This window comes from Denticeps clupeoides, chromosome 2 (genome assembly GCF_900700375.1).
Source record: "Denticeps clupeoides chromosome 2, fDenClu1.1, whole genome shotgun sequence".
Lineage (NCBI taxonomy): Eukaryota > Metazoa > Chordata > Actinopteri > Clupeiformes > Denticipitidae > Denticeps > Denticeps clupeoides.
The window spans coordinates 34,837,439-34,981,617 of NC_041708.1; the positions used below are offsets into that span (position 1 = coordinate 34,837,439).

Sequence of the window (144,179 nt, forward strand, 5' to 3'; positions counted from 1 at the left end):
TGGAGGTAACAAAAAAGTAAGAAGCGGTCTTGTCATTTAAATAATACTGTTCACTGACATGTGTGCAGTGTGCTCTGGTCTGATGGTCCTGATGGTGGAGCACATGATGGAGCGGCGCTCACCGATCCATCAGATCATCTCGCATTCAACGCCACACAGTCAAAAAAGAAATAAATGAGCGCTGCCCCGACGTCTGACATCTGCAGCAGCACCTGGCTCATGTCCAGTCACCTGCCTGGTTGATGCCATCCTCCACATTCAGGAAGATGAATCAGGTGACCTTCACGACAACCTCCTCAAAGAATTTTCTGCTGCCCTCAACTGTGTCACAGCCAACAGCCACCATGCAGTTCTGGATTCAGCAGTAATGGATAGTGAATTATATTATAATATAATATAATATTTCAACTTCATAAACTTCATAAATCATATTTACAGACAGATACACACTGACAGTTCAGATGTTCAGTCTCTTGTGTTCCTCGACAGCCACGTCTCTTTGTGCTGGCTGGTTAAAAAACATCTCCTGTTGTTTCCTTTTTTATGGATTCAAATTAAAGCAAAAAGTGTGACTCCAAACCCTGAAGCATCTCCATCTGGAAATTGTTTAATTTGCAAAGAAAAAAACTACCAACCGCAGGTTGCAGTATGAAAATAATAATATCAAGTATAAAACTTTAGGCCTACTTACGTAATTACACATGTAGTTGTTATTTTACTTTGAACACATTTATGTATTCACATTTAGGGAATTTTATTACTTACAATCAGTAGTTACAGGGACAGTCCCCCCCTGGAGACACTCCGAGTTAAGTGTCTTGCTCAGGGATTTGAACCTGGGACTTTGTAGCATTCTGGTTCATAGGTGGGTGCCCTTGAACATTCTCTACATATTTGGTGGTAGTAGCCTAGTGCGTAACACACTCGCCTATGAACCAGAAGACCACAAAGTCAAATCCAGGTTCAAATCCAATTTACCACCATTGTGTCCCTGAGCAAGACACTTAACCCTAAGTGTCTCCTGGGGGGGGACTGTCCCTGTAACTACTGATTGTAAGTCGCTCTGGATAAGGGCGTCTGGTAAATGCTGTAAATCTAAATGTAAACGCATTTGCTTATCTCATTCAAATTTAGCACATGGTGCGTATATGATGCATGTATGAAATTGTCATCATGTCATCATCGAAACCAAGCTACCGAGTTGCCAGACAAGGGCCGTCCTCTGAAAAAGACCGTCTCTGTTCTCCTCAGGCGGCCAACGCGTTTTAAACGGTCTCCTCTGGTGAGGAAAACTCTTCTGTTGAGCCTCTAATCCACATGCTAAGGAACAACTGATACCCATCAGTTCCTGAGATCAGAGATTACGAGAGGCGGCGTCACCTGCTTAATGACACTGTGTGTGTGTGTGTGTGTGTGTGTGTGTGTGTGTGAGGGAGAAGGAAATGACAGATTTAAAGAATGCGATTAACACGTCGAGCAGGGCCGACCTGCCGCGGTGGAGAGCGGGTTGGGATCAAAATCCTGCATGTAAGAAACGCTGTGCTGTGCGCTGTGATCATCAGGAACAAAGCGGCGGAAACACTTTACCCTTTACGTTTTTTTTTATGTTAGAATGTGAGGGCGGACTGTATTAGACATGCATCGGCTGGGTTTGGCAAGTCAGAGTGAAGATAAAGAAGGTCCCATGATGGGCACTGTGGTATCAGACAGAGGAAAAAATAACGGTGTTTTCACGGTTTATGTATTTTTTTTTGTGGGTTCTCAGAAATGATGGCAAAGAAACGAGCTGCACGTAAGAGATGATGAACTGCAGCACATTCTTCTTCACGTGCCTTTATTTCTGATGATAAATGAAACAAAAAGCCTGCAGCTACCAGAGTTATTATGTAGTGTGAATAATGTACCAAACGGATTCTGGCTACGTTACGTTACGTTATTGTCCTTTGAAATGTCTTGAGGCATTTTCTGGCATGTACACGCCTGAAATGCCATCACCTGACTAAAAGGTGTCACCTTATCCCCCCTCGCCTGACACTGGAATGTGCTTCAGAGCGGATCAGAGACAGCACTTTGGGCGTTAAAAATCATAAACTCCCAGACCTTTTCGGAAATGCCAAAGTGCGTGTGTTTAAATGACCTTTGACAGCTAAATCCACTTTCAGTCAAGGTCACCGAGTTTGTCTGAGTCCGAGGTCGCAGGAGGCTGCGCAGCGGGTATGAACGAACTAGCTCAACAATAGGCTGCTTTTCACACTTTTTCACAAGTGTGAGCAGAGTTCGCAGGCTGCCAGGAAAAGGAGAATATTTCAAACAGCTCGAATTTAAAGTTGACTGAAACACAGGAAGACCGAATGGATCATTTAACACAATCATGTGGTGGAATTGAAAGACTTGTTGCTTTTTTTATGCCAATTATTTCGACTTGGAACTATGTCCAGACTAATGGAGACCTATCCTAAATCCATCTTCCTTACGATGTGGTCGTACGATTATTATTTTGACTAATATGATTTTACTGTGCGAACACTGGATTGCAGATAGCAAAGTTATTAATGCAGAAAAGTAAATCAATCAGCAGGGCTTCAGTCTGCCGTCACTATGGGATAATAACAGTAGTTACTCACACACATCTCCAGAAAATCTAAAGGAAAAGGAAGAATAAAAAGGCCGTAAATGCTGCTGTTTTAATGATCTGTGTTACAGCGCCTTGCCAAAATGCATCACAGAGCTTTCTGAAATCAGGAGCGCGGCGCCAAATCAACTTCATAGAGCCGACTTTAAAATGACCAAATTCAAATGTGAACCAAGTCTCGCCAAAAGAGGGAAGAAATGGCACTGCTTCAAGTTGTTCTATGAAGAATATGATTGCATGCTTGGCAGTGTTTAAGATAAGGAACATTCCGGGGGCCTCCCACTCGTCTCAGCCCATCTGGAGGTTAACATCCTGCAGCTCACCCACACAGCGAGGTGGGCAGGCAAGCAGAGTGCGATGAGTAAATGGGAAGTGAAAGGGAGAGTAGTCAAGTAGTACTTTCAGCCGGAAAATGCAAATGTTCATCAGAACTCTGCTGCTGACCATATGGGCGCAGTGGCGTAAAGTAAACACCGTCTCGACATCTTTTGTTTTCCTGGAGGTTGGTACAGTACTGAGACAAAGATGTGGGTGTAAAAGTGGTCCATTACCGCCCCCTGGTGGCAAGTACTGAAGAGAACCACAGTTACTGTGTGTGTGGATTGTCCTGAGTCCCTTGCCTGATGGCAGGAATGTAAAAGTGACAGTGCAGGGTGGTTGGGGTCTTTTAGGATGCTCTTAATTTTTCCCCGTTATTGCTGGGAGTGGTGTGCCTGTGATCCGCTGAGCTGTTTTCACCGCCCTCAGAGCTTTCTTGTCCTGAGCAGTGCAACTGCCATACCAGGACGCATGAGGATGGACTCCACAGCACACCTGTAAAAGCTGGTGAGGACAGAGGTGGATATTCCAGCCTCCTTTAGACGTCTGAGGAAGCGTAGTCGTTGGTAGGCGTCTTTGGTGACCACAGCTGTGTGTTCTGAGGACTTGAGGTTGGCACTGAGGGTGACCGCAAGGAGCCTGAAGCTGCTGACCCTCTCCACAGCTGAGCTGCATATATATATAGGATTATACAGCGTTTGGGTGTGTTATTGGGATTTTATATAGTACAATAATGCTTACTACACAACTTTGGTATTTTAAACAAATGCATTCCAAATATTAATATTATTTATTATTGACTCCCATCCATAATACAATTAAGCACACAAAAAGTGAGGATATTGACAATAAAAACAACACTGTATGTGAACACACAGCAGTTGTGAATATTACACACAAGTGTAAACTCCTAGTCTACCACTAGAGGGAGGTAGAGCACAACAGTATGAGAACGATGGCTCTAGGAACTTTCTTTTTGTTGAAATTTAATGATTTTTGAAAATCATAAATAATGTTACCCTCACATGTTGCCATGATTAAAATATTTAAAATGTATGATATCACAGGGCTTAAATTGAATCATCCCTCCATAGGGTAAGTGGGTGGCCTAGTGGGTGAGGAAACTGACCTGTAATCGGCCACTGAGAAAAAGCACCGTCCCCACGCACTGCTCCCGTGGCGCCTTTAATGGCCGTCAACTGCTCACTAAGAGGACACATTTCGTTGCGTGCACCGTGTGCTGTGCCGCAGTGTTTCACAATGACATTCGCTTCACCTTAACCGTTATGGAATGCTTGGCTAGGAAGATGTGCCCTTACTAGTATATTGTGTTAAAATTTTATTTACACCTTTGTATTTAATGTTACTTGTAAGCACCATGGGTCTGAGAGTAACGCAATTTCAATTCTCTGTATGTCCTGTACATGTGGCAGAATTGACAATAAAGCTGACTTTGACTTGATGTGTCTTTAGCCTGGACTTAAATATTAACACCGTATCTGAGTTGCAAACATTAGCAGGGGAGCTCAGTAGCAGAAAGCTCGTCCACCTGCTGAGAGTTTGTTCATTCTCAGTACTAGTAAGAGTCTTGTGGGCGTGATTCTCGTGTAGGGCAGTACTCTGTTAACAAGTCACTTAGGCGATCAGGCTTTGTTGAGCTTTGTACGTTAATACAAATTTTACCAGTAGCCAATGCAGTGAGGCGTGGTGTGTTAGAACTTTTACGACCCAGTCCTTGCAGAGGCATTTTGAACTGGTTGGGGTTTACTGAGATGATGCCGATGATGCTTCCAATAAAGAAGAGCCTTTCTGTTGTCTATTCTTGACATTACAAATGCATGTACCAGTGCAAATAATAAAATATTAATCATAAAAACAAGTTTAACAGGAATCGGCAGTTTCCCACATTGTGATCACGTTTCTGATCAGCAGAGTCATACACGCTAACAGTCTTACAAACAAAGTAATTTAATTAAAAGTTACCCACATTACGTTATTCCAGGATGAACATTTTCACATCACTCAGCAACACAAACCGTGGCGCACTAGTGCAGCATTATCAATAAAAGAGTTCCCTGCACAAATCTGAAGGTTCAAAACAGACCTCCGAGACCAAAAGGTTTGATTCACAATAGGCACAAAAGCGCAACACTTAAAGAGACACGAGAATCAGTCACTTTCAACATAATGATTCACAAATGCGACGGACAAGAAATGTTTTGGTTCACGTTTTGACCAAAGCATTTTGCGTGTGTTTCGTATGTGTGACATGGGTAGAGTTTAAAGGCAAATCTGCGTAAGAGTGAAAATGTCTACAGAGTTTATTCAGAAGGGGCCCATAAATTCACCGAGGTTAAATATGAAAGCTTATGCAGTATATATACATATATATAAAAATCTCTGGACAGGTGTTAGACACCAACATTTGTCAAAGCAACGAGGGAAGAAAAAAAAAAAGAAAAAAAAAAAAAAAAAAAAAAAAAAAAACTGAGTATTGATCCCATTACCATACCCTAGAAAAAAAACATACACGCTGAAGCAAGCATCTCATGCGTTTTCCAAAAAATGCTGCGAAATGAATATGACAATGATAAAAATGCTGTTCCTGATGGACGACGCTGCATAAGTTATAAATCGTGGACAACATGGTAATAGCGGCGGCCATTTTCCACCAAGGTAAATTCTGATGTGTTCCCCCATCAGAAATAGCTCAGACACAGGAAATGCTGGACAGAAGACCTAAGTGCTCTTACACGTACTTCTGGGCCCTATTTGTGCTTCCAGTAACTGCACATTTACAATACAATATACAAGCGCTCTCTTTACATCTAATTTATTTACATTTTGATACGTGTTAGCATACATCGCTGGGCCATCGCTGACTTTTAGGCTGGTGTGAACGGAAAAATTTAAAATAAAAAAAAAAAAAAAACTGAACAAACAAAAGATAAAAAAAAAAACAGCAGCGCTGTTCTGAGTAACGATAAGGCTTGGGTGAACTTGGCACAATTTAAACCAGGCGTGTTTAACACAATCCCAGAGTGCAGCAGGCCCAAACATCTCAGCCCAACAATGGCGTTGGCCAGTCCGGGACTGGGGTTGGACGCACCGGAGGCGGTGCTCAGAACGGCATCCACGGTCTCACTTTAACGGACAGCAGCACGGCGTACGTGAGCGTCCAGAATTCTCCCCAGTATACCAGATATACCAGTGCTACACAAACCAGCGACTAGAGATGATTGACATACTGAATGTGACATATTGCACTGAACACAGCATGGGTCTGAGCCTTTTTCGTAAGGGTCACTAGCTCAGCAAGTGTCTCTGCGCAGCTCTTATGTACGCATGTATTAGAGCTGATCTCTATTAACATATATATATATATATATAAAAAACGAATAAAGGGGGAAAAGAAAAAGCTGGGAGGCACTGAGCAGGTCTAGCAGAATCTCTGTTCAGGCCCTGGCTGGCTGTGGAAGCTGCTCTCCGGCAGCTGATTGGCTGGCGAGGTGACGGACGGCGTGTAAGGGGGCGGAGCCTCGCTGAGGCTGCTGGAATCAGTGCTGTCTGCGACGGCGATGGTCGGGGCCCCGTCCACGGCGTCAGGCTGGGCGTACTCACTGTACGGCGGCGGCTTCAGGTCGCTCGCTGTAAAGAGGAAGTGTCAGGTGAGTCAGGTGAGAGAACTTGACTACTAATTCACCAACACACAGGAAGTGCGCTCAGCGAGGGAAACGTGACACAGCAGCCGGGTTCTGCCCAGTCATATCAGAAGATAAAACTCTACCCTCCCCCACAGAACAGGAAACGGGTTTCTAAACATAAATCGGAATTATGAATCAGAAATGAGTTTCGAAACAAGAGCCGCAACTGCATACCAAGAGGATAACAGTGAGGAATCAAAATAGCGGACTTCCATCTGACCTTCAAGCACTTACGACAGAATTCATATCACAACAACCACATCCTGTTGTTAGGATTCCACCTTAGACTCAACAGGAAGGTGGGGCTTCCCCTGGGGGTATGACGTCAGAGTGACTGGAAAGTCGGCAGCTGCCATTAAAGCTCTGAGAGGCTGTAGGTGGACGCTGCCTGTCGCTTCTCATTAACCAGAGTCATAGCCCCGGGTCTCCTGGAGCTGTTTGTATGCAGGTTATTAAGATGCTCAGGCAGACACAGTCCTCCCCCTCACCAAAACTAGTTTAATCATTAGCATCACAATGTCTTATAACATCAAATTGAAAGCGATAAAAAGGCCTAAGTAAAGTGCCTAATACACACACACACACACATATATAAAAATAAAATAAATAAAGGTAACAGACTGCAATAAGTGACTAACACTTAACATTTAAAAGGTCCCTTACCCCCAGAAACCGCCTCATACGGAGGAGGCATGTCCAGGTGTGTGAGGGAGGGGGCCGGCGGGAGGGTGGCAGAGGGCTCGCCCACGGAGCCGTCATCCTGGACGCCATACCAGCTGGGCCAGATCGATGTCTGTGGATCAAGAACACCCACCGTCATCTCGCACATGAAGGCAACGGGTGAGGAGCAACCGGCCAACAGGAACTATTAAGGCACATATAAAATAAAACCCCGGTTTACGGCTGATGTGCGACTTAAATTGTTCCCAAGATGCATAATAACTGAGCCGTATGCCAGTGCACATAAAATAAAGGAACATATCTGTAGTTGCATAACTGGTTATGGGTAAGAACCCCAGACTGGTCATTTCCTGCCACCGGGGCTGCATGCGATAAAACACGGTCCCACTGTACAGCAAACACGTAGAGATAAAGATTTAACAAGCATGTGAAAGAATGCATGCGATGGAGCCGGAGCGACAGAATGACATTCACGCTAAAGCTACGAACGACCCATCCGAGTGGAATGCTGCTCACGTGACTGAACGCCACAACGATAAGTCGAGTAAGAAAATGTCACCAGTTGAAAAATTCCTCTGTTTGCACAGACCCCCGGAGAGACCGCAGCCGCCAGGTCACTCACGTTCTGCCTCTCGCACATCTGGTGCAGGTACGCTCTGCCCCCCACAATGACGATCTGGGTGTTGCGAGGGTTGCTCAGGTAGGCGGCCAGCTGCCTCTGCCGGGACCGGTACCAGCAAACGTAGAAGAAAATCTTAATGATGATGAATATGATGACCACTCTGCAAAGCAAGCGAAGCAAGAAAAAAAAAAAAAAAAAAGGGGTCTCAGGTGGTGGAACCCTCACCAGCAGCAGATCTGATCGGGAGGCTACTTACATGTACCAGTACAGCTCCATGACTGCTCGGCGCTGGCTTACGTTATGAAACTTGGGTTCATGGCTCGGGCTACATCTGGAGAGTAAAAGCAGCGCGGGTCATTAGGGTTTTTTCTTTTTTTTTTTTTTGGACGCAAGTAAACTGCTCCCCACTTCCCGCTCGGACTAATAAAAACGTTCGTTTTCTGATAAAGAGTAAAAAACTAAAATAATAATAATAATAAAAAAAAAAGTGGGGGTCCAGTAGATGCGGACTACCTTCACCAGCTATCGCTGTTAGCTGTACAGACGAGCAGCTGGACAAAACACCCGACCTTTCAACAGCGCCGCTTTTATTCACGCAATTTAACAAGGAGTAGGAGGGGGGAATGGAAAAATAAATGTAACACGGCCCTTCAGACGACGCCTGGTCGCCATCCAAAAAAGACAACCCAACTCATCGGCTAATTAGCTTAGCTCGCTAGTTAGCCGGCTAGCATTACCGAAGCGCCCTGCCCGGTTTCCAGCGAAGTTTTCGCAACTTTGAGGGCTTCTTTTCACTCCGCCGGGGCTGAAACGCGGCACACGCCGCTGCCGGCGGTGCTTTCAGACAGAACGACGAGTCGCCGAGCAGCCGCTTGCAGACTCACCCGGCGGCGGCCACGGACCCTTTGGTCCGTATTGTTTTCGCGAAGCACGGCTAACCCGCTAACGTCCGACCGCTCGCCAGCGAACACAAGCTCGGTCTATTAAAGCGAAGGACCGAAGCGAAGCTCTTCTTCCGAGGGAGCCGGGACAAGTCGGCCGCGGCGGGCGTCCGCTCGTTCGCCGTGAAGACTGGAGGGAAGCCTCGGGTCGGGGACCGAGACCCACGACACTGCCCACAGCGGCGAAAAAAAACAGAAACCCACTTTCTTCCACTTTCTCTTCGCTCGCTTCCTCGTTCTGCTCCAGTCAGAACAAATTTTATTTTATTTTTTTTTTACAGGACTTCAAACGGCTCAGTTTATATCGGAACTTGGAAAAAAAATACATTCAGAAAAATAAGTCGAGAAACTTAACAACATAGAGCTTTCAGAAAAGCGGAACTCAAAACAAACACTGAATGACAGGAAAACTGTGTTATATCAGTTATGCCGGTGTTATTTTACATATTTATACAAGTAATATTTAATCAGGCTGTTTATTATAAATAAATACATTTATGTAAATAACCAGTGATTTAGACCATGTTGGTTCACGATTCGTGGATTAATGTCTCTCTCTTGTGGCGAACGGAGAAAACAGCAATTTGCGTTTGTTACAAAAAAAAAAGAATATTTATTTTGTGTACTGAGCCAAACCGTAACAAGCCCGTCTTCTTCCTCTTTAAGCGTTGCCTTATCCTAGAAGCCATTTGTTACAATTTAATTATATAAAATACAAATATACCTACTGGCCAAAACCCGATCCGTCAAAGCAGCGTCCCCACACACTGCTCCCCGGGCGCCTGTCATGGCTGCCCACTGCTCACTCAGGGTGATGGGTTAAATGCAGACGACAAATTTCACTGTGTGCACCGTGTGCTGTGCTGCTGTGCATCACATGTGACAATTACTTCACTTTAATACAGCACATTGGGAAATATTTCTTGCACAAAATGTACACTGTAGAAACCATTTATTTTTTCTTTATCACAACACACTTCACCCATTTGACACTTCAGATATTCCCAACTAATCTTTGCATATTATTACATTTCATCACCAAATGAATTTTTACTACAGTAAGTCAAATGTGACTTTTGTTCATGAGAAGTTAGTGAGGAATTCTGTGCTGACTGGTCTTTAAAGACCACTCATTGCTGCCTTCATTTTGATAACTAATTTGTGAGAGATGCCAAGAACCCCAAAACAATATAAAACATCTGTACAGGCATATTCTATGTCAATGTCCATAGAGGCATGACGCACTTGTAAATTCCAAGCGAAGAACCTACAGTGCTGGATAAAATCGCGATGTCATTTCTTTTGCACTGGTCATCAGCTGATAAAACATTACAGACTTCATATACTGATCAGTAACACAGTCAACAGAATATCCATCCATATAGTCCAGTCATATCGGCACATATTCAGTCCAAACCACTGAAAACATTACAGCTCTGCCATACGCTGTATATGTTTTAAACGTTTTCTACAGTCATAGTGAGTTAGGAATAAAATGTGTGTGACAGCCTTTTTGCAGAAACAGCCTTATCTGTTGTCTTCAACAATTATAGTCCTCTTTGGATAAGTGTCTATGTCGACGAAAATATACCGGAACTCATATTTTCCAGTCTCCGGGTTCTGCAAAACAGAAAACAGAAAATTCATCATGTTACAGATTTAACAAGCTCTGCTAACCGCATTCAACAAATGATCAGAAATGCGAATTAATGCCTGAATAAATTCTATGCTTTTTAGACAGAATTATTAAGGTTTATCTATGGACTAAAAAGGCAACGTCAAGCCTGCATTATCGGTCCTTCTGTGATTCTGAAAAGTGTTTTTTCAGCTTGTGAAGCTGTGTGAACTGCAGTTTGCAGACAGAGCGCTGAAAGATGCATGCTGGAATAACTAACTAATCACCTCTTTGGATTCAGCATGAACCGTCCCTTGTAGCCCTGGTTCTGATCCCGCGATGTAAAACTTGAGCCTCATGTGCTTCACCCCATCTTTCAAGTATTCCACATGACTAGCCAGGAAATGACAGTCACTGGGTTATTTCTTAATGAACAGTTATGGGTAATAAAAAAAAAAAAAAAGATCAAATATATTATGTCCTTACCCAACATGCTGCCTTCTACCTCGACGAGTAGTCTCACCGTAACCTTTGATGGGCTCTCCAAAAGCACCAATAACCTGTAGTGTCACAAAGATCAATCAAACCTGCTTCCCTGCAACTACTGATGGTAGGTCACTCTGGATAAGGGCATCCGGTGGCCTAGTGGTTAAGGAAGCGGCCCAGTAATCAGAAGGTTGCTGGTTCGAATCCCGGTCCACCAAGGTGCCCCACACACTGCTCCCCAGGCGCCTGTCATGGCTGCCCACAGCTCACCGATGGTGATGGTTAAAAGCAGAGGACACTTTTCGTTGTGTCACCGTGTGCTGTGCTGCAGTTTTTCACAATTACTTCACTTTCACTTCTGCTAAATGGCAGAAATATCGAATAAATGCACAGATGAACGTTTAATTATGGTCACATGGTACAATAAGGCCTTGGGACAGTCACCAACCTCTGGATGTGACTTGCATTTGTCAAAAGCTTTGCCATAGATTTTGCTCGGGCTGGACGATGAAAAAAGCTCTTGGAACACAACATAAAGGAGCCCACCTAAAAAAAAAAAAAAAAAAGGGGCACAAGAATAGTTTAGGTCTCACTCTGCTTCAAAGAAGTTTTGATTTTACATGTGCACAGGCTGGTCAGTAAAACAAATTACCTGTTACTCCAAGTCCAATCAGCACAACTATCAAATAGGTGAAGTCTCTGCCCGCCTGCTTAACTGTTCAAATGAGAGACCGTGAGAGAGGAGGAGGAAGTGGAGGGGATCATCGCAGAAAATTCGCAGATTTGTGCCACTTTACCTTTCTGCGTGGCGGAGACCCCAGGCAGGGACCGGTCGCTCCGCGAGATGGACACCTGCCCACTTTCCTTCTCGCTCTGATCTCTTGCGTTCCTCCGTCGGCCGTCCAGAACGATCCCTCTGCACGGCACATTTGGGATCTGGTAAACGCAAGGCGAGCGCTCAGCCAGCCGCAGTAGAATTGGAGTAGAAATCCAGCTTTGCGCCTTGCACGCTTGCAAAAGAAGGCGTGACCTCGCCAGCCGGAGTCTGGGGTGCGCGGACTTAAGCACCGCGGTGAGAAACACCATGCTGTCAACTATGCGACACTCGAAAGTAGCTTCAGGTCGCGGCGACGCATCAAAGTTGCGCTTAACTTTCAGAGAAAACTCCGGACTGAGCCATAAAACGTCAGTGGAGGTAAAGGTGAGGCGCTCGCACCGTCCGCTAGCGTCTCCACTCTCCGCAGGCACCTCATGGCCCCCTACTTCTGCGTCACCATGACGTCATTCACTAGGAACTGTGGGATGTGTAGTTTTTCCCCGTTAATATCAGCAAACACACACAAAGACTACAGAGATAATACTAATGTACATAAAGTACAGTTGGAATGCTAGAATTCTACCTATATCGAGTTAAAGTGGTTGCAATTAGATATTAATATGGTAAAGATATTTTCTAAAGTGATATTTCAGCTTCCTTTGCCCCCTTGTTACATGGGCTGCGACTTGATAGATCAATTCTTTTGTGACAGTTATTGCAAACATACAGTTATTGCATTTCTTAGGAGATGTTTGAATAACAGCAAATTGCTTGCTAATTTTAAGAGTACTTTCATGTTGCATAACACCCCAGCTGTTTAAAAACACAAAAGTATGATTTTATCCAATTACTCGATTAATCGATGAAAACAATTGACAGAATACTCAATTCCAAAAATGTTTCATAGTTGCAGCACTAATTGGAAGTGAAGCTTTACAATTTTTTAAATCTTCAGTGTCAAGTGGAATTAGGTTATATAGACATAGAATTTACACGTAGACCTATATAGAAATACAGTGTACAGAGACTGTATTTTCTACATTTGTTGACCACATTTAAATAATAATAGAAATTCTAATGAAATAGAAGTTTAAGGTATGTTTTTGGATTGTAATGCCAGTTAAGCCATCTACCAATCCCTGCATTTCCCCACATTTATTTTGGGGCAGTGGCGGCCTCGTGGGTAGCCGAAGAGTTCCGGGTTCGAATCCTGAACTGTCAAGGTGCCACTGAGGTCCGCTCACACTGCTCCCCGGGCACCTTTCAAGAATTAGACACATTTCGTTGTGTGCACCGTGCGCTGTGTCTCACAATGACAAATGACACAATGAATTGTGCAGTGGTTGGCCTAGCCGGTAAGGAAACGGACTTCCCTTTCAATATTTGCTTATGTTGATAGTGGACATATTACATTGCTTAAAATAATTTGTTAATACACTAAGGGTGCAACGCTGCATCATATTCTATACAAACATTGATCTTTTTTAACTGGATAACAATAACTGTGCGCATGCACTGATTGTTCCCTTTATTTACCACATACACACCAGGTAAACAGATTGAACTCCTCTACCTGCATATGTACTTTAGAAAAGTACAATTTCAGACTGCAGCGCATCTGTTGGACAGTGTGCATGGGGTTTTTACACACAATTTCTCTGTTATGTAGAGAGATGTGAAATATCCAGCTGTCCTGCAGTAGAAAATACAGCTGGATGTCTCAAGGTGAAAGTATAGTTTCTCACTATGATAACCTCTTCAGATGTTTTGTGAATTCCATATAAAACTTGAGTTATGTGAATCATTTCAGGCACACAAAATGTTTGTAGTATAAATCTTGAAAGAAAGAAAAAAAAAAAAAAAAGACACATTGTATGTTTGTCTCAGTTTATTGAAAACATTCTTTCCAGCATATTAAGATCAAATCGACATATTTCTTCTTTTCGCAGCAAATTAATCAGAGTCATACACATAATTTCATCGGGTGGAAAATGTTCATTTGTACTCTACAGCACCTCAGTGATGTGGTTGATAAGCTACTCGTCATTATCATTATGGGGCAGTCCGCATTCGGTGAGCAGACACCGGCGAAGCCGCTGCTGTTTCACGTGCGGCCGGTTAATCGCCTGGTGAGGATCCGTGGATCCTTCTGCAGGACACCACAAACAGAACCGGGTCCTTTTCTTTGGACATTTGTAGGACACCGCCAGTCATCTATTAAATCAGTTTACAGGGTGGCTTTTCAAATGCTGCTACTTGTGCTGGAGTTATTTCCAGAAGAAAATCTGATGTTGGTGGTAAAAATTATATTGTCTCTGTTCAAAAGTCTCTGCAGTTGTACAATGAACTGGACATTAAAAAAAAAAATCAAACCCAAAAGAAGCCAACCAGTTTCTACTCAATGAACACGTGTACATTAAAGGTTTTGTCATCTTCTTTTCACACAACTACAGTCCAGAGTCTGAAAACTTGTTCAATAGTGTCCCAATATAACTCTTTCCAGGAGTACATGGGAGGTGCCTTACATCTTCAACCAAAGAACATACCCAAATGCGCTCACACACACACACACACACACACACACACACACACACACACACACACACACACAAAAAAAAACCCCTGAACCACAATACCAGCGCAAGTCACTCAACAGTTCTCGCAAGATGCACAAGGGCGCTAAGTGTTAGGCCCATAAGCTGTCAAACTTGGCAAGATGCAGGGAAAAGGATGTATCTGCCTGTAGAAAAATAAAAAGACTATTAGGTCCACTCATAGCATTTTGTTTAGCCCTTAATCAGCCCTGTTCCTGATCCGGTTTTGTTGCATAGACTTTTGCCTGAGGTAATTACCCAATCAAATGAATTCGTTTTCAGACATTTGTAGAACAGGCTGTCGCAATTGATGTTAAACAGCGTACCTGCGAGACTTTCCCAGCATGGGTACAAACACAATGCTGCATCGTGTCTCACTGCTTTTCTCAGCATCGCCTTACAATCGCTGCCAATGTCGGCGGGCAACTGTGTCATAACTTTAAAATGGCGGGACAAGTTGTGGGTGCTGGGTGTGATGTGCAATTATGACGTTTATTTATTTGAATAAAAACATAACGTCTGCAACTTTTTGGTACAAAAGTCATTTACAGAGCAGGCCGAGGAACCCTGACTATGGCTTAAACATGTAGACCGTTCCCTCTGTTTATGGGTGTGTTCTCTCTTTTTATATGCATTGCTGCAGTTCACAGGGGAATGGGCATGATTTCGCATTTACTTAAAACATTTTCCACAAAAAAACGTCTATTTGACCTAAAGTCAAACAGAATAAGCAATGCTAGTAACTGGCAGCAGCTAAACAACAATGAAAATGAACAGCTTTCATTCAACGTCAGACTAGTCAGAAGGCATATTGAAAATGCATGTATTCTTATGATCTACACATATGTACGCACACAAAAAGGTCGCTTATAAATGTGCACATGGCTCTTTCCCCGCAGGTAAAATGAAGATGAACACCACATTTAGAATGGAACATATTAGAGAGCAAAAACAAAACAGAGACAATGTGTACATTCACACTTTAAAGTAAAGATACACATAGCAAAATCAAAGAAGCGGCCATGCTATGTACAAAACATCAGGAAATACCTAGTATTAAAATGTTTTCATGTTTATATCAGACACAGTGTAATTTGGATAGGACATAAGGACATTTGCCACTTTATAAATGAAACTGCTTCTGTAATAATTCATATATTCAATTTTATACAGATTGAGTTAACAGACGAGGGAAAAACATTTCCGTTGAGGCCAAATGTCCCACCTATGCCAAATGCAACGCTTTATTTGTCCACTTAAACCAGGAGACATTTATTCATTTGCGCTAAAAAATTATGTTCAGTTCAATGGTGGTACTGTAAAATGTTTTTACATCTAAAAAAATAACCCTCTGAGCAGGGCACTGAAGCACACGTTCGCAGAGATGGAAAACTGGCACATTTGGCTGCTGTGGCAACTCCATTTGCTTTGCTGTTTTACTTGAAATGGAGTCCTCAGTGTTTACCCCTGATATTACAACAAGACGTGCATATTGAGACCTTTTGGATGTCAGCAATTTGCTTTCAGCAACCTTTCATAAATTGTAGAGTTTCTCAAAGAAAACAACAAAAAAGCCTAGATCACTATACAATAGATATAGCAAAAAATATAATCATTTATAAGATTAGCATCTAACTTTCTTACAAATTTTATTTCACTTAAAAATGTACTGCTTCTCTCCAAATGTACTATGCTACTAAAATGTAGCAATGTCTACCTATCTGCGACAGAACATATAATGTGTTTATCTTTAACATGAACTAATATTCTGCATGCAACTTACTAAAGTGGCATTCTAATAAGGGACGCTCCATATAAAACCATCTGAACTAAAAATTGCCATCCATGTTCATTATACCTAAACAAAATGAAGGCAAATCCATCTTCCTACTGTCCACCAGATGGTCCGCTCCCTATACCAATAATATCACAAATCTATTTAATGACATGAGGAGGAGGGCCGTGTTGAGCTCATGTGATTACACACAGACTCACGTTTAATCCTTTTATGCCTGCGTACATAAATATGGAAGCCAATGTATTAGTGAGAAATCTAAAATCCATGCACAAGTCATAGCATATCATTTCAAATATTAAATGAAAAAGGAATATAATTTGTAAAATCTTCTATTCAAATAAGAATTTTGCAACCTTGCAAAGATTAGTTATATAATAATTCTTCAAGAAAACTACAAGCAAAAGAATAAACATCATGCTTAATGTCATAGGGTGAACCATCAAAACACATCTATAACTTTTAATCCTGCAACTGAAACCTGAATAAAAGTGCATTTATATGATAAGAGGTTAAATTTTGCACTCAATTTTTGAATGTATTTTAAAAACTGGAATCATTCAATAAAAATGATATAGTGTATTTTACCTGGTATGAATTCTCATATACAGTATTCGAGCAATAAAAAAAAAAAAAGTCATTTTCATTCTATTTGCACTCTGAGGAGCAGCCATGTCCTTCGTGGTCAGGGGTTCCTACACATGTGTAGAACTGTTTCTGGTTTCTCACTAAAGTGTCCGTAAGTCATCATGCTGGTGTATGTCTCCGGTCCATATTTTCATTTGTCATTGTAGCTCGTACTGATCCAGGATTGCATTATTTTCAAGACGTCTACACAATGGAAACAACGCAACACAATGTAGAACATGAGCAAACGCAACACAGACAGCACATTTCACAATATGATAACAGAAATTCATGTGTGAAACATAAGCTCTACAATGCTTGGTGCTATCAAAAAAATGTAAAAAGTATGTAAAAATACATTAAGTTTCAATTAGGTTCAAACTTAATGTATTAATTAGGTTTTTTGAATTAGGACTTAAAAATAATTGAAATTTGAGGCACCTTAGAGGCATAATAAGATTATCAAATATACAAAAGCATTTATAATGTATATATAGGACAGCATGCACTTAAAGATGCAGATTACATACAGAACTATGTTCTTTTAGTAAAATGAACAGTAGGTTCAAATTTAACTGGACCTTACCGTACCTGTTAAATTTAAAACCTGATCTGGTTAATAGAGCAGACGTTTCTGCATGCACACAAAACCTCTTTAATTTTTTTTATGTAAGCATGGTCAGGTTTTGTTGTTTTGATAATTCCAAAATCAAAATTATTTCATGTATTTTATGAGCCACTGTGGTGCCTTGCTGGAACCAACCAATCAGAGCTGAGCAGATCATTACTCAGATCAATTAATAATTCTTTGGCACACTGAAATGAATCAGTTCAATTACATTATCTAAAGAAGCCTGTGAATCAGTTTGGACAAGAGCATGAGCAAATGGATGAAAACTGGAACTGGTGAGATTCCACTTCAGACACTGAAGTTTCTTTGTGATTATAGACAACAGTGGGTTTGTTTTCTGTAGATTGTAGGTCACATTTAACCAAGCCTCATATCACACACGCAGTAAGTCGAATGCAAATATATTGAATTGTGATTCAATATGAATTCACACATGAACATTACATTATAATACATTTTTGTGGATTCAGAATCAGGAAAGCAAATATGTAAAGTGTTTTCTTGGTTTTGTGATGCACATGTTTAACACCATATCTATCATGCAAATATAACACTTTTTAGAGATGAATATTTTACTGTATACTTCAAATATATGCGTATGAATAAAAAAAATACTATATCATCCATGCTTATAAACGCACAATGAATTAACTTAAAATCAATGACAAGAAAGAGAAGGAGCACACCATCGAGATGGTCACACAAGCTCGAACCATCTTAAGTGACAATGGGTGAAAAAAAGGGGACGTTACAAGAACATGGCAGACACTGACTCACGCTGTCAAACATCTACACAGGATGGTTTTGTTCTTTCGAATGAGCTTACCTTGAGATTGTCTTCTAGACCCTAGTTGTGTTGTACTCAGACTCGTGTTTGCTTAGAGACCCAATGAGGCAGAACCTGGAATATCATGGCTTTCTAATTTAATATCACGGCGCTTTGCATAAGGGCAATATATGCATTTCTGTGCTTCACGAAAAGACGTACATGCAAAATACTGAGGTGTATAAATCACAAACAAGACACCTTATTTATACTCATATATCATATCAGTCAAAGTGCAGAAACAGAGTAAACTATAGGAGAGCATGTAAAAAAGAAATGTAGTTTCTGTAGAAATGTATGTGTTTGAATCATATCCAAGCCAAAACAATTATGTCAAAAATGCTACTCTGAAAAAGGAGGTCTAAGTCTTTGTTAAACTGCACAGCAATCTTCGTTCATGGTACAGATTGCAGGTGTGCATCAACGCAAATATTCATTAATGGATATTTTATGCCATGACTTTCTTCAGGTCAAAACCTCCAGGCATCACTATAACCCAAACTTTTCTTAAGACTGATTTCAGAATAATGAGAAAGAAAAGATCGAAGCAAAACAAAAAAATAAATAAAAATGGAAAGGGTCATTTAAAAAAGGAACAGAAGAAGAGGGGAGTGTAAAAAGAGATGGCATAGCAAAAAGGAAATGAAAACCTAAGTCTGGCCAAGGAGCTCCCCCACTATTAGGCTAACGTTTGCTCTTCATCAGAAATCTATGGATACTGACCGCTGCACCGCTTTCTCGTGTCTGGACAACCGGTGGCTGGTGGTGGGCACTTCCTCCAGGTCATCGTCCAGGTCGCAGGCGTCGGCGGCCTCCTGCGAGTAGCTGTGCTTCATCACCAGGATGCTGCGGCGGTTGGTGGAGGGCAGGAGCGGCCGCTCGGCCAGGATGGTGGCGGGGGCCTCTCGGCCGCTCAGGTTGCTGCGGCTGCCCTTGGCGCTGGGGAGCTGCGGCCCCGAGCCGCAGTGGTGGTCGTGGACGCAGCGGGAGGACGCGCGCCGCAGCTTGTGGTAGTTCTCGAAGTCCTCGGCCAGGTCCGCCAGGTCGGCCGACGGGGGAGGGGCGCTGCGCAGCGTGCACAGTTCGTAGTGCGGAGGCTCGAACACCTCCTGGAACATGGTGGAGTCGAAGTCCTCCCGTCGCAGGATGTACTTCTTCCGCGGCTGCTTGATCTGAACGATCACCGACACCACCAGCAGGATGATGACGACGCAGCACGTCACCCCGATGATCGTCCCGTTGGTGTTGTTAAGGTTGTCCAAGAGGCTGGCTTTCCTCTTCTCTGTGGGGTTCAAGCACATGACATTAAAACGTTATGCCGCCTGCGTCTATGTCGATTTTTTGGGCCATTAAATTCCTGGGAAGACAAACAGCTCCGGCGAATAGCTGGCCAGAAAACCTCCCTAATGGGGAAAGCTTGACATTCATGCCTGAGTCCAAGTGCAGAGCCACGATCCACGCCACTTTTCCTCACTAATGAGGATAGATGTGACCAGTGCACTGGATCCGCACGTTGGCAGACAAAGGTCTGCAAACAAGCCAAGCAACACAGGCCGTGCACAGCGCTCTACCCTGACAAGCTGCTGACGGTGACATTTTAACTCCACTAATTGTACAGAGGTGAAAAATAAGCTCCCACGCATGCCAAACTACTTTTGGAAGCTGCGTTCATTTTTCATTCGGCTGCTGCTTGCCGTCGCTCCGTATTTGCGCAGGCGGCCACGGGATCATCAGTCAGTCCCAGGCATGGCTGTAACAGGGAGCCACAGCGGCGCCATCAGGGCTCATCAGAGCCTCTCCGACCAGAGGCTCCAGGGCTGTTATGTCAACACGAGCTATAAAATAGCCATTATTGCCAGAGCAATGTTGCATTGGAGCAGTCTGATAAAAAACTCATCATTATTAAAACTAATAATACTGGTGTCTGAGAAGGATGCCTTGGGCAACGAAATGATCATTCATCACTTGGCTGTTATTATTTTATTTGCCAGGTTGGATAACCAGGGAACACAATTTATACACTATGGGCACTATTTTTCAACTGGTGTTAAGCGCAGCACTACGCATGGGCCTTGGTCAGTAGTGTAAAGTCAGCCTTGTCAATTTCCCACTTGTGGGACTAATAAAGGGTCATCTTATCTTATCAATGATGTCCTGTATTGATGAGCACGGGTTTAAATCATGCAGGATGAGGAAGTAGAATGTGTGAGAGTTGTCAGTCATTGGACACCTCCCATTTATAAAAACATCATTAAAGATTGTGTCTTGGTGACAGAAATAATTACAGACCACCTAAAATGGGTAGTTAGTTTATTTTATTCAAGATGTTTTATCTCTTTATTTTACGTACTTCCTGAGAACAACTGAACTTACACTAACAAAGAAGCCCCACAATAAATGAGTAGCATAGTGATAAGCGCTAAGTTTAAAACACATGAATAATATGTCAAACAAGGGAGGGCAATTCATCTTACATTACCATTAATCTGCAAGACAAAGATGGAACATGACAGCACATGCAGACATATGAAGAGAAAAGTCATGACAATATTTATGCATACAGTGAATTTTCATTTCATCTTGTAAATTATGCAGTTCTCTGATCTTTTTAACTCTGTGAGGAACCTTGAATGACCTCTATGCACGAAACTGTGCATTACGACTAAAACTATACTTTTAGTAAGAATAATGTTAACTAATGCACAAATGAACCAGGCACAGTTCTTTAATTCAGTGCGTATGTGAATTATTGTCTGTGTACCTACTGCATTTATCTGATATGCTGGCAGTACAATTTGTTTATATCATACTGGTGCAATGGATGCCTAGTGGGTTGGAATGGCTGCCCACTGCTCATGATGGGTGATGGGTTAAATGCAGAGGACATATTCATTTTGTGCACCCTGCATCAAAATGACATATAAGTGAAAGTGATTATATATCAACAGCTGACCTTTGGTCAGATTAATGGGGTAGTGGGTGTCAGTGCGTTGAGGGCCTGGTTTTTCTCAGCAGTATAACAGACTTATATTTGTGCAACAATTGTGCATGCTAGCAAATGCATGGGACATGTTAGCAAATGTCACTTCAACTATATCTCCAGAACTGACAGAAATAAATTGATATAGTGCATCACCAAATGGGGATGATTGACAGCTCCCACACATATTACTTCCTAATACTAAATTAATTAAAGAAAAATGCAGATAGATTATTAGTACAGTAATCCAGGTATTCTGATGAACGTGACATTAGTGAACACGTCCCATGGGCTATGAGTCCCCTCAAAAAAATGTACTGTACGTGTAGGGGTAGACTTTTCTAAGGAGTTGGACAAGCAAAGCAGGGCAATGCAGGTAAGAGGTAGGTGGCTGCTGAGAGCATATGCTGTGCATCGTGAAAGGACGGAAAATCGAGCACACAAAGCAGTGCTTACCTTTGCAGTGGTTCTCGTCCCAGGGGTAGACACAGTTCTGAATGCCATTGCACACCAGGGTGTTGTTGATGCACATGTTGCTGTGGCAAAAGAAAGCATCCGCCTCACATGGGGCTACACAGGAGGGAAGCAACAGGAAGAGATAAACCGAACTACTGATGGTGACATTTTTAATCTATTATGAAACACAACAGAGTGGGAGAGACACCGAACCGTCAGGATAAATCCATGTCTGACGGCGGGCCCGATGGCCGGCGCGTGGCGGCACTCACTTCTGAAGCGCATTACTCATCTAGTCACAAATGCACCCCTGGCGTCCATTAATTTTAATTCACCTGCTCAAATATACATGGGAGCAAAAAGCACATTTTTGATGAATGAACGACGCCAATATTCTGTTGCTGCTTTTGATGTTCCCGGCCACGAATTGCATGCTGCCGTTCACCCCTGCGCCGGTACGTGAAAAGTGACAGGATTTTAATTTTCCTTCTTTCGAGTCAGATCACCGGCACTCACTCTCTCTATGATAACCAATTTGATGCAGGGCCAACTCGCACTTTCCATGGTGCGCGTACCTTAATTGGAGGTGTTTTGCTGCGCGCTCGGGATGCTTGCAGCTGCAGCGGAATCTGCGGCGCGCTGTAATCATAAGAGGCCGGAGATGAAAGCCGAAGATGATCCAACAGGAAGTGATCCAATTAAAATCCTCTTGTAATGTGTGGAGCACCCCCATCAAAAGGGTAATTAAATGCCAAGGTGACTTTCAAAGGGAGAAGTGAGCTTTCCTTTCAATCAGCACTTTACGGGGATGTGCTGCAAGGCGCCGTGGACGTCTCCCTGTGCCACTTTGCCACGTGACATTTCACAGATTCAACGGCAGGGTATTTATTGCCGATCACGTTTACTCTACCCTCAGGCGAGTGTCCTGACAGATCTCGAGTCTGCCATTTCCATAACAAGAAAGGGATTCAAGTTGCCCCTCTGATGTATGATTGTTTCTATTCCAAAGCTACCCAAATTAGAACGAGTCATTGCTTCCACACCATGACTGAACCTTGCAAGCCTGGATCAGAGTGGGCAACACACTCATCTATGAACAAGAAGACCAAAGGATCACAGGCCCTGAGAAAGACCCTTAACCCTGACAGTCTCCGGGCAGGGGTGACCGTCCCTGTAAGTACTGATACGTGCTGTAAATGTAAATGTAGGTGTCCTGCAGTTTACACCGTCTGCCACACAGTGGTGCTGCAAGCCTCCCGCTGCAGCCCTGTCAGCACTCGACCGGGGAAAGGTGGGAGGATGGAATGGTCTCCAGAGAAATTAATTTCTAGTGATCTTGTAATAAAAGTGGCCTTTTGCCACATTCTTGAGCCTTCGGCTGCATCAATTACGGAAAAGCCTGAATGGACGCGGCCACAGCCCTCGCCTGTGCATCTGTTAAATGGTTTAAACGGTGCAGCTGCAGCTGCAGCTATTTCTTTGTTAAGTAAAACCCTTTTGGCAATGCATGAAAAATGAATGTGGCTGTGAGGTGGGAGGAGGAATGCTAGACAGTCACAGTGCGGCTGAAATAAATGACTGCTTTCAAACCCAATGTCAAGTCGAGTAATTAGCCCCGTGGCTAGTCCAGGTCACAGTGACGGCGCTGGCCTCAAATCTCAGGCCTGCCATCACAGAACCAGCCTACACATGGGCGTTTCCAGGGCAACCGTGCACGAGCTCCATCTTCATTGACTCGATAGGCTCGTGCCAGTTGGCCAATCGCTTACGCACAAGGCCAGCAGTCAGAATGGGAGGAATGCCGTAACAAAGTCACAAAGAGCGTGACGTAGTCTCCCCTCCAGCCCAGCCTGTTGCCTGACTCACTCCCGCCCCACTCCTCCAAATGTATGCGGTAGCGAAGAGGGCTTCAGGGCACTATTTTAAATGCAAGGTGCAGCCTGGGGCTTGTTCGCAAGTGTGATGTCACTGGCATCCTCAGGAAATCTATATGAAATAGGTGAAACAAGATGTTTGTGCATGAGATGTATTCATGACTTTAAATCATCCAGAAACAGGAAGTTGCGCCACCTTCTGACAAGGCAGAATCATGCCAAACCTTTGGACACCAAAAAGCGTTTCCTATTAATCTTCCTCAACTTGCAGCAGTTTGAGTTACTGAAGCACCCCGGTGCACCCTGGGATGCCAGTGGTTTGATCCCACCGGCAATCTCTAATGATCGCCGTGGAATGGCCACAGAGCTCCACACAGTGAATGGAGCTATTGTGTTCCGACTCCCCTCTCGCATGCGGCACGCACTGTGCTCGGTGCGTACTGCGCCCGCCGATAACGGGGAAAAAAGCACCACCTCCCTCAGATTTCTAACAACATTCTTCGTAGCAGACACTTGATTTACTTCCCTTTGATCTGCAGACCTTTGCCACGTTGTACCGAACTCCCTATATATATTTATATATATATATTTTAATAACGGGAGGGAAAAAAATTGATTAGTAGAATTGATATGTGCCTGTTGGGTCAGAGGGTCTGGCACATCGAAAACTCCACTCGAATGGTGCAGATCAATGTTCTAACACTTTCTAAAGAGGAAGAACATGGCAAAGCAATAACCTCTCGCTGAACGGCTGACAAAGTGCTCGTGAAATACAACGCTATAACAAAGCTTGCGGCCAGCAGCGTCGGCCCGGTCCGCGTCCGCAGTTCGTTCAATGGAGTAAATAAATTGCTGCCGTTTTAACTCGAATGCTTCTACTCCTCGGGGCCACGCTCGCTTTTGATCCCCCGTCTGGGTGTGTGGAGGCGGTGAGCCCATGTCGTTGGGCTTAAGGTGCCTTACGCTCTTGGAAGGTGGTGAAGAGGATGCGGAAGCGGCTTTTGCGGCTGCCTTCGTCTGACCACATGCGGATGACCCCCAGGCCCGTGACCAGCATGACGTCGTTCGCGACGGTGCTGCAGAACTTGCTCTTCAGGTCCTCCACCGAGCTGCTGCCATCGTACACTGCCACAAAGTTGCGTTTGCATTCGTTGGAGTTCTGCATCTCGTAGTCCAAGAACCGCAAGTAGATCTATAACAGACCAAAACAAGCACAAATTCAACAGTTCAAATTACATACATGTTATTAAAGTTCTTTTTTTATTCGCTCAATAAATCGCTCACTCATTGTTCCATAACTGCTTAATCCTAAGAAGGGAGATTTGGCGCAGGGTGGGAACTCACCCGAGGCAGGGCTGCAGTTAACCGCATTACTTATTGATTCGCAGGGAGAATACGTTTTTGCGTGCACGTATTGGCCGCCATGTTCAAGTTGGCAGGAAGCATACACACTAAGCATGACGTTTGTTTGCTAGTGTGAGGTGAAAGGCATCCTCAGGATGTAAATGAACAGGGACTGGATATATTTATCTTTTTTTGGTGTGTAACTATTTCTGTCACACAGAACACCATCTTTAATGATGTTTTCATTAACCGTGTTTAAAATGGGAGAAGTTCATGTTTCTTTACTGTTTCATATCCATGCTTAGCATGTATCCACAGTACCAAAAACAAATTGTCAATGGGTTAAAATATGAACAGCTGGAAATATTCCTTATATTGTGCAGTCTAGTTCTAGTTCTGAAGCAATCACAGTAGCACCACAGCATGAAATTCACGTCTCTTCCTCCCGTTTCCTTGTAAAAAGTCAAATCCCAGGTGCCCGAGACATCACAGTAGGCTCCGTTTCCACTAAATACCTCTGTAATCATCCCACATTCACACCTTTCACCAACGCGATTTCAGTTTGAAATGCTAAGCACACAAACTGCCAAGCCGCCCTTTCCAGGGAAATGTATGGTAATGCTCACTGACACCTTCAACTGGCTATTGCAGTCTGACCCCGGGATCCAGCCTGGGTTTGAGTCCACTGGTCACAGCACACCGCCATCACGTTTAATAAATGCTCAAGAGCCCATCACGACTCAAGGCGATGGAAGGTTTTAATTCCTTGTGACGAGCGGCGTGGACAAAAAAAAAAAAAAAAAAAAAAAAGCTACAGGACCTTTGACGGAAGAAGTAGCGGCTTTAAGCTCCTTTTGCGCATTCACGGACGCGCTGCTCCTTCCTGACGGACCACGGGTTGTGCACAGCAGGTGCAGGGGCCTGTTTATGTGACACACTGATGTTATTAATGGGTCCAGCAGAACCCCGATCTTTTTAGGTACTCTCTGGTATAATGTGTTCCCCACCAGCCATTCATAAATGGTGCGGGCGTCATGTAAAGGGGCTCCGAATAGGACAAATGATTATACGGCAAAGCGTTTCTCGGAGAAATGAGAGATGCCCCACAGCTCATTTCCCACGGTGGCGCGGCATCTGGCCCGTTGACAGGAATACGCAAGGAGCTTGTGTTGTCGGCGTGGGCTTTAATGGCTATTAATGGATGACGTGGTTCTCTCCCGGCCGGGTGCAAATCCAAAGTGAAGTCCTACAAAAGACTCTTGTTTAGGGGTGTCTGGTCAATCGAAGAAGCATCAAAAAGTGAAATGGAGGTAATGGATCACACAGATGTTATCACGGCCTGCGATCAGTGGCTCTTTTGAGAGCTGCCTGACTTTGCATTGATCCAGCCAGCACAGAATCCATCATGTATCCAAAAAAGAACAGATATTTCGATATTCTCTGTAAGCAGCATTTCAGTAACATTCTGTAAATGGCCGATGCTCTCGGCATCGTGTATGCGCACCACTGACACATTCTGAGGAGTGTGGGGGACAATCATCCTTTCACAAAGTAATGATTATAGCATGAAAATGAATTCTCCATTAATAGGCTGGTCAGTTCTTGGAAGCTTAACTTTCCTCAACAATCTTCATGCTCATCAGTTTAGAATAAAATATTTATATTTGTTCATTTACACTTAGCTGCAAATGATGAGGATCTAAGAGACAATCGGGGTGTGTTTAATTTCTGGTAATGCCAAAACTCCAGAATATTGGTGAAAAATTGTCTTTGCCAAGCCTAAAATATGGACCAGGAATATGGAAACAGACATAGTATACAGCCCACATGGGCCCATTTCAGTTAAATTAGGGTCCAGTCCTCCTGAGGATCATTCCAAACACCCCTGCCCAGCCGCTCTCGCAGCTTCTAGCAGACATGTTTTAATTAGCTGCCTCAGCTACATCATTTCAATTATTTATTTTCAGGAGAGCTGAGGGTACATTAGTGTATGGAGGTCTGAGGTGGATGGGTTCATGCTAGGTGTTGTTGGTGACATGCATGTGTTTTACAGTAAAGGGGCAGTGGTGGGGCATTTTTGGGCAGTAGCGGTTAAGGAAGCGGCCCCTTAATCAGAAGGTTGCTGGTAGTGCTGCACGATAAATCTAATCGCAATCGCGATGTCATTCTGTGCGATTACACGAACGCAAAAAGCTGCGATTTAAATGATAAGTACATGGATTGGATCGGCAACATATCCGATCCATTCTCTCAAAGTTTGCGAGCTGACTGAAGTCTCACTTCAGTCGGATGTGACGTGTTTGGTCACATGACTTTCGATTCGGAGACACATGGGTAGACGGCGCATGACGCGCTGCATCGTTCGTCAATGTCGCCGCCATATTGCGATAGGCTCTGCTGTGGCGTGAAGCATATACATGTCTATGGAGAGAAGTGCATAAAAATGCTGCTTGGGGCTATACAAACCGCTGTACGCTCCAAACCAGATCCCGGGGGATTACATTTCATAGGTAAGGCTGGACAATTGTTTTGAATATATTTGGCCATTATTAAATCCCGTTTTATAAGTCTTAACCTTAGCTAAGCTAGGCTAAGCTAGCGACGCTATGCATTCCTGTGTTCAAGTCAGCCTCCAAACAATGTTTTGGCTAAACTTAGGCATTAACTATTTAGACTGTTCTGAGCTGTTTAGTTAACTTTTCTCAAACTTTGAAGGTTTCCTAAAGAAATTCACCTCAGTTTACAAATGTTAATCTTAGCTAAGCTAGCAAAGCTATGCATCCCTGTTATCAAGTCCGCCTCCAAACAACGTTTTGGTTAAACGTAAGAACTATAATACGGGATTTTATAATGGCCAAATATAATCTAAACAGTTGTTTAGCCTTACCAGGGTATGTCGTTCGACAGTAATGTAAAAGAGTTTTTTTGAGATTTATTTAATTTTGTAGAATATTGTATTTCAGGTTGTTATAAGTTGTTTGTATGTTTCACTTTGAAATGACACATTTCACTATTAGTATGCGACTTTTCATTGATATACAAGCAAGTGTCCTTTATCATATCGCAATCGCATATCGCAATATTGATCTCAATAATCGCAATATGTCTTTTTTCCCAAATCGTGCAGCCCTAGTTGCTGGTTCGAATCCCGAAGTGCCAAGGTGCCACTGAGCAAAGCACCGTCCCCACACACTGCTCCCCGGGTGCCTGTCATGGCTGCCCACTGCTCACTCAGGGTGATGGGTTAAATGCAGAGGACAAATTTCACTGTGTGCTGTGCTGCTGTGTATCACAAGTGACAATCACTTTACTTCACACTTCACTTCAAATGCAGAGGACACATTTCGCTGTGTGCACCGTGTTTCACAATGTCAATCACTTCACTTTCACATTCATATTCACTAAAGGTCTATACGATACCTGAAAGCCGCAGAATGCAGCACAAAGTGTAACAAACTGAAAGGAATATAGAGACAAGCCTCCACTATCAGCAATGCAATAAAGCCTCTCTACACTGAGATGTCTCGGATCAATCTGCAGTCGTTTCTCAGATGGTCTGTCTCTGTGCTCCTGCCAATATTATATCAATACTCGACCGCGTTCCACGGGCTGGGGGGTCAATGATTCAGTCATTTAGTGTCTATGCACTGCATGTGTGTATCCTCAAATGTGAGGACATTCGGTACGAAAGGTATTTCCATATTTATAACATATTACATATGTTCATTACCCGAGGTACTATCGAGGATTAAATAAAGCGTGCATCTGAGTGTGCAGGAACATTTTAGGAGCAGGTCACGTCCCTGCTGCTGACTAACTCGTCCCCACTGCCAGGTGACGTTAGAGCCAGCTGGGGTGTAATGGCATTACGGCAGCGCTCAGAGTTGCGGGCGATACAAAGCCTCCACACACCTGCGGTCGCAGCAGTGAACGCAAAAGCCAGTAAAAGTAGGACGCCGATAAATCATGAATCGAACCAACATGCTGCCCTCTGTGAATTTAAATCACAGGTAATCAATATTGTTAATTATATTATATATTGTTAATATGTGTCCTAGTTTTTTATTAATGCATGTGACATCCCAAGGCACAATAAATATGAAAAGAAATCCATCAATTACTTGAAAGAATTAGCCAGTGACATATTGTAAACCTCACACCAAAAAGTGTAGTCTCTGCAGCTCTGGCCTAATTAGATATTTGCAATCTCTGTGATATTTCGCATAGAAATAATCAATACCGAGGAATCCATTAAACCCGAGTAGCAAGAAGGCTGCATATTTGTGGGCCTATTGGAAGCAGAGGAGGACAGGCATCTGAGCAGCGCCAGCATCTGATATCCGAGCAGGCAATCTGCCACCAGTTTTTAAAATAAACTTCCCAGAGAGACATGCCTGACAGTGATTTAAATCCACTGAAAGGCATTATCCATAACAGCACGAAAGCAACAGCATTTAAAAAAAGTACCTTATTGTCAAAATTGCTGTGGAAAAGCCCTCAGAGGACTTTGAGCCATCTTATTCTAAAAGAATTAATATCACATCCAACACCCTGTCAAGCAACCTACTAAGCAGAACAGAATCAATAAGCCCCTATTGAATTTACCACAATGCTAACGCAGCACTGTCTCTCAATCAGTCTTGAACATCTGTCACCCGGCTAATAAAACCGACTTTCCATAGCTTTGTCAGGAAAAGACCACAGAAGTGGAAGGAGAACATATGGTTTTTGATTTTCTGCTCCTGGAAGGACATCAGATAACGTTCAATCATATTAAACGCAAATATTATCAGCTCGCGGCTGGATCATGACAAGGGATCACAGCCTGGTCATCCAGAGAGCGGGGCCGGCGTTCTGTTGCCCTGGAGGCAATGCCACTGGGTGTTGGGAAGCTGTTGGAGACGCACTACCCCTTCGGCCTGGAAAAGTAATTATTGATAAGGTCTGTGGCTGACTATGTAACTTAGGTCGGGTCCATATGTTCTACTGATCCAAAAAGGCAATAAAGCATCGGGTTTGTCTGGGGAAACGGGATTGATGCAGTGCAATAACAACCTGCAGCAGGCCCCAGCACGATGACTCCCTGCCTTTTACAGCCTCCGCAGCTCTTTCCTGGCACCGCATAAGAAGAAAAATATATGCAGCACATATTCATTTCATTTTTTTTTTTCCTTATACAGTATCCATGTAAATCGGTCTGGAAGGAGGGCAATTAAGTAAAACCAATGGGCGCATGGTTAACTCCCTTTATCGGTCCTCCTATCCATAAATTATCCCTCAAGAACACCAACCCTGTGTCGTTCTGTAAAGGGTTCTGGCAGAAAACAGCAATATGAAAAAACAATCTGCACACCAGAGCCTGGAGCATGGCGGAGGGGGAGTGTGTGAGTTTCCGGAGAACAAAAGCACTGAGGGCCATTTCATCAAGCTGTAAATCTTGCCCCGTGTGAAAGCCACTCTGATTAAAAACGTGTCTGACCTCTGCAGGGGAAAGAGGTCCCTTATTTAGCCCTTCGGGTCAATACCACCCTTTGGCCACCATCATGCTCTATCACACAGCCTTGCCACCTAACCGTTCTAGACAAAACAGCGGTACTTAGCCTGCCACCAAACAACCTGAAAAGCACCTGTGGTAAAGCACTCAAATGCACTGTCTGGTCACAGCCCACCCTGCTGGTGATAAAAAGCTCCCTATAATTTAGCGCGGGTGCTAGGGTGAATAATTGGAAGCTCAACGGCGTGAAAAAAAAACAAAAAAAAAACAGCAGAAACAATTAGTAGCTGGGGCCTCCAGTGTCACTCTGGCTCTAGGCACTGACCCGGGAGCGTGGCGGGGCACGGATGTACCACTTGCAGTCCACAGCCTCAGTGGCCAAGGCTTTGCCGTCTTTGGTGATTTGCTGAGATTCGACAATCCCTTCGGGTCCTCCCATTTCGAATTCGCACACTGCATCCGGAGAGAACAGACAGCACAAAGCATTAGGGGAGCACAGGTTAATGGCACATTCATATGAAAGGTGCTTAGGCGAGAAGAAATTATACCTACGGGGCAAAGGTTTGGGCACTCCTAGGTCTTTAAAGTCAGGATCTAAAAAGAAAGAGCACATCCATTTTTAAAAAGGAAAAACATAAAAGCCTAGTAGCAATATCTGACAAGGCAAGGCATACAACCTGCACAGCAGCAGAAGCAACCTAACCAAGTACACAAGCAAACATGTGTGTTTATGCTTCCATTGTGTTCAGTGTGAACCAGAAGTCAACCACTTTTCAGCCATGTTGGACCCTCTGTCTTTCGAACCCATAGAAGGATGGATAGTCCATTTTCTTAATGAATAATATTTTCTTTGTCATAATGAATAGCAACTATTACATTTCTATTCTTAGTTTGAAAATATCAAATAAAACTGGTTGGTTAAAATGAAATTGTTTCCTAATATAATGAATGTATGTAAAGTAAATTGCTACTTTAACCTCGAATCATGGTACTGAATTCTCTCTCAGATTCTCCTCAACAGCAATGCAGTAGCGTTGTAACTTGTCTGTAGCTAATTTGACCCTTAGACAAAAGGATTTCCCTAAATTGTGGGTCGTGAGTTTCTTCCACAGGATTTGAGATTTTCATGCGTGTTTTCTTGTAAAGCCCAGTATAATATATGGTATAAATGTCAATTTACAAAATTCAGTCAATACAAGTCACATCAATGGCACAATCTTGAAGGAGTATTATGTGGCTTAGGACTCAACAATAAAAGTTGATGGTTATTCTGTTCCAGGCTTCTATAATGAGAGCTATAATAACAGTGAAAGCCGTTTGGGGTAATTACAATGACCGGTCACTGGCTGTTTAGGAGAGACCTGGGTTGCTTGCCAAGGTGATGGATAAAATTTAATCACATTACTGCAGCATAACCTCCACACCGAACTAAGTGCCTTCTTCTCTTTTGCAAACAAACCAGCAGAACTAAAAAAAAACAACAAAAAAAAAAAAAAGGAAATTGGTTGCCTGAATGTTTTGACGTTTACAAATCAAAATACTGAAGCTTCAAAAACTCCAATGTTTTTTTCCATAAACATTTTTAAAGAACTGCTTTCTTTAATTCAAACGAGAGAAAAATGTTCTTTTTTGATAATAATCATTAAAACCATTCCGGATGACTATTCCAGATGTCACCTGAGGAAGCACCACTAGATGGAACTATCTGACTGTGAGGCTGCAAACAAGTAGTCTGGTGAGAAAAGTAACCCTGTTAGTAATTGGTCTTCAAATCTGGACGACATCAAGCTGAAGGGCAACATAATCATTTGTAACACGTGACTATAATTTAAACACCAATATTTAGACAGTTTGCAGTTCTTTTTTTTTACATTACGCAGCTATAACACTGTGATAATTAATACTGCAAAATGTCAAGCATTTGCTGAACCATCCGCTCATGTGCTTTTCATGGCACACCAACATCCAATTTCCACGAGTCACAGAATATTTAAACTTACACTTCAGTTAACTTTACAGGGTGTTGGAATTGATTTTTGAGGACATGCTTGTTATATATCCTTTTCAAGTTACAATCCCAGGGGCTTAACAATGTAATCCATAGCACAGACACAACCTTCTGAAGGCACGTTCCTTTCTGCTGTTCTCCAATACAGCGACAGCTATTGCTGGAATAAGAAACTTTGGGGATGCTTGCATGGGGTCGTTAGTGGCATATACTGCAGAGCGCTCACTAATGGGAGCTCAGGACTCATATGACACCTTTGCATTTGCTCTGATTGGCAGAACCCAGTTGAACAGCATTAGATCTGACCCGGGCTCACGTTGAAAATGGACATGATTGCACAGCGGGAACACTTTTTTTTTTCCCCCCGAGCAAAGCCTTTTTTCAGTGAGTACATGACTCCCTTTACAGCTACAGTGGCAATGAGGATTCAGGCATGACCTGCTGAACTTCGAACAGGCCGCGGTTGAAATAAATAAAACACAGCACACATAAGCAGACGTGCACATACGCCTTAACCCCCCAACGCAAATATACACAGAGATGAGACCTAGTTTCCTACACCAACACACATCAACATGCGCATGAAATCTGGAATTTTGGAACACATGTAACAGTGTATTTATGTATTTAACATGAAATGAGCAACGGTATTTGGTATAGTTCAATTTAAATCATTTATGTAATGATTACGTAATGAAATATTAAAAAAATCATTTCTAAATGAGTAGGGAGTGTTATTCCTATTGAAATGTTCCCATAAACACAAATGTGAATCTGCACCCTAGTAATATGCAGCCTATGCAGCGTAGCCTAAATGATCCTACACAAAATACATTTGCTGGAAATTCAAGGATCATATCACATTCATAAAGGGCAAAGGAGAACACATTATTGTGAAGTGCAAAAAAAAAAAAATTCCATGTCCAAAAACTCCATTTGTAGTTTGAAGAAACACCGTGTGAAGGTTTATTTTGGTCGGACCAAAGTGAAATGTTTGCTGGTCTAATTGCCAACATGGTAGACAGCAACCCACTAAGCAGAAAACGCTTAGTTGTCTGGCCAACAAAGAAAATACCATTTACAACATGTTTGAGGTGCTCAAAATGTCTGGTGAGGTTGTTGATTAGACTGCGGTGAGCTGGCACGATGGAAGCTGGATTCAGTGGTTATGGAGAGTGAATAAGTGAGGGATCGAGATTTTAATATGACTACCAGTCATGATTTCATGATTTGTGAACCATTCAAAATTCATGCAGAAACTCTCTCAGGTGGTAACATTGTTGGCTTATATAAATATACTAATATACTCTTCCATGTCTGGAAATGCAGGATTAATGTCGTGTAATAATGTACAATGTTGAAATAATCAAAAGGATTTAAAAATGATTAGTTGCTTTGAATAATCCTAACAAAATGTGTTTTAAATGCATGTAATCTGTAGGGAAATCATTTGTAAAGTAACTCACACACACACCCACACAAATAAACACATACATAAACACAAACATATAAATTACACATTCATAAAATGACATAATCATCCCAAGAAAACATTCACACACCATCTCATGTCATTACACACACACACTGACAGACACATGCTAGAATGGGGAGGAGAAAAAAATGTCAAATAATCTTTTCAGGCAGAAGACAAATTAGATCCCTGATCAAAGTGAAAGTAGTGCTGAAATGAATCTGGAGCTCAGCATTTACATTCACGATGATGCCTGCGCTTTGAATCAGTCACTTCAGACTCTCTGAATCAGTCACAATCCAGGCACTCTGCAGCACTTGGAAGGCAGGCCAAATCACCTAAAAAAAAGTTATTAAATCAAGTAACTTCCACACATATACAGATGGAGCATGCTCTCTATAAATGGAAGACTGCGTAGCATTAAAAAAAAAAAAAAAAGTGACGACTGGTCACAGCTCTGTCAACACTGACTGCATAAGTCAATGATCCTGAGTAAAGGTTGAATAATCAAATATGCATCTCCAGGACAAAGGTGATCTAAATTCTTCAAATATAAAACCAATTAAAATATAAAACCAATATACTGTGTAAGATTTTTGGGTATGTTGAAAATGTGTAATTAAATTCCTGTGAGAATCTCGTCAAATGATAATGAAATATACAGGACGATTGCAGAGTCTTAATTAAATTCATTGCCATTCATTGATTAGCATGCAGTAGTATTTAGCCCTGGCCTCCTAGTGATATTGCTACAGGAAACAATCCCTGATGTGACTGTTAGGTAATAGAAATGTGCACAAAAAAAATGTCTCCTCTCCTTTTAACCCATCATCTTGGTGAGCAGTGGGAAGCCATGAAAGGCGCCAGGGGAGCAGTATGTGGGGACGGTACCTTGCTCAGTGGCACCTTGGTGGCATGGGATCCGAACCAGCAACCTTCCAATTACGAGTCCACTTCCTTACCTCACATATAAAATCATTTTCTTTTTATGATTAATAGAATGTATTGGCTGTGTTTTCAGCTAAAGTAAGAACAATGAAATTATATAATTGGTGGTAGGCAACAATTAAATAGTTTAATCTCAATCAATCGCATGAGTATCTGTGATCTATCACAACATTCAGTAATTAATTAAAAAATAGAAAAATATATTAAAAATGTTTTTCTTTGTCTTTATTGTCAGTGTAGCAATTGGACATTGTATAATTACATTTTTAGGTGCAGAAAAAAAAAAGGACTCAAGTTAAACTTCCGTTTAAACAAGTTAAATGGATTAATAAATGAGCGGTTTTCATTTCAAATTTAGTTTCTACCCACCTGACATCACCAAATAAACATTAATACATAATGAAGAATGCTTTTACATTTCTAATGTCATGCCAAGCCTGCCTCGTCTATACAAATACAAATTGAAGTGTTAGTATTTCTTTTTGCTAATTTATATTTTTGGCCATTGCGCCGTTTTGTTTTGTTTGTAACGTTTGTTAATGAGCAGTTTGTAATTGCAGTTGCACGTTGTCATGACGATATTAGAGCAAAATTCTTGTGCAAAATTTGAACTGAAAGCAAATTAATACATTAATGCAGCAGTCTGTAAGAACACGTTCATGCATACTGCGCATCTGCATATGTTTAGTAAAGTTAAAATGAATGAAAATTTGTGAAAATTAGTTCAATTATTTCTTATATAGTTATGTCATGGTGCTGGTCACATGGCATGGAAGGAGGACGCAATTGCTCAACTTCACAGGACAGAGTTTACTAACAATATATTTAGCCCAAGGTACATATACGTACACTTGGTAATACATACAATAACAGGGCATTATCCAGAAGCACATGGTGGACATACGTAGTTAATCAGGAGCACACATACAAACTCTGGTCCGGAATACGAGAGTCCTGACAGTAGTCCCCCCACCCCCCCTCCAAAGGTGCGCCTCCTGGCGCGTGCTTCCGACGGGTAACTGGGGCAGTGACTGAAGTCTGGCCAGATGTTCTGCAGATGTTCTGGGCCACATAAGTTCTTCTTTCCTCAGGTGTTGATGGCAGTCCCCACGGTGACCCCACGGTGGATCTTCGCAGACCACCAAGGTTCCGCCACAGGGCTCAGGTGTCTGCAGCAGCCTGTGGACCATGCCAGAACCCGCTTGGGATCAGAAGCGAAGGTGTTGCAACCCCACCAGATAAACAGTACTGTCAGGACTTGGCAGAGCACTTCCCAATGTCCCAGTCTTGAAATGTTATTTTGTTGGCTTCCTGAACTTTCCCATTTCCAATGTAAACATTTAAAGACTACCTTGAATGTTCCCTCAAAGTCCCAGAATACTCACGTACTAATGATGTTTAAGCAGGAACTGTTTAGAGGACATTTGGAGGATTTTATTTTGCTGGCTGGGGATGTACAGTACAGGCAAAAGTTTGGACACACCTTCTCATTCAATGTGTTTTCTTTATCTTCATGACCATTTACATTGGTAGATTCTCACTGAAGGCATCAAAACTATGAATGAACCCATGTGGAGTTATGTGCTTAACAAAAAAAGGTGAAATAACTGAGAACATGTTTTATATTCTAGTTTCTTTGCTCTGATTACTGCTTTGCACACTCTTGGCATTCTCTCGATGAGCTTCAAGAGGTCGTCACCTGAAATGCTTCTCCAACAGTCTTGAAGGAGTTCCCAGAGGTGTTTAGCACTTGTTGGTCCAGCTCACCCCAAACCATCTGGATTGGGTTCAGGTCCGGTGACTGTGGAGGTCAGGTCTCCACTTTTTGTTAAGTACATAACTCCACATGAGATCATTCATAGTTTTGATGCCTCAGTGAGGTCATGAAGATAAAGAAAACACACTTCCCACCTAGAGCAAAAAGAAATGAAGCGAGGACATTCCTCAGCACCTCATATGCCTGTTTCTTTAGCTGGGTCTCAGATCTCCATGGTGTTCTCTAGCCCTTTCCATCCGCTAACATGAGGCTGTCATTCAAAACCAGAGTAAATGTGACTGCCACCACATGACCACAAGGATTTATCACTCCAATAGGTCAATCAGAAGAAGCACGCCTTCACATCAATAAGGTAAGCACTTGGAAAATTGAGTGTGGGTGTGTGTATATGCGCACGTGCGAATGTGTGCACTTTTTCCTAACAAACAACTTCCATGCTGCATTTGGGGACAAGGGAATGAGAAAATCAAAGTGGCAGACAGTTAATGAAACAACGACCTTCAGGTCAAGTGAGCTGTTTCACCACTGATTTATCCCTCGGTTTTGGCATCGCTTAACCCAGAAGGCCAAGCTGCCTCACGGGGATTCAGCGAAGGCACAAACGGCATCAGTCCCCCAAACCCACTGTCTCTACTTGATGTTCTCGTGAAGGTTACACCGCACCGGGAAAATGAAAAAGAGCTGAAGACGCCAGTTTTATCCATCAGTGTCCTCTCAATGCTTGAATACGCCTTGGACTTCTTTCGAAGAATGGATACGAGCCCACTGATTTCATTTCCAGGCTGCTACCCCGTGTCCCTTATTCGCCAGCACCGGGTTCAAACGTTTAATCATCGTCTCTTTATTGCAGCAAATCATGTGTTATGCATAAACAAGATTAATTTCATTCCCTGTCCTATTGCACCCAATAAAAAACGAACTGCAGTTTACTGTGCTATTCAGTGTATAATACAGTTGCTTCACCTCAGGCTCCAGCGCTTGCAATGTCCTCTCCCGCCAACAAAACGTGAGAACGCCTCAGGAGCATGGACCACACGAGTGGAACCATGTTAAATAGGCAGAAGGTGTCATTTTACTTGGCGAAAGAAATCAGGACTGCGTTGTTTCACTTCCAGAACAGGACCGGAATGGCAGAAAGTCGTTGCGAGGCATAAATAAAACATTTCCAGACGCCAGTCCAGAGGCTAAGATGTCAGGATATACATTAGGCAGGGTACAAAGCAAGATAAACGGATGGCTGTGAGGGGGTAAAATATGAGCCACTCTGTCACTGTTTTAATTAAGTGGAAGAGATTAACGCATTTACGCCCTCACGTCAGCTGTCTATTTCTCTATTCAGAGCTCCAAGCATAAATCACGTTGCTGCCACCGAGCTTACTTCTGAGGTCAATACAGAGGCAGCGAAAAATTTGAAGAGGGAGCACCTAAAAACCTCCCCTTCAAATTTGAAGACCTTACTATATGTCCTCAGCATGCTGAGCAGGAGATTTTACAAGGCACTTCCTGCACATTCATAGAGTACGTGAATAGACTTTTATAACCATGTCCTGGGTCCTCATGAGCCAGTGTGTGTTTGCAGAGCCTAAGTTTTCAAACTCTGGTTTTTGAGTCTTACAACATTTACTCTCAACAACTACCTTTTTTCAGCCTTTGAGGTGACTGAAGGGCGTAACCCAGCCATTCCCCAGGAAAACATGTGTGTACTCACAGAAGGTGTCAACTTGCGCACACACACACCCGAAACCTCATCACAACAGCTTGTAACACGAGTTCCTGAAGAAAAATGAAATGAGGTGATTGTCATTGTGAAGCAAGGCAAGAACAGCACACGGTGTGCACAAAGAAATGTGTCCTCTGCTTTTAACCCATCATCTTGGTGAGCAGTGGGAAGCCATGAAAGGCGTCAGTACCAAAATTGCCCATAACAGCAGAACAATGTTTTCCCACTTGTACATACATCACACATAATTATGCCCATCTGAAGGCAGTACTGATCAACATACCACCCCTCCTGTGTATGTGTATTAGGAGCCATACAATACAATAATTGTCAGAATTATTTTAATAATGCGTTAATGCAATAATAACACATTAATTTCCCTGGGACTAAATTTAAAACATCAAGACCACTCAGCACAGGACAGTGTGAATGCAAAAGCTACCGATATGATCACATATATCAGCTTTAGTAAATCATGGGAAACAAACCTTCACATTAGATTCTTGTCATGGCATGAAAATGTGCGTTCCCCCACAAGATCCTTGTGATGGAGCAAATGGTCTGGGAGCCTGGTTTTGCCCATCATTCCCTTTAATACTAGCCAAGAGGTTCTTCACCACTGTGAGTTTTTAAATTCTTAATGACGGGTTTGTATTTACAAAAGCGCTATTATTATTATTAAATACAATATTCAATACAATTTGATTGCACTCAATATCTTTGTAGTGTGCCGGTGATTAGTTTTTATCAAATCACCACGTTCTGCCCAATATCAACCCTTCTTTTTTTTGTATTTTATTAGCAATATCTTGTTGAATGTCTCAATATTATAATAAATATAGGTACAATATAAATAAGCTTTCATATAGCTCATACTGATAAATGAAATCATCTGCCATGTGCGCCCTACAGCAGTGAGTGCTGCAGGCTCACAGCTCTCTCGCCTACATTTCCCAGAGGCCTCATTTCTCCTCACTGGCTTCCTGGTGACATTTAAATAAGCAGTTGATTAATACCTTCCAAGGTTCTAAATTGGTTGATCAAACTAATGAATTACTTCAATTAATCATCACAGAGCACAGCTGGAATGAGAACTAGCACCTCCCCCAGTAGAGCAGATCTGCTCTTTGACAGCCTTATCATCCTACGCTCATGACAGACTGCTGGGACGAGTGGGACGGAGGATCAGATCCTGCCCTCTATACTTGCAAAGACAACTGAGTGTTTAATGGGTTGGCCATAACATGACAAAAATAAACGTTAAGCTGCAATATCAGAAGCAGATAATGGAAAAAATGGAGGCGATGAATGGATGGCCGAAGAAAAATAAATAACTAAAAAATAAATCACGGCTTTGCAGAGATGTCTGGCAGCTAACGATACTATTCACAGTACAGTGTGATTTATTGGAAGCGGGGCTGGTGCCTCGCCCTAAATGGCGATTAGTAGGGATGTTGGGTTCTCTGTTGCCGCAGTCGGAGTTCTTCAGGATCTAAAGCCGACGCTAAGCTTTTGTGCACTGCCTTTGGCTGGAAGCCACTGCAGAGTGGTGTGGTGTTTGTCAAAGCCCTTGCCCAAAATGCACTGTGTGTGTGGCTACAATGCAAAGTGTTTCTTCTCCATCTCTCACAGGAAGATAGAGGACATTGTTTTTTTTTTTTTTTTTACTTTATTATACAGGGAGAGGGGAGGGCAGATGTTTCAGACACAACTGCTGGTTGTTCTGCTGATTTGCTAGCATTTTTTCACTCCCATCCCTATCCAATACGAGACGAATGCCTCTCATGCCATTACATTCCACTCAGTTTTTTTTTTTTTTTTTTTTTTGGAATTAGTGAAATAGTCACCCACAGGATTCCTAAAACATGTGTCAGTACCCCTGGACCTTTAGGGAAGTATTTTCTTCCTGTCAGCTGTCAAGACATTAATCCAATGAGCAGCATGGCTCAATCCCCCTTCAGATTCCCTCGGGGCACTGGCCGTATCTGATAACCCGTCGATACCCGTCTTGGTAATTCCTGGCCGCCAAGCGAAATGCCGACAAGGTGGTTGTCCACGCGTAGGTGGTCCTGTTTAAATTAATGCCCCCCGACAGCCACAATCAACTCCACTCACGTCCTGCTCGCCATGCAGTAAATCAATACTACAGTATATATCCATTTCATTACAGCTGGGATTTCGCCCATCGCCGAAAAAGCATGAAGCCAAAAGATAATTACAGCGTTTGATTGCATTTTGTTCACGCCATGGAAATTAAGAAGCCAGATCGTTGCCCCATAAAAAAAAAAAATCGTATTTATTCTCATAGTTAGCACAGCTACTGGAACGCTCACTTGCTACCGTTTATTGGTGCACAGTAAACTGTATCGATTGTCTTGCAAAAATTGTCCCCCTAAAAATAATTTTCACTCTCTGCCTGATATGCAAAATAAAGGCAATCTACATCAACGCTGAAATCATTGTAAGTGGACCGTGGTGGCCTCTCACCGAGTGACTCCTCGCTGCCCTTGTGAAACTTTCCATTGCGGGGTGGAATTTTTTAAACGGAGTTGATTAATCAAGTGCAGGAGAGCAAGCCCTTAAGCGGCTCTGGGTGGATGCCACGCCTGGCAGAGGTAAACAGGGATGCTCTTCCATGAAAAACCCTGACTGGGAGGAAATCACAAACACTGCTGTCTGATCTAAAATAAATCAAATATTCACGCAGCAAAACAAGAGTCCTATTGTGAAAATCTATTTCAAAAACAAGGCTGGACCCGACTAACTGGAGGTGGGAATTCACTGATGTTTCTCCACAGAGGAAGGCCTGGGAATGTCCAGGAGAGCAGTAATAGGATTTATGCCTGCATTAAAGATATTGCATCACTGCAGATCCCTCAGATGACAGCTGGCCAAAAACTGCCCCATGCTGTTAGCTATGCCTGTTTTCAGCTCACACAAAGGCATTTCCACTGGTTATTGTTCGGAAAATCTACACGCGGTCTCTCTGCACACACCTGTGTATACTTAATCTTGAGTAATAGGCTAGGCATGGTGCAAGCACGTTTTACACTGCATTTACCTATTATCAATCGTGGTTGATAATAGCCAATTTTTAAATTTGTGGGAACAGAGAGACTGGAGCTGAACTGTCCGGGCACCGAATCCTGCCGCTGAAAGCCCCCAATAAGGGGTTAAAGTCAGCGTCTGCCATTGTCAAATTGTCAAAACCTGACATTTCTAGATTTCTAGATTTCCTGATAGTGTTCACCTGTTACACGTATAAATACACTGCTCAAAAAAAAATTAAGGGAACACAATGTAATTCACTTCTGTGAAATCAAACTGTCCACTTAGGAAGCGACACTGATTTGACAATCAATTTCTCAAGCTGTTGTGCAAATGGAATAGACAACAGGTGGAAATTATAGGCAATGAGCAAGACATCCCCAATAATAGTGTGGTTCTGCAGGTGGTGACCACAGACCACAGTGGCATTTCTTCGCATAGCCCTCCATGTGCTCACCAGAGTAAGCCTGACTGCCATTAACTACAGAGATGAGCTTGTCAAACCCCTTGTGAGACCATGTGCTGGTGCGGTTGGCCCTGGGTTCCTCCTAATGCAAGACAATGCTAGACCTGGAATGTCAGTAGTTCCTGTAACACACTCGCCTGTGAACCAGAAGACCCAGGTTCAAATCCTGCTTACTACCATTGTGTCCCTGAGCAGGACACTTAACCCTAAATTGCTCCAGTGGGACTGTCCCTTGTAACAACTGATTGTAAGTCGCTCTGCATAAGGGCGTCTGATAAATGCCATAAATGTAAATGTAAAAATGGACTGCCCTGCCCGTTCCCCAGACCTGAATACAATTGAGCACATCTGGGACATCATGTCTCACTCCATCCACCAACACGTTGCAACAGGAGTTGCTTTGGTCCAGGTCTGGGAGGAGACCATCCGCCACCTCATCAGGAGCAAGTCCAGGCATTGTAGGGAGGTCATACTGTGCCTCATTTTGACTTGTTTCAAGAACATTACAACATCAGTTGGGATCAGCCTGTAGTGTGTTTTTCCACATTCATTTTGAGTATGACTCCGTGGGTCTTGATTTCCATCAACAATTTGTGTGATTTGCTGTCAGCACATTAATTTAAAGAACAAAGTATTTAATAAGAATATTTCATTCAGATCTAGGATGTCTTAGTTTTGTGTTCCCTTTTTTTGTGTGTGTGTGCGCTACTATGCCACATTACATGAGGTCTCTTATGCCCTGCTTATTTAATATTAAATTCCTTCATCGACTCCTTCCATCCCTGCCCTGACTAATCTCTGATAGAATCACTGGGCCGCTTCTGGATGCAGCCGACTCAGCCCCGAGGCCAGTTTCATGTTTTTTTTTTTTTGGTTCCCTGAAGCAGTTGACTCACACTACACACAGCAATAATGGGTGGACGCCCGTGGTATCCAGCAGGGTTCCTGGTGCTCATCGTGGTCCATTGAGGGGTCAAGGATGCCTATCCGTGTGTCTCCTGGCGGGTTTGCGCATGCTCCACGATACCAGCGGGGGTGTGAATACTTGTCCACAGTTGAGTTGAAGATGCCTGCCTTTCTGTGTTTTAATTTTCTTGGTGGAGCACGAAGTGTGGAAGAACAATCTGTCCGAAGGGGTTTCAGGACGACAGGAGTGGCCTATGGATTGAGGTGGTATCTGCTGGAGGCTCTCCTGAGGTTTAAGGGGGCAACAGAGCTCCTAGCAGAGGGTACTGTCGTATCCAGACTTTTCAGTGTTGTCTGCTTGCGTGTTCCAGGCTGGAGTTCACTGATCCCTGGACGATTGTCATGGCTGCCCACTGCTCACTAAGGGTGATGGGTTAAAAGCAGAGGACACATTTGTTGTGTGCACCGTGAGCTGTGCTGTGTATCACAATGATAATCACTTCACTTTCACTAGTACTGATACACTGGATACAGCCCATAAAACAATTACTAGGCATGATAGGCACAAATTATTGTTATAACATTTCATTTACAATGCAGCTCTATGTCACTTGTCCACAGAGTGCACTATATAAAATGTAACAAACACCACCAAGAGTGCGAACACAGATCATACCCTGTCTCACGTCCCATGGCTGTTTACACCAATTGGTAAAAAAAAAAATATATATATATATATATATGTCTACAGAGTAGTGCATCATCCAATTTTCAGTAAGAAACCGGCCAATGTTTCTTAGCCTGCAATCTATGCAGGAGAAAAGAGAGGCTTTCAGTTTGCACCTGTCTAATGACACACTCACTGATTTACTGGCTCTGCATCAGGAAGGAATGAGCAGTGCACTTCCAGGTGTCTTTACACAGTCATTAGAAGAAGGGTAGATCATTTGAAAGACAAAGGAGATCATCACTCTTTGCTCAGTTCACTTATCTCTTGACTGTCTTATTAAAATGTTTAGACAAGGTGTCGGTGTGACTCAATTCTGTGTGTAAGAGTCCTATTTTCCAACTGCTGCTTGGCCCAAGGCACATTTAGTAAGCAAAAAGATATTTTCAATAATACACACATTGCATAACCAAAATTTCTTCTGTTCACAACATACTGACTCTGGGTGGGAGGGAGAAGGTGGGTTCATGTAAATGAGATTACCCATGAATGCTTAATGAAGTGAAGTGAAAGTGAAGTGATTGTCATTGTGAAACACAAAGAAATGTGTCCTGTGCATTCAACACATCACCCTTGGTGAGCAGTGGGCGGCAGTTGGCTTTGCCCAGTTGGACCCCCTTCTGGGACCCCACTGGTCCGTTTCCTTATCCGCTAGGCCATGCCCCTGCAGGAATCTATAGGCAGAGGGTCTACAAGTAATCCTTTCTAAGCTTGACTGATGAAGAGCCTAGAAGGTGAAGTGTGCATTGTCCCTCCCCATTCCTATAAATAGTCAGTTGCATTGGGCTTCTTTACTACAAGGACCTTTCAAGCATCCCATAGCTTAAATGGGGAAGTCCCAGTCAGCTGCAAGTCCATCAATATATGCAGTGTACCAGGTACTTTATTTTCTGCAGATATTATAGCTCCTGAATGTAGTTTATCATAGAACCAGCAAATACTATAGAGTATAAGTATAATAAATTGAACCTAATCTATATACAGGTGGCTCTAGTTTGCTAGCATGGCAGTGAATATTACTGTCACTTTTTTAATCACGAAATTTTCCAGCAGTTGCATAGCATACAGCAACCTGTTGCTTTGGCAAGGACACGTGGAGGTAAGATAATAATTAATCTAAACTAAACATAAATGTACAGAATATCCTATAAATGATTTGCTCACATCTGCTATTCTGACATATCTTAGATTTTGAGAGTTTCAAAAACAAGATTAAACACCATACCAACCAATTTTCCTCATTACAAATATTTCAAAATGGTGCAATGAGGAGTGTAATGGAGTGTAGCCATGCAGTGCTTTTCTTTCCTAAATGCTGAAATATCTAATCTATTTATACTGCCACACTGCCGCACTCATACAGTAAATACCCATCTGAGCCTTACACAGAGACTGGTACGGTGGGCGTTCTGTTTCCCCAAAAATTAGATTGGGGATATCATTCTGTTGAACTTTCATACAATATGTATCAAATTTACATATTACAGTGAAACCTAAAAACTTAAGATCAATATTGCCATTAATTTTTCATTAGATTTGAGGTGAATATACCTTTCATACATAGTTTTCTGACAATGCAATAGAAGGAAAAGAAGCCCCCACCCAATATGTGGAACAGCCTGACTGTGAATGTGGAAACTAGGGCCAAATTGTATTTTTTTCTACACACTAGCATGCTTGATGATTTGACATGACCTGTCACACCCAGTCAGGCTCATGTGTCAGCTAAGGTCTGCAGTAGTCTGCTAAAACTTCCATGCAAAACTAGAGCCTACTTATTGTTGTCACGTCCATGCGGGCATGACGCGGCGGGTGAACGGAGAGGAGGACGAAGAGTGACGAGAAGACGTGGAATGAAGGACGCTTTCACCTGACATCACGAAACCGGGGTTTAATTGGTGAAGCACAAGACAGGGGAGACATCTGAGACGTAGACACTGGTGAACACGGAACATAACTTTAAAGACCTGACAGCGAACAGAAACGAACAGGGCAGCTTTATACAATTAACACAGGTGAAAACGATTAGGGAACATTTCACATGACAACAATGAAACCCAATCCCGATCCGGACCGGAGTAACCCCATTTCGGACCGGATCCTGACAATTGTTCAGTAACTGATTAAAGTAAGGTGTTATAGTGAATTGTATTTACCTGGTCCTTCCTATTTCCAAGCGAAAATTATGCAGCAGGTCACTTCTCATCCTCCCAGAGCATCAGTGTTCGTCTTGAGAGCAAAACATGCATCCAAACTATTTTAAGTTCTGGCTCCTCTTTGGTGGAACCAACTTATGTTGCCAACAAAATGGGCAAGTCCCTTCCCATTTTCAAGTGACAATTAAAGACAGACGTTTTTCATAGGTACAGTATCTACTGGACTAAAAAAAAAAAAACACAACTTCCCTATTCCACACTTACTTGTGATGGTATGTAACATGTCTCTCTTAAAGAGCAGTTATACAGGTTGTCATGCCAATGGGTATGAGACACGACATAACAGGGTTTAGTATGGAATCTAACCAATGGGCATGGGGGCCGAAAAATAAACAAAAAATAAACAAAACTCTTAGCATGATCTAACACTGATAACAGGACAAGACCAAGCAGACCAGTGACAAAGGAATGAGGGAAGGTAAGGCATATATTAAAAGAACACTAATGAAAGTGTACACAGTAATGAAAGACACATGGCAGTAATTAGGGAAGACAAAGACAGTGAACGGGTGCCCGTGGTGGGCCAGGAGCACCCGAGCAGTACACAGGTAAAAAGATCAGATATGGACGACAAACCACTGACGTATGTTGCTCTTGACAAGAGCGTCTGCTAAATGCAGTAAGCGTAACTGTATGTGTAACTTATTTCCCCAGAATTATGCTAATTCTGCAGAGACAGATCCATTCATCACACACAGGCCACCACCAAATTAATTTCTCCAAGAGATTTTCTCTTTCATATCTATACACTGATTTAAGCATAAAAACTTTTGGCCTGTACTTTATGTATGTATGTATGTGTGTGTGTGTGTGCGTGTGAATATCTACATTTACATTTCTACATTTATTTATCAGACGCCCTTATCCAGAGCGACTTACAATCAGTAGTTACAGGGACAGTCCCCCCCTGGAGCAACTCAGGGTTAAGTGTCTTGCTCAGGGACACAATGGTAGTAAGTGGGATTTGAACCTGGGCCTTCTGGTTCATAGGCGAGTGTGTTACCCACTAGGCTACTACCACCCTATCTATCTATCTATCTATCTATCTATCTATCTATCTATCTATCTATCTATATAGATAGATAGAGAGATCAATAATCATTGAGAGATCATTCAATTAAAATGTATTATTGTGTTAATTCTGCGGTCTATAATGGTATAAAATTGCAAAGCATAAACAGTATATTATTACTTTATTCTTTTCAACTGAATTAGTCACCTGTTTCTGGAGCATGCTGTCAAAATGAAAGGATTTCAACGAACAGACAGACAGTGCAGGTAAAACTGCCTCAAGGGCTGATACATTCACCGTTGTGTCACAAAGAGTGAAAACAACAAGACAATGGGCTCATGTTAGTCAATTTAGACACCACAGATCAAAGGAAAAGATCCATGACTTGTTACCACGTTGCTCTTGAGGAAAAAGTTCTGCTTTGTTCAAAGGCACAACTTCTTATTACTGAACAGCCATGAGAAGAGACTGCAGGCACATTTATCGAAAAAATTCTGCCTCTGCTGACGTCCACCGAGGATTCATGTCCCCTTTCAAGGTAATGCAGAAAAGGTGATGTCAGGCATAGTATCTGAGTCTAGGTACAGTTATCAGGAATGTACATATCTGGAAATGGCATGGAAAAGGGGTCAAGGTGTTTAAGAGGTCCCATTCTTTCGGACCATGCTGATGGTGGAGTCCTGTTCTCTGCAATCTGCCTTATTTAAAACCATGCTCCCCGCTCCGTTTGCACAAAGGCAAATGCCAGCCCTGATGCGGCTCAAATGTCAGGGCTATTGTCACCGCCTCCTTACCTTGGCTAGCACGCTGGCGCATGTAAGGGGTGAATTTCATTAGCACTGCACACAGAGAAGTGCTGTCAGACAAAGCGGGTTTCATTACGGGTCGCGTCGCAGATTGTTGCCGTCCCCCGTGGGTGCCGATTCCCCTGCTGTCCCGGTCCCTCGCTGAATTACAATGCCCCTGACCAGAGACGGAGCCGGAGAAGAACTATGGTCATCCACAGCCAGCCGGTATTTTTAGACTCTCCTCTCATCGCACTAATCAACTTTTTCCTGCAATTCCCACTGGACGTGCTGATTAAGTTGAGCTCAAAGAGCCCCAGACAAGGCGCGCCCTTAAAATAATATATCACCAAGCTAAATCGATTCACAGCACTCGCTCTAAGAGCCGTTTAATGCAGTCATTTTCATCGAACGCGGTCACATTCCCTATTTACTTTACAGATAATTCCAGACAAAAAAATGGAAAAAGCATCAGGCATCCATCACAAACGAGGCAAATGAAAACAAGTGATTTACAATTTCGTCTACATTCTCTGGGGTAATTTTTTTTGCATCAAATACATCTGCAAAAGAATCTAAAATAAACTGTGACAGGCAATTTAGGGCCCAGAAAAAAATGCCAATGTTAACTGTGCAGGCTTGATGTTTGAGGGTTTTTTTTCACATACAAATATACTGAATCACACACATAAACGCACAGCCATAGTTTCACAAATCTACAAAATATTTAGACATGTATCTTGTTGTAAATACACACCAGACTGAGTTGGGACCATTATAAAATGCATAGTGCATCACAGCTGCAGTTACCTTAATGAACTTAAGATTCATAACAATGATAATAATTATTACAATACTATATTTACAACTGACAAATGCCAAGGGGAATGTGACTTTGCCTTACTATAAATACACTCATCTTTAAGGACACAAGAACCCAAAGGACAAGCAGCAGTGCAGTAAACAGAAGAATAATTTCATAATTTAATTGCATTAAAAGAACTCATTGTCCTGAACAATTGTGGCAGAAGCTTAAGAGGAGTTCAAATGTCATGCGTGCAGGCAAAACCAGAAGAGGAATTGAGGGTCTGTGGCAAATGCTGCAATGTCCTTGTGTCTGCTGTGTCCCCTGCATGGAGCATATTGGGACAGCAGATGTTTCGTGCAGTGCATTTGCTGTAACACTTAATGTTGACAGTAATTGTCTCAACTATATAAACAGAACATATAATGGGAAATTAATTTTACAATTTTCAAAAGTGACCTTGACACATTGCTTTTGTTTAAGAATCTATAACAAAGGCAACATTGGACCCCTTGAGAACGTTTATACCACATTCAAGAAAGTGTACATCATTAGGAGACTCAACCCAGTCCTGAAGCAGCGGATTGTGATGCATGCCCAGGAACCAAAACCAAGTCGATCCAGAGCAATGAAAATGACAATCATCACAAATGAATAAATAATCCATTTTACTAAGATGATAGCAACTACAGATGGATTGTTATGTGCTCACAGTATGGGGCAGGGATTGGATAAAAGCGCTACAGACACAAAAACACAAATCGGCAAGCTAAATCGGGAATCAATACATTAATCCCCTCGCAAAATCGCCCCGTATTGTTATGGATTACCAGTTAATGCCTGTCAGTTATACTGTATTAACCTGTGATGAAATGTTTTTAATCAATGTTTCAGAGAACCATCCAACCATGCCACACAAGCTTGTAGCTCTCAGTCATGTTCTGAGTTTTGGTGGACTATGAATGTGTTTTGTTTTATATTGTTTTATATAATCTGCAGATTTTAGTACTGCGTTTTAATAACTAATAATTATCTTTTAAAAATGTGTAATAGCAAATACATTGGTGTTATTTTCTAAAAGGTGGCGTGCGTGGCCTTTTGTGGCTATTTTAGCAGACCAGTGATAATGGTAGCTGGAGCGTCTCTACAGATGCAGTACAGGGGTATTGTGCCGCGTTGCTGACAGCCATGCTGGCTCTCTCCCTCTTCACACCGCCCGTCAGCCGTTTTCTCGCCTGCACAGAAAAGCCTCACGGAGCACAAGCGCTCAAGCATTAGAGGCCACCCCGACAGCCAAGAGATGCATTCAAAGCTGCTTCTTCACCCACATCTAACACAATGAATATAGGAAAAGGGAAAAAAAAATCCCCTTTGCTCGTGAGGTGAAACCACCCACTGTGAATCACGGAACTGCATGCACCAAAAAAAAAAAAAAAAAAACACACAGCACCTCAATGCCTCTCTGACTGGATCTTTATCCTCCCTGATATCCAATGTGTATCCAATTGGGTGGAAAGAAATATGTATCTGCTAAAAATATATACAATGAGTCATGTAGGATATAGGATATGTGATGGTTAGAGATGGCTAGGAGAAAAAAAAAATATATATATATATAGTAAAGCATTCACCATGTTCGATCGTGACTTGAATGCTGAGAAGGTTGAAGGGAGGTGGTGGGAGTCACCAGTCATGGCATGCTTGAGATCCCAGGCAGTTTGCAGGCTACACCAGCATCACTGGTAATCCCTTCTCTGCTGCGCCGTCGCTTTTCTGCTTAATTCCCGATCGCAATGCATGTGGGTTAGTGAGATTAAAGTAATTGTGAAAGTTTCCCCAACAAAACTCCTAATTAGCTTTTCAGTGGTACAATGCTTTAAGAGTGATTATAACATCAAACCCATCTTATTACTGGTTTTAAATAGATAATCACTCAAGTCTAGGCAGAGAATATTCATTCATCATTTAGCATCCCAGATTTCTAAGCAAAAGCTAAAAAAAAATGATATGGAATTCCAGACTCAGCTTTCCTTTACCTTTGAAACCAGAAGTATATTTAGAATTTCATGGATCCTAAGACATTTTACTTTATTGCACCCAGAATAGGGATTGGGAATAGGGCTGCAACTATTGAATATTTCAATAATCAAGTATTCGGAAAAATCATACTTTTGTGTTTTTGAACAACTACATGAATAGTGTGTTATGCAACATGAAATGCCTCTTAAAATGTGCAAGAAATCTGCTGATTTTCTCACAAAAAAAGGTTTCTATTCATTGGATCAAAGCTTAAAACCTGTGTCTTATTGGCTCCAAAACTAACCACAATTTAATCAACCTTTCTGTGAAACATTTATGATGTACATGAAAAATCTAAGAAATACAACTTCACAAACATAGGTTTACCTATTTCTACTTTTATTTTTATAAAAAAAGAAAAAAGCGGGGCACTATTGCCCACATGAGAATAAATGTACAAAATAGTAAAAAGATAATTAAGAAAATAATATAAACAAAACAATTCAAGTATTACTAATAATCCAGTTCAGTTTCCAACTGTAGCCAATTTCAGTCCGATTTTTAAATTTGATCAGCTTTTGAATTCCAAACACTGATTTTCTTTTGGTACTTGAATAATGTTTCTGAATATTTTGCCTCTACAATTTTGCTGTAAATAATTTCAGTGTATAATTTCCATTGCCAATAAACAACAACATTTTAAATAATATTATTCAGCTCAAATTCAACTTGTGAAATTCAGGCTCAGGCTCATGATGCTCCACTGTATTGATGACAGTTATTGGTTTTTGAAGTTATTATAACCTCCATGAGAAGTTAAATAAAAGCCCGCCCACACTAAAATCTGATTGGCTTATTCTGCTTATTCTGTCTTATTCTGCATGTCTCGAATGCATGCTCTTGTTTGCTTGTCCTTGTTTTCGGGATGTTTTATGCAATTTGAGGGCATCAATATGTGGAAGATTTCAGTAACTTCGAAAAGACTTGTGATACAGCCGCAAGTTCAAAATTAACATAAAGACACACACAAAATATGCTAATTTCTGCCATTTTATCATCGTTAAAAAAATGCCCAAGGCTGATCACTGATATCAAGCTGACTTTTTTCACAATCATCAAGATCATATAAATGCCCAGCCCTGTAACACAGGCTACAAATTAGTTAGCAATCATTAAAAAATGATACTTTGTACAAGCTTGGAGAAGTTCTGAACCTCAGAAAAAAGACCCAGAGGAAAAGCCTTGAGAGACAATTGCATTTGTGACTTGGCCCAACTCCCACTTTACTGTGACATTTTGATAGAGTAACTGCATTACTGCTGCCGCTGCACCTATCTCTTGACCGCTTTCCCCCTCACTCATGAATAACACTCCAAGACACCCCTCCACCTGGGGTAGTTGTGGTCCCTGCACATGAAGTGGATGTGCAATCTTTCACAGGAAATGGAACATGATGGCAGAACTGAAGGTGCACATCACAGTTCACATAAATGCTGATGCCGAAACTCTACTCTGTAAGGTCAAAAGAAACCTCCATGCTTCAGACTCAATGTACCACAACTCTGAATTCATTGAAGCAAACATTCTACATTTCCCCCAAAAAACATTGATATAATTGTGCAAGTTTCATGCAAATTTCGCAAGAAACTGTGGAAGTATGTAAAAATTAGACAAAAACCCCACATCAGTCTACTTTTTGGGCTCATCTGGTGAGGCTGAAAGTGCATTCCAGGTACATTCCATATACAATTATTCTCTAAAAGAGGAAACGGAAAAAGACCTCTTTGAAAACCACTGATGTAATCAAGGACCCAAGCAACCTGCAAACCTTCCAAGTTTCACATACTGTGAGAAAGTCTATCAAAAAAGCAATGGGACTTCTTTTCTAGTCAATTTTTGCACACAAAAACACCATCTTCAACCAGGCTGAAGACCACTTGGGAGCCATCTGGGGCGTCTCACTAATCAGAATCAGAATCATATTTATTGGGCAAGTAAGTGCAAGCACATACAAGGAATTTGATTCCGGTAGATGGTGTCTCTCAAGTACAATGTAGGAAAAAACAACAACAACAATGAGCAAGGATATGTGTAAGTGTTATTGTACAAGTTGTGGAATTTGTTTGTGCTGTTTATAAATAACTATATTTACTGAAATAAATAGGCAAAAAACGAAATCCTATATATAGAGTGTACATAAAGTGCAGCGTGCAATGTTGAAGGTGATTTGCAGTTTCAGCTGTTTAGGAGGGAGATGGCGAGGGGGAAGAAACTGTTCCTGTGTCGGGTAATGTTGGTGTCACGATTGGGTGCACCTGGAGACGCACCTGGCACCAATCTACATGACAGCAGGGCGGTTAAAAGGAACTTTGGAGCAGCCGGTTGAGGCTGGTTTGTTTTTGTTCTCCCCTGTTTTCGCCTGTTACTGGCCCTCGTGCCGGTTTTCCTTTATTGTATTAATAAAATTCCATTCCCAGTATGGATCAAACCCTGCCCCACCACCACACCCAGAACCAGCCAGGATCCAGTACAGGAAGACCCCACATTGTGGGACACAGCACTGGCGGGTGGCCACAGGGTCGCGCCTCGAAAGATCCTGGCTGTACCTCCTGAGGAGGTCCCGTAGAGCCCAGACAGGAAACCAGAAGACCCTCTTTTTTGTCTGTCTCTGTGTAGGTCTTGTGTCCGTATGTCGCCCCCACTTCCCCTCTTTGTGGCCACCAGATGGCGACCAATCAACAGAGCAGAACCCCAGGGAGGAAGTTCCTGACCCGACTGCGCCGGTCCAGAGCGAGGTTTATGAGCCCAGAAATACCCCTTTGTCCAGCCAGGGGGGTGCTCCCCTAAGGATTTTTTCGGGGGGGGGGGGCGGGCGGTATGGGTTGGGGGCTCCTCCTGAGGAGAAGGTGGGTGGGGAAGCGACGGTGCTGGGTCCTCCGGTAGCTGGTAAGCAGGGTGGGTCAGGTATGGGCCTGGGACCGCCTCCAGAGGGCCGGAGCGCCACAAAGCCCCCTGGATGAGGATCCAGCTTGGACAGGCAGGAAGAGGGTCTGCTTCCCCGTTGCTTTGCAGGGAGGGAAGATGGTCACACTGCCAGCAAAAGGCACCACACAGGGGTGCAGTAAACGGTCGTTGGAGGGTCCATGGAGGGGGGGGCTCTGTCACAATTGGGTGCACCTACATGACAGCAGGGGTTTTAAAAGGAACGTCAGCGCAGCCAGTTACGACTGCGACATTTCATGTGGACCGTGCAACGTATATGTAGTGTTGTTTTCAGTTCTGGCAATCGCCACACGCCTGCTGGTTTGTTTTTGTTCTCCCCCTTTTTCCCCCCATTATTGGCCCTCATGCCGTTTTCCCTTTATTGTATTAATAAAGTCCAATTCTCAGCATGTCCCGTCTCTGTGCTTCATTCCCCCGTCAGCTCGCAGACGTGACAGTAGGATGGAGACAAACTCCTATGAAGGAGTCTGACACTGTTTGTGGGAATGATAGAAACTATATTTAGTTGGAACTTCACATGTAGCCAGCTCACACTAATTACAAACTCTTTCAATCATTGACCAATTAATTACATGCTACTGTGGGCTGTCCCGATTCCAAAAAAGAATGACTTATCTGACTTATACTTTTGTGATCAATAATGGCTAAAGATGAGATTGAACTGGGAGACAGTGCCAGATTCAAGAAAGAGATGGAAAAACCAATCAGTAACTCATATTTGGTTGCTTCATCTCTAGAAAGTTGCTTTCATACATGAATGCAATTCATCACCAAATGCATCAATTTTCCTTCATGTATTAAGATGGCTTTGCTGTTCAGTGCAATATTCCTTTGGAGTGACCTCTTATGCCAGGTGGACTCAGAGGCCATGGGCAGAAGGCAATGCACAGTGGCTAAGGGACAAACTGGCACATTGAGGCTCTTCCTCTCCCCACTGATTTCCATCCTTCAGCCAGGTGGAAGCCACAGGGCTATGTTGGCAGATGCACTCCATTTTTCTCCTCTAGTGCCAATGTATAATTCGTATGCCACTATCCAAAGTGTTGTCCAGGCTGGTTTCTTTTGAGTAGAAATATCATTAGTGCATGAAATATCATTAGTGCATGAGAATCTCACCATTACAGTGATCCTCAAAGTGTGTGCCAAGCAAACAACGTGAGGAAAATGCATGGCAAACTAATGTTTAACATCATGCTTATCACCAAAAAATAACTCACGAAAGGCACCTGGGGAGATGCTTTGCTCAGTGGCACCTTGGCGGATGGGCATTCCAACCAGCAACCTTCTGATTACGCTTCCTTAACCGCTAGGCCACCACTGCCCCACGGCATATATATGCATATAATTTGTAAACTATGTTGATTTATTCCATTCCATGTGGTAATGACACATCTTGTTTTATACAGCCACTTTCACCACATATCATGTCTCATGGGAATTCGGAAGAATGGGCTAATGAGTGCCAAATGTAGTTCATAAAAATGAATATAAACATGAATTACTTTTAGTTAAATCCTGACTAAGCCTTCGATCACTATGGGGAAGTGGTGGCCTAGTGGTTAAGGAACCGGCCCTGTAATCAGAAGGTTGCAGGTTCGAATCCCGACCCGCCAAGGTACCACTGAGGTGCCACTGAGCAAAGCACCGTCCCCACACACTGCTCCCTGGGCGCCGGTCATGGCCGCCCACTGCTCACTCAGGGTGATGGGATAAATGCAGAGGACAAATTTCACCGTGTGCTGTGCTGCTGTGTATCACGTGACAATCACTTCACTTTTTTTTTTTTTTTTTACTTTGAATGAACCTACAACTTGTTCAACTAAAATTAAAATCCCCCAAAAATTAAATAAATACATTTGGAGTCCCTGGTTAGAATGTGAGTGTGCCGGGTGCTCTGACTCACTGTGTGAAGTGCAAAACCAGCCAGACGTGTGGGATGTCCTCTCCAAGCTTGTTAGATCCTTTGCTCGGAGAAACAGTCTGTCAGAAAGATCCCTTCGCTTTTTGAAGTTAAATACCACTACAGCCCTCTCTACTGAGGGAAACATGATGATACTATTAACACATGCTGTGCAAATACCTGTCAATTTCCGTCTGTGACACAGGCTCCGCCTCCACTGCGTGTCTCTTTTTACCATACAGCGCAACAGTGCTGCTGCCTCGTCCATGCAAAACCAGTACAATGGCTCTTACAAAGACGCAGAACCCCTCTTCATAGGCATTTAGTGTCAATCATGATAATAAATAAGTAACAACAATTTTGCTCCATTGTGGGGAAAAATAAATATACCAGAGGAGTGGTTTCTTGTGTGCTACCATATGCTGTGCATGACAGTTCCAAAAAAAAGACAAGCACTTTATGGTTTGATGGATGCGTGCCACAACAATAAAAAGATTAGGAAGGAAAAAAAATCACAGTTTAGGACAAGTCTCTCCCAGATAAAAACCTACGAGGGAATTTTTTTAAACAAATTATTATTCAGCAAACTTGGAAAAGAAAAAAACATTGAAAAATATCAAAGCCCCGTCCTACTAAAACAAGGTCTAACAAGCCAACTCCTTTCCTTTGTCCTCTCACAGCATAACCCGGGAGCAGCCATCGCCTGCCTGCACCTCCTGGCTGGGTGATAATTGTCAGAGAGAGAGTGGCTGGGCGACAGTGGCTGGCCAGGGAGCTGGGGGTGGAGGGGTGGGGGGGAATCCGTCGGCATGGCAGAGAGCAAAGCCTGCCTCTATTCAAGGTGACGGCACCTCCGAGGGTACAGTGGGACCACATAGCTCACTGGCAGACCCCTTCATCTACAGGGAGAACAGGGGTCACCATCTGCTGCCTCAGCACAAGCCGAGCACCAGTCAATACGTGTTTTTGTCCTGCGTGGGCGTATGTTTTGTCCTCACAAAAGACAACAAAACAAAAAAATTGTCTCTCACTTAAAATATTTTAAATATTAATAAACATATATTTCAATTAGAGACATGAATAAAGTTTGATTTAAGACAGAATAGTGTTGTAGAGATAATAATGAAGAGTAATACTGTCATGATCCGGTCCGGCAGGGGTCAGTCCGGGTCCGGAGTTCACGATCGACATGAGCAATGTTTCCTAATCCTGTTCACCTGTTTATGAGTGTATAAAGCAATCCTGTTTGTGTCTGTTTGTGGTCGGGTCATTGCTTGGTGATGTTTCCCCTGTCCTGTCTACTATGTATTAAACCCCTGTCTCGTGACGTCGTGCGTATGCGTCCTCCTTCCTCGCCACGTCCAGCCATTGTGACAAATGCATATGCTACATGTTGTTTTTTTACTTTAGGTACTATTCTATTCATATTCTATTTCTCATGATAAAGTTCTGCATTAAAATGTGTCCTTTAATTCAGGAGCCAATTTTGGTTTATGAAGCATGTCAGAAAGATCTCTCAACGGACGATTCCCCTTTAATCAGACTCAGAGCGAAACATGATCCATCTCACACTGGTCTAACCACATGAATGGTAATGTTCATGGTGCATTATCCATTAATGTTTGCACGGTGTGGTCTCTCTCACTCTATCTGTATACAAAAGTGCCAGGAAGACAAAAGACACACATATGATGGATAAGCACACAGACAAATGAAGGGACTATCAGTCAAGAGCAGCACTGAAGTTCCTGCTTATGAGGGCCACATACAGCATCATGCTTGTGCATTTACCTTTGAAGCTCAGAGTGACACAAATAAGAAGAGGACACCTCATAACTCAGGGATGGTCAAGTGGTCAGGATAGCTTGCTTCAAAAGAGTCTCTGATTTAAAATTTGTCTAATTTAATGAAATAGTGCAGCGTTATGCTCACTTTCATCTTCTTTTGTGGATCAATAAAACATCAGAGGGAGGTCTGAGGTCTTATTAATCTTTTGCTGAAGCATCAGCTCAGCGTTTCCCAACGAATCCGAGTCTAACCATAGCTGCGGTGTGGGGGTGCTGCACTTTGACCACTGCTGTTTCCTCATTAAACTCTTTTATTGTACGTCCAGTATGATCGGCCGCAATCAACCTAGCACACAATGTGTACCCAGACCAACAGAGAAGATTTTGGTAAAATCTATTACTGTGACCTTCAACTCATGGCCCTGCTGCCCTTAGTGTCTCAAGAAAAAAAACGTTAGGCTCCAGCAGCTCAGGTCTACTAGGGGGAAATAGGGAATGAGAGAGGCAGCAGCATATCCCCCAGCTGTATGTTGCTGAAAGACAGCTAGGACTTAGATAAATAAATAAATAAATTAACCCCCATTTTATGGTCCATAATCTCAGGTCTGTGCTGGTCAGGGGAATTTGGATGGCACTGACCTGCTCCATGATTCTGTTTCAGAAAACACTTTCAGTGGTGTGACAGGAGACAATCTGTCCAATCAGAACACAATGAGTCACTTGGTCGCCGTGGCTGACAGGTCGCAGCTTCACATGTGCTGGAATGTTCCTTCTCCAACTTGATATGAAATGAGCGGAATATTTGTCGAAAAGTGAGGGGCACAGCTTTGACTAAGTTGCCATGCATAAATTCAGTCTCATAAAGCGGCCTATGCAGCTGGGGCACTGTGCAGCCCAGCTGTGCTTCCCTCAGTCATCTCTAGTCCGACACCTTTGGGAATATCATGCACTCCTTCCTTGGGAGGGGAGAGACGGCTCAGGTGAACCCCTCACCACTGCCAATTCTGGGAGGAACCACGTGTAAGTCCTCCCATTCCGAATCGGAGTGGCAGGTAGACCCCTGCACCCAGACAGACCTGCTGTGATCAGTTAGACATCTTCCTGTCCTGATTTGAAGAAAGTTCAAGTTTTGTCAGTAAGAGGTCTGCAAGGTCAAGGGAACGTGGGGTTGAATCTCATCACAGCAAATCACAGAAAGAGTGGAGCATAAAAGCTCAAGAGTAAAAAATGAAAATGAAAAAGGAAGTACTAAAGTGAAAGTGAAGTGATACACAGCACAGGGTGACGCAACGAAATGTGTCCTCTGCATTTAACCCATCACCCTTGGTGAACACTGTGCAGGCGACCGGGTAGTAGTGTGTGGGGATGGTGCTTTACTCAGTGGCACCTCAGTGGAACCTTGGCAGCTCGGGATTCGAACCGGCAACCTTCTGATTAAGTTTCCTTAACCGCTAGGCCACCACTGCCCCTGGGCAAAAAGTAAAAGGATTTTTAACAAATCCTATTTAAGGGATTTTTTAATGTCTAAATGTCAAGTAAGATTTCAGTCTGAGCAGTATCCAATACCACGAACAGCCAGGAAGGATCATACACAAAGTAAAAAGAGTCCTAAGCTGTACCAGGAAAGGATTTTTACACTTCTAACAGAATTACCATTACGCATTTCAACATAACCTTTCCTTTCGACTTCAGCAGTCTACGCCGCAGCATGTTTTGAAAATCGATGGCATGAAAGTTTACAGCCTAAAAATAGCCAATAATGATAATGTAATGTGAATGCGGGGATCAAAACTGCTTTACAAAATTATCCTGGTAATCACAGAGAGGGTTACGTCATAAATGCATGCAACATTACCCTAAATCAGTGTCAGAAATTAGGGACCAAAAATGCCCAAAGCAAAATGAATTGCTGAAACTGTGATTGAGGGACTAAAATTGCCCCCATCATTTTGCTTGTGTGTGTATCTCTGCATCTCGGACACCCCACAAGGGCGTTGCTCTAATGTCTTTCTCTTGTCTTTATTTCAAAATTATTTAATTTTTTTTTACATTTACAGGATTTATAAATGTACATAAATACAATGCAAAAACACACACACTGAAAGTAAATAAAAGGCAGCAGTGTTCATTTATTTTTGAGGCATTACATAAGTATAAATGAATTGTAATTCACATTCATTAAGAGAACTTATATATCTGAAACCACGAGTTTGTTGGATAAGTGCTAATATGTGTCAGTAAAGCAAAAAAAAAAAAAAAATAGTGTATTACTGTGATTATAGCACAGATTTAACTCAAAATTTAGTTGTGGCTTTTGCAAAAATGAAAAGTAAGCAGTGGCAGGTTATGTGATGTTGTTGCCATAAACAATGAAGTAGGGATACATGACTCTCAGGATTACTGTCAGACAATAAAAATGGCAGATCATGTCATTTTCATTTATTAAATATTCTATCCACCTACAGGTGATTTTTAAAATTTGCATGCATTTTACATATTACAATTTTTAAAGTGTGCCCCCACAATTTTTCTAACATCAATTTAGCCAGTGAGGCATAAATTGTCCCTCAAGTAATCGCCCTGTGATAAACTTATAAAAAACGTTAAATGAGTGTTTACTGGAAACCTAAACAAGCACCACGCCACGGCAGATCATTGGTGCCCCCTCTGCTCTATCTTTAATTTAATCAGCGCTGCTGCAGGGGATGTTTATTCCGCTTTATCAGTATTCTGCTCAATCCACCTAGCCTCCCCGCCGTGGCATTCTTCTCACTGCAGATTTCTATTGCCCTGCTCCAGTATGAAGAAACTACACACACAAAAACTCTCCTGTTACTATAAATGCCCAGCGAACCTTGCACCACTGAATGCAGGTCATCTTTTCTTCTTTTACTTTCCCCCATTAACAGCAATCATTAGAGAGTCTGTCCACTGGTTAAGGAGTTTGTGACAAGCCATTTACTTAGGTCTTCTTAATTAAAATAAGAGACATCATTTTGCGGATGCCCAACAGTTCCCACTTAATTCAAATGGTGAGATAAATGCAATTTGCTGCCTATCAGCACTTCCATTAGGCCAACGTTGTGAATATTAGTTACACTCAGAGCAGGTCAAAATCCAAACACAATTAGAAGCTCGGGGAGAACAGGTCATTTCTCAGAGCCAATCGTTTCGGCTCCTCATCTGGACTTTTATTATGCAGATTCCTGATGAGTCCAGACAGGACGCGAGAAAATAAATCTGCAGAGAGGAGCAATAAAGTGTTTTATAAAGCAGTACTAACAGGCGCCAGAATCAATGCCAGGGACAGGTGGCCCATCCTGCATCGAGGGATAAGAAATTAGCTTTCAGCGCTGCAGGTAATAGAGTCTATTCCCTTTCTCATTTCTCTACCTGCCCAGTCGCTTTTAATCTGACAAAGATGGGATTCATTCTGCAAGAGACGTCATCAGACACATCAATTCAAAGCACAGCCTGTGCTACAATTTCCGCTGTTATGTAACTGTGGTAAGCTATAGACAGGTGAGGGATAAAAGGGAAAAAACAAGTGTCTCAGTGCTCTTTGTCAGAAGTGCTCCAGTCTTTGTTAGTCCACTGGAGGGATGGACAACATTTTTCAAAAGACTATTCTCTGGACTGGCAATTGAGAGAGACAGAGTTGGTGATTGAAGGAGACAGAGTCTCCAAAGCAACTAAGGCATAGCTCATTCAGATGGGCTTAGATCTGTAAACTCTATCACATGACTGAGAGTTACTGACACTTGTTTCCTTGTGGATAGCGGAGTCATCCTGGAAGACACCACTACCGCAGGGATGAAAAAAAAAAATCACTTTTTAGAGTATGATCATCAAACATGACTGATGAATATCTGAATCACTCAACCAATCAATCTTTTGAACAGCAAGCCTTCAGCACTGTATTACCCTGGGTTGCTTATGTCAGGCTATAGGGTAGAAAGACCCCCCCCTGGGTCCAAGACAAGACAAGCCAGGACCCCCCCCCCCCAACCTCCATTCCTTCACACCTTTCAAAAAATACAGGGATTAATGACAGTTTTTTATTTGCAAGATAATGTACCCAATTTATATTCTTATTCGCCTTGTGAAATGAATTTAATGTGGACCAAAAGTATGTTTTAATTAGGATTATGCAGAATTGTGATGATCATGTTGGGTGTGTTATTGGGATTTCTTTAATGGTACTTGCAGTTGTCAGTCTTCTAAATACATGTACCGAGTGTGGTCTCTTACTCACCCTTGATGTGTAGTGGTCTTTTTTTCTAGCAATATGCAAAATGTACAGTCTATGTACACATATTCACTCAACATATTCATACACAACACTGGTATCCAGCTCTGAACATGCTTGTGCCATAGTGCGAAAGTTATTTCATAAGCACAAGCAGTTTGTGGGCCTGTGTATATATAAACGATCGAAATAGAAAGAGGCACCGCACAAAATGATACGTCCGTACTGTGCTGGAAAACAGCAGCATATTAACATGAATTTCTGGTTTTTAAGCGCTCAGAATTGATCAACACACAATATGTTAATGTAGAGTCTATCCTTTGATACGCTTAACCTTTTGAATATATGAAAAGTCAGTCGGCCATGTGGCTTGCGACTGTGCCACTCTCTATTTTCTTTCTTCTGACACCTCACTCAGCCCTTTGCCCCTTTTTTTGTTAATGATATAACATTTATTTTCAAAATGTATGCTTCCAACAGTGCCCAAAACTGGCCAATGTGATCCATGAGCCAGAAAAGAGCCAGGCAGCATTCGGTGAATGGAGGTCGGGAGGGAGCTGTTTGATGTTTGATGTGTTCGGGCTGAACTCAGAACCTCTTCGTGTGTTAGCTGTGAGCGACCGTGGGCTCCATTGCTGAGGGCAGCCGGCGGGGGACTCGGCTCCGACTTCAAATTGACTACGGCACTGACAGCTCTCTGGGGAGAGGAAGGAGGAGGGAGACTCAGCATTCCCGGCGTCGCCCCTGGAGAAGATGATGGGTTTGAACACTCACGTGTCCGACTCACAGTCGGTCCAGACTCCCAACTCTACACACATTCACGTACACACACACACACACACACACACACACAGAGAAACTCGCACGCAAAGCCGGCGACACCTGCTAGCTCTGAGCTACACTGACTCAACAGGAATTGGCACTGCTTAAGCAACCCCCACCTTCCCGTGAACTCTACGCTTGGCACCCCCAGCACCGTCTGCGGGGTAAAGCTGAGACGAGGCGAAGGCGCCCGTAAAATAAAAACAGCGGCCTGTCTGTTTGTATCCTGTTGACTGTGTTCTTATTCAGGTCAATGATGAATTTAGATTTGTTCACAATATGCAATGCGACTGCATTGATTTCTAAGCTATTATTTTATGCACGCCTCTGTACACCACAAATGTGGCCAAGTTAAATTTCACTCAAACTTGGTATAAAATTAACATGATTACGCCTTTGAAAGATACTTGGTGTATTCGGCTGATGTCATGAATAATTTAAACTTGACAAGTTGAACACTTCCCTCGGTTTTGTTGCACTCAGCAGCAATGTGTAGTCCTACAAAATGCGTGCCCCTTATTATATTTGTTTAAAAGGCAGAGCTTTCCTTCTTTGCCGTCAATAAGAACAATTCCCTCTCCTCCCCCGTTGGTGAACAGAGACCTTTCCGGCTCATTTTCTTCCCAGTTGTCGAAGTGCGCTGGCCCATTTACAGCCACATGTTAAAAAACGGAGATGTGCTTTAACGGCGCGCCCTCTCTGCAGCTCATTGAGATGAATATTCACACAACAGCTGCCTCAGGGAAGCACACTGGCCCGAGCTGTTATCCGCCACGCTCGCTTTTTTTTTTTTTTTTAAAACGACTGCACATTTTCAGCAAGCGAAATCATGAATTAAAGAAAAACGGCGGAAAGAAGCAAGTAAAGAAAGCCAGGCTGGCGTGATTAATTGAGGTCGGCGAATCCGAAAATGAGATGTCGAGGGGGTCCATATTGTTCATCAGCTTGTTTGGTGTTTGTCTCTGTCGCCCGAATAAACACACACTTGATCAGCGTGGTGCCTTTCCAGGTCCTTACTCCCGCAATTCGCCTCAGGGAGTTAATATTCCCGCCGAGAGCGCGCCGTTTTAATTGACTTTCCAGACCTGTTCACTTAACGGTCTGTGGTCAAGGAGGAAATGGCAGCGTGAGAAAAAGAAATAAATATTTCTTAATGATAGTTCTTCTGGTTAGGAATAACAGCAAACATACGCGTCATTATTGAGAACAGAGCATAGCCTATAAGCCAAAAGTGCCACTTATATGCATATGCCAAATAGTGCTATATACTTCACGATGCCCTAAATGTCATATCCAGTCATGGCTGATTTAGTGCACTCCGCAACTGTAAAAGCGAGGTAGGCTATGCTATGCTGTATGAAGAAAAAAAAATGTCGGACTGGGCCCAGTGCCATCATGGTTATGTATGAGCAACACCTTGGTTCCATTGTCATGAGCACTTCAACTGCCGCCAATGCGATCGACGCTGTACTGAGAGCTCCAACATCACCCAAGGCTCTCATCTATGGGGCTCTATTCAAAGGCATTCTTTTTAGAATTTCTTGAGAGGGTAAAGTGCATTCGGGAGCATGGTGAACTACCTGGAGCTGCTTCAGATGCTACTAATACCAAGCCGAGGGTCACAGGTGCATGTCGGGCCACATTTTTCTAACCTTGATATGGTGATCATTCACTAGGGATCCTTGTTAAAGAATCTCCAGTGTCTGCTGTGGGGACAGACACCATTCTTTCCAAAAACATTCAATTTCCTGTGAATGAAGCGATTTCAGTAAGCAGACTATCACTGAGTATTCAGCATAAAATAAGGAATTGTGAATGTGCAAACAATTCAAGTTCAACTTGAGCTTCATTTTTCAGCTACATACATGTTTGACCATACATAGTGAAACAAAACCACATTTCTCTGGAACCTGGTGCTACATGTAACATTTACACAAAGTTACATACTGACAAAGTGCACAAACCAGGCTACATAATGGAAACATGGGACACAGGCAGTGCAAGACAGGCAGCGCAAGAGTAACAAGAGTGACATCAAACTAGAAACCAAAATTCCATGAAAAAGTTGATGGGCCTGTCCAAGCGTTGGTCACAGGAGCGGGTATCAGCCGCAGGAGCGGGTGTCAGCTGCAGAAGATGACTATAGCTATAAAACACCATTTACTAGTTCAGGGTGTGTCCCCGACTCCCCAGGTTTTGGCTGAACCATGTGCAAGCAAGACAAAGCACCATAATCACAGCAAAAAACGAATGTGTCACGATTGGGCTGGACATGGCGAGGAAGGACGATGTCACAGGACAGGGGGTTTAATACATAAGGCACGAGACAGGGGAACATCAATACGCAATGACCCGATGGCGAAAAGACATGAACAGGATACAATTATATAAATATACAACAGGTGAACACGATCAGGGAACATTACACGAGAGTAACATGAAACTCCGGTCCGAACTGGGATTATATGGGAAAAGAGGGATGCCAAAAAAAGGGTGTATCCCAAAAATGAGATCCAAATTCTTGCCCATTTCCGTCAAAGCGTGTTCAAGTGGTTTTAAAGGTGGATTTAAAATGCTACCAATGCTAAAATTAGCATTCAGTGCATTCCAATGGGGATTTGACCCTGTTTAAGCGTTAAAAGCTTGGCCATGTCTACTGGGATGTAGACATGTGTACAACCCACATTAAATTTCATAAATTAAGTCATAAAAGGTAGATTTTGGGACTAGAATAATAAATGCATTCCGAAAACTTTTTCAGGGAATTGTGCGCAACCCATAAACACCACCTAGGCAAGCCATATGTCAAAACCGTGCGGAATGGAAGCCCTACCATTTGGCATAAAAGACGGGTGTGTGCCCTCAACCATGTCAGTGCATGGTTGCCTTTTTCCTAGTTTTCCCCTAAGTGCAACCATCACATCCGATATGTCGGACCTTGCGTCTTGGCAAGGCCTTTGGCCCCGCCTCTACTTCCGCATCGCTAGCTTCAACGGCTAGCCACAGGGGGCCAAAAACACATAAATGGTGTGTGCTACAGCACAAAAGTTAGGTGCACCAAATTAATTTTGTTAATGCATAACAACAATCCCAGTTTTACAGGTTCACTTTTTTCCCCTTTTATTAAATTGTTGGCAGTGGGGAGAGTGGACACTGGGCCAGTATATTAATCACTGCATGTAATGTATTTTATAGATTCACTATGCTTTTTCAGTGTTTAATATCTATCATTTAGTAAATGTGCCATCAGGTGATGTGTTTCGATTATCAAAAAAATCAACGATGAGGGGGTGAAATGGAGGCTACTTTGAACATTTAGTTTGAACAGGAAAAAACTTCGACCTTGAAAAACAATGTTAAAAAATTTATAAAAGACTCGTAATGTGTGGGAAGCATGTTGGTACAGTCATGTGAGCTGACATCCCCTGCCACAATAATGTCGAGTTGGGGCTTTGAAAAAAGCTGTACTTGTCGTGCTCTAACTTTTAAGGCCTGATTAAAGCTCTAATCCGTGAGCATCCACTCTGTTTATCTGACAGGTACAGATATCCTCTGTACAGGAGTGTATGGACCACAGCCAATCAGAGGTGAACCCCGCTCTTCACGAGCTCTGATTTGTTTAGAATACGATATGGGTTTTCAGTGTTACAGAGACTTTTTCCCCCCAAACGGCTGGTCGCACCGGTTTAACCTCCGATTTTGTTTATTCGCACCATTGAGTTATTAGGCCACATGTGTGACCAAATTGGTCGCACTATAGAGCCCTGCTAATCAAATTTACCAGTATTTTATATCATGTCTACTTAGTCTTACTTATCCCCCTATTTTTTGCTGAGTAGTATAGAACATTTCAATATATGATGCTGTTATTTGAGCATTTTCATAATCATTTAATATTCTCCACAATGCACCAGCTGCTCTACATACTGGCCTGCTCGCCTGTCAAGAGCAGTTTGACTGTCTAGCATCTGAAATCCTGCTAAAGCAGAAGCATTTCATGTTCTGCAACAAACGTCTGGCAGCAAAAAATTAATGTGAACGAGATCAAAACACACACTTGATTTACCAAAGAAACTCCACTAATTACTAGGGCTTTCATACAATTTAAAAAAGTGGATAAGAAAATACTCGAGGTTCCCTATTAAAAAAAATCCTTTTATGAGATTTTTTCCACATGAATACAAGTTCCCATAGCCTGTCTGTGTTCCTGCAGTAGCTAGAAATGGTAAAATGTGTTATGAGAGCTTTGGCCATTCTGCTACGCGGTCCAGAGAGCGGCAGCTCAGACGGTCTGATCTGGAATGTCTCCTTTTATGTAGTCATGAGGGGAAAGGTTACCTCTCGTATCTCATGCTTTTTCCAGCCAGAGAATTTGCCACCCCTCCCCTAAAAAAGAAACTAGCGAAGCACTGCAGTTGCTTGGTGATTGGATGTAAAATTGAGCACAAATGTATTTTAATTATTTAATTAAATTGAATTCCGTCATGTGAGACTGTGAAGAACTAGTGGGTTAATTTAATGTTTTGGGTTTTGGGGGGGAAAAACGCAGGCTTGACTTCCTGAGTCCTGGGATGATCTCATTGTGGGTCTGGCTAAAAGTGGCTGCAAATCTGTACCTGTCACAACCATGTTGGCATGACGAGGCAGGTGAACAGAAGTGATGACAACGAGGTGACGAGATGACGAGGAAGGAAGGACGCAATCGCGCACAGTCACGAAACCGGGGTTTAATGGGGACGCACAGGACAGGGGAGACATCCAATGACACTGGTGACCATGGAACATAACATCAAAGACCTGACGGCGAACAGAAACGAACAGTGCGGCTTTATACATTTGACACAGGTGAAAACGATTAGGGAACATTTCACAGGACAACAGTGAAACTCCGGTCCGGATCCCCTTTCGGACCGGATCATGACAGTACCACAGCTGAATTTAGGACAGAACTTCAGATATAGAATTAGGGAACCACTAGGAGCTTTTTAAAAGCAAAAAAATAAATCATAGCAATTTGGGAACTTTAAGACTAACTCTTGCTATAATGCTCATTCAAAACTAATTTAACTCATTACAAAATGAATACAGTACACTGTTTAAAAGGCAAATTTAGCCACGCTGACCTCCTAGCAAGCGCCCCAAATCTCCGAAGAGAAGGAAAGGGCAGGAGGTGCGCCACGCTGCAGAGGTAGCTGGGAGCTGGCTGAGAGATCTGCACGCAACAGAAGTGTCCCCTCCTCTCTGTTTGGCAACTGGCCCTGCCAGCAAGCGCATGAATGCCCCCAACACTACCCGCTCGCAGATCGATTTTAAAGTGTGGAGGGGGAGGGGGGGGGTGTAATGAGCTTGTTGTTGCCGTTTGTCTGTGAGCGAATTGTGCAGCTCCGGCGTGTAAGTCAGGACACTAATAAAAATCTTCCTGTTGGCTTCGTGGCGTCGGGCTCCTGCTGTGATAAAGAGTCCGGACATCCCCGGAGCGAAAGCTGGTGCTGATAAGGGGGAGTCTGACTCGCCTGCGCTCTACTGGGGTAAAGAAGGGAGATGACCCCTCACACACAGCTGTTCAGCGTGTGCCTGCAATGCTAACAGCCTCCTGTGTCCTGCACACTGGTTTGCGACGCTACCCTGCAGCACTTCATGACGTACACACTGAGTACTAAAATAACTTGCAGCTGAACCTAGGGATCACTTCACTTAATATTCTATCCTTCCATTTCTGCATTTTACCGTATTACAATCACTTTAAAGCCAATTATCTGTCTAATCAATTGAAGTTAAGGAATTTGCTTACTTGCTTGACTATGTAGCTGAGGAACACCTGTGATTGTAATTTTTTCATTGATGTTTCTTAAAATATGAAATATAATGAAATTAATTGTTAGAAAACAAATATGAGCAATACAGAGCGAATGCACAAATAGATGTGCTAATATTGTAAGTAGTAGCTAGGGTGGTAATAGCCTAATGGATAATTCACCTATGAACCAGAAGACCCAGGTTCAAATCCTGCATACTACCATTGTGTCCCTCAGTTGCTCCTGGGGGACTTTCCCTGGATAAGGGTGTCTGATAAAATGCCGTAAATGTAGTTTGTTTCTGCATTTATACCCTGTTCTACCACAAACGTGCCTCCCTAAAAGCATGAGGCACAAAGTAAAAAATGTAATGTACTGAAAAAAAAAAAAAAAAAAAGTAACTGGCTGATGAGCTTTTATAACTTTTATAGCTGCACCTGGCCATGCACTTCACTGAAAGGATGCTGAGACAAAAACAATCACGGGAATAGAAACGAAAAGAAGTGGCTTGGGCCTTCCCATCTTGGCTGTGTTGGCTGGTGCCAGGCAGACAGATAGCATTACTTTCGAGAATTGGATTACAGATTACAGCCCACACCTGCATTTCACGATGTATGCCAACCACAATTTTTCACATTTTCTCCAAATGATAACTGGTCAGCCATTCACAAGTGCAATGAAGACAATACTGTTAAAATGACGAAAGCCATATTAAATAGCTCATAGAGCATTACAGCACCTTGATGATGTATTGATTTGTATTTTTAGTTGTGGCAATGAACATGAATAAGAACAGCTGTAACGTAAGATCGGGGGTGCAAAAAAATCGACATGCTTCATGTAAATTTCTTTCATGCCACCTTTAGTTTCTGGTGGGTATATTACACAACTATTCTGCAGGCTTTTTCCCACATAACCCTGGCTCCCCCCAAAAAATGAAACTGAAACTATGGTTCTCTGAGTACTTTACAATACCAAAGTATGTCGTTTTTTTTCCCCCCTCTTTTTGATTTCGTCACCCGAAAGCAGAATCCCTCAGCACAAAGGATGACCATAAAACTGGATTTATCATTGAATTTCCCCCCCCTTTCATACAGAGCCTAAACCCGCACACAAAGGCTTCAAATCACGTTTTCGGACACGGTCAGGTGATGTGAAGTGGGAATATTTTACTTCACAGATGGATGGGTAATGGGATCGCCTACAGGCATGCACAAACACATAAAAACGAAGAGAGCGGGTCCTGACTCTCCACAGAGGGTGCCAGGAAATGTAATTTGATTCACCCAGCTTTACATGCCTATTGAATCCAACGCTGTTGTAAGAGACAAATCCAGCAACTTCATCAGAAAGAAGAATCCCAGTATCTCCCTATGTTATTATTATTTCTCTCTGCTATGTCATGGATTCTTCTGTTCGATTTTAGCTCTGCTATGTGATGGTCTTTTTGTCACAGGCAAAACCGAGTATAGTGTCTTGTGAGGGACTGAGCAGGAGGGCACGAGGACACAGGTAGGGTTCAGGTAAAAGAGTGGGTTTTATTTATCCAATAAAAACGAAGAGAGCGGGTTTTAAAAGAGGTCAACACAACCCAAACCCACTTAAACAAACCAAAAAACTAGCTAACACACATGAAAACATATACAGTGGCTGATCAGACCATTACCAGACACGTAGGGGAAGACAGAACCACAAACATCTTACAAAACCAACCCAAACAGCGGCAGTGGGTGGCCTAGCCGTTAAGAAAGCAGTGCTGCAATCAGAAGGTTGCTGGTACGAATCCCGGTCCGCCAGGTGCCACTGAGCAAAGCACCGTCCCCACACACTGCTCCCTGGCTGGCCACTGCTTACCAAGGGTGATGGGTTCAATGCAGAGAAGCAATTTCTTTCGGGATTAATAAAGTATAACAAAACCAACAAACACCATCATTCAGTTTATCCCTCATAGCTAACAAATATTACCAAAAGCAATATACCCCGATATTAACCTAAACAACAAACATCATTTCCGATCCACCCTTTTGTGACGGCCATCCATGGTGCAATCCACTTCCTGGACTTCAGATTCAAAATGGCAGCACAACCTTGCCCTTTCTCTATAACTGGTTCTGCTAAGATGCCCCACCCCCACCACCACCCAATCCAGCAGCGGCAGCAACCTCTATACTCAAAATAACTACATGAACCCAAGCAAAAGTTATGACTATAAATCCAAACTAACCAAATGTGTAACTAAGATGTTGTCATGACAATAAGGCAGAACAGGGGAATGAGCACGTGTAGGTATAAATGATAACCCCAGTGCAAATTTCCACCAATTAATTCTACAAACGTGAGACCAGCGTGAACCGCAACATTAACAGATGTTGAGCAAGATGAGGAGTCACAGCAAAATAGGGAACAAATAGGAAAAGTCTTTCTTTCAGCAGGACGTTGAAGAGGCCACATCCTTGCATAATACAGGCAAATAATGACTGAGCAGTTAGCGACGGCCATCTTGCCTATGTTCAGGAGTCGTGTCACCTTGTTTCCACGTTGCTGCCGGTCCCACAGATGGAATCACATGACAGATGTTGATGGAAATAAATATGATTTAAATGAAACCAAAATATCTTGATTATTTCAGAAAAGGAATTATAATGGCTTTTAAGAAATATAATAAGAAATATTTGTGGTGACTCTTAACCTAATCTAAATCAAATCTGTGAAACAAACTGTTGTGTGTGCAGGATAGAGACGTTTGGAATACAGGAGTGATGCAGCAAGCAACAGGGAGCGAGGCCGTTGAAGGGCATGCTGGAGCCTGTTTTAGTAAGATTAGCAAGGCCCGTTCAAAATGGCAGCCAGGGTTTTATGTGGGATGGCAACACTGTCCTCGTCTGCTTTCGAGTGGCGATCCCTCCGGCATCTGCGTTGGCCCAGTGAAGGCATGGCAACCATGACAATTGGAACTTAAGAAAAGTGTCAAAAGACACCACAAATATGAAGAATAAACATCTATGTAGACCAAACTGTCAACAATTTATCACTTTGTTGAGGCAAAAATCCTTAGAATCCAAATTTCTGAACACACAATTTGCAACTGTACAAGACATCTTCTGCATTCCAATACACACATAAAGGCACTTTTTTGACATTCAAGCAACCACAGCATGCTCTAACTGACCAAAAAAATGAGGTAGAATGAGAGAGCTGGAGGACATTTTTAGCATTCCACACAATAAATACTTTTTGTTGTAAATAAAATATACTGTAAATATTACATTATTTCTCAGGGGCTTAACTACTGTTTTCTAAAACAATAATCACATTCTCAAATCAGCCAATGCAGCCACCATAAAACTAACTGCAGGATTAGAAGAAGACAAAGATGGTATAGAAAAAAACATGCATGAGTATGTAGGAACCAGCTAGAAAAACTTTATGGACCAGTTTTAAAAACTGATTAATAGGGGAATGACCATCATCAAGAATTTCACACTAACTACTATATGTGGAATCGAGTCCATTTGAGTTAGTCACGGGTAATGTTAAACGTTATTATAAGATAATTCACAATTATTAAAAGCTAATTATAGCTTAGAGTTAGAGCAGGAGTAATGTTTAACACTGTAAAGACCTTGGTCTTCACTTACTCACTTTCCATAACTGATTAGTCCTACTCAGGGTCGCGGCGGTTGCAAGAGCTATTCTGGGACATGACGGGACTCACCCAGGGTGGTACTCCAGGCAACCATACTGCACAAACACACACACACACACACACACACCAAGGAGGTGTCAGGCCACATCACTTACCAAGACCTTTGACTTAACACTGAAAGCATAAGCAAGACAATTCTAATAGTCCAACAAACATGTAACTCATTCATAGCAAAGCAAGAAATATGTTAGAATTCATACTCCCATTCACACAAGACAACTGTTACAGTTGTAGGAGTCTAATTTGTTGTGAACAGAGAAGGCTACTGTAACAACCTTGAACTACTTCAGTAAATCATGTCCCTATGTCACGACTTGGAGGGCAAACGGGAAAAGAGGCGCAGAAGCAGGACATTTCAGAAGTAAGAATATTTATTGAACACAAACAAAACCCAGCACAAGGGCCGAAAAGTAACATAAAGAAACAAAAACAAACCCTAAGGCATGTGTCTAAAAAACAGGAACTGAAACAGAAACACAAAGGTATGTGGTCAGAGTACACATTAATGTGGGTGCCTACTGGGTGCCACCTAACTGCTCTTATGGAGTCCTGATCAATCGATCTTAACTGTTTTCAGCTTGGATTGATCAGGACTCCATAATCAGGTGCATTGGCACCTGCTGCTTAGCGTCACACCCTAACACACCCTTTCTGTAATTTCTTTTTGTGTCTGTACGTCCAACTGTATGCTGTGGTTTAGTATCTGTCAACCCAGGCCACCCAACTACTGGTTCAGTCCTTAGTAATCTCAAGACTCCCTTCTAGCTGGTCTACCACTATGTACCATCCGACCTCTACAACTCATACAAAATGCAGCAGCACGACTGATCTTCAACCTTCCCAAATTCTCCCACATCACCCCTCTGCTACGTTCCCTCCACTGGCTCCCAGTAGCTGCACACATCAGGTTCAAAATACTGATGCTGGCCTACAAAGCCAAACATGGAGTAGCCCCATCCTACCTCACAGCCCTTATTACACCCCGCACTGCACCTCGTATACTCCGAGACTCCAGTACTGCTCATCTGGTCCCTCCATCGCTAAAGGTAAAAGGAAGACATTCATCTAGACTCTTCTCCATCTTGGCCCCTTGGTGGTGGAATGAACTTCCCCTCGAGGTCAGAACAGCTCAGTCACTGAGCACCTTCAAATGACAGCTCAAGACCTTCCTCTTTAAAGAATATTTAGATTAACTTGTAACTTTTCTTATTGTCGAACTTGTGTACAGAATCTACAACAGAGTGAATAAAAAGATTGTATTCATAGTTGGGGGTCCTAGTGAATCGGAATTGATCTCGTCATCGATCTTAACTTGAAAGCACGTTGTAAGTCGCTCTGGATAAGGGCATCTGCCAAATTCCGTAAATGTAAATGTAAGAATATAAACATTACATGCTGACATTCAGCTCCAAAGCAATCAATGTGTTGTACTGTAAATATCTGCATTAGACAAATGGTGGATAGTGTGTCTGAAAGTTGAGTCATGGCAACTGGACTTCCTTTCTTTGAGGTAGAGACGTTTCATTCTGCAGCCACAGAACTTTGTCAATCTGGGGATGGAAGAAAGGGCAGCAAAGTAGGTTGGAGATAGGTTGTGTCTGAGGCCTCCACCTCTGTTGAGTGAGGGTTTATTGATTTGCACATGCAAAGCTTCCCTCACTCCTCTCTCAAACCACCTATCTTCTCTGTCCAATATTTGAACATTCTCATTCAAAAATGAGTGTCATTTGTCCTTAAGGTAGGTGGTAGTAGCCTAGTGGGTAAGACACTCGCCTGTGAACCAGAAGACCCGGGTTCAAATCCCACTTACTACCATTGTGTCCCGGAGCAAGACACTTAACCTTAAGTTTAAGTTGTAAATACTTATTGTAAGTCGCTCTGGATAAGGGCGTCTGATAAATACTGTAAATGTAAATGTAAATGTAAGATGAAGTTACACAGCTGATTCTGGCCCTGAGGTTTTGTTCCTTCTGTGCTGGGCCATCCTCCTGTGTAGCAGCGGTTTCCCCGATGTACAGCTCGGAGCACTCTTCACCGCACTGGACAGCATTCACTACAATGATCTTCTTCTGTTTTGGTGTCCGGTCTTTGGATCAGTCTCTGTCTCAGAGTTTTTGCAGGTTTGAAATGGACCAGTATGTGGTGTTTCCAGAAAATCCTTTTCAGTCTTTCGGACACACCAGCCATGTATGGAAGGACCAGGTTCTTCCGTTGGCCCTGGGATTCAGGTTGTTCTGTGGTCCTTTTCTTGAAGAAGGATCCTGCCTTGTTAAAGGCCCACTTGGGATATCCACAGGTTTTAAGGGCCGTCTTCAGATGCCTGTCTTCCTCAGTTCTGGCTTCTGTGGTGGTGGGAATGTTCTCTGCTCTAGGGTACAGAGTCCTGATTACTCCTAGTTTGTGTTGTAGTGGGTGATGTGAGTCAAACAATAGATATTGGTCAGTGTGGGTGGGTTTTTAGTAAACTTCTATGTCCAGCTTTCTATCAGTCCCAACAATAACCGCACAGTCCAGGAAGGCTAGACGGTTATTATTGGAGTCCTCCCTGGTGAATTGTATGTTTGAGTCCACTGAGTTAATGTGATCTGTGAAGGCCTGTACTTCCTGGCTCTTGATCTTCACACAGGTGTCATCCACATACCTGAAACAGTGGGTTGGTGTCGTCCCTGGGAAGGAGTTGAGTGCTTTCTCCTCCACTTCTTCCATGTACAGGTTGGCAACAATAGGTGACACAGGAGAGCCCATGGCACAGCCATGTCTCTGTCTGTAAAAGTCGCCATTGTATGTGAAATAAGTGGTGTTCAAGCACAAGTCCAGGAGCAGGTCTGGGTTGAGGTTGCTTCTAGCGATGAGGGTGCTATCTTCTTCCAGACTCCTTCTTACAGCTGTTAAGGCTACAGTGGTGGGGATGCTGGTGAAGAGTGATGTGACATCAAAGGATACCATGGTTTCATCTGTATCCAGTTTCAGCTCCCTGACCTCGGAGGCAAACTCTTCTGAATTGTGGATGGGATGTTCTGTGTGTTCAACCAAAGGTGCCACAATTGTTCCCAGGTGTCTAGCAATGTTATAAGTGACTGAGTTGATGCTGCTGACGATGGGTCTGAGTGGGGCTGAGTGGTTTGAGAGAGGAGTGAGGGAAGCTTTGCATGTGCAAATCAACAAACCCTCACTCAACAGAAGTGGAGGGCTCAGACACAACCTACACAATATTTCCAACCTACTTTGCTGCCCTTTCTTCCATCCCTAGAAAAAAAAATCAGGCCCAATTCACACGTTCACCAGGTTGGCCACATTTAACAACCCGCTTCATGGGGGTAGGAGGAGCTGCCAGGGTGGGGCTGTCACATCTACCCACTCCCTCTCCCTTCCTTTGTTCCAGGTTGAGGTGAAACCAACCTGGAGGATAAATTTGTGGGCACAAGCCAACTTCCCTCAGTTTGACAAAGTTCTGTGGATGCAGGATGAAACGTCTCAACCTTAAAGAAAGAAAGTCCAGTTGCCACGACTCAACTTTCAGACAAATTCACCTTGATGTCTGAGAATCTTCACAGACATGGTGGAAAGTATGTTTATTTTATGCAGACAGCTACAAACTGAAACATATAAATCACAGCAGTTTTTGTAATGTTTGTTTGAATAAACCTTGTGAACAGCAAAATATTTTGGGTCAGAGTACTCGTGTTTTTATGAAGGTAATGTGTTTAGAAAAATAAGTATTTAATTTTGAAATAAAATTTTAGCAGACTGTGGACCAGCTCTTTACCCTTACCCCAGTCTGCCACTCCACAAGAACTGCCCCCGATGACCATGCAATGTTGCAGAGACGTGTCAACCACGACAGCCCTACAACATCCATAGCCATGAGATACCCAGGATGGATCTCATCCACCCCAAGTGCTCCCCTGCTGTGTAGGTGTTTGATTACCTCAGCAATTTCTGCCAGCAACTTCAATACCCAGGTATGCCAGCCCTGGTTCCTCCTCGGAATGGGATGGAGGAGATCCCCAAAATATTCCTTCCACCATCCGACTATAGCCCCAGTCGACGTCAGCAGCTCCCCATCCCCACTGTAACCAATGTGAGCGAGATGCTGCCTTCCTCTCCTGGTACTCTGAGCTGCTATTTGGCACATAAGTGCAAACAACAGTCAGGACCCGTTCCCTGACCCAAAGGTGCAGGGAAGCTACCCTGTTTCCCGGGGTAAACCATGACAAACAGGCTGAGTCTTGGGGCTAACAAAGGACTCATGGACTTGGGTTCCAGAGCCAATGCTATGTGTCAAGGTGAGTCCATTTCTACAATCAGATGATTTTCGTTAACAGCTGCACATGCTCAGAATGCTGCCGGGAGACGGATCCTGGTTAGGCTAAATGTTAATCCTAGTTGGCCGGCACTCCTGTCCGTCCTATTATCAGCGGGCTTACTGTGTTTCATGCCGACTGAAATGAAGCCCTGTGTGGTAAGACCCGCGGCCGTGCCTTTGTGTTTCCATCAACATGGAATGGTGCCAGTCTCTAGCTACTGTTCATCATGTGTGACTGTGAGATGCACACCTTATTTGTTACCATGGGTAAATAAATAAAAAAGTGAGGGCCAGAAGGGAGGAGTGCCACAGAGTCCCCTGGATGGCATGAGGATTTAGCTAGGACAGACAGGAAGAGAGCCTGCTTGTTCCAACGAACGCAGAAGGAGCTGAGCGGATGGTCCGGGACCTCCTCCCTGAGCGGTGCAGAGAGGGGAGCTCGTCACACATCCTGGGGTGTGTACTTTGCTGCTGTTCCCTCGCTCTCAGATGCAGAAAAAAGCACCACCATACTCGTGCGTCTGACTGGGCCAGGATCCTGTGCAGGAAGACTCCGCGGTGTGGGATGCAGCACTGGCGGGTGGCCAGAGGGTCACGCCTCCCATGTTCCTGGCTACACCTCCTGAAGAGGTCCCGGAGAGCCCAGAGAGGGAGCAAGAAGACCCTCTCTTTTGTCTGTGTGTGTGTGGGGGGGTGCGTGTGTCTTGTGTCTGTATGTCAGCGCCACTTCCCCTCTTTGTGTCCACCAGATGGCGACCAAGCAGCGGTCCAGGGATGAAGTTCCTGACCCGACTGCGCCAGTCCAGGACAAGGTGGACAAACCAAAAAATACCCCTTGGTCCAGCCAGGGAAAGTGCTCCCCCAAAGCAGGGACAGCTGTTATAAAACCACTGCTTATGAAACGTACTCTTAATCCTGTGGTTTATCAAAATACAGACATATTTTTGACCTTTCATTTATGTCCAAAATTCTACAAAAATGTGGAAGCACAACAACTTTGATCACTAATAACATATTGAAAACATATTAGCCTGGCCTTAGACAGAACCATAGTACAGAAACTGCCCTACTGAAAGTATTAAATGACATTCTGTTATCTTCTGACTGTCACATCCATGCCGGCTCCGGCCCTCAGGACACGTCCTCTCTCCCCTGAGTATTAGGATCTGTGTCACTATCATGCTGCTTGTAGCCAAAGGCTCCTGGGTACGTCCCAACTCTTCAGTGTGCACTTTGGCATCATGTTCCCTCCCCAGGTCCCATTGGTACAGATAGAGATCCTCCATGGTGTAAGGTGTATTCCACTTTCCTATAAAAACCCTGTGTGATCCACAATCTGTAGAGTGAATGTCCAACATGAAAGCTGAGGTTCCCTGTGTGTGTGTCCTCCACATACAGGTATGTGTTTGGAACTGGATTTGCTACTGTTTCTGTGTGTGTTGTTCAGGAGTGTGTGTAGGCACGAGGAACCCCTGTGCCCATCGAGACAGCCACTTCCAGGTGAGACAGCAAGCCGCAGCCAGCCTCAGATGGCTGCCCTTCACAGAGCCTGCACCCTTCCTGGAATACAGCACTTGCCATGGTTTTGTTTCCTTCATTTAACACCTTGTTTTTGTCAAACAATAAACTCTGTTCCTTCTGCTGCACACTCATTCCTCATCCTCCAGCCTAAGTTGTGATAACGACTAGGATCTTATCTCTGTGCTCTTTGATCCTGGTTCAAATCCTACTTATCAAATTGCTTTCACTTTGTTAGCTTTGGCAGTAATTACTCTGTTTTACAGGATTCAGTACTAGTCCCTACTAGACCAACAGCATGGTCAAGTAATTGGTAGACATGGGGTAAAAGTGTACTCCCTAAACTGGAAAATTGTCTGAAGGACATCATATGAAGGAGAGCAATTACCTCATGCTCAACCTGAAGTCCCAAAAGAATGAGACGTGGATTGACTGAATATAGATGGGAGTGTGTGGCACCTCAGTGGCACCATGGCGGATCAGGATTTGAACCGGCAACCTTCTGATTCCTTAACCGCTAGGCCACCACTGCCCCAAGAAACATTGCAAGGTGTTTCTCTCAATCTTCTCTCGATGTTCTCAAGGGAACAATTCAGAGAAAGTAGCTCACACATTCATAACATCTTTCAGTTTGCTCTGTTTCTTCATTGAATAAACTTCAGCTCGTCCAAAACTCTGCAGCCAGGGTGCTTACATGTACTAGAAGGTAAGATCACATGCCTGTATTGTCTTCTTTGCAATGGCTTCCAGATAAGTTCCATATTGTCAGGATTTACTGCAGCTGGGCTCATCACCTGTGGCCAATCCTGACGGCAGATTTCTGCCCCTTCGGAAGCTCCGGCATTTTCGTGAACTTGACTTGTGTTTGTATTTTGAGTTCTGGCAATCACCACACACCTGCGGGTTAGTATAAGTTATTCCCCTTTATTTGCCTTTTCGGCCACCGCGCCATATATTTATTGTTTATTTGTAATAAAACCCCTTCCCAGCATGTCCTGCCTCTGCGCTTCCCTCCCCCGACAGCACGCCAGCGTGACACATATTGACTAAGATTCTGTTTATCAACTCCATGCGTTGCATGGTCTTGCTTATCGCCAGGAAGAAAGCGCTCAACTAGTACATGGGGGTCGAATACCAGTCCTGGCGCGTCCCGCCTCGGATCTACCCGACCCCTCACGGGCGACCCTCCAGCTCTCCCCGCTGGCACCCACACTACCAATCCTGACAATTTTCTATCATTTTAGTTTGGTCGAGTATATGAGCAGTCAGCAAACATGAACTTCCGGTATCCTTTCCATAAAATTGGCTGCTTGTAAATATGTTTTGTTTGTTTGAGATGAGCTAGAATTATCGCGAAAGCGATGCAAAAATGGATGCAGAAACCTGCTCATTTTGCCACACATTTACTATCGCTTGTAGCACACACAAAAAAAGTAGGGCTTTTAAAAAGCTGTACTTGTGGAGTCAGAGTCTGTCAGGCTCAGGCTGGGTCAAGAATTACTTATTAGGCCCAATTACAGCTCGAATAAGGGTTACATAAAAATTCAGAAACGAGAGGGGTGGGGCAAAAGGAGTTTTGTTCTTTAGGATATTTTTTTAAAGCCAAAGGTATATATTTAAGAGTTTAAAGAACAGTCCGTAGTATTCAAATCACTAGGATGAAAATCTAATAAAGAAGGACCATCAGAAAGCAGCTGTGGTCCAGGAGAAACAAAAAAGAAGCATTCTGGAAAGTGAAGCAAAAAACCTGTATTGTTATATTGAAATACAGTATTCTAAGATGTCAATAGCCAATGAAAAGGGCAGAGAGTTTAAGGAGGAAGAAAAGAATAAACAGGAATCACTGGAAAAAGGCCTGAATGTCTGGTGTGACTCTGCAGTTGTGTGACACAAGGACACTAAAACCTGCTATGATATGGAGGGCAGGCACAACATCCATCACTACAAACGTACAAAGGATGGGGCCGGGGCTATTAACAGAAAGGGGAAATGGAGGGGAGGTGCTTAGGAAACGTTTGAGAAAAAGTTTTAAGAAAAGTCTTGAAACAAGTAGTCTTTAAAGTATAAACAATGTCTATTTAAGCAAATTTGTTACATTACTTCTTAACAACAGCTAACATTTTGATGTCAGAAAATGTAGCACTAAAAGAAAAAGATTTTAAAATGTCTTTGGAAAGTCTGATTAGTACAGTTAAAGCTACAATAGAAGAACTCGAGAACAAATACGAAGATCTTTTTCAAGCTCGAAAAAAGATGGTACTTCCAGAGAAATTAAGAGAGGAAGCATTGGATGCAGAGAATAAATTAACTAGAAAGGTTGAAGTACAACTGAGGAAAGCTCAGCTTCGTGTTAAACAAAACGATTGTGAATTATGGAATTTAAATCAAAAGATTTAAAATCTTGAAGAACAGATAGCACAAATTCGACAAAATCATGGCAAATACAATCAAACATCCAATAGTTGAAAAGACAGATGATCTGGTTTTAAAAAATTCTAAAAGTTTCTGTGGGCAGCTTTGTGTCACACATGTCCAGTATGGGTGACTAGAACAGTTCATATATGAAACTCTAGGCAGCATAAAGAGCCGTGCATTGTGGAATTGTAATGGTGTTTTGGTTCTTTGTGGTGTTATGTTTGGTGTGTTTTTATTTTATGTTGTGTTCTGGCCTTCGTCCTTTTATCTCCTTTATTTAAACCTTAGCTTCAAATTCATGATGTTGAGTGTGTGCATCTCTCTTTCACATGACAGCCTCACAGAAACTTAAGCAAGGTGACTTCATTATTCTAAATTTTCAACAAAACCTTTGAATCCAGGTCCATACTCTGCTTCTCTAGATTATTTCTCTGATTTCTGGTCCAAAATTGTGGTGGACAATTATAAGATTATCCAAGGTGAACGCCAAGAAGTGGTCTGAAAGAATGTGAACGTGAGAGCGGACAATCAGTTGACATAAAAGTCGTGTGTGTGCTGTGAACCGTGTTATCGCAAATTCTAAGAAACCAAAGTTTTTCACACTTCAGCCTGACCTCTCCGTTGTTTCTGTGCATTTCACGATCTTTGCGTGGCATCCTTGAATGTAAGACATGTCTTTTTTTGCCATTCCCAGCACAATAGTAAATGGTCTGTCAAATGTCAGGCCCAAATAGAAATTCTATGAAATTTAACTAATAAAAGTCAGACATTGCTTTTCAACCATGCTTCAATAAAATTATTTAAAAAAATAAACTCATGAAACAGGCCTGGACAAAAATGATGGTACCCCTAGAAAAGATTGAAAATAATGTGACCAAAGGGACATGTTAATCCAATGTGTGTCCACTAATTAGCATCACAGGTGTCTACAACTTGTAATCAGTCAGTGGACCTATATATATAGGGCTCCAGGTAGTCACTGTGTTGTTTGGTGACATGGTGTGTACCACACTCAACATGGACCAGATGAAGCGAAGGAAAGAGTTGTCTCAGGAGATTAGAAAGAAAATTATAGACAAGCATGTCAAAGGTAAAGGCTATAAGACCATCTCGAGGCAGCTTGATGTTCCTGTGACTACAGTTGCACATATTATTCAGAAATTTAAGATCCATGGGACTGTAGCCAACCTCCCTGGATGTGTCCACAGGAGGAAAATTGATGACAAATCAAAGAGATGGATAATACGAATGGTAACCAAAAAGAGCCCAGAAAAACTTCTAAAGAGATCCAAGGTGAACTTCAAGCTCAAGGAACATCAGTGACCATACGTCGTTGTTTGAGCCAAAGTGGACTTCATGGGAGACGACCAAGGAGGACACTATTGTTGAAAACAAATCATAAAAAAGCCAGACTGGAATTTGCCAAACTACAGGGAGAATGTCCTATGGACAGATGAGACAAAAATTGAACTTTTTGCCAAGGCACATCAGGGGCTGCTTTGCTGCATCTGGCACAGGGTGTCTTGAATCTGTTCAGGGTAAAATTAAATCTCAAGACTATCAAGGGGTTCGGGTTCTAGAGAGAAATGTGCTGGCCAGTGTCAGAAAGCTTGGTCTCAGTCGCAGATCAACAAGACAATGACCTGACTGTCTGACTTTCATTGGTTAAATTTCATAGAATTTTTATTTATTATTACTTTTGTCAGATTAAAGTTATTTCTGTGACCATTGTGAGTTTTTCTTTCATTGACTGAAGGGTACCAACAATTTTGTTCACGTGTGTATTACAAAAATATTAGTCTGGCTTTATTTAGACAGAACCATAGTACAGAAACTGCCCTACTGAAGGTATTAAAATGACATTAAACAAAATCTTCTGACTGTCACGTGTGTGCCGGCTCCGCCTCCCACCCTGTGTGGATCTGTGACAGTGTAAAGTGGCTTGTATACGAAGGCTCTGGGTATGTCAAAATCCTTCAGTATACATTTTGATGTAACATTTTGATGTTACCTGCTTCTGTGTGGTGGATTCCTCATCATGTTCCCTCCCCAGGTCCCATTGGTACAGATAGAGATCCTCCACAGTGTCCAACATGAAAGTGTGTGTGTGTCCTCCACATACAGGTATATCTTTGCAAGTGGTAGTGCTACTGACTCTTTGTGTCGTCCAAGAGTGTGTGTAGGCACGTGGAACCCCTGTGCCCGTTGAGACAGCCACTTCCAGGTGAGACAGTGAGCCGCAGTCTGCGCTTAATGTCAGATGGCTACCCTTCACAGATAGGAAAGAGGGTTCGAGCTCTAAGGGTGTACTCACACAAGCCACGTTTGCCGTGAACCGGGCCCGAGTACGATTACCCCCCGCTCCCCACTCCCCCTCTGGCCTGCACTCACATAGGCTTTCACGCTTACGTCATTATGGTGGGAGGGGTTTCAGGATAAACAGGAAGAGGGGCGCTCTCGCTGAACGCAATGGAGTCCATCGCTCTGGTCACTTTGTGGTACTACTACATTCGGTTGGCTAGATGGTTTGATGCCGATGATGCTGTCGACAGCGTCATGCCGTTTGGATTTAATCTTTTTCATCTGCAGAGCTGCCAGATTTACGGAGTGCATCCCGTACCTTTAAATACTGTGCCGGCACTTTTTTAACCTTGTCTCGGCAATGCCTTGTGGTTCTTTGGTATCCACGATGAAGAAGTTTTTATGGGTTTTGTCCAGCTGTTCTTGTATGCTCTCATCTGCCCAAATTTCCAACAAACATTGCAAACATTGCACCTCTGCCGTAGACAAAAGCGACCCTTTCCCGCCATGTTGGTTTTGGAACGTCGCAAAAACGTGACATCACGCATACTGTTCCTTTAGCACTCACACTTCATGCAAACCGCGCACGAGTCCAACTGAACCGTGCTCTGGCACACCTCTTCCAACCGGGCCAGGGACGGCTAAACGAACCGCGCCTGGGCACGGCTCGGAGCACTCACACTATTCAAAGGAACCACGCTTTGGTGGTCAAACACACTCGGGCACGGTTCAAACTGCCTAGTGTGAGTGACCCTAAGTCTTGACCCGAGCCTGATCTAATTTGGAATCAATTTCTATCATTTTCAAGTTTGGCTTGAGTCGAGCAGTCAGCAAACATGAACTTCCGGTATATTGTACCTATCCTTTCCATATAATTTGTTGCTTGTAAACTTGTTTTGTTTGTTTGAGACGAACTAGAATTATCGCGAAAGTAATGCAAAAATGGATGCCGAAGAGTTGAAACAGAAACCAGCTTATGGTAAAATGCTAATTTTGCCGCACATTTATTTCCCTCGTAGTCTATCACTTGTAGCACACCAAAAGAAAGTCGGGCTTTTAAAAAGCTGTACTTGTGGAGTCAGAGTCTGTCAGACTCGGGCGGGGTCAAGAACGACTTATTAGGTCCAATTACAGCTCTAATAGGGGTCAAAGAGTTTGTTCTTTAGGAAATTTGTTTGTTAGGAAATATTTTTTGAAAAAGCCAAAGGTATATAAACAGTCAGTAGTATTCAAATCACTGCGATGCAAAAAAAAATTGAATTTAAAGAAGAATATTTAAAAGACAATTTTGAAAATCTGATGACAACAGCCTGGGAACATATATCAATACTGGAATTAAAAATCAAAGAGCTGGAAGATCTAATATAGAAGGACCATCAGAAAGCAGCACAAGACGAAACTGTGCTCCAGGCGAAGCAAAAAAGAAGCATTCTCGAAAGTGAAGTAAAAAACCTGTATTGTCATATTGAAACACAGTGTTCCCAGATGGATATAGCCAATGAAAAGGTCAGAGAGCTTAAAGAGGAAAAACATTAACTGAAAAGCTAATTGATATCCATGCTTGCATTGGCAGAAAAAGAGGATAAACAAGAATCACTGGATAAAGCATGAATGTCTGGTGTGACTTAGCAGATGTGTGACACAAGGACACTACCCAGATTCATGCTAAAAAAATAATTGTGAATTATGGAATACAAATGAAAAGATCAGAAGTCTCGAAGAACAGATAGCACAGATAGCACAGCTACCACTGGCTCCCATTGAGTTCAAATCCTTGATGCTCGCCTACAGCCTCTGTCACCATTTCTTCTTCTGTTTATTTGATTTCTGAGCTGAAACTGTAAAGGGTCAAATTAAACAGTCCACATACCAAGATCTTATAAACTACTTATAACACATCACACTAAACGATTATGTCTTTCACTCATTTTATTTCACAACCAGTCAATAATCTAATTTATCCATCTTTCAAATATGTGTCACATTAATCGCATCTGGGTCAGTCTAATTTCAGGACTGTACCATTAAAAAAAAACTTAAAGAAATGCTAACGCATAATGGAAAGTTGCACTCTCTCTCTCTCTCTCTCTCTTTCTGTAACTAATACAGCCTTGCAATATCTACTGATCGCATGTTCCTCTTCAATCCTCTACCACTGTGCTGACTTGTCTCTTTCTACGATAAAACGCTTTCTCATCTCTGTTCCAACAAATCCATGTAAACTCCTAGTAAAAAGGAAATTTCCTAACAGTGTCACAAATTCAAATACACCTTTTCTGAGAGTTTCTCACTCACCGTCTGATTTAACATATATAGATGATTGGTCCCAAATTGTGTTTTAATTTTAATTTTCTGAAGACGCAGAGGAAGCCAAGTCTCATTTATCACCTCTGATTAGTGTTCTCGCAATCCCCTGCTTTTGATTCGTCTGTTGTACCATCTGCATTAGCATGTGTTACCATTGGCTGAACCACAGCAGATGTACTCTCCAGTTTTCAAGCATCAAGTTGAGTGAATTCATGACTTTTATCTCCTTAATTATGCAAATCATATGCCACAGATATTCCTTATCAAGACATGGAAGCTGTGTTTTCTCCCGCAATCTGGAAGGGACTGATGCACATAGTGAGAGCAGTTTCTGACTCCCTCAGAGGGTTTCATCACGTCTTAGAATGATTATATTTACATTAATTTATTTAGCTTTAAGCAACTGCTACTTCCGTTCACTAATTACAATTCTGTCCCCCGGGAGCCACTCAGGGTTGGGGCCCTTAGTAGCCCAGTTCCACACAATAACGATATCAAATGGAGACATGCAAACATAGTCACACAAACGTAGACTCCTATTACTACAGACATTTGCTGAGTCCAGTATATAAAAGTAAATATTGTAATAGATATTATTTCCTGTGTGTGTGTGGGAAGGGCAGCTTGGCTGAGATTTTTGGGGGGCCTTGACCTGTAAAATTGACCCGATATGGCCAAGTCTCACCCTCATCCTCTATACTACACCAGATACTCCAAGCATTTGGTTCACAAGCGGGTCTGTATAATGCAGCCTCAGTTCGTCGCTATCCGCTTCAATCAGCCCCGCTGAAGCTTGTGGTATGCAAATTCACACCATGTGGCTTTACGATAACCAGGATGCATGCTCGCCACAAAGCAACACACCAAGTTGTCCGTGGGATCATCTGAGCCCTATGTGAGCTGACAGACATGCATAGTCATTTATTGTCATATACATAGCATGACAAAAATCAGGAATGTGATGCAAATTAAGTGTGTATATATTGCATTTAACAACGTCCCTCAAGAAATTTCACATGCTTGTTGCTCTTTTGCATTTCTTTGTTGATTCTATGATGTGAAATTGTAGAAGGAAGTGGAGGAGAAAAGTCATTATTTTCTCTTTTTTATGTATTTCATTTCATCATGTATTTCTTTAGCAGTAATTATGGTCGGAGAACGGAAGTCACGCACGTCACTGCCTGATCTGTGATACCTGCCCCATCTATGTGTGCATCAGTTGCTCAGTTTATGCTGATGTGTGGACCAAGCGGAGAGAGACTATGTATAAATGATTATCACATTATAAGTGAATAGATGCTAGTTCACTATAATTCACCATAGTGGCTGTTCAAAGTGAAGGTTTGCATATGCTCTAGGTGGCAGGGGCTGATGGGGGTTTAGGGAGACACAGCTCCCACAGTTGTGGGAGGAGTTAAGGTTTTCTGTTCTTGTTCTGAGTGTGAAGTAAACAAAGTGCAAGTTTTCGAAAGAGAAAAGTGTTGGTGTAATTTCCGGAGGTGCATCCGTGGTCCTCACGTAATGGCAGGGGTCACATTTTCAGCCGAATTACCCCAACAAATTGATCAAATTATTGATTAAATATGTGGAACAGTTGTGGTGATTGGGCAGATTTCACAGGGGTTGGTGCAATTGCATTATCCTGGAGGGACTGTCCAATACTCAATCAATAATCAATTTTTTGATCTAAAAGACTAAAGTGGCATGTTGAAGATGCAATTTTCTATAAGACAATGCGGCATAGTAAATAACGGCAGTCCAGTTTTATGGGTTAATCCCTGTATGTTGTGCTGCATTAATGAGGCCAAACACCAGTGAATGAAGAAGCCAACATAAACATGAGTCATAAACTGCAGTCCCAAAACCAATTGCAGGGATTGATTAAAGGCAATAAAAATGTATGCATTACCTGCAGTGAAGTTGTAGTTGGCAGAAAATCCCATGCCTTCCAATTCACCATCGGCAACAAATTTTATCCAAAGGTACCGGCCGCTGGATCTTATGTACGGCGGAGTCTGCTGGCCACAGTAGCGTCCAATGATTGGAGAGAAGCCAAATGGCCCATCTCGGACTTCAATATGGTCAAATTTACATTCCCATGAAGGCTCAATTGAATACTTTTCATCAAAGAACAGATCAATACACTGTCTTGGTGGGGCTGCAAAAAAAGCACAGAGGATTTAATATATACGTTAAGTGATAAACTTTCACACCAAAGATGCAGTGATATGTTTTTTACAATTCAGGTTTTCAGTATGTTCATTAAAGCTGCCATTTAGAAATGATAAATTTGGCAAGACAACACACCCCACACTGCCTATCCCTGGACTGCAGGACATGCTAATTTCCGCAATATAAATCGTCCCACAGACAAGACGCACTCAATGTCCCGAAGGCAAGATCCCTGTATTATCATTCATCAGCCGTGCAGGCTGTGGTCTAAAACGCAAACTGGCAGCAATGAAATAAATAAAAATAACTCTCTCTGCGATCTAATTAGCAGCTAATGAAATGAATGACATTCCTGCATGGTGCAATTCATTATGAAAACACATTCCTCTCTAAAGGTGTCTAAGAAGCTGCTAGTTACCTTTTTTTATTAATCAAAAACTTTATGAAAGTTGTTTCAGCTCTCTGGTTTAAAAGAAGAAAATGATCGAAAGATCTACCTTCAATGATGTAGATGCACTCTTGCTCTGGGGGGTATTTGTTGGGGTAGTTGGGTGAGGTGAAGACGCCCCCCTCTTGTTCCTTCACCCATGTTCCACACTGTCCCGCCGGCTGAGCCCCCGAATCGTTTTTCACTGCGAGCAGAGCGACGTGGCAGCAATGTTAGAGGCTGAGGAAAGAGCATGGAAATGGTGTGGCGGGGCGGGGCGGGGCGGGGCAGGGCAGGGCGGGGGAGTGAGGATGATTCCTTGGTGGCTGAAGCCATTACCTGCTTCCTTCTTTGTTGCCCCAGACGACCCAAGTATGAGAAGACTTGCAACAACTAAGAAAGAATTCAAATACAACATGGCATTAGCGGTGAACGAGATGATATCTGAAGGAAGGATATTTTGAAGGAGTAAGTCACACTGTTCCTTACTTCCATACAGCCTGGAATAAGGTAAATAATGATTTGCATAGTCTTGTTATTCACTTGACATTTTACCACACGTGTCTGTGAAATGTTGGCTCAATTTCGGTCATGTTTGGTCCGCGGAGACCAGCCTAGGCCAGGCAGGGCTTTAGCATTAAGCTACATGCTAATGGCGGGTAACTTTGAGGAGAAGGGATGTGAAATTCTCCCCTAATTCCCCCCAGTAAGTTCAGTGGTTGAGGAAGGGACAACTGGAAGAGGAAATAAATAAACGTCAGCAGCGCTTCAATTCGAAGAAAAGAAGAAGAAAAAAGTGCATTTAATTAGCACGTTCATTAAAACGCAAGAGACGCTTGACATTAGCTGAAAAAACTCAGTATTTCTTTTCATTTTTTTTTTTTAAATACCGCAACATAAGATGATAAAAACTCACCGTAAAGGGATATATGCCCATGTACCATGTCTGTTCCTTTCAGAAGGGTCTTCGAGCTCAACTAATTCCATTTAGATTAAGGAATACTTCAGTTAGGAATTATCGGTGTATCCTGGATTTTTTTTTTTATATATATATATATATAAAAAATATGGCAAACGACTCCTAATCGCCAGTTTGATGTAAATCCCAAACCAGGTCCGAACTGTCGCCCGATTTCCATCCAAACGCTTCCAGACCCCTGTGGTGCTTCGGGTGCCTTGTGAGGATTAATGGGTCCGTCATCAGCCTCCCCGATCGCTCCACCTTTGCAATATTAATCTGGGGGGAAAAAAAGGGATTCAAGGCGAAGGTCCTTCTCAGTTCTGCCCCGATCCACGTTCCCAGCCGAACCCTCCGGTTCGGCGTGCATCCATGCCCGCGGCGCGCATCTGTCTTCTCTCACTTGTTAAAGAGATCAGGCGGCGAGGAGGCAACTTGGGGGGAAAAAATAAAAACAAATAAAATAAAAAAAAAAAGAAGAAAAGTCGTATTCTATAGTTTTCTTCTGCTTTTGCCTCTTTCCATTTGTGTCGACAGAGGGACGCGAGGAGAGCAGCGACAGTCGGTTCCGCTCCTCACAGCACTTCTCCGGCCCGGCCGCTCGTTCACCCGTTCACCGCGCGAGTTGCCGAACGCTCACGGGAGCCACGACGCGGCGAGATCACGCCCAAGACGCCGGTAATCCAGCTGGGGAAGGTGCGTAAAAAAAAAAAAAAAAAAAAAAAGATGTGCGGAAAAAGAAGAAGAAGAAGAAGAGAAGTAGAGGATGTTTCTTTAAGAGCCGCCGCGGAGAAATGTAAAAGGTAAGCAGAAAAACGCACTCCGCGAAGGGAGCGGTGGAGAGAGAGAGACGCGCGGAGGATGGAGGGAGGGAGAGAGAGACGCGCGGAGGATGGAGAGAGAGAGAGAGAGAGAGAGACGCGCGGAGGATGGAGGGAGGGAGAGAGAGACGCGCGGAGGATGGAGAGAGAGAGAGAGACGCGCGGAGGATGGAGAGAGAGAGAGAGAGAGACGTGGCATCCATCTGCGACCCCAGCAGCAGCGGCGGCGGAAGCGGGGACCTGAGGACAGGCAGGCTGCAGTCCGCTAACATGGCGCTGTCGCGCCGCTCCGCCGTGCAAACGAACAAGTGATGGTGCGTGAACGGTGCCATCAATTCGGGGAGGCTGCGGTGCGTTATTTTATTTATTTTTTTTTGGAGAAGAAAGAAAGAAAGTGGCTGCTTCGTTCGTCGTTAAAACGGACGCCGGGGAGGCACGCATTGCGTGCATTTTGCGCATCTTCCTTCCTGTCACATGCAGTGTTTTCGAGATAAGCACTTTTATCCCTCGCTATTTACAACTTTCCTGGTATATGCAACGTTGACTGAAATGTTTGCCACAGGGCATGCAGAATGTGCGTTGTTTTTAAATGCAGTTTTTTTTATTATTATTATTACATTTCCATCTTGACTTTGCAGCCGTGCAACGTGCAGCCAATTTTCCTGTTCACTACTGGCATCAGAATCTCTTAAGACACTGCAGTATCGCCCACCCCCTCACCCACACCACCATGTGATCTGTTGGTTTCCTTTTGTGTCCTGAGGTACGGCGACAGTTCATCAAATGCACAAGAGGACTCGGTTAAAACTATTCACCAAATGCACACAAACTTTTCCCTCCTTTCCATGACAGGTTACTGCTAGACAAGAAAACTGATCAAAGGGACTGGGGGACGTAGCAGCGCTGTGCTGCTGTAAGCAGCACTGGACGTTTTTCATATTGAAATTGAAGCCACATCCTTTCAAAGCATGGCCCTCCTGCATACCAATTCACAAATGCAGATAAACTGTATTCCAAAAGTAGTGAAGGGGCACTGGATGCTTTTCTTTTAATACTGCATCAGTGCTTGCACCATAAGCAGGGAAAACTGGGGAGCAAGGTAAGCATGAATGAACCAAACTGGAAGGGACAGATTACCTTCCACCTCCCGAATCTATCCAAGCTTCTAATGGGACTTTTCTCAGAGACAATATGTGCCTTGGATGCAGACTGCACAAATGAGAACCCACTTGCTCCGCTCAGTTCATTTGTTGAATCATAATGCAACAAATGAGCAATAAAGAGAGTGAATGAGGAGGGAGGGAGGGAGAGATTAAATTCTGAGGAGAAATGCATTTGCAAGCAACAGTCAGTTCTAAAATTAGGACAGCAATTGTTGGCACAATACAGAACCCAGAAATACATGGTGAAAACATAGAGGCATAGTCTCATCCGAGTGACACTTGGACTAGCGTAAAATACTGTATGTAACTTGTCCTTGACACAGAGAACACACATCAGTGTTTTAAAAGATTCAGGGCTAATGCTGACCTCACAGATTGCGAGATACTTAATGACAACATGACATTTATTTAAATTAGGGCTTATCTAGCTTAACTCTATGGAACGATGGATCCGCAGAAGTTGGCGGCCTCAAGCTTAGCTTTGCAGTGTGGAGAAAAAAATGTCAGGAATTAATGTCAGAGGGAAAAAGTCAAGAATGAATGTCAGAGAAACTGGAGCATCACCATATAAGGAATTCTCAAAAAGTGACATAATTGTAATCGAAGAACTTAAATATCTTATAAATTAATAAATAAAATAAATTACGTTTCTGAGCCCCTATGTCTGTTCTGTTAAATGTGTTTTTTTAAACGGTTGTATGTTCATTCCATGTGTGTTGAAAGAATGACAAAAATAGAATAAGTGCCATCTTTAGTACAATCCCATTTCCATTGAAGATGGGACATTGTGTAAATAAAAACAGAATACAACGATGTGCATTTCAACCTATTCAGTTAAACTACACTACACTACAAAGAGAAGATATGTAATGTTCAAAGTTGAGGAATGCTCATAAAACACCTGTTTTGACCATTCCACATGTTCAGTGGAAACAGTGTTCGTCATGATTGGGTGTAAAAGGAGCATCCCCAAAAAGCTCAGTCGTTCACAAGCAAGGATGGGGTGAGGTTCATAAGCAGTTTAAGAACAACAAATCTAGGGATTGCATCATCTACTGTCCATAATGTAATAAAAGATTTCAATGAATCTGTAGAAAACTCTGCAAGTAAGCAGCAAGGCATGAAAAGCAACATTGGATGCTCGTGACCTTCAATCACAGGCGGCACTACATTAAAATCCAACATCAGTCTGTAGAGGATATTACCACGTGGGCTCAGGAAACCATTGTCAGTTAACACAGTTCTACAAGTGCAAGTTAAATCTTTGCCATGCAAAGCGAAAGCCATATATCAACACCATCCAGATACGCCAACGGCTTCTAATCTGAGATGGACTATGTGCTGGAAAAAAAAGTGTGCTGTGGTCTGACGAGTACACATTTCAAACTGTTTTTGGAAATCATGGACGTCACGTCCTCCGGGGCAGAGAGGAAAGTTGAAAAGCCTGCATCTGTGATGGTATGGATGTGTGTTAGTGCCCATGGCATGTGTTACTTGCACATCTGTGAAGGCACCATTAAATGCTCAAACGTACATACAGGTTTTGGAGCAACATATGCTGCCATCCAAGCATCATCTTTTTCAGCAGGGAGGTTGCCATGCCACATTCTGCATGTGCTCCAACAGCGTTGCTCCGTAGTAAAAGAGTGCGGGTACTAGACTGTCTACCTGCAGTCCAGACCTGTGTCCAGTTCGCAAGCGCTTATTGAGTGTTGTTAAAAGGGAAGGTGATGTAACACAGTGGTCAATATGCCCCTGTCCCAGCTTTATGGAACGTGTGGCGGGATTCAAATTCAAAATGATTGAAGATTTGCTAAAAAAAACAATAATGTTTATCATTAAATATCTTTGTAGTGTATTCAATTGAAAATACTGTAAATCATTGTATTCTGTTTTTATGTTTTACACAGTGTCCCAACTTCATTGGAATACGGGTCGTATAAAACATCAGCAGAAATAATTAAGAAATAATTGATGGAGGCTCCTTCAGAGTACACAACCAAGCTTAGCCTTAAAGTAATTAAACCTGGCGGTGCTTAAGAGCAACTGAATGCAGGACCCAGAGGGGAGTGAGTTATCAACAAAGGAATGAAAAGGGCAGAAATTTCAGGCAAATTCAGCCTAGAAGGAATATGATGAAATGGGATCATCCATTGAAATTAGTACTAAAATGCCACTAATACCCGTTAATCATGCCAAGCCAACGTGTTACGAGGTTCACCTTTCAAAGGGCTATGAATGCCTGTTTAGTGTTCAAAGAGTCACTGTGTTCAAAGACCATTTATTACCATGGTATAAACAGTGTTTCATACACATTCATACCTGGGTACTTTCAGTGTGAGATAATACTGTTTTTTTGAGAATGTAAATTTTGTTGGCCTTATTCACTAAGCAAACTGTTGGGCTTTCCGTCTGTAGCCAGGGATTGCTTATGAACGAACAAAAATCGAGGCTAATGCTTCCTGCCCACTGGGACACCGATTAACCTAATTAGTGATGCATTGAGGTGTTTGTTGGGTAAAAGAAGCACCATCTGTTTGTCATTCAACAAGCTTGTACTTCATTACAAATTAGTTTCAAGAGAATACGCTATTTTGACCATGAACCAATATTTGGGGGTATGTCTTCATGCTACGTTAGCCAGCGACTGTGAATGACTATCAGTCCTCACACCTGAGGCTTCTCGTATTTCATGTTTAACTTTTATGCAAGACGCCCTGACATGTAAGACCAAGAGTAGTTTTACCCGGGACACAATTGACTTTTAACCTGTCCCTGTTCATTTCAGTCTTTTAATAGTCAGTTTTAGCAAAAGCTAGATACCGTTCAGCGGCTCAGTCGTGACTGAATTTATTTGAACACAGTCAGCGCTGTTTACATTTCATGCTTTTTCAAGGCCTCCGTCTGTTGGTGCGGCAGTGTAACAAAACCAGCCATCAGCTGAGACCCTGAGAAAGTGTGCTGATAAAAACGGAGGCTAGGAAGTGAAGTGTGGATAAGAGTTTTGCGGCCCTTTGAGTCCTACTTTGCTTAATTTAACCAGCAAACGTGCTAAGCGTGTAAATCTTGAGGACGCCTTTGACCTTACACTCGCATACAAGTCCCACACCTAGAGCGACATACAACGTGCTTTCAAGTTACCATCGATGAAGTGATCAGTTCTAGTTCATTAGGACCCAAAACTATGAATACAATCAGGCAAATGTTTGTTCCCTTTTTAAGTAGGGTGGTAGTAGCCTAGGGGTAACACACTCACCTATGAACCAGAAGACCCGGGTTCAAGTCCCGCTTACTACCATTGTGTCCCTGAGCAAGACACTTAACCCTAAGTTGCTCCAGGGGGACACTGTCCCTATAACTACTGATTGTAAGTCGCTCTGGATAAGGGCATCTGATAAATGCTGTAAATGTAAATGTTATTCACTCTGTTGTAGATTCTGTACGTATTCTGTATAGGAACGTTAAAAGTTAACCTAAATATTCTCTAAAGAGGAAGGTCTTGAGCTGCCGTTTGAATTACATTTATCCCAAAGAGTAAAGAGAACTAAACACAGCCAATGCATTTGGATTCCTTGCGATCCTCAGTTTGTTAATGCACCGTCTGCCTGTAGTTCATAACAAGGCTGTGCTACTTTCATTAGCCCCAATGACGCAATGCTGCCGTTCTCCATGGTGTCGTCAGCGGCCACTTCATTATGTGGTGGAAGCTTTCACCACGCTTGACAGGACATGGTCTGTGGTGTGTTCCCACAAACAAGGGTGTGGATGTTTCCTGTGGGTCATGAATCTCTTTCTTCACTTGATTTCATGAATAAGAACAGTGCCCACTTCAGTTCTAGTGTCTCTCTCATCTTTCGCTGTGAAATATAGCGAGTGCTGCCTTTGCCTTTTTTCCACCGCCTTATTCCCGCTATTTGGAATACATTTTTTGCTGTCCTGGCCGCTGGCTGCCATTGTAACCTGCTCAATCTGCTCCGCTTGTGCCCGCCCCTGTAGTTTAATTGGCTATGTAATTCATCGCTTGACCTCATTAGCAGCATGGCAGGAAGGCAGTGCTGACTACAGAGTGTCACTGTGTAGGCCATGTCACCTCAGCAGGGAGAGAGCCGCTACCCCGCCGAGCCATGGAGAGGTTTCTGAGCTGCCTGAGAGAATTGAAGTGCCGGTCGGCGCTCCCCACTGGTCAGGAACTCTCGCCATCCATCTGGACCTGGAACCCACTGCAGGAACACACAATGAAAGGATCTGAATTCTAGCAGGGTTTTGTGTACACTGAAAAAGGTTCAGAATACAAAGTCACATTTAAGCATACAGAAATGTTGTATCTTGTCATACTGGTTATTATTGAGAGATAAAAATCGCTCATTTTACACAGTTTACAAAAAAGATGTGTCTCTGTTGTGCTGTTAATGGAGGATAGGACATTATTCTTCCAAAAGATATTCCCTTATTTGGAGCGATGGTGGAGGAGATTATATACTAGTGGCAGTGGTGGCCTAGCGGTTAAGGAAGCGGCCCCGTAATCAGAAGGTTGCCGGTTCTAATCCCAATACGCAGAGGTGCCACTGAGGTGCCACTGAGCAAAAAGCACCGTCCCCACACACTGCTCCCCTGTCATGGCTGCCCGCTGCTCACTAAGAGTGATGGGTTAAATGCATAGGACACATTTCACTGTGTGCATCGAGTGCTGTGCTGCTGCTGCTTGTCACAATGACAATCACTTCACTTTAATGCTAAGTTAACAGAATTACTCGAGTTGTAAAACAAAACAGAGGGGATGGTAGAATTTTTTTTTTAGCAGACATATTTTGTTCTGATGACAGTGCCATGGACCGGCCATGCTTTCACCTGCTATGTGAATAAACAAAAAAAATTGGCACAGACATTATTCGACCGTGCCCAGCACATCCCTCCACATCCGCCCTCAACTCGAGTTCTGGTTAAGACTACACAACATCTACAAGATTCTCATTTTTACAAGTGCATATTACATGGCTGATTATATATGACAGTCTTTCAACTGTCATGATTATATATGTCATGATTATATATGACAGTTGGTTCTGAGAAGAAAACATTCGATCATAAAAAGATTTATGTGAAATGGCATGATCCTCTCACGAAACATGAGATTTACAAATGGACAAGTTGGAATGGAAATTTGACACGCATGGGCAATATGGTGACCTCTTGACTTGCACTGTCATTGGCTGTAGCTTATAGGTGACTTCAGCAGGTTAGCACTTGGCTACGTAGCACTGGTTACACTTGGGTGCGAGTTGGTCGATTGGTGGTCAACCACCAATTTGCCCCCAGGAGGGAAGGTCAGAAACCTCAAAATCAGCCTTGAAGTTGCATAGGGCATCACTCAAAAAGAATCCCAAAGGTATTGAGCTGGATATCTTGTGACTGAAGGTCACGTCATGTGATTCAAATTATTTTCATACTCATCAGTCATCCTGTGACACTTGTGTTTGCAAGCATCATCATCCTGGAAGACAGCCCTCCCATCCAGATACAAATGTTTCAACATGGGATAAAGGTGAAAACCGACAATCATTTCATATTGATCTGCAGTGACCTTTCATTTTAAAGGGACAAGTGAGGACCCAAAACAAACATGCTAAGCGCTAAATTATTTAGGTTTTCTTTTCATTTGTCTTTACACAGCAGGTACTGTAAACTTCTCCCTATAAATTTGTAAGATTAAAACCCCAGACAATTAGCTGAAAAATACTGAGTGACTTATGAATTAAATAAACATGAGGGCAAGTTAACATATGGGTTCATGTCTCAATAATGAGCCGACTCCAAATGTTGCAATATGGCATTTAAATTATTCATCCAGCTACGGCCCTCTCTCAGTTGCCTAATTTCAGTGTTGTACATTTTGCAAAATGCACCCCATAAAAAAAAAAAAAAAATCTTGCCTCGCTCCATCATCATAGTCTGTTAATTTTTATCACGTTTCTGTTCCTTTATGCTGCCAATGTTCTCCTGTAACACAAAACACCTCTCAAGACTACCAATTAAACGAGCCGAAAATGGGCCCAAGTTAATTAAATTAGCTGTAAGCATTTAAAGCAACTAATTAAGCAGAAGTGTGGTTTGTTTTGAAGCACAGCGACGAAGGAGGTGCCCACAGCAATCGGAGCCGCTACATGTAACGCTTAAGTGTCCACACTGGTGGATGTGGCCAGTGATGGATGACAGGGGTGGGGAGCGTGGCCAAGGCGGTTAGCGAAATTAACAGAAGCTTAGCTGGCAGGAGACCTGAGGGAGCAGATGGCCGCGTCACAATACAGAAGAACATCAGGAAAAACGTGCACTGCTGTGTTTCACACCCTCTGTCTCTGCTTCTCTGTTTCTGTAGAATTTTATGTACATTTGATGGTGTGAAAGTGCAAAAAGCGGGAAAAAGAAAACTACAGTATCACATTTAATAGATAATGTGACAAAACAGATGTGTGCTTATTTATACCATAGAAACTTTCTGTGCACGTTTGCCATCTGTTCACATATGCACTCATAGAGTAAAACGGCAGCATTTTTCACATTTAAGTACTCGGCGAAGAATAATAATAATAAAGTGAAGTGAATGTCACTTCAGCAGCACAGCACACGGTGCACACAGTGAAATTTGTCCTCTGCATTTAACCCATCACCCTGGGTGAGCAGTGGGCAGCCATGACAGGCGCCCGGGGAGCAGTGTGTGGGGACGGTGCTTTTTGCTCAGTGGCACCTCATTGGCACCTTGGCAGATCGGGATTCGAACCGGCAACCTTCTGATTACGGGGCCGCTTCCTTTACCGCTAGGCCACCACTGCCCCCTGCCTCTGAAGGCTGCTGGCCTCCAGAGACTGACGGAGAAGAACTCGATCACAAATAATTTTTTTGTTCTTTACTAACATACTTTTAACTTTCAAGTGTGGGTTTTGATCTCGGCACAAATTACTGCCACCATAAAAAGAACTGCAGCTGCTTTTGTTGTTACTGTGAACATTTACAGCATCCTTTACCTCTGAGCCATCACTTCCTTCTGTGCTTTTTTATTTTTTTATTCTTTGATGATCTGAAGATAATTAACTTCCCGGGGTGTTAATAATGCCAGCTGTATTGCTCAGCTTAGTGTAGGGCTGAGCCATTTAGTGATAAATATTTCTTATTTTTTAAATAAGGGTTGTTCTATTGTCCATAGTGCCACATGAACATTCACTGTCTTCAATTTGAAAATAATTGCACATAAAATATATTTAGATGCGTCTACTAGGGATTGTGAAATTAATGTAATAATTCTGAATCGATGCAGTGCAGAACATAATCGATTATACTATAATGACATTGCTTGGTAATTTTCTGTCATTGGCATAAAAATTCTTGTTAAAAAGTTGTTGCGGTAGTAACCGTGGCTGCCTGATCCGAGCACTGTTCTGGGAAGGAGTAAGACCTCGTCCACACAGACGTTTGAAATGAATGCCCTTTGGATGCCTTACACGTCTATTGAAATTGATGCTAAGAAAATGTTGCATGCAGTGTTTATATGACGCCATCCGAACACACAGCCGATTGAACGCTGATGCTGAACGCCCGCGTGGAAGCTCTGATTTGCTCCAATGAGCAGAAACACGGTCTCACTAACTGTCATGGCAGCGGTGGTACTTGGCATGGAAACAGGACGCATTCAAACAACTTTACGGAGACAGATGTTTCAGTTAGAACAAAATCCCAGAATGCAGGACAAGGCACAGAAACATACATACAGATCATAATTGATTATATCATAATAACGTTGCTTGGTGATGTTCTGGCATCGGCATAAAATTCTTGTTAAAAAGTAGTGCCGGTAGTGACTGTGGCTGCCTGATCTGTGTACAGCACTGCTCTGGGTAGAAATCTTGTTGAAATGTGTTCATTTTTGACAGCTGCGTGTGACGTATTTTCGTGTTCCCAATAGAGTCGAAACACACTCAAAGCGGGACTAGAGGAAACGCTGATATTTTCTGTCTCTGGGTGTCCAGAGCTCTACAAAACGCTCTTATTGTCTTATGTCGAAATCATAATTTTTCCAGATGCCCCAAACAATCTGAAATGGGCTTCATCAGCGAAAATGTCCCAGTCCTCAGCATCCAATCCCTGTACTTTCTACAGAACATCCATCCATCCTTGATGTTTTTCTTGGAGAGAAGTGGCTTCTTTGCTGCCCTTCCTGACACCAGGCCATCCTTCAAAAGTCTTCACCTCACTATTCATGCAGATGCACTCACACCTGAGCAAGCTCTGCACTGGAGGCACCCCGATCCTGTAGCTGAATCCTCTTTAGGAGACGATCCTGGTGCGTACTTTGTTTTCTTGGGCACCCTGAAGCCTTCTTCACAACACTTGAACCTCTCTTCTTGAAGTTTTTGATGATCTGATAAATGGTTGATTTTGGTGCAATCATAGTAGCAGCAATATCCTTGCCTGTGAAGCCCTTTTCATGCAACACAATGATGACTGCAGGTAACCATGGTTAACAGAGGAAGAACAATGGCTTCAAGCATTACCCTCCTTTCAAAGCATCCAGTCTGCTATTCTGACTTATTCAGCATGACAGAATGATCTCAGAATGCCTTGTGCTTATCAATACTCTCACTTGTATTAATGAGAGGATCACTGAAATTATCTCAGCAGGTCCTTCTGGGGCAGGGCTGAAATGCGGTGGAAATGTTTTTTGGAGAATTAGTGCATTATCATGGCAAAGAGGGACTTTGCAATTAATCTCATCATCCTTCACATAAACAGGATTTTTTTTTTTACTTAAAACATTACGTCAGACAGGACATGACCCCCTCACGACTATAGTCAGGGCCATGTCATTAACAATGTGGAGTAAATATGGAAAAATATATGAATTATGAGACCTGTGAAGGTTCCCACATCTACCATCTACAAATCTTAACTGCTAAGCCAGCATTTCTAACAGAAAACGAAATGTTAGGGTGGTCAAACATGAAAGTGATTAAAGGTGATTTATATACCTATATGGGCTTTTGATTAGAGCCTTTTGGACATAATAAAAATGCACATATTTACCTGTAACTGGTAATTATAGTCTTGTGCTTGCATGTGACCCAGTCTTTTCTGTCCACCAGTAAGCTGTCGATGGGATACTGCTGAATACATTCATGCGAGGGAACGCTGACACTCTCCCTGCAAGTGCAGATACCTGTACGTGCAGCACAACCCACAGGGGAGGCAGGTTCGACTGGTGTAGCCTCATCGAGGCGTCAGTGTCTAATTAAGATGTTTATCCTTTAATAATCTCTGGACCTTGCTGCCCTTCTGTCTTAATTCATTTAAAATCCAGGGCGTAAGTAAACAATAGAGGTGCCTTTTCCTGCCTTTTACGAATAGAGGTGACTTTCATATTTATAAACTACACTAGAAATACTAAGATTTACATCAGAAGTTTTGTTATTGCTTTATGATTTAGAAAAGGCAATGTAAAATCATGTAAAATCTACTTTTAGCGATAAATGTTACACACAAAAAAAACAAGGTAGTATAAATAAATTTAAAGTCGATTTGAAAGTGAAAGTGGGTTTTTTTTGCCGTAATTTTAACTTTTTCTATGAACACTGATTTAGGAGTAAATTACTATAGTATTACTATGACATTCTTTACATTTATTAAACTACTTAATAAAAACAAAAAACAGGGAATATATTCCACTAGCCAGCACGTCCGTCCCCACAGTTAAAATATCAAGTTCTGTGTTGAGATATTCTTTTTTAAATCATGCAAATCGCATGACATATAAATTAAACATATAAGGGATCTGCTATGAACACAGAGCAACCACAACATGCTGAACAGAATTATACACACTGAAGTCATGTCCGTTTCAACAAACATTCCATACCAAAAAATACCACGGATCAAAAGATTCATAAATAAAAAGCATGACGTGAATGGGATGTTTTTCCACTCTCCCAGCTCCACCGAAGTGCAACGCTTGCAAAGTTCTAGGTGTAGGACACGGCTTTCGAAGCACTTCACTGTGGCTCACCTGAAGAGGAACACATCTCTATGGGAGGCCAGCCTAGGATGGATGACTCGCACATCTCTGCATCTGTTTTGCCTGAACAAGCAAGGTGGGATTGTTCTTGAGATGACTAATGGGCACTATCACAGCGCAGGAAATGTAGCAGAGAAGCATCTTGTGCAGCTTTCAGTGTCGGTAATTCACCTTTTATCTATTGTGTATACGACAAACAGATCACTGCACCATTTCTATTCACTGAAAGATATATCACACACTGGGGCTGTGTTGTTAGTGTCTGTTCTTGCTTTTTTTTTTTTAAGAGTGTGCTTGGCTATTCAGTGCTCAGAAACCCATAATTTAATGAGCATCACACTCTGTTGTCAGTCAGCCACATGCACATATATGTATCCAATCACTGTAGGTCAACTCCGGCGATAAACATAGAGCCGTGTTTGTGCATCGATCATCATATACGAGAATCTAATACAAATCTAATTGGGCACCTTCCTTTCAGATGGACTGCTCATAGAGGACACATGAGGACAACCAGAGGTGACAGTTGGAGATTTCTCAGAGGTACCTTAGAATTATCCTGGCATTATCCTGTATACTGTATCTTGTATGAGTATCTACCAAAAGTTGTAGAAGGAAGGATCAGCGATTAAATACTGCCTCTTCTCAGCATGCACACTATCTCATATGGTTTGACCCCAAAATAACTACTATAACCTCATTTGCTTATGATAGAAAAATCTGAGCATGCAATGCAGATAAGCTTTCTGAGTATATAGGATGGTATTAGCCTAGTGGGTTAGACACTTGCCTTTGAACCAGAAGGCCACAAATTCAGAAGTTCAAACCCCACTTGTGTCCCTGTAACTACTGTCTGCAAACTATCTGGGTGCTTAGCTGCCCTTATCTACTTCTGAAGCAGTGAACATGTCAAAAAAAAAAAAAAAAAAAATTTGAAGTGATTGTCACATGTGATACACAGCAGCACAGCACACAGTGCACACAGTGAAATTTGTCCTCTGCATTTAACCCATCACCCTGAGTGAGCAGTGGGCAGCCATGACCGGCGCCCGGGGAGCAGTGTGTGAGGACGGTGCTTTGCTCAGTGGCACCTCAGTGGCACCTTGGCGGATGGGATTCGAACCGGCAACCTTCTGATTACGGGGCCGCTTCCTTAACCGCTAGGCCACCACTGCCCCAGCATCCCAACTGAACTATGGAACAAAGGAGGAAGGTAACCTGGTCTGATACAACTCGTATGTATGTTCTTTGCAGCTCTACAGCCAACAGCTCTGATCCCTTTCATTACCTTCCCTTGATGAAATTGATTATTATCCTCCATTGTGTCATTGTCCTCACAAGCATTCAGTTAGGAGTTGTTAACTTTTTCACTTTTGTGTTTATTATGTCACCATTGTATTTATTTTGTCCCACTGTGTTCAGCACTGATCTCATCCACTGATATACTTTATCCACTGTACTAGATGCTGCCAACACAGCAGCATCTATATAACAGAACCACTAATCCCAGTGCTGACCTTGCCTTTCTGCAATTTGCTTAGTGGTCAAAACGATGTGTATTTCTAGTACAGCTAGGCAGTTGAATAATTTTTCATTACCTAATTGCTGCACAAATTAGGTTCAGAATGTAATCATATCCTTGACTCCCTTCACTATACACCAACAGATGTGTTCCAACAGATGTGTTGCTGTGGAATTTGGAATTTAGGAAAACCAACCCTTGACATTAACACCAGTTTACGTTGGTACAGGTGTCATGTGTTATCGGGTTGGTAGGGCTTAGACTCAAATATGTCAAAGTTCAAACCAGGCCTCCAGAATTTTGCTGATTTTGGTGGGCCTCTGTCTCCTCGACAAAATCATGGTCATGTTCTGTCATCGGATGCAACTATAAGTAGGAAAATAATAAATAATAATGTGTTGAGAATCTCCACTATTTATCAGCACTGTGACAGGGCATGCTGACAGCACCATAATTTGTGGTTTATTAGAGATGTGTGTGCGGAGGATTACTCTGTAATATGCCCACTTAAAGTACAACAGTACAACACCAAATTCCTCAAGGTCACTGCCTCAGGTCCCAGCCTTAGTCCTGTTCAGCAGGTGCAACTAAAATAAGGAGGAAACCTGGTGCAGCAATTGGACATGAGGAAAATATTTGTCTAAATTATTTGGGTCTTGAGACTGTCCAGTACCTTATTTATGAAAACTGGATCTTGAAAATGTAGCGATAGATGACACATTAGAAGAAAGAAGTACAAACAAATACTTTGTTGGGTTCATTTGTCCCCTTAAAACAAAGCTACAGGGTGTCTTCAAGGATGAGGATGAACTTATTCATGGGGCATGAGCATCACTGAATGGTTGATGAGTAAGTTAATGATGTAAATCATGTGTGATGACCTTCAGTCACCAGATCTCAACCCCCCCTCTGACCAATGGGAGATCCTGAATAAGACATGCCCCATGCACTAAGTCTTATTTAAACAAGAAGAAAAGACTGTCCTGATATTACAGAGATATACTCCAATTATGTTGCCCAGCTACTCCAACACCATTGCCAAAACAGCAAATATCTTTTGAAAAATAGTGTTCATCCATCTCGTAAATTGCATTGGAAAGTTGCCTTTCTGTACATCTTAAATCTGCCACAATTTTCCAACACTGTACTACAAAAAAAGATGCAGCTTGAATCTCTTTACAGCAATGTTCAAATGTACACTCTTTCTTGCATCCTTGTCATGGTTGCTGTGCAGTAAACCTGTCCTCTTGATTTACTTTGCATTCTCAGGGCTACCTCATTAGAATGAGATGAGTCTAATTAGCCAGTCCATGCATATTAAATGGGCACAATGCACCAGACCAGCAGCCTTGGAGCACTGCTAACTGCTGATGTTAGTGAACAAGCCGACAGGAACTCGTTTGATTACACACAATAGTGACAGGGCATTTGTGTAGAATAATTCCACCAGCTGCAGTCTTTGGCGAGAAGATATGGATTTGTATGTGGTTTGATGTTAGGTTTTTAGTAACAATTTTTTTTTATCCTGTCCAGCCCCCTAATACTATGAAAGTGAGACCGCCTAGAGAGCTGTTGAGTGGAAATTGTCCGACTTGGAGATATGAAAAGCGTCTTTTTTACAATCAGTGAATGCCGATCTCACAAGGGAAACATGGTGGAACTAAGAGTGACAGATGAGTGCTGGTGCAATGGCAATTTCACTTGGCAATTCAAAGTGGGAAATGCCTTGCCATGGTATCAGCCTTCTTCAAAGATAGAGCTCTGTCATGTCATCCATCCCGAACAACAAAGGAAAACAGGAATGGGTTGGAAGTATATATACTTGTGAAGGCTTTCTTACATACGCTGCTTCATGGGGACTATTGAGAGCATTCTGACCAGCTGCATCACTCTCTGGTTTGGGAACTGCATCGATTCGGACCGCAAGACCCCTACAGTGGAGAGTGAGAAGATAATCAGAGTCTCTCTTCCCCCCCATAACGGACATTAACCAAACATGCGGCATCTGGAAAGCCACCAGCATTATGAAGGACCCTTTACCATCTTGCAACCTAAAAAAAGGTACACTATGCTATTTCGCTAGTTTAGCTCTGTCTGTCTTCTTGTTATCTACATGTTTTGTTTGCCTTGAATGTTATTCTTGCACAGCCTGGTTCCTATGTTTGCACATTATGCCCTCAATCAAAAGGTTGTCGGTTCGAATCCCAAAAAAAACAAGGTGCCACAAGGAGCCACTGAGGTGTCACTGTGTGCTGTGCTGAGTTTCACAATGACAATCACTTTCACTTCACTTTAAATACAACTATTCAATTATGAAAGTATTTTAATAAAATTAAATTGCACTGTAATGCTACAATCTCATTAAAATAATCATAATACCCACACATACATTACAGGTACCCTATCATGAAGAATTCCGCTTTTATATAAGTCTTTCATATAAGTCCTCCAATACTATATCTGAAGACTCCTTTGGATGCAGAATTACAGCCACTTTTTGCCAGTCCCACAATGAGATTTGCCCCAGGACTCTGTATGTGTAGCTTTAAATGAAAATGAGGAGGAGAGTGGCCTATAGAAGTGAGTGGGCATTCACAGAAATGACATCAACACCATTCACCAACCACAATGTTTGGCACAAACAGGAAATAGTAGTGGAATATATTACTTAATACATTTATGCTAACCATCATCGCTGGTCTAAAAGTTTATTTACAACACACAGGTGACACAACAACAATATGTTTTTCTTATATAGCCCAAAATCACATACAGTATTACTCAATGGGCTTTGACAGGCCCTACAGTTGACACCCCCACACTTGACCCTTCTGCACACAAGGAAAAACTCCACACAAAAGAAAATTCTAGGAGAGAGAAAAAAAGAAAGGAAGAAACCTTGGGAAGGAGTGATACAGAGAGGCAACCCGTTCCAGGGTAGAGTGAGCCTGCAAACCACCGTGGCAGGGAACATGGGCAGCACTAAAGCAAAGAAAAACACTACTAGCATTACAAAACCCCTAGTCTAACTGTTGGCTGACTACCTGACCCTCTAAAAAATTTTCAATGGGGTGTGTGCCCACCCGCTACTCCTTGTGTGTAAACAGACACTTACCTATGGGTGATACGTACATGTGCACACATACTACCTTTTCCCTGCACACGGGGATCACCAGTCCATGGTAGAGGGATTGTTGCATTTGCTTACCAGCCTACACAAACTGTCCCCGTTACTAACAAGTAACGGGGACAAAGCAATACGTATCCAAGACACATGCAGGTAACACTTTGACTCTTTTATTTTAAAAAGACCTTAAAAACATTCCTCATCAAAGCGAAAACTTTTTTTTTTCAGGAAACTATCAGCATAGTGTTTAGTTTTTTTATTACCTATTATCATACTTTAGAATTGATCACATGATCATGGAAGGCATGCTGATTTGATTTTCTTAAGCCTGAAAACACTGAACTGAAAGGTTATTTGTTTTATGTATACATTCATTCCTTTGCAATCAGCCATTTGGTAATGGTCTTTATGCACAGTGTCCTGGGGTGAGTAAATCATTTTAAAATGTCATTCTAATGATCAAACGTGTCTGGGATGTGACACTATTCAATGTGACACTAGTGGTTGCTTTAGTCTAAGGGCTAAGTCAGACCACTAGCTTTTGAGCACTGTAGCATTCTGACTCGGGGCCAAGAAAGGTGATGTGCTCTGTATGCTGGTCTCCAATTACTGAAGTCAGTGTGGAACAACACAAAATCAGCCAGTGACTCATTTTCTTCGTATGAGGCACTTTGGATGGTGAGTCATCTCGTCTGCTGAAAGGTGCTCATTATCACAACAGGCCAATACGATGTAGTTGTAATGCATGAGAATTCAGCGCGACACATATCTTAAACTGCAGCCGAGCATGAGAGCTATAGTCTTCACTGATCTTTTCCACAGTGGTTTTAAATGCTTAATATCTGAGCAAAACTTAAATGGATTGTGAAAAATGCTGAGAGCCGGGTCCTTCACACTGAGCATTAATCAATAGTTCTAATTCACGACACCTCCAGAGTTCTAATGTATTCTCATAAATAAGGACTCGTAAAGAGTGTCTCTTTTTAAAGGCCTCGTTCACATATCGATCATGTAATGTCTAATTGAACATTTAGTTAGAACTGAGGCTGAGGAGTTTCAGACCAATTGGAATTTAGTGCAATGCTGAGAAGAACACATGACAGTCAATAAGATTAATGATAATTTCCATTGGTAGCAGCAGTTTGATACCTTTAATTGAACACCTCCGTCATTCATTATTTCACCAATTATGAGAAATTAATAAACGTAACTGTTTGAGTAATAACTCAAACTGCCAAATTTGCAGTTAAATGCACAAATCGTTTGTTCTGGTGATTTATATTATAATGGCACAGAAAAAAAGAATGCTGGGCAGATAGGATACCTCTGCCCTCAGCAGTGTTCTCTAGTTAGGTCAGGATTGAAGAATGATGCTCCATATGTGCCCTCCCAAAGAGTTTGTCCTTCACTACCCCCTACAGTAGCAGAGCCCTGTGCAACACTGGAGCAAACATTTTCTCGCTTTGTAAGGACCTACGGTCTTTCATCTATAGTCTAGAAAATCCTTTCAGAGAAATAAAAAAAGAAGCTTGAATAATATGCTATAACATGACTCCATTTCAGTTCATCCTTGAACTGACATACATTGGAAAATATAAACTTTTTTCCCCAAGACATATTGGCATAAACAAACATTTCATAGGTCATTATAAGGAAGAAATATGAATATTAACCGAAGACATCCATAAATAATGATTTAGTGAGGATAAAAGGTTGTATCATGGTTGTAGTTATTTCCCCACCACACTTTACTTTACTTTACTTGGAAGTATCCAAAGTGACTTACAAGAGGAAGACACCAGCAATTCTCATTTGGTTTCCATAGATTGTGAGTTAAAAAACTAAGAGCCCTGATAAGGCCTAACTTGTCAAGAATAGAATATGCTAGGGAGTTGTTAAGGGAATTGTTTTGTTTTGTTAATAATAAAGTATAAAGTGAAGTGATTGTCACATGTGATACACAGCAGCACAGCACACAGTGCACACAGTGAAATTTGTCCTCTGCATTTAACCCATCACCCTGAGTGAGCAGTGGGCAGCCATGACCGGCGCCCGGGGAGCAGTGTGTGGGGACGGTGCTTTGCTCAGTGGCACCTCAGTGGCACCTTGGCGGATCGGGATTCGAACCGGCAACCTTCTGATTACGGGGCCGCTTCCTTAACCGCTAGGCCACCACTGCCCCAGTGGTGCTATAACATTTACATTTACATTTACAGCATTTATCAGACGCCCTTATCCAGAGCGACTTACAATCAGTATTACAGGGACAGTCTCCCTGGAGCAATTTAGGGTTAAGTGTCTTGCTCAGGGACACAATGGTAGTAAATGGGATTCGAACCCGGGTCTTCTGGTTCATAGGCGAGTGTGTTACCCACTAGGCTACTACCACCCTTCATGAAGAGGACAAATGCAGAGGACAAATTTCACTGTGTGCACCGTGTGCTGTGCTGCTGTGTATCACATGTGACAATCACTTCACTTTATTTGTTTTGTGAGAGTGTGTGTGTCTTAGTGTTAGACTCGTTTGAAATACTTTTTAAACAAGTGAGTTTTCAACTGCTTCTTAAAGGTGGTGGTAGTCTCAGCTAGTCAAATGGAGCCGGGCAAGTTGTTCCACCAGCCAGGGACAACAAAGGAGAATAGAGATGATTGGGATCGGAGACCCCGTGAAGAGGGAATTTTCAGTCTTGTTTCATTTGCAGATCTGAGAGGGCGTGCAGGAGTGTAGCTAGCTAGTAGTGTATTGATATAAGAGGGTGTACTTCCATTTACAGCCCTATAGGCGAGCATCAAGGATTTGATCAAGCCAGTGGAGAGAGGTGAGAAGAGGCGTGGCATTGGTGTGTTTCAGCTGGTTGAAAATGAGGCGGCTGCCAGATTTTGGACCATCTGGAGTGGTTTTATGGTGACTGAAGAAGCTCGAGCCAGGAGAGAGTCACAACAGTCGAGTTTAAGATGACCATTGCCTGGACGAGGAGCTGCGTAGCCTGTTGTGAAAGAAAAGGACTAATCTTGCGAATGTTGTAGAGAAAAAACCTGCAGGATCTGGAGATCGCAGCAACGTGATGGTTCAGACTCAGTTTGTCGTCAATCCAAACTCCAAGGCTTTTTGCAAACGCCATAGGTGTTAACAGTAACGAGCCAATTTGAATTGAAAAATTTTGCTGAGGCAAGTTGTTGCCCAGAAAGTTCAGAATCTCAGTTTTGGGTAAGTCCCAAAACTTTAAGGTAACCAAATTGACCATTACAACCATGTTTTTCATTTAGTTGGTAAATAAAATTAAAATGCCATGAAGCGTTTGCTACTCTTAAAATGTAATGATCACATGGGGTGCAATAACTTGTCTATTTATGTGTGTTCATGTGTAAATATACTAATAGACACATACTATCCAGTACCACCAGCCCACCTTGGAAGTTTTCATGTCCATCAAACACATTAAGTGTGTTGCTCCCATACTTGAAAACCTTGGCAGCCATGTGAAATGCAGAGCAAAGGATGAGTTGTCTCTCTTTCAAAATCAAATTCAAATTTTATTTGTCACATACATAGTCATACACGGTTTGATATGCAGTGAAATGCTTTTTGCGCCTGCTATAGACCACAGTATTGCAAATGTTGCAAGTATACAATGAAGACCAAAATGCAAATATTGCAAACATAACCAAATATTACACTTTTACGTCTTTAACATAGGGTGGTAGTAGCCTAGTGGGTAACACACTCGCCTATGAACCAGAAGACCCGGGTACAAGTCATTCTTACTACCATTGTGCTGTAAATGTAAATGTAACATAAAATATGTGTAACAGGTAGGGTGAAGGTGGCAAAATGCCTGTGCTGTTGAATGCAATTTGTAGGCTTCTGACAAAAAAGGTTCTGACACAAAAGCTTAACCTCAAAGGTAGTTTATGAGAGTTTGACTGCTCCAATTTGCCGGGTATGAGATGTTTCACTAAAACATTAAATGCACCAATTTGTAACTCACAGCGGAAAGTAGAACTCATTTTCATGTCTTGTATCGAATGAATGGCAATCTCAAATGCAAGGTATGTGATATGCAGCCAAATCAAGACTGACAGCCTGTAATGAAGACAAAAAGTATTATTCCTAGATCCAATTTCACAGTCCGCAACATCTAAAGACCAGGGCAGAGATCTGTGTAAACAGCAGTTCATGGCAGCTACTGACTGGCTAAGTAAGGTCAGATCTTTAAGGCGTAATTCATTTCCAGATGTGCTGCCTTGGTTGATCCAGGACATCTGAAGTGACTCTACAGTGTTTTTATGTACAGTGGAGGTAAATGCCTAGAAGAGAGAATCATTTTGGTTTTAGCTGCTAATGAAATTAATGACAATGCAACCTAGCCAGAGACTCCAGGCTTTTTTAAAATGGCCCCGATGAGTTAACATTAAGTCAAGTGTAATTAAGCAGCAGACAAATCAGTGTGCAGATGCTGACCTCCTGGGCACAATCATAACCAACAACAATGGGTACAAGAGCATCAGAATGGAAGGAAGTGTTCTGATCACCAAGATGCACTATGGAAAGAAGAAAGTCAGTTGAGGCAGTGTGATACTTTACAATGTTCTGCTGGGAAGCCTTGGATCCTGCATTCAAGTGGATGTTCCTACACATACCACCTACACAGTTGTTGTTGACCAAGTACATCCCTTCATTTTGACAGTATTCCCCTTTCAGCAGGTTAATGCACCCTGCCAAAAAGCAAAAAGGTTTCAAGAATGGATGGGGCTCTCTAGTTCTTAATCCAATCAAGTATGGGATGTGCAGGGAAAAAAAGTCTGATCCATGAAGACATTCCTTCTCAACTCACAAGCTTGGTACCAGACACCACAGCATAACTTCAGAGGTCTAGTGGAAATAATGAAATCTACACAGTTTTAAACCTAATCTGTTTTTAAATCTCTCGTTAATAAATGATATTACTTTGGTTAAACCGGTTAGCATACATGCAACATATTCCTTGGACAGTATAAGTACAGCTATAAACTTAGACAACCCACTACCATCAACAATAGTCAGTTTCTGACAGACCTCAGCTGATCACATATGATTCTCTACATAGCGGTGACAGCTACAAAAAATGTTATACAGTCTGAAGTATTGTATGGTGAGAAACAGAAAGCGTTTGAGACAGGAAAAGCTGTAGAAGGAAACAGCTAGACGTTCCATCAGAGTGCACCTAGAGGGTATGTGCCTCTAATAAAGTGTCCTTATTGTAAGGAGGCCTTCATGAATAAAATATGAATAGGGTATGTAGTACCCTATGTAATACACTACTACTGACTTCTGGTCTCTTCAGTACTTTTCTTTTCTGATTCCATGTGTAAAACTGGGGAGAACAGAGTAAAAAACTCTCTCTCTACACACAAAAGCACTGTATTCAAACCACTCCAACTTGATGTTACCTGGCAGAAAGAGGCATGGCACAATAGAGGTTAAAAGGATGAGCAGTTTCTAATTTATTAACACCAGTAGATTATTATTGCACTTACATGTGAATATTGTATGTAAAAAGGTACCAATGTTACGGAGAAAACCAAAATGAGAGAGAGGAGGAAAAGATAGAAATGGACAACACAGCCTAAACCAAGTTTCAGACATATCACCTGATCCAGGAGAAAAATGAGAGGAAGGAGCAGACTTGAAAATGGGAAAATCCGGTCTTGATGGAAAGGCAGCTGGGAAAGAAAGTGAAGTCCCTTCCCCACATGTGAACAGATCTTTATACACCTGGCCTACAGGAAGCTGTCACAGACCAATCCGAACCTGTTGTTTCTGATGTCACGCCCCTGGTGCCTCCCGTCTTGGGAAGACAAGGTCCCAACGGCCGCCACCTCACACGTTTGGCTCTGGGGAGGGAATAAAAGGGAATCAAACTGTCTTCTTATGAAGCAAATTTCATATGCTGTTGTGCAAATGGAATAGACAACTGGTACAAATTATTGTCAATAAGCAAGACATGAGGCGTGGTTCTGCAGGTGGTGACCACAGACTACTTCTCAGTTCCTAAGCTTTCTGGTTGATGTTTTGGTCACTTTTGCTTTCGCTTTAGTGGTAGCATGAGACAGAGTCTACAACCCACACAAGTGGCTCAGGTAGTGCTGCTTATCCAAGATGGCACATCAATGAGCTGTGGCAAGAAGGTTTGCTGTGTCTTTCAGCACTATCAGTAGACAGGCCCGTACATCAGGAGACATGGAGAAGGTTGTAGGAGGGCAACAACCCGCTACCTCCACCTTTGTGCAAGGAGGAACAGGAGGAACACTGCCAAAGCCTTGCATGACCTCCAGCAGGCCACAAAAGTGAATGTGTCTGCTCAAACGGTCAGACACAGACTGCTTGAGGGTGGTATGAGGGCCCGACATCCTTGGGGGTTGTGGGGGTTGTAATTACAGCCCAACACCTTGCAGCACTTTTAGCATTTGCCAGAGACCACCAAGATTGGCAAATTTGCCTCTGGCACCCTGTGCTCTTCACAGATGAAAGCAGGTTCACACTGAGCAGACGTGACAGTCTCTCTAGATGCCGTGGAGAACATTCTAAAAAAAAAAAAAAAAAGTGATTGTCACATGTGATACATAGCAGCACAGCACACTTTCTTTGTGGGTCGCAAAACCTTAGGGTCGCAAAGACTAAATGCTTTAGTCCAGGTCTGGGAGGAGATCCCTCAAGAGACAATGCACCACCTCATCAGAAGCTGCCCAGGCATTGTAGGGAGGTCATTCAGCTACGAGAAAGGCCACACAGTCTACTGAGCCTCATTCTGACTTGTTTTAAGCACATCACATCAAAGTTGGATCAGCCTGTAGTGTGTTTTGAGTGTGACTACAAATACAGACCTCCATAATTTGATCAATTTAATTTGCATCGATAATTTTTGGGTGATTTTGTTGCCAGCACATTCAACTATGTAAAGAACAAAGTATTTCATTCATTCACTTCATGTCTTATTTTTGTGTTCCCTTTATTGTTTTGAGCAGTGTATAATTGCAAGCATTTTATAAGTTTCAAAGGCTTTTTACTGATAATTACATCAAGTTTATGTCATCCCGGACCGGAGTTTCACTGTTGTCATGTGAAATGTTCCCTAATCGTTTTCACCTGTGTAAAATGTATAAAGCTGCCCTGTTCGTTGCTGTTCGCTGTCAGGTCTTTTAAGTTATGTTCCATGTTCACCAGTGTCCTCGGATGTCCCCCCTGTCTTGTGCTTCACCATTAAACCCCGGTTTTCGTGATGTCATACATTTACATTTACATTTACATTTACATTTACGGCATTTGGCAGACGCCCTTATCCAGAGCGACTTACAACGTGCTTTCAAGTTACCATCGATGAAGAGATCAATTCCGGTTCACTAGGACCCCAACTATGAATACATCTATTTAATTCACTCTGTTGTAGATTCTGTACACAAAGTTCGACAACAAGAAAATTACAATTTAATCTAAATATTCTTTAAAGAGGAAGGTCTTGAGCTGTCGTTTGAAGGTGCTCAGTGACTGAGCTGTTCTGACCTCGAGGGGAAGTTCATTCCACCACCGAGGGGCCAAGACGGAGAAGAGTCTAGATGAGCGTCTTCCTTTTACCTTCAGAGATGGAGGGACCAGGCGAGCAGTACTGGAGGCTCGGAGTAAACGAGGTGCAGTGCGGGGTGTAATAAGGGCTGTGAGGTAGGATGGTGCTGCTCCATGTTTGGCTTTGTAGGCCAGCATCAGTATTTTGAACCTGATGCGTGCAGCTACTGGGAGCCAGTGGAGGGAACGTAGCAGAGGGGTGGTATGGGAGAATTTGGGAAGGTTGAAGATCAGTCGTGCTGCTGCATTTTGTATGAGTTGAAGAGGTCGGATGGTACATAGTGGTAGACCAGCTAGAAGGGAGTTACAGTAGTCCAGAGGTGAGATTACTAAGGACTGAACCAGTATCTGGGTGGCCTGGGTTGACAGGTAAGGGCGGATTCGTCTGATATTGTAGAGAAGGAATCTACATGAGCGGGAAAGATTGCTGATGTGAGTCGAGAAGGAGAGTTGGTTGTCTATTGTTACGCCAAGGTTGCGGGCTGTTGCAGAAGGAGAGAGCTGCGAGTTGTCCAGGTAAATAGCAAGATCCTGATGTGGTGAAGAATCTGCTGGAATGAATATTAGTTCAGGTTTGGTGGGATTGAGTTGGAGGTGATGGGCTGCCATCCACGACGAGATGTCTGTTAGACATGCAGAGATTTTGGAAGCAGCATGAAGATCAGAGGGAGGAAAGGAGAAGAGGAGTTGTGTGTCGTCAGCATAGCAGTGGTAGGATAATCCATGTGAGGAAATGACCTCACCAAGTGATCTCGTGTAGAGGGAGAAAAGGAGAGGACCTAGCACCGAGCCTTGAGGGACACCAGTGGAGAGTCTACGTGAGGTACAGAGTATTAAATACTTATTTGCTCCACTATAATATATATTATGCATTATAGTATATGGTTTAATGGGGCAGTGGTGGCCTAGTGGTTAAGGAAGCGGCCTCATAATCAGAAGGTTGCCGGTTTGAATCCCGATCTGCCAAGGTGCCATTGAGGTGCCACTGAGCAAAAGCACCGTCCCCACACACTGCTCCCCGGGCGCCTGTCATGTCTGCCCACTGCTCACTCAGGGTGATGGGTTAAATGCAGAGGACAAATTTCACTGTGTGCACCGTGTGCTGTGCTGCTGTGTATGTGACAATCACTTCACTTTCACTTTTTATTTAGAAACAAACATAAACGAGCTGAAAGCCAGAATGTGAACCAAAACAGAAAGTAAATACTCTCAAGGAGGGTTTTAAACTAAAACAGTTAGTACATGACACATGAACGAGGAATGGAGATCATGGATAGAAATACATGGATGGTAATTGGACAGGAAGACCAACAAGAGCAGCTAGGATGTTACAATCTCTTCTCTGGTGCTGCTTTATTCATAATAAAGCAGTTTTCATGCACAGTGTTTTGTCTCCAAGACAAAGACAGATACACACCTGCCACATTTTGTCCCCAACTCCAGTTGCTATAGAAATGTCCTAAGGGACAGGGACGAATTTGCATTTCAGACATCGTAAGATTTAAGAATTAACTTAAGACATGGCTATTAAGACGTCACAGCCATATATCACTGTTGAGATAAACAAAAATATCTTTAGCTGGACATAAAGAAATATGCGTTCAGTCATTGCAGAGTGAGTAAGATTTGTCAGGTCATGAATCATGAGCTTGTACCCCATCATGCATTCGGGCCCTTGTCAGTGATACTGCGGCAAATTTGATATATGGTAATGACAGCGTGCTCGATTGTGTTTGGCTTGACAAGGACTCCTCACAACACCGTCGGCCTACCAGAGGTCGAAGCTTTCTAATTGAAATGTAAGCTGATGACAGGACTAGGGCAGCTCTGCTAACCTTCACAGTGCATTGTGCATCATCTGGTGACCCAAAGCGAAATGAAATCAAATGAAAATGTGATTGAAATGACCTTAATCTGTCATGTCTGTGTCCTCAAAGTGAGCTTCATAGTACTGAACTAGTAGTAGTGTAAAAACAGATATTTCCACCATGTTGTCAAACTTGGAGCCTGTTTGAATCAGACACTGTACATGGACATTTTAGATGCAAACAGTGTCTGGGAAATTAAGACTAACTAAGCATTAACGCATTAAGCATTAAAAACTGTACTGCAGCCAACCAGTAGGGGCACAAGTCTTGTGGTGGCTTCATGTGGTGTTCATGTTTTCTACAGTTGAAGTAAAGTCACTAGATTTAGTAAAGAAGTGTAGTGTACAATGTACATCAACCATGTATTTGAGTTAGAGATTTACTCAAAGGAAGAATATTACTCCAGCGTTTCGTGTCGTACATCTAGACTAACACAAAACAGAGCACTTTAAAGGTACTTTATTAACAAAATAAATAAATAAGAAATACATGCTCAAAGCCCAGTTTCAGTGCCTTCAAAGACTCATCAACAACATTGCCAATTAGAGGAGAACATGGTCCTTCAGAACCATGTAATGACCCAAGCAATGAACAGCCTGACCCTCCCACTGATGTACAGGATGGAAGAGCAATCAGAGACACCATAAGCCAAAATCATTGCCTTTGACCAATCACCTCACCATGTTAAAAGAAGACAATTTCAATTGGTATGGTATTGGTCCATGGTATTATTATACTACCATATACTATATAAAACATGTTCAATTTTCCATTGTAAACCTCAATAAGTGTCTGTCTTGCTTCCTCCTCTGTAACAGCAGACACTGTTTCCTCATTACTTTCCTGTAATAAATAAATTAACAAAGTTGCTGTTCATTTTATGAATATTCTGTGGAGTATTAGCTCTCACAACTGCATGTTTGTCTGGCTTGACTGGAGGCTGCACCAGATGCAGTACACCATCACCATCAACTGGTAGAATATGAGGTTTATACAGGTCAATTATAATTTACTCCAAATGGCAATTACCAAAATTACACCAGCCAACATAATTCATTTAATAATTAAAAAGGGTTCATCACGTGAATGAGTGACTCTTATGTAGGCACTTGTGTCTTGAGGGGTTTATGGTTCAGAGGATGTCCCTGCAGAGAAGCCTTCAGCTACATGGCACCCACTTTTCTGACTGTTTTTCGGACCTCCGGTTTTTTCTGTTTACTATAACAGGTTACATTTGAGCATAAAGAGTGAGCAAATATGTACTCAGATAATTTCACTAAGCATTTACAGAAGAAAAATAAACATAGGACATTTACGTAGGACGAACAATACAAACACAATGGCTTATAAAACAAGTTTGGAGAATATTTTTATAATTCATTTTGACTTGTTGCCACGTATGTTTAGAGCCTTTTGGGTTGCCTGTGCATAACACACATATTATATTAACGTGTTAAATTGGTGGAAAACCCTGTATCAATGTTTAAATTAACACTCACACGTTGACTTCTGGCTATTTTTTGCCATGCAAGTTCCCTTTCTTTTGCAGCTAAAGCTGTATTACATTTTCTATGCAAAATGTGTTTATAATTGGCATATGCTGCCATTATAAATTGTACCTCAAGCTTTTGGTCTAAAATAGACCGAACGTGCCTTTTTTCTCTCCGTCTCCATGATGACTTGCATAATCTGTGCTTCACTAATCAGGGCTTTATGTATCCTGGTGCGCGTGCTTAACTTGGAGTTAAAGCAACTCTGCATTGATTGAACTAATCGTTATCAGCAGTTCTGAAACCGGATACTGAGAATTTTAACCCTAGAACTTCTACTTCAATAAAAGTACAAAAGTATTAGCCTTCAAATGTATTTAAGGGTTAAAAGTACCCTGTTTTTTAATTGACATAGTTCTAGTGTCAATTAAGTAACGTAATATCTCTCTTGGCACAACAATCTTTTAACAGACTTAATTACATTGACATCTATTAATTTGTCATTAGCACAAAACATTTAAAGGAAATCATTTCCATTAGGTAGAAGCAATGAATGGGAAAAGATCAAGTATCAATTTACAATTTATTTGTTATTTTATTACAGGTTAAACTTTAACATAAATTTCACATAAATTGGTTTTCCTTTACTTAGTTCATCTGTATATGCTCACCATAAACTGGGCAAATTAGATTTGTTAAAACTGGAACTGGTGCATCTAGAAATTGAGAACAAAGATATATGCCAGTGTAAAAACCAAGCAAAAAACTCTCTCTCTACACACAAAAGCACTGCATTCAAACCACTCCAATTTGATGTTACCTGGCAGAAAGGGGCATGGCACAATAGAGGTTAAAAGATGAACAGTTTCTAATTTATTGACACCAGTAAATTATTATTGCAGTTAGATGTGAATATTGTATGTAAAAAGGTACCAATGTTACAGAGAAAACCAAGATGAAAAGAAAGAGTAAAGGGAGAGAGAAAAGACTCGAAAACCGCTGAGAAAGAAAGATAAAGCCCCTTCCCCACATGTGAACAGATCTTTATACACCTGGCCTACAGGAAGCTGTCACAGACCAATCAGAACCTGTTGTTTCTGACGTCACGCCCCCGGTGCCTCCGGGGAATGCGCAGGTCTGAGGAGAGACTTTGAGACTGGGTTCACTTGGGACACTACAAGGAAGGGACCGATAAACCGTGGGGTGATTTTAGTGCAGGGAAGGTTGAGGCCTCGTGGAGAGCCAAACCTGGTTTTCTTCTCTGATGACTGGTCAGCTTGGACTTTAAAGCAACGAACAGCTGACCTTAGGGCAGTGTGTGCCCCTTCCCAAACCTCGTCTGCCCGCCGGAACCACTTGTCTACACGAGTGACCCCCGATGGCTCCCTATCCCAGGGAAAGGTGTCAGAGCCATGGCAGAGTGACGCAAGGAGTTCTGGATGTACTCTTCCCACATGAGGTACTCTGCCCAGTTGTGTTGATTGTGCTGGCAGTACACCCGAAAAAATCTGCTGAGCTCCTGCACCATCCTCTCTGCCTGTCCGTTTGCCTGTGGGTGATAACCCTGACATCAGGTTCACAGCAACGCCCAGTCTCTTGAAAAGCACCTTCCAAACCCTGGAGGTCCCAAAAGAGGTGTTGAAATAGGGCATCGGCCTGGAGGGCAGAAGGGAGGGACCAAAACAGTATGAAACAGTATGAAACAGTACTTTTTGGCCTCCACCTCCTCAGGTCTGCGAAAGCATGGATTCCCAGTAGCTGGTGTAAGATGGGTCCATTCTATCACCCTTCCACGAACGCGTTCCGGTATATAGGTTCGACCCGGAGGACACCCAGGAGGGGCCTGATGGTTCCGGGTCTTCTGGACGATCTCCCCGTCAAGGTCGCACAGGACAAAAGCAACAATCATGGAAGGGGGAAGAAGGGGTGTGGGCTCTTTCACAGTCTCGTCTGCAGAATACTGCCGGGAGAGTGCATCTGCTCTCCCGTTCTGCTTCCCGGGCCGGTACGTAATTTTAAATTACCACTCAGTCACCACTGCTACCTTGGGTTTTTCCAATATCGATTCCCGCTGAGCTAATGTGATAACCGAGAAACGGCAACTTCTTCATGAAGAATGAGCATTTCTCAGCCTTCACATACAACTGATGCGCGAGCAAGAAAGAGAGGACCGCCCTCACATGCTGGAGGTGTTCTGTCCGGTTTTGGGAGAACACCAAGATCTACGTAGTGAAACTACTACGAATTTAGTCAGCATGTCTCGGAGGACATCATGCTCGATGGTGACTGGAATCAGCGGAAGAGGGTAGGAATACCTCATCGTGATGTCATTGATCCCCTTGTAGTCAGTGCACGGACGCAGACCCCCGTCCTTCTTCACGAAAAATAAACTGGCGGAGGCGAGAGAGCGTGAACGCTTAGTATAACCCTGACGCAGGGCCTCGGCCATGTATTCCTCCATTGCCCGCTATTCCGGTTCGGAATAAATACGTGACCAAGGGAGTGTTTTACTTGGAAGGAGGTCGATCGCACAATCCCAGGGACGTGCAGCGGAAGACGCTTCGCCTTGTCAACCGAGAAGGCCTCGTGTAAATCCAGGAATTTGGGGGGAATGGAGAGCGCTTCCTGCGCCCACGGGTTTCAACCGATGCACAGATATGGGTGGAACGAAACACTGGGAAGTACAAAATGGTGCGTGCGTTCCAATTTATGTGTGTGTAACCATGGCAGTCATAGAATGATTTGGTGAGGGGACTGGGGTAAAACCATAAAGGCTAACTTTTCTGAATGAAAAGGGGGAACGTGAACAGAATGGGGTTCGGTAACAAAAGAAAGAGGCTCATTTCCTAACGGTCACAAACATAATAAAAAAAGTCACATTTTGAAGTAAAAATTTGCATTTACTGTAAAGTACTTTTGGAGAGAAATAGTCACTCTGTTTTTTAATATTTGATCTTTGTTTATCATTAATTTTAACATTAGCTCCTCCGCGCTCCTTTGAATTCCTTTTTAAACTGCAGTCATCTCTCTTGCTCAGACACATAATTGGTAAGTGGTGGCCTAGTGAGTAAGGAAGCAGACCCATAATCGTACGGTTGTCTGTTTGATTCCCAAACTGAGGTGCCACTGAACAAAATACAGTCCCCACACACTACTGCAGGGCGCCTGTCATGGCTGTCCACTGCTCACCAAGGTGATGGGTTAAATGCAGAGGACACATTTCGTTGTGTGCACCCTGAGCTGTGCTTGCTGTGTATCAAAACGACACTTTCACTGTACTTCAGTGTTTGCAGGCTTTTGTAGTTTTGTAGTTCTATCCACATGACTGGGAGCAATGAGGAAACGATGTGACGCAACTCCTATAAATAGCCAAGATGTCATTATTGCGATTTGACACTGTTTTTTGTACAAAGTGCCTGGGTACTCCCCTTCCTTGGAGTCGTGACAGTCCCCACGTCCTCCCTGCGACTTTGGAAAAAGAATAATAATTTATTTTTGGTTTTATTTTTATTTATTGTTTGCCATATTTAGTGTTTAATGGTGTGCATATGTATGTTGGTAAGTTACTTGTGTAGTTTTTCACTAGGTTAGGGTGACCAAGCAATACACTAGCCTAGGTTTTTATACATAGCATAAAAATAATAAATGAACTGTTATCTTTCTCTTTTGTGGAAACCAGGTTGAACTGGCTCTTGGATGGTTGCCGACCCCTGGTATAGAAAAAAATGATATAAGGCTCTGTCAGGTCACAGTGTCAAGGGTTGGCCAGGGGGCACCATTACCCTGTCTTGTCATTTGTAAATTATGTTCACCTTTTCACTTGTGTTCCCCATTAAGCCAAGCTCCATAAAAGACAGTCTTGGTCGATTACCTGTGATGTGATGTTCTGTGCTATAGAGTTAGCTGAACTGTGCTGTTATTCTTCTGTTGGGTAAATAAAGTCCCTATCAGGTCCTTCGTCTTTGCAGATCCACACTAAGAGACCACATATTTTCCGATATCCATCATGCCGTGTTTATTCAACGTTAACTGTGTCCTCCCTGTGGCATCACAGGCAGAATGTAAAAAAATATATATACAGTAGACAACTGAGGACTTATTTACAGAAATATTGACTGAACATATTACAAAACACTATACATCAAATACAAGAAACAATAATGTGTGTTGCCTATGGGTGACTGTAATTAATTTATTTCTGGAGGAGGAAGCAAGGAAGGTCACAAAGTGCTGCTGTGTTCTCACATGTGAACCAATTTCTGTGTGGCAGCAGCATGGTATCAAAGAACAGAAACTTGTTTTAGCCAAGAGGCAACCAAACTTTCTGCCAGATTGGCTAAACACTAAACCTTGACTGAAAAGAATGCATTTGCCACACACATGGTTGACCAACTGACACCACAACTACCCTGGCCTGAATAAATATAAATGAGCACTCTTTCACCCGAGTTACGTCAGTATGTATCTACTTAGGTTGGGGGTGTAAAATGAGTGACAGCATGAGCTGGCAGTATTGCGCTGCATTTGTATAAATGCTTCCATAAGCAGTTTCTTCGAGGTTTCCAATAAATAAAACGCCTGCGTATAAAACTGCTCTATTTCTGTTGCAAATAGGATTATACCCTTACCATAAATGTGCAACCCCAATAGGAAATGTAATTAAATGAGCTCTTCGTATTAAAATGTGTTTCCTCATGCATCAGGGCTTGCATGTGGATTTGTGATGTATTCACACATATGATTAATGTATTTACTTTAAATCATAAAATATTAAAAGCAAACAGGAAGCTGGAATGATCTGGAGCAGTTACACATGTAAACAAGTGGTCTGTAAAATTTTAATGGGCTATATATCATTCTTAATACCATATTTCTGCTCTTTATTAGGCTAATATAAAACCAGGGAGCATGGCTTCATGTTTTCCAAGCTAAGGTTCTGGACTGTTTTAATAAAACTACATGGCAGGATGAAGTAAACATACTTTGGTTTGTTTTTGCTATTTTAGACATTAAACTGCGCTTGTGTGAGCTTATGTATCACACATTGTTACCACCATATGCCTTACACAGGAATGAAAACATCTTCTTTTGACTGTTAATGGAGGGACCATTGGACCTCTTTTGTGGATTTGAAAAACAGTGAGGGTGGTGTCTTCCAGGCTGTGAAAGAGCTGTGCTGTGTGGTGCCATTCCCCGGGATTCCCACTTCTACAATGCCAACTCAGGGCTCTGTCTCTGCCAGAGCAATCACGTGGACAGGGCCTCGGTTTGGCAGCAGTGCATTTTTTCCGGTCCTGTGTCCATGCCCAGCAGGAGGGGTCCAGAGACCATCAGCACCACGCCATCCCCCATCATGCACATATGGTGCACGTCGCTCTCCTTTCATTGGGCCTGGAATCAGAGGTTTCTGTAGGGGCTGACAACATCGGGATATCCTCAAGTATCCACTGCCATTGGTCATCCCTCACGCTATGGGTTGGGGATGTGTGGGAGTGAGGCATGCTGCGTTTCACAGGTCTCGCACATGCGGGCAGCTTCCACCCTTTCGGCTGTGTTGTAGGGGCCACCTGCCCCAATGCAATCTGGATTACAAATGGGAGGACCAGTATGTAGCAGGCAATGGCCAACTGTTCCACCAGCTGGTCCACAGTGACTGGTCAGATGAAGGAGTCAGGCCACTTAAGCGTGGTGAGGTTCGGCCTGCTCATACTACCAGCTGTGGCATGTCCTGGGGGTCAGCCCCAAGAAGTCAAGGATGGCCCTCTGTGCCTCCCCAGTAAGGAAGGGAGCAAGGATGTCGGCCCTAAATGCCCTCATCCCAGCCTTCCCTTCTCACCATGTCAACATTTGGAGGTAAGCAAAAAAACAGTGAGGATGTTGGTGTCTTCCAGGCTATGAACAGACCGGATTCTCGGTTCACCAAGTAAGGGCCAGGTGCTCTATGGGTAATGAGAGAATAAAACAGCATAAGATAAGAATGCACACCGTTCAAGTTGTGGTCGGGTCGCTAGCATACGTGCACCAACTTTTGCGGGGCCTCCTTTTATTTCAGCCGCTGCCAGCACCGATGACACGGTGAATCAAAAGCAGATGCCTCCAGTCCAGAACTGGGGTTCTGAAATGCTACAAACGACCACTCTCTCTGTTGGTGACGAGTGCTGGCGGTGGGCGGGGTCTCGGGGTACGACGTGACAAATGCTTTTCATTTTGTTTCATTTACTTTTCTCGGTATTCAGTCTGCAACACACTGTAAGAATAAAATTGCCAGAGGAAGGAAGAAAAAGCTTGAGTACTCCCCTTTGGAGTCTGTTTCTGCGACGACCATCAATCAGTGCAGTGCCAGTGACTATTAGACATGAACAAGAATTGCACACTCTTCTGCATAATGTCAGAACAATTTAAAGCTATCACAAGATCCTGGATTTCTGATGAAAGATTGTTAACAGAATGATGCATGAGCATTATTATAACGAGTATTTCATACGTATCACAAGGATATAGAACTTTGGGATTTAAATAAAAGATTGCGTTATTGTAGTAAATTACAGAGAATCATAAGAATGACTACTGTTTATTTCTAAAAGCACTACTGTGTAAATTCATACAAAATCATACATAAAAATCATACATACATACATAGATAATTGTAATGAATTAATGTAATTAATCTTCAGGATTGTTATAATAAACAATTATTCTAAAAATATCTGGCCATGCAACTGGTGAATGTCATGCATCAAGAAAATAAGCTTTCTGTTACTATGGAAACAACACAAAGCTGAACAATAACACTCAAATCGCTGACTGTGAAATGACTGTTATTAGATGTTGTAATTTGCTGTAATCTGCCACTTCACTCGTATGCCTTTCAATTTCACACTAAACATATGTATTTAGATGTGTCTTTTAACACCCATAGAGCTGAGATGAGACATGTTGTTACTGAATGTGCTGTTATTACATACTACATATTCCTTTACAACGTGTGTGGTCTGTGTGTGCAGAGTTTGCATGCTCTCCCTGTGTTGACAGGGGTTTCCTAAGGGTTCTCTGGTTTACTTCCTGCTATCCAAAGGCATGCTCGTAGATTTGAGCCTGCACACAGTCCTGGGATGGCCTCCAAAAGCTGCGACTAGGACTAAGGAAAGTGAATGAGTGAGTGAGCAAGAGTCACCTTATACAGTGGGGGCAAAAAAGCTTTTGGCAGCCACCGATTTTGCAAGTTTTCCCATTTAACCCCCACGGGCAGCACAGTGTGCACAATATTAACACCTATAAACATGGACCAATTCATACATATAGCATATCGTCTTAATGTGGAGAATCTCGACTAAAAGCACACAAAAATACCCAAACACACAATTTCAAAGTCACATGCATAAACAAACTTCACAAGAAAACTCTACAGGACCATGTCCGACAGTAAATAACCATGAACCATTCAGATCGATAAATGCGATCACGAGATATGCCTGCACATATTTTCCAGAATTACAGGCAAAATGCACGACATTCCAGAACACGCGACAGACCGCTGTTTCTGTAGATTCTGAAAGAAGTTCAAACTATGAAATTCTGGTGCAGAACAGCAGTTTGTCCTTTTGAGACCTCGTCTGATTTAAAGCATCTCCTGTGTGCAGAAGAAGTTGAGGCAGACAATAATGTTGGCATCAATAGGGAACTGATTTAAACAATTGCATGATACACAATAAATTAGATACAGTTCATTTAGTTCATTGACTGTTGGAATTGTATATAATTTATTTTTATACAACAGATATGATATTTTCATTGTTAAATTTCTAGTCAATAAATATTGTTTGTGTTCATTTTTGCATTGGTGGTGTTATGCTGCTTTTCAGTCTGTTTGCACCTCCTTCACACCTCGTGGCATGACAGCATGCAGGACTGGCCTGAGTCAGAGCCGAAACAGATGTGTAACCAGCGGAGATCAGGGACGACAGATTCCCCCGGTCTCAGTGTGGGTGAGCAAGAGTGCTTCCTGTGGGATTGGGTCCATGAAGATGTGAACCGCGCCGCAACTACGACCCCCACAGCTTCACCGCACCATGGGAGTGGTTGTTCGCATGGGTGCGTGGCTTTGAGGAGGTGGCTTTGAGAGAGGATGTCCCCCCCCCATGGTCAACAGACAGGTCAGCAGCCTCGAGCCAGTCCTGCCGTCGACCTCAAAGAGTGCAAGGACCACCTCCCACCCCTGCGTCCTATGTCTTGATGGCCACAGGGAAGACATCGGCCCAACTTTCACGCGTCCCCACTTAACCTCTCCTGACCATGCCCCCTGAAGTGGCAGCGAAGTGGCAGATGAACAACCCGCTTTTTTGTTTGTGAGTGTGTGTTTCTCTGTGTGTGCGTGTGTGTCTTATATGTGTGCATGTGTCGCCCCTGCCCCTTTTCCTCTCGTCCAGCAGGTCGAGTCCTCGTGGACAAGACTGGCCCTGGTCAGGAGACTCCTGACACTACTGCACCAGCCCAAAGCTGGGATGGCTGGTCCTCGGTTGCCCCTTCATTAAACATGAATAAAGAACTCAGAGCTTGGCCCACCCACAAAACCAAAAGAGTCAAAATGTCCATCAAAAGAATCAACGTGGTCCACTAAAAAAACTAAAGAAAACTCAAAAGCATCTACCCGGCTAGTATGATTTTTCCAGAAAAAATGTATGGTGTGATCTCCCGTGTATCCTGGAACGAAGAATGAAGTCCTGGAATGATCCACTTGCCGACGAGAACTTTGTCTTGCACATGTTCTCTTCCACAGCAGTTTTCTCCTACGGCGCGCCCTCTCCACTCAAAACAAACAAGCAAACATTTTGGCCCTCAAAGACATGTTAGTTCTTTAAGAAGCTATTCTACTCTTCTCTTGTTACCTGTATTAATGGCACCAGTTTGAACTTCCTATGTGTATAAAAGACACCTGTCCACACCTTCAAACAGTCTGACTCCAACCTTTACCATGTCAAAGAACAAATAGCTGTCTAAGAACAGCTGGAACAAAATTGGCTCATCCCAGTCTAGAGCAGGTGTACAATCTACAATAGGCAAGAAGCTTGGTGAGAAGAGATCAACTGTTGGAGCAATTATTAGAAAATGGAATAATACAAGGCCACTGCCAATCTCCCTTGACATGACAAATGATCTTGAGAATGGTGGGGATACTGCCCAGAACCACACGCGGGAAATGGTCAATGACCTGAAGAAAGCTTGGTTAACCGCAGAAATAAAGGTGTTAGGTCGTCATGGATCCTGCAATCCTGCAATCCAGACCAGATTGCAATCCAATAGATAATTTGTGGAGGGAGCTGAAAGTCTGTCTCGCCCGACTGCCCCAAAACATCACAACTCTTGAGAAGATGGAATGCATGGAAGAACACACTCTACCAGCTACAGTGTGTGCAAACCTGGTAAACACCTAGAAAGAAATTTGACCACTGATATTGCCAAACAAGGTTACGGTACAAAGTATTGAGGTGAACCTTTGCTATTAACCAAATATTTTTTTCAGCAAAATAATAGAAATATTGGGTCAATGGGGCAGTGGTGGAAGGAAGGAAGCGGTTTGAATCCGCCGAGCTGCCAAGGTGCCACTGATCAATGCACCGTCCCCACACACTGCTCCCTGGACGCCCGTCATGGCTGCCCACTGCTCACCAAGGGTGATGGTTTGAAAGCAGAGGACACATTCAGCTGCGTGCATCGTGAGCTGTTCTTGTTGTGCTTTGCAATCACAATGACAATTTTTGTTTTTACATTGTCAGTCACAGTTAAAGTGAACCAAATTTAAAATGACAGACTTCGCTCATCTTTTTCATTGGAACAACTTGCACAGTTGCCAAATACCTTTTGCACCACTGTATGAGAGTTAGAATGAAGCTGTTCGATGTATATTTATAAGTGGGTATCTTGCCATCTTGTCTGTCGAACATGTGCACTTTGTCAGTATGTGTCTTTGTTTAAACGTTAATTGTAGCACCAGGTTCTGGGGAAACGTTTTGTTTGAGCAGTGGGCAGCCATAACAGGCGCCTGAGGAGCAGTGTGTGGGGTACTGGGTACTACAGGTGCTTTGCTCAGTGGCACCTTTGCGAATCGGGATTCGAACCGTCAACCTTCTGATTATGGGGCCGCTTCTTTAACCGCTAGGCCACCACTGCCCCAATTGTGCAGGGATAAGTTATTAGGCCATTAGGTGCATGCTCCTGCATAGCCCATTAGCCCATGCTTCTGAATAATCCAAAATGGTGCAAAAATATACTCACAAAAAAAATACAAATTCTAAGTCAAAATGTAATTCTGTTCCCCGTGAATTGATGTATGCAATTCTGTGGCAGATCATGAAATTCACCTACCTCGATAGTTTGGCATGTAGCACTTAGAATAGCCTGTCTAGTATTCTAACCTGCAGGCATGGTTTAAGGTGGGTATTTTATTCAGATAGTTGACAGATTTGCACAGGAAGATTAGTCACATTGCAATCTCTTGGAAGAACCAGTTGGTGTGTGTCATTATATAAGTCAGCATTTTTCTTTTTTTCTTCTTGCTTATTAATTTCCCCTTTGACAGTTCTTGGTATTGTCGTGCGGGGGGGGGGGGGGGCGATAGGAGGCAAACCACAGTTTGTAAGATTTAACATGCCCCAGAGAGACCATTTATTAGATTCCAAAGTGTCAGAATACATGAAGAGAGGGGGTGGCTGATGCCTTTTGGCAGTGAGGGGTGGTGAGTCTTCAGGAGGTGAGACTTGGTTGTTTGTGCACTGTTGGTGTGTTCCTTTTCCCTTTACTCTGTGAGAGAGGTCGAGAGAGAGTCTGGCTGCTGACACTAAACTTTCATACATCTTGCTGACCAAATGTTCATCCGTGGGTCTTCATTTTTATCCAAAAAGCCAGGCGGTTGCTGCCAGCTGTGGTGGGTTATAGGCAGAGCCCCACGGCCATGCGGCCAGGCTAGGCGGTCCAAAAAACTACCATGCTGCACCTGGATGATTGACTGCTTGCCCTGGTGTCTTTGCATTTGTCCATCTTGTTAATGGATGGATGGCATTAGCGTGGCCAGACTCAGGGTAGTGCTGCACATTGAAGCAGTAGTCGTGAAGGTCCACGAAACAATAAGTCACCCTGGTGTTGGAAATAAATGAGGAAATGTCCCGGTTTGGGATTCGAACTGGCAAGCTTCGGATTTCAGGCCCTCTTCCTTACTCCCTAGGCCAACCACTGCCTTTAGTTATCTTTTTATGCAAAGTTGAGTCACTTGGCCTTTGTCAGAGAGCCTTTTTTTGTCTGCAACTCTTCCATGAAGACAACTTCTGACTTCTCCAGACAGCAGATGGGAGTATCTGGGTACTACAGGTGTCTGCCAGTTCTTACACTTGGCACTGCTGAACCTTCTGATCATACACATGAACATAATCCTGCAAAACCCCTTCCTTTGTGCAAGAATACCTGTAGGAAATTGTCACAGAGTAACGGGATAGAGACGAGAGAGCGTGTGTCGGTGAGGATGAAAACCCCAGCATGGAGTAACTGTACAGAGGTAAGTGAGCCGTCACTGGTTTAATATGCGAGTGTGAACCAGTTTGTGATGCACACCCATGAATGTGGGCGCTCACATTAGAATTAAACAAAACAGCGTATATTACGGTCCTGAATGACAATTGACAGTGTAAAATACGCTGCTGAGGGTATGATCAGAACAGCGTTATTTTTTGGTGTTTGCACACCAGCACAATTTTAAATTAGGAACCAACTCAGAGGTCGGGAATGTCTTCAGTGCCCGGGAATGCCTGCTCTACCATTTCATCCCAGACAACCTTGTCTTGGCACACTTACTTTGTCTTGTTGGGCCTTATCAGGGCTCTTAGTTTGTAAACTCAATATTCTATAGAATTCGAACGAGAATTGCCTGGTGCCTTCCTCTTGTAAGTCGCTTTGGATAAAAGCGTCTGCTAAATAAATTCAAGTAAAGTAAATTAAAGTAAAGTTGGAAAGGGGAGTTGCCAAGCTAGAAAAGGACAGGGTGAAAAGCCTCTTGGATGCACCAGATCTCCTACAGCTGGGGCGGGCCTCAAGACTCCTGATCCGGTAACACGCTTCGGCCAGGCCCAGGTGACCCTTCTTTAGGTTGGTAGTCAGTCCAGTCTGTCTCAATGCTTCTAAAATGTTTCTTAGCTTATGCAAGTGCTCAGGCCAGCCCATCGAGTGGATGATCGTGCAGTGTGGGGCCTCAGGACCTTGTTCATCAGCTGCTGGAAGGTGGCTGTGTAAGATGGGACGTCGCTGCACCTTTGTTTTGCGTAGAGGTTTAACACCTCCGTCTTCCATATCTTTGTCAAATGGCAAGAGGTGTGAAATGCCAACCATGGGTTTTTGCGATACCCCGCCTTGTCTTTGTCTGCCCCAGACGGGAGACTCTGAGGGCGTGACGACAGAAACAACAAATTCTGATTGGTCTGTAGCAACTTCCTGTGAGTCAAATGTATAAAAAATGTTCACTTGTGCTTTTTGGGGACTTCCATTTGCTTTTTCCATCGGGAACTGAGGGGAATTTTCCCTTCAGTCTCTGTGTCTTTTCTTCTTTCTCTGTTTCTCCTAGCTTTCTCTCTCTCTTTCTCTTATCTTTCTACTTTCTCTTAACTTTGGTACCTTTTTTACATACAATATTTACATGTAACTGCAATAAAATCTACTGGTGTTAATAAATTAGAAACTGTTCATCCTTTTAACCTCTATTGTGCCACGCCTCTTTCTGCCAGGTAACATCAAGTCAAAATGGTTTGAATACAGTGCTTTTGCGTGTAGACAGAGAGTTTTTATAACTATTCTCCTCAGTTTTACAGCTGGAACCGTGTGCAAGCCAAAAGCAAGAATATAGTACTGACATTAAGGGAACTGAAAGCAGTCTTCTCCCAAGCCGATGGAGTCAGCACCTCAGTGGCACCTTGGTGGGAATCTGGGATTCGAACCGGCAACCTTCTTTTTACAGGTCAGTTTCCTTACCCGCTAGCACTGCACCAGTTGCTATGACTATACTTGCTATAATTCCGGCTATGACCCCACAATGTTCATCCCCACCCGCTCAAACAGGACCTTAATGATTGGCAGTGTCATGAAGGGTGCTGGAGAGGGTGGGTGAGGGGTAGTGCACTAGCGCAACATTGAAAAAGGGCAGGACGGCTGTCCTCATACCAGGTCAGAAAAAACAATAATCAATTTTTGAACACCACTCCTTTGTTCCACATAATAAGGGTTGTTGTTGTTGGTTTTGAATGGCGGAGGCTGTTGTCCTCTTTTTGGGCTTTCAGGGATGAGGCTTATAAACAGGGTTAATGGGGGCTCTTGTTCGTTGTCCAGCTCCTCTACTGGCCCAATATAAGGGGATCTGGGAGCCCCAGCTCTACCCCAACCTGCAGGTTCCATGTCCCAGTCGGCCGCCACATTGGGCAAGAACACAGTCTCGGGCCATACCAAGGATCTGCAAAGGTTTACTGTCACTTGGGTGTTTGTGCATTTGTTGTGCGGTGTGTTTGGCGAGCTCTGGCATTTGCTCAGTGATGAACTAGGCAAAGTCTTTAAAGTAAAGGACAGACATCCTTGGCTGCTTGCAGACCCGAAAAACACAAAAAGAGGTTTGAAAAAGAGGAAAAACTACCTCCAATGTAGTGGGCAGTCACTCACAAATGTAATATAATAGCCTATGTAATATTTTTAATGTGAATGTCACACACTATTTAACGATGTTTTTATTATATATATATAATGTTTTTATAAACAGAGCTTGACAGAAGGAGGATGAAACAACAGAAGAGTGGCGTAAAGCAAGGGACCAGTTGTCCTCCTGCTGTGCAGTGGAGACCCCAGGGATTCGTAGACCATCTCTACACGCATCCAGATGAGAGATGCATCAGTGTCCAGAGGGTAGCTACAGTGTGAGGTAGTCAGTCATGCTGATGCAAACTGGGAAAGCAGAAATGTCTGCAGCACTGACACTCACTCTTGTCTGATGGGTTCTCAGCATGGGCACCGGCCGGATTGGACTCAGCGCATACACATTCCAGGAATGGGTGTGCCTCAAGAGTTGGTTGGCTGATCAGCAATCATCTACTATAGATAACAGGGCTCACAGAACACCAGCTGTCAGATCAGATATTACGTGTCCTGGAAAATAAAATTAACAAAGAAAAAAAAAAATGTAACCCTAGATGTAATCCAAAAATCTTGTTTTACAAAAGCTTTTACAAAAAATGTACAAAACGCTGGGCTACACTCATGGCTGACTGCAAGTTGTGCAAGGTATATTACTGTGACTCACTTATGGCTGGTCTGCACCTAAACACTACTCAACCTCTCCAGCTGATCCAGAATCCCGAATCCTCTCACACCACACCATTAGTATGTTCCTTCCACTGGCTTCCTGTAGCTGCCCACATCAGGGTCAGCACCCTCCTATCTCAGATCTCTCATCACTGATTCTTTAATAATGCTCAGCTGTTACCACCACCTCTCAAGGTACACTCTGTCTTGGCTCCTAGGTGGTGGAATAAAATTCCTCTTGATGTTCAAACAGCTTTGTCACTAAAATCTTCTTTTTTTTAAGCAAATGCTTAGATTAATAGGGCTTGTAAAAGTGGAGAGCCCTTTTTAACTGTGTAATTATGTTCTGCTTGTGTGCGTCCGATACACGCATGGCCTCTCCCTTCCCACTACGTTCCCCTCCGACACTGCTAAGATAAATGTGCATGTTAGTTAAGGACATTGTGGTGTGACATGGTAGCGGCATCCACCATTTCTGTTTTTAACATAGCACTCATAAATACCCACAAAACATAGCATTCTCAGGATTTAATTTTTTAATATTTGACATGCACTTTGCGTTGTCCGCACGCATTCAGTGTCACCGCAGCAACACGTGCCATGCGAAATTGCCGGCTTGGGTCCTCAGAAATTTGTGGTGGCTGGGAGGGCAGTGAGTGTTTGGCTGATGTCAGTACGGTCTAATCATGTGGGTTTTTTCTGTATAATCTGTAATTGTGTGTGCTGATTGTATTGGGCCAGAGGACATGTTTGTATATATTTTGATAGCCCATGGAATGATGTACCACTCCAGTTTCCCCCTGTCATAATGAGCACCAATTAAGGGATGATTGTGGGGTGTATTTAAACTTTTCTGGCCCTAGAGATAGGCAGTGACATTGTCACGATCCAGACGCTTCTCAATACTTCAGACAGGGATTTTGGTCATGTGTACAATTGTCATGCCACGGGGTATGAAGGAGGCACAAACACTCGATGTGTGAAAAAACGTGGATTTTAGTAGTGGTGTGATGGCCTGAAAGAACAGAAAAGCAGCAAATCAGGAGCAAGTAAAAAATGGACGTGGGAGAGCGGGAGAAAAAGCAGCATGTAAAGGGTTCTAATCACCCATGTGTGGATGTGACTGGCAGCACCTGGCTAGCCCAGGGCTGCCTTGGCGGCACAACGTCCTGTTCTCGTTCGGGCATTGCCATTGTGAAACACTGCAGCACAGCATACGGTGCACATAACAAAATGCATTTTACCCATCACCCTGAGTGAGCAGTGGGCAGCCATGACAGGCGCCCGGGGGGACGGTGTGTGGGGACGGTGCTTTGCTCAGTGGCACCTCAGCGGTATGGGATTCGAACCGGCAACCTTCTGATTACAGGGCCGCTTCCTTACTGGAGATACGTTGCTCCAGTAAAACTGCAAAACAGTAAAACTGCAAAATGTATAAAGTAAATGTAAAATGTATAACTGGTTAAATGAGATAAATGAATAAAGGATAACATAAAATGAAATAACACTCTCCAATGACAAGCTGTGATTTATTTTAACATTAGACTCATTAAACCGCTTTTATTAGCTGGCCCAAAATTAGAAACAAACAGAGCTGGCTCAGCGAACTGTGCACACTTCAGTTATATGCAACATTTCCACGGTGATTGACCCAGCTGTAGAAAAACAGCTCCATTTTATTAGGCACACTGATTCAATTTAGATACTCCTGTATAATGAATGCCTGGCTTCAGGTTTCTGTGAATATTTCAATGTGCAGTTATCCTTTGTTCTTTTTCTTGTTCATACATGGAACAACCACAATATTAAAACTACCATGTACACTGTAAATTCTTCAAGTTAATGTGGTGGCATGATGACCTGGTATTTTTCTGGTGCAGTTTTTATTTCCTATCGAAAGTACGGACATACAGTGACAAGGTCATATATGCCAAATACAGGGTGGTAGTAGCCTAGTGGGTAACACACTCGCCTATGAACCAGAAGACCCGGGTTCGAATCCCACTTACTACCATTGTGTCCCTGAGCAAGACCCTTAACCCTAAGTTGCTCCAGGGAGACTGTCCCTGTAACTACTGATTGTAAGTCGCTCTGGATAAGGCTGTAAAATGCTGTAAATGTAAATACACATAGATCCACTTGGGGAGGGAATAGTGGCCCATCTGCCCCATTCAGAGAATATCTAGCTCAAACTTTGGTGTCATGCCCCCATCTAGGGTAGGCAAATGAGCAAATAGGTTGGACTTGGTGGTCGAAAACCAGGTTTAGTATGCCATGCAAAGTGAAATTCTAGCCTTGTCTGATGAAATCATATTTCTTTATATATTTAAAATATATATACTTTTTTGGGGGGAATAATTGTACATGCAACTGTAAATGCACTGTTTTTAGAGCTTGGATAGTGTAAACCACAGAGCCCTTACCTGTCCGCTACACATTTTATTCTTGAACTTAACAAAATTGTTTACCTGTAAGACAAGGCTCCTAAACTCCGAAAAAAACCCCAGAAAAAACAGAGTACTGCTTAATTACATCTAAGAATACTGACAGCTCCCACAGTGCATACCGATCTCACTAATTATGACAATCATGGTAATCAGGCACCTGCAGCCTGGAACAGTGAGTTTAATAAAGAAAATATAAAATGTTCATACCTTTTTAAAAAGTCTATGCCTAAGCTCATTTTGCGTTCTACAGTGATCTTTGCAATCTGTCCAGTAATATTGTTCAGCTGCTGTCTCGACTAGTGCACCACTGCAAAAAATGATCCTGTAATGCCAATGTCACCTAACCAACTACTTAAATAAACAGACAAACCTGAGATTTAATTGTTGTAACTAGAAAATGTTTTAATTTCATCCTTTTAATTTCTTAATAATGACAAATAATAACTGACTAAAGAAGGCTAAGTGATGGGTCCTTGTAAGAAGTGAAAGTGTGAAGATCCTCTCAGTATGTGCTGATGCAGGGTCTTCTTTGTCGGGTCATTTGGCAGGGTACATTGAGGTCAGTAGAATGGCAAAAAGATCTAATCTTTATCGACCCCAACGGAAAAGGTCATGGTCCATTACTCTTTTCAATAGTACTCTAGAGATCGTGTTGCTTTCACCATTAACACATTAAAATATCACCATTACTGATGTTTAGAAGGGCACACAGATTGGCTTCACACCTCCAAGAGTTTGAATCCCAGCTCAGACATTTTTGCATCTCCTCGTGTTGCTGTGGATTTCGTCCAGGGTCTCAGGTTTTCTTCTGCTGTCCAAAGGCATGTCCACTATGTAAATTGGCGACTCTAAATTGTCTATAGGTGTGAATGTCTTAGTGAAATGATCTGCATGACACACACCCACACACACACACACACACACACACACACACACACGCGCGTGTGTCCTGTGGTGGGCTGGTGCCCTGCTGCGCCAAGTGTCCTGGAATGAGCTCCGGCATAGGGGCATCATCATTCTGGCTGACACTTACATCAGGTTATTAATATTTTTATTCCATTATATGAAATGAGTTATTGCTCTTGTTTCTGTTACTTTTGATTGAATACACAAAAAATAAGAGCACATTTCCAAGATGGTAAATGATGGTAATGAATGTTAAATGCATTCAATTATGCATGATTTTTAATGCATATGTTTCTCCCTCAGTTTCCCTATAATCTGTCACTTTTCTATATTAAACAGAATTCCTTCCTTTAATTCCTTCAAAACAAAGTATATTTTTTCAGATCAGATTCCCAACTCCCTTAGCTCTCTTCATTATTTCTTCCTTCAGTGCTAATGACACTTGCATTTTTAGAATCTGGCCAATAGCCTCTCATTTGATCTAGTCTTGTCTGTCCAGGTACTTAAAGTAGTTGAAGGGAAAATACTAATGGCACAGTCACTGTCAAGCCATAAAAATTGCAAAGTCTTGTGATAATAAAGGTTAGTCACATTTAAACGTTTCAGATCATAAAAAATATGAAATATTAGTCAGACAACACAATTAAGCACCAAATGTGTAGGGTGAAGTGAAGGATTTTATTGTTAAGTGCAATAAAACAATCCAATCCTACATGGCCCTGTGTAACAAAGTGGTTCATCACACCCGAGCTCACTATCTCTAGCCACACCCAGGCCTGATTACTGGCATATCTGCTTTCAAATTAAGAAATCACTTAAATAAGACTTGCCTGACAAAATGATGTACTCCAAAACATCCTCAAAAGCTCAACATCATGCCAAGATCCAAAGGAATTCAAGAACAAATGAGAACGAAAATCATTTAGATCAATCAGTTTAGAAAAGGTTACAAAGCCATTTCTAAAGATTTGGGACTCCAGCAACCTATAGTGAGAGCCATTATCCATGAATGGCGAAATCACGGAACAGTGGTGAACCCAGGAGGAGCCGGCCAAACAGCCATGACTCATCAAAGACGTCACAAAAGACCCCACAACAACATCCAAAAACTTCAGGTTCAGTGTTCCAGACTCTAACATGAGAAAGAAACTGGGCAAAAGTGCCAAGACGAAAACCACTGCTGAGCCAAAAGAACATTACAGAACATCTCATCTCAGTTGTGCCAGGAAAAATCTTGTTGATCCTCAAGACTTTTTGGGAGAACAGTAAAATGTGGTGGTGATGGTGTGATGGTGTCATTTGCTGCTTCAGGACCTGGAAGACTATGATAAATAGAAGCATGAATTCTGCTGTCTGACAAAAAAATCTGAGGGAGAATGTAAGGCCATCTGTTTGTGACCTCAAGCTGAAACGAACTTGGGTTCTGCAGCAGCACAATGATCCACAAGACACCTGCAGGTCAACTCTGATTGGCTGATGAAAAACTGAATGAAGACTTTGACTAGGACACTCCAAAGTCCTGACCTGAATTCTATTGAGATGCTGATACATGACCTGCTGAACTAAAACAATTAAACAACTAAAACAGATGAATGGGCCACTTGATTGAAGATGTTGCGAATAAGGTCGGCCCAGTCAGCAATAATCCGCCCACCCCTGCCATTCGTCCATCCTTCTTCCCATCTGAAGCCTGTAGTACACGGCTCATGCTGAAAATTGCATTCTACTGTAGAAAGAACCTACAACGTTCAGGCTGAGCAGCATCTGTGACACTGTGAATGTGCTCCGTCAGCCCAAACCTTTTTATTTCCCATCATGCAGTGCAACTGTGGGACAGCTGGATGCTCGGATGCCACAGTGCTTTCTCCAATATGTCCACAGATACACAGACGTGAGGGAAAAAATAGAAAGCTGGAATTTGGAAGTATGACTACGACATTATTACAATTTAGCCTTGTTCTAAGCCTATTGCCATTTCATTGCTTAATGTCATTTGCAGGTTAGCTGGTTCAACAGGGGGTTGATGTGATGGATTTAAATAACCTCAGCTTAATTAAGGTTGTTTGTATTTATATCTTGTCTGCACTTCTGAAATTTAATATATTACAAAATTATATTTAATTTCAGCTTCAAATTTACTTGGGCTGAGTGCTGTAGATGCATTACAGAATAGAAAACCTTACACAGGATCTCCTACCCTGATGGCATATAAATAAAACATTCACTTACAATAAACACATTTCTGATTCTGATGCTTTTCAGCACTCAACATCATTCATCACTTTGCAGTTCTATATGCACCTCCAAAATTATATCACATATTTAACAATTATGATATGTTCGCATATGAAACAAATAAAGATGTTAGTAATTAGTAATTTAGTAATTAGTTGCCTTGTTGCAGAGGATGATCCGCAATTTAAAAAATAATGTCGGTGGTAATCTTTCGTTAGTAAGATTAAACAGGGAGTGGATTCACTTCAGATACTTTAAAATCTAACTTATACAAAAAATATGTCTCCAAAAGCTATTTATTTTAAGAAGCAATCTTTTTTTCAAGTTGCATTTTCTTCAATTTAACTGGACAGGCATTTCTGTAAAGAGAAATTTTTTTTCACAGTAAATATCCAAAGGTTCAAGACGCAATTTTCAGAGGCACTTTGTTGCCAAGATGGTTGATCCAGTGTTTTTGTGTACATTTGGTACCACCTGCAACTATTGAGTCATGTACTGTTTAATAGCTGTTTCAGGGTTAGCTGATCTCCTGAGGCATTCGGAAATAAGGAGGACTGCTTTTGTAATTGCTTTGTTGTGTCTGTGAAATTTGGTTTCAGGAATCATATTATCGCCTGTGAGTCTGAACTGACAATATGAAAAAAAAAAAAAAACCCACACATTTGGCTACTGATGATTAATGCCTCATTCACTCTGACCATGGTGTGCACACAGAAGGAAAAAGAATAAATGCATTTCAGCAGTTTCATTTCACATGTATCCACAAATGGGGAGTGTGTATGCAGGATTTTAGAACACATGGTTCAAATCAACAACAATTTTTCAATAAATAAAGTCATTTAGGAGTTGCAGTGAAAATGTGAATATGCATTGTCTCTTTGTTGGATGAGACTAGAACCCCAGCACCTGGCTCCATTTTGTCTTGCAGGGCCCCCTTCTCAGCTCAGGATTGTTCATCGGATGGCATTTTAATGGAAAGTGTCAGGGAGCGCCACTGCTCCTCACGGACCCACAAATGAAAGTGAAAAGCTATGCAGCATGATTGGAAGTGCCAACAGTGTGAATGAAAAATAAATAATCAAAATAAGGCCGGGTGGCCGCTATTTAGGGTTCTCCCGTTCCCAATAAATTTGATGTTCCAATGATTTTTTTTCCCCTTTCCATTCGGAATCTCAAGATCTTCGAAGCTGTTCCAATCCAGGTCATCTTATTGTATGCTATGGGATCTGATACCAATTGATCAATAGCTGTCATGATCCGGACCGGCAGGGGTTGACTCCGGATCCGGGGTCCGGACCGGAGTTTCATGTTTGTCTCGTGTAATGTTCCCTGATCGTGTTCACCTGCTGTCTATTTATATAATTGTATAAAGCTATCCTGTTCGTGTCTGTTCACCGTCGGGTCATTGTGCATGTTAATGTTCCCCTGTCTCGTGAAGTTCGTATTAAACCCCTGTCCTGTGATCATGCGAATGCTTCCTCCTTCACTGCCATGTCCAGCCCACCTGTGACAATAGCAGATTCTTTAAGTCCAGTAAATTGTGAGGTGAGGCCTCCATGGATCAAACAGTAATGTGTTGCAGTAATGTAATCTTGATGTTCATGGCTGTGGCCCATCCGGGCCAGCAGAGGGCGTGTGGCAGGCTGCGGGCCTCATGACCAAGAAGCAACTCATGACCCAGAAGATGAGTGAAATTGGGACTCTGATACTATTACTGTTACTAACATTACTGACATGGCCGACATCAGGAGCATGTTTGGTCCACAACCTCGCCTCTGCCCGTAGTAGACCACGCCCTTCCACAGGGAGTCCCGGACTGCTACAGGATTCGACTGCTGTCCGGATTTGGGAGGGGGACAAATGAAAGACAGGCTTCATCACACCCACGGAACATTATGAATATGTCAAGCAGGAGAAAAGTTCTTCCCACGTCACCCAAACCACCTTCTTGGTGTTCAGTCTGCATTATATGTGGGAACAGCCAGGTGGCTCAGCGACTCACGTTCTTGCTCCAGGGCAGACCTTAGTACAGTGGGACGCAACTACGACATAGGCAACCAAGGACTCCTTGCGATCAAACTGGCGCCGGAGGAGCACACCTGTTCTTGGTGTACACTGATCACAAGAACCTCGCCTACGAATACTAGGCAGGCTCGATGGGCACTGTTCGATTACATACTTTCCTACCGCCCCGGAAACTGGAACACCAAAGCAGATGCCCTCTACCGATTACAAACAAGGGCCGACAGCAACCCCACTCCTGACCATGTCGTTTCTTCCGCCCTCATCCTGGCACAGGTCAAGTGGACGTTAATCCAGGACATCAATGTGGGCCATGCCCTTGAACCCCCACCTCACAAAACCCCAGCCAAAAAAACTTACATTTATACTGCACTTCGACTCCAAGTGTTGCACTAGGGACATCACGACTCCCTGGTGGCACGCCCAATGCATCTTCTGGTGGCCCAGCCTCCAAAAGACTGGACCACGTCTTCTGGTGTGCTCAATGTCCATGAGCCTGATACTTGAAGTAATAAAGGCTTGAACCATTTTATTTCTTATCTTCGATATATTTTTAAGGTTAAAGAATGCGATGTGAATCGAATGAGAGGCCTGCGTCTATAAGGACAACTAGATCCGTTACTTCTGTACTTGGTAAAATAGAATATCCAGAGTTGTCGTTGGCATAGCAGTGAAGGTTAATAGCGTGATTACAAATAACGTGACCTAAAGGGAACATGTTTAAGAGGATTAGCAATGGACCAAGGACAAAACCTTGTGAAACCCCAAGCTCCACTTTACAAATCACCATTAATGTCCCCAAACTGATACCGATCAGTCAAATATGATCTGAACCATAGGAAGGCTATTACCTTAATGCAAACAACATTCTCTAACCTGTCGAGGAGAATAGCATGATTAATAGTATTAAACTTTGCACTACAGTTAAGCTGGACAAGCAGCGAGATGAAATGAGATGCAGCAGGTCAACCACTTTAACAGTGCTGTCTCAGTACTATGATGAAGTCTAAATTCTGACTAATATACTTCATGAATGTTGTGGCTGTGTACGCACACAGCTGCTGGGCTACAACCTTTTCTAAAATCTTCTATATTAACGGAAGGTTGGATATCGGTCTATAATTCAAAAGCTAACTGCGATCAAGATTGGGTTTGTTAATTAGGGGTCTGATGACAGCTACCTTGAAGGAACTTGGTACATGACCAGTGCTAAGCGACAAATTAAAAATATTATTAGGATAGGATTTATAACATTGGGTGCTACTTGTTTAAGGAAGGTTGTAGAAAGTGGATCTTATATACCAGTACATTTATTTGATATTGAGATTAGTTTAATTAATGCAGGCTCTTCGGGCGGTGGTCTGCTATTTTAGCATTAAAGAAGTTCATAAAACCGTCGCTGCTATGATTGTATCGCGCGAAAGTATTATGTTTATTCTTGTCTATTAAAGAGCTGCGCTAAATGCTTTCCCATAGTTAAGGAGGCTCTCCTTCCATGCTATTTGGAACATGATCAATTTACTTGTACGCCATTCACGTTCTAATTTGTAGACAGTCTGCTTTAGCAAGCACACGTGTTCGTTATACCAAGGTATTAACTTTTTATCCTTGACTATTTTCCTTTTGAGGGGAGCAATATTATCTAACGTATTATGATGTGTTATTTCTAAGCATTTAGTCGTTTGGTCAAGTTCAACAGGGTCTGGGGGTGATTGATCAGTAGTGATAAATCTGGTTGGATATTAATAAACCTCTGCACTGTACTTGATGTATTTGTCTGTTTCTCTCTATAGTGCATTTTTTTTTGTCTAAGGCATATTTTAGAAGTGAAAATTACCAGAAAATGGTCAGTAGAAGATGGAGCGTGTCACCATCTTCATGAGTAGGTCCTATTATATTCTGTTTAACTCCAACTGAACTAAACTAAAGCTTTATCCACAGATACAGATGGAAACAAAGTTTGTAAATTTACTAAGAAACTCGCAGTAAGGTCCAGGGCGTTTAGAGATCATAATTAGAGGAATACACTTATGATTTTATTTTGAGAGACTTCATAGGATATGTTCGTATAGAGAATATATCAAAAGAATTAAATCGATGTCCGATGTGTGATTCCAATATCATAAAAAAATTACTTTAACACCCCCTCCTCTTCCAGTCAAGCAAGGTCAGTGTATAAAGCCGCATCCAGGAGGGCTAAACATGTTTAATGTTACAAATTCATTTTGATTTATCCAAGTTTCGGTCAGGCACTGAACATCAAGTAATGGTCAGTAATAGTTGCATTAGAAATGAACGCTTTAGTTGTGAGAAATCTAACATTTAATAATCCTGTTCTTATATTAGAGGTACTGGTGGTACGTTCAGTAGGAATGATAGTAACAGTTAATAAGTTGCTGAAACAGACACCCTGTCCAGCCTGGGGAACAGACACAGTGTCAGCATATTTATGCATTTGATTTTTAATCTTCCTTTTTCTTGTAGGAGCTTTTGTTTTATAAGAATGAGGTACAGGCACAGTGTCAATAGTGTACAGGGCGGGTGCTGCCTGGCCTTGGCTCTTGTGAGTCAGTTTCATTTTTACCTTGAACGACTGTACTTGGTCAGCAACAATGTTTAGGAAGGTGGTACAAAGTAATGTGGGACAGAGCAAATGCAAGACTAATTTTTGTCATTTGAATTTGCTGTTTAGCTATGAATCCAAAAGACTACTCAGTTTCAGACTTGCACAACACTAATAAGTCCATAAAGCCACATAACTGTCGATATTTATAAATGACTTTAACAAACTACAAACCAAATTGCTTTTGATGAACACAATTAACACAGGTTCATCTTTTCTTTCTTTGCTTTGAACACATCTTGTCATTTATCAGCTAATTAACCTGATTTTGAGCACTGTAGTGGGAGTTGAGCTTACCGCTGGGACGATAATGGGTGATAATATTACCCATATATTATTGCTGAAGAAGATATGGCATGTTTTTGCCATATATTTTGCAACACACAGACATATTTGTTATATATAAAGTAGTTTACAACTAAGAAGTGTCGATTTTGTATACGCCTTTTTGTTTTACCCAGAGAGGATTTTAGAGAGAATCAATTTCTTAAATCTTGATACAAATTGTACATGCAGTTTATTTTTTATTGATTGAGATTTCACATGCAAGAAAGGTCAGGCACACTTGAAAAGGACCCATGCTGATGTAGCCTACTTTAAGACAGATACACATGGACAGCCCTTTATACAAATTTAGCTTCCCTCTGCTACTGTACCTAAAAAGTAGATATGATCTTAGCAAAGGTCAGGCCCCACCTCCATACTACTCCTTGCCTCTGACTCAGCACACTTTTGTGCATTCTGAGAAGTCATACATATTGTAAGGCGTCCATATTGCAAGACGTCCTCATTCATTTGGCTTTTTCCCATGCAATTGCCAGATCTGATTTATGGCTCCCTCTATTCTCCATCTGAGAGAAGTAGGTGGAAAGATCTGTGCTCAATAATGCAAACCCCACCCTCACAAAGATGTCTTCCTTCCTTCTTCACAGACTAGAAAGAGCCCAGCCCTTGCTGTCAATCACCTGAATGACTCGAAGGCTAAAAGGAATATGGAGGCGTCTGGGGCCACACGATACGCCAGTGTCCTCTTAGCAGCTTATCTCAACTGTTCGACTGCTTGGCTACTTTCAGCTTGGCTAGACACTGACACAGGCTATTCCTTCCCCTCTCTCTCTCTCTCTCTCTCTCTCTCTTTAAAGTCCTGTCTGCCAGATGCTAACTGCAATTTTACATTGCAGGATCTGCTTCCAATTATGTCAAATGGCTAATTTAACCCTCATGTCACAGGCTCTTGACTGCTGAACCTAGTCACAGAATGATCTGACGAAAATGTCAAACAACTGAGGGGACAGTGTTTTACTATTTATCTGTGCATTAATAATTTATTTTGCATTACACATTATGGATTGTATCTATTATTAAATTCCATACATCTGGCAACACAGATATTGGGATCCAACTGTAACAGTTTTAATTAAAAAGCCATCCATGAAAATCCATTAAAAATGGCTAGCTGTGAGCTTCAAGAATTCCCTGATCCGGTTTAATGTTACATTTGCTTAAAATGAGATAAATGACTGTTTTATACAGTTTTATATGCTATAGATGCAAGCTCCAGGTCATTTCCCACAAAATCCAATTCAGCACTTCAGTTTAGTGCTTTAAGAAATAATGCAGCTTGTTATTTTCGTGTATTCCTACCTACAACTTGTCAAATGAATTGCATATTTGTATTCAATTTGGCCTGTGGCAACATAACCTCTGCTAAGGGTGCTATTAAACCATTTGTCTACTACCAATTTTTTCACCAGTTTATTGGTTGACCAGTCTTTTTTCAGACTTTTACACTGTACACAGTTTCCTCCATCTCCTTTTGTTAAAATAGACCATTTTCACCAAGCAGCTTTACATAATTTTGGGCCTGAAACCCCAAACGTACCAAGGGAGGAAAGTAGCTCTCAGGAAGCAGGAAACCCCGAAAGAAAATAAAAGAAAAAAACTGAAAAGAATCCAAGAAAATTCTAAGAATACACAAACCTCCACTGTAAGAAAAGAATCTTAACCTCAAATTATTTATTTTTTGCCTCCTAAATGGCAGTTTACACCTTATTTTGCATAACTAGCTGTACAATCAATGCAGTTAATTTGAATCTCTAAAAAGAAAAACAATCAATTTTGTGGCTGTTCACTCAAGCGTTAATAACACACTAAATTGAACATGATGATTAATTAACAACAAAGAAAAGGCAACCATGTCATATGCCTATAAGGAATGTTTCCTGCCAACATGCACATGGCAAGGCCACAATGCCTTGGATGATATTTAGCTTTATTTGTTATTTATTTCGGGGGATTTTTTTAGCTTTAGATAGTGATCATTGAGGAGAAAAACGCTTTACACTCAGTGTATCGTTTGGGTACTCAATAATGCCCTGAAAATAGTATGTAGTAAGTAGAGGAGCATCAGTTGTGTCCTTGCCTCACCTGCGTCCCACTTCATAGCCTCTGTAAATATTTTACCCTGTAGGTCTTCTGTCTTTGCCGTTGTCATTCTGTGTTATGACTTACAATGTTCACTTTTAAGCATTTACAAAACATTTCCCAAGCTTTGTCCCTGAATATACTGCAATTTATTATCAGCTGCCATTAAAAGGGTCTGGAAAATTTTTTTTTTGTCTATAACGTTGAGTCTAGAATTGACCATTATTACCGGTGGTGGGTTGTCCTCTTCCATATGCTGCATGGCTCAGATCTTTCACCCCACTGAGCTGTGGTCTAAATGTCATAGAAAGAAGAAAATGGTCAGACCTGGCAGTGCTGGCCATTGGGGCTCAAATGAGCTGTTGAAATATTTAAAATGCTGAAGACCCTTAAAGGGTTGCTGGATACATGACTAATGTTTAATGCTTGAAATCTACTTAAATGGGTCAGGCCACTGGGTATGTTTTAATCGGTTCCTGGTATATGCTATCCGTTTCTATGGTAATGGTGACAGGTCATACAGAATCTGTAGCCCCAGACAAGCTTTAATGTGACTGGTGTTATGTCATGATGGAGCCAGGGGAGATAAGAGGACCGCAACATATGATATGTGAAAATAAATCGGGAAAAGAATGAATGACACAGAGAATATGGAATAAAACAAAAAGCATCAATATTCAAAGTAAATCTAAAGAATCAATGAGGCAAACACTAGTTCTAAAAAACAAGGTCCAAAATACAAGCAGTGCAGTTTAGTTAAGCTTGCAGCTTCTCCAGCCTCCAGCCTCCTCCAGCTGCCTCACCCCCTTCTCTTTGACCTATGGACTGGATAAAGACCACCACAGGGCATAGTCGACCCTAGGAATAGGAAATAAGAAACATCCACTCCAAACACAGTATAACTCCACAAATATCACTGGATATAACGCTGACCTGCAACACATTTCCAACAGTCATCATCAAAAAAATCACAATAACATCACAAAAAAACAATGGTTGATCTTTCTTTCCATGACATTTACGTGAAAGTGGTTGTCATTGTGAAACACTGCAGCAAAGCACACAACAAAATGTGTCCTCTGCATTTAACCAATCACCCCTAGTGAGCAGTGGGCAGCCATGAAAGGCGTCTGGGGAGCATGGTACTTTGCTCAGTGGCACCTCAGTGGCGTTTGGGATTCGAACACACAACCTTCTGATAACGGGTCCGCTTTCTTACCCGCTAGGTTCTTACAGTTTTAATACGTGTGTGTGTGTATATGTATATGTATACCACACACACACACATAAATAAAGGAGCAATGCACTTATAGGAATTAACAAAGAATGACAGATTTAAAATGAGGATGAATGAAGAGAAACCATAAAACAAGATAACCGGACCCTATTTCTCTGGAAGAGTATTTACAAGCAGACTTCACACTAGTACAATGCAGAAAAATGTTATCCTGTACTTTGGGTCTAGCATGTAGTAGATCATGTGCCCCCTGCATTTTAATTTGAGGTGCTGTGCCAAATGTCGCCTCACCTTTAGCAAG

At 42.5% G+C, this 144,179-nt stretch overlaps 2 protein-coding genes and 1 long non-coding RNA gene across 6 annotated transcripts; 1 reads left to right on the forward strand and 2 right to left on the reverse strand.

Annotated features, from left to right (window-relative positions):
* Positions 1–9,833: 9,833 nt before the first annotated feature.
* Positions 9,834–12,265, reverse strand: timm21 (translocase of inner mitochondrial membrane 21). The gene is made up of 6 exons (XM_028969981.1): positions 11,797–12,265; positions 11,652–11,714; positions 11,448–11,545; positions 11,000–11,073; positions 10,801–10,906; positions 9,834–10,518 (listed from the first exon to the last, which is right to left on the reverse strand). Exons 1-6 carry the CDS (start codon positions 12,083–12,085, stop codon positions 10,426–10,428), a joined length of 723 nt encoding a protein of 240 aa, XP_028825814.1. The 5' UTR covers positions 12,086–12,265; the 3' UTR covers positions 9,834–10,425.
* A 1,439-nt stretch (positions 12,266–13,704) lies between these two features.
* On the reverse strand, positions 13,705–88,705 carry neto1l (neuropilin (NRP) and tolloid (TLL)-like 1, like). Of its 4 annotated transcripts, none has more exons than XM_028970401.1 (11): positions 87,973–88,705; positions 87,396–87,449; positions 87,127–87,261; positions 86,367–86,615; positions 30,990–31,031; positions 30,763–30,890; positions 24,563–24,791; positions 21,726–21,839; positions 19,013–19,571; positions 18,290–18,364; positions 13,705–14,556 (listed from the first exon to the last, which is right to left on the reverse strand). In XM_028970401.1, the coding sequence occupies exons 1-10, from the start codon at positions 87,998–88,000 to the stop codon at positions 18,304–18,306; spliced, it is 1,599 nt and encodes a 532-aa protein (XP_028826234.1). In that variant the 5' UTR covers positions 88,001–88,705; the 3' UTR covers positions 13,705–14,556; positions 18,290–18,303. The 4 variants fall into 4 exon arrangements, with proteins under 4 accessions (XP_028826234.1, XP_028826235.1, XP_028826233.1 ...); XM_028970400.1 differs by lacking the exon at positions 13,705–14,556 and adding an exon at positions 16,945–17,036; XM_028970402.1 differs by lacking the exon at positions 18,290–18,364 and having other exon boundaries at positions 13,705–17,036.
* A 39,649-nt stretch (positions 88,706–128,354) lies between these two features.
* LOC114784689 (uncharacterized) lies at positions 128,355–130,506 on the forward strand. Its single transcript, XR_003748904.1, has 3 exons — positions 128,355–128,656; positions 129,446–129,604; positions 129,686–130,506. It is a non-coding gene; the product is annotated as an uncharacterized LOC114784689 (long non-coding RNA).
* Positions 130,507–144,179: the final 13,673 nt, after the last annotated feature.

Bases quoted from the DNA above. Each gene is read 5' to 3' on its own strand.
- neto1l (XM_028970401.1), bottom strand. From the start codon at position 88,000: ATGGTACATGGGCATATATCCCTTTACG. The intron at 21,840-24,562 runs GTAAGGCACCTT...CCTCCTGTGTAG, and splicing joins CTTCACCACCTTCCAAGAGC to CCCCATGTGAGGCGGATGCT. The intron at 18,365-19,012 runs GTCAGTATCCAT...ATGATATTCCAG, and splicing joins CACGAGAAAGCGGTGCAGCG to GTTCTGCCTCATTGGGTCTC.
- timm21 (XM_028969981.1), bottom strand. From the start codon at position 12,085: ATGGTGTTTCTCACCGCGGTGCTTAAGTCCGCGCACCCCAGACTCCGG. The intron at 11,546-11,651 runs GTAATTTGTTTT...TTTTTTTTTTAG, and splicing joins GATTGGACTTGGAGTAACAG to GTGGGCTCCTTTATGTTGTG. The intron at 10,519-10,800 runs GTGATTAGTTAG...TCTGTTTTGCAG, and splicing joins TTCATGCTGAATCCAAAGAG to AACCCGGAGACTGGAAAATA.